The sequence below is a fragment of the Cydia splendana genome, chromosome Z, assembly GCF_910591565.1.
Source record: "Cydia splendana chromosome Z, ilCydSple1.2, whole genome shotgun sequence".
In the NCBI taxonomy this organism is placed as follows: domain Eukaryota; kingdom Metazoa; phylum Arthropoda; class Insecta; order Lepidoptera; family Tortricidae; genus Cydia; species Cydia splendana.
In genome coordinates, this window is record NC_085987.1 from 22085385 (window position 1) to 22203421 (window position 118037).

Sequence of the window (118037 nt, forward strand, 5' to 3'; positions counted from 1 at the left end):
ATAAATGACCGGGCTCGAAAGACCCGAGAGTTTTAAAACGGAGATACAAATAATAATAATAATAATAAAAAAAAAACCGCTGACACTGACGGACGTCCTTTAAAATTTCTTTTCATAAATAATATTTTAACAGGTGGTTTTTGCCGTAAAATATTGATCATTTACTCGTGTTTATTAGTAAATCATGCGGATAACTGGCGGATAATATATTTGGTTATAAACACCGCGACCATGGGTCGCAGTCAAACATACTACCGTGTTGACAGTTGTCATGTACCATCGGCAATACTACGTAATGAATAGAAATGATTACAAGGAGTCGAACTAAAGCGGCAACAACAAGCGCACGCCCACCACCCCCGCCCGCCTCGTCCACTTCCTCGTCCACATCGTCGTCAGGCGACGAGTTCGCAACGGCGCCTGACACAGACGGGTCCAGTGAAGAGAGCGGGCCGCCGCCGCCGCCGCCACGACCACCTGCGCGACGAGGGCGGCCACCGCTGCCGGCACGCTTGGGGCCTGCGGGACATCCTGCCCCGCCCACGGCTCCCGCTACCGGTGGCATAGTGCGTCGCATGCGTTGGACTCGAGACATGAACGAGAATGTCATGCGCGCCTATTATGGGGCTACAGAGGGGGGAACACAGCTGTCCGCCTATCGTTCGAGAATACTGCCTCTGTTTCAGGCTCTTGAACCTACCATCACCGTGTCGGAGCAGCGATTATCGGACCAGGTGCGCGTCATTCAGCGGCTAAAGCGCTTGGATGACGCGACACTTGATCGGCTTCGCCAGGAGGCTCTCTCTGCTCGCGCGGACCCCACCTCGGTGCGAGATCTGCCCGCCACGTCGCCGGATCCGGTGCCCGCACCCGACCTGGCACCGGGGGCGCCACGGGTTGATTTCAGTACCGACGAGGGGAACTTCGCGAGTCAGAATGTGAGTACAACTGCTAATGAGCAACTGAGGAGGACTTTGGAAGAGGCGATTACGCAGTATCGCGCCACAACAACCTCTAGGCCCCGATTACCACGTTTGCCTATGAATAGACGCAATCTAGCGCTAATGGGAGCCCTAAACGCTTTACTAGAGCCATATTTACGGACTAGTAAAGATTTAGATGATACGTACTCGATCATGTACTGCGGAGCCATCGCGGCGTGCCGTGTTGCTCGCATCAAGTTCCCGGACGCTGAACGTGCACCTAGGACCGCCGGAGGTGTCCCTGCATGGCAAGCTCGGATCGAGCGACGTATCAGCTCGTTTAGGACTCTCATCGCAAAGCTGATCTGCTTCAGGGGGGGCAACAATCGCCCCCGAGTAATGCGCTTTGTGAACCAGGCGTTCGCGGGGACGGATATCAGGCCCCGCGACTGCATGGCCAATGTCACAGAGCGCATCGACTTTCTAAAGCAGAAAGTCTATGCATGGGCAAACCGTATTCGCCGCTACAGAGAGCGTGTGGATCGATTTCAGCAGAATCGCCTTTTTCAAAGTGACCAAAGGAAGGTGTACCGAAGGTGGGAGGAAACCAACCTTCGTACGCCCGACACGCAGCCGCCGGATGCTACTGCCATGACCAACTTCTGGCGTAGCATCTGGTCGGTGCCTGTCGGACACACCGAGGGGAGTTGGATGAGTGTTGTCGAGCGTGAGTGCGAGTCCATCGAACCTATGGGGGCAGTCACCATCAGCCCCGATGACGTCAGTTGTGCCATCCGCACGGTTCAGAACTGGAAAAGTCCTGGGCCGGATGGATTGCACAACTTCTGGCTAAAGTGGTTCCGATGCTCGCACTCGCGCTTGGCAGCACAATTTCAACAAGCCCTCGAGCTTGGTTCTCTCCCACCTTCCTTAACAACTGGTGTCACCTTCCTGCTCTATAAGTCCGGTAGTACCACGGAAGCGAAGAACTACAGACCCATCACATGCTTGCCTACACTCTACAAGCTCCTTACATCCATTTTGAGAGCAAAAATCAACGCGCACATTGTCGCAAACAACATTCTGGCTTCCGCTCAAAATGGATGTAGGGTTGGGTCCCGTGGTACTAAAGAGCTCCTCCTCATAGACATGACCATTTGCCAACAAATCTGGCGGAACAGGGGTGCCCTCTCGGCCGCTTGGATTGACTACAAGAAGGCCTATGATTCGGTGCCTCATTCATGGTTGGGGAGGGTCTTAGAGCTGTATAAAGTTGATGCAGCTTTGAGAGCCTTCCTAAGCGCGTGTATGAGACAGTGGACCACAGTCCTTCGTCAACCAGGAGGCCGGGATGACCGCCCTGGCCCGCAGGATTTTATAAGGATTGAGCGAGGAATCTTTCAGGGCGACAGTCTGAGTCCCCTGTGGTTCTGCCTAGCTTTGAATCCCCTCAGCACCCTGCTGAAGGATTTGGGACTAGGTTGCCGGCTTCGGAGAGAGGGTGAAGTCATTTCTCACCTTCTGTACATGGATGACCTCAAATTATTTGCACCAAATAGCCAAGACTTGTTGGAGCTACTGAAAACCACCGAAGTCTTCAGTAGTGCCATCCACATGGAGTTTGGTGTCGATAAATGTGCGGTTATGCATGTACAGCGGGGGAGGGTTGTAAATTCAACAAATTTACAACTTTCTGAGACAATGTCTTTCAGATCTATCTCTGAATCAGAAACCTATAAATACCTTGGTATGTCACAGTCGTTGGGTATTGAGGACGAGGGTATTAGACGGTCGGTGAAGGAGCGCTTTTTCAGTCGGCTCACAAAAGTCCTTAACAGTCTTTTGTCAGGAGGCAACAAAGTGCGCGCCTTCAACGCCTGGGTAATGCCCCTACTCACATACTCCTTTGGCATACTAAGGTGGACTCAGACCGAGCTGGACGCCCTGGATCGGAGGGTCCGGTCACTGCTCACCACACATCGCATGCTACACCCACGTCAGTTATGAGATTGTACATCCCACGGAAGTGTGGAGGCCGAGGCTTCCTAAACGCCAAGGATCTCCACAACCGCGAGGTGTACAATCTCAGGAATTATTTCCTTAACAACGAGTGTGGGATGCATCGTGATGTGGTGGCAGTAGACAGGAACCTCACGCCGCTCTCCTTGGCAAACGAGAACTGGCGCAAACCTGTGGTACTAAGTACTGCGGATCGCAAGGCGGCATGGGAGAGTAAGGTGCTACACGGGCGGTTCTACAAGGCCCTCACGGGACCCGATGTGGACCTGCTCGCGTCGGTGAACTGGTTACGATTCGGGGACCTCTTCGGAGAAACCGAGGGTTTTGCCTGTGCAATTGCGGACGAAGTGATGATGACGAACAACTATCGGAAATATATCCTGAAGGACGGTACGGTCGACATTTGTCGGGCATGCCGCCGTCCCGGAGAGTCACTCAGGCATATCATTTCCGGTTGTTCTCATCTTGCTAACGGCGAGTACTTGCACAGACATAATCTCGTAGCCAGAATTATTCACCAGGAACTTGCTCTTCTATATGGCCTTGTGGACCGCGAAGTACCGTACTACAAGTACTTACCTGCGCCTGTTCTCGAGAATGGTCATGCCACGCTCTATTGGGATCGATCTATCAGACAGGACTATTGTAGCCAATAAGCCTGACATTGTGATAATAGATCGATCGCAACGTCGGGCCGTGCTCGTTGACATCACCATCCCCCATGATGAGAATCTCGTGAAGGCCGAGAAGGACAAGTCCAGTAAGTACCTAGACTTGGCTCACGAGATAACCGCCATGTGGGATGTTGATTCGACGATCATTGTCCCGATAGTCGTTTCAGTGAACGGTCTGATAGCGAAGAGTCTCGACCAACATCTTGAGAGACTCTCGCTAGGTGGTTGGATCAAGGGTCAGATGCAGAAGGCGGTGATCTTGGACACGGCGCGGATAGTCCGCCGGTTCCTCTCTCTGCAGCCCTGACCACCGGTAGCTTGGGCCTTGCCCCGCTGCTGGCGGCACCCTAGGTTAGGTTTTTTATAATGTGTTTATATTAATTTTTATTGTTTTGTAAGTGTTTTTATATTTTACTTTTATATTCATATTATAAATAACCTAACTTAAGATGAGAAATGAATAAAGAGAATAATAATAATAATAATTCCTTATTCTATTAAGTATCACTTCAAAGCAGGCAGTCATACATTTTTTTGGAAAAATATGTAGCGGATTGAGTGACGATTTCCATAGAAATGTAATTATGGCCAAAGTCAAAGTTTAAAAATGTAAAAAAAAAAACACTTAACTTGGCGTTTTAAAAGTATGAATATAATGTGCTTGTCCTTAAATTATATGAAAATGATATATAACTTGCCCTAGTTGCTAAGAGCAGGAAGAAATATAGCATAGATTGCACCTGGGGAGCCGACCATTTCCCCCCCTTTTTTGGGAGGTAGGCACGGTACGATCTCGTGTCTACCGGCTCAAATCACCTTTGTTTGACCTTAGAAACAATTGTGCCAAGCGGCATCGCCTGAGACAAAAGTTCATACTCACTGCATTTACTTAGCCTACGAATACAAGTTCGAAAAAAAAAAAACTTTGAAAGACTATCTCGGAAACTATTAAATGTACAGAGACAATTCTAGTCTCGTACTGTAGCCAATCTAGTCCACTTTAAAAACGCCCTGAGAAGGCAGTATCAAAAACTAGTCCTTTAGGATTATAATCGCCCAAATCTAAAAGATAACCGAAAATTTCGCGAATTTTTCGATATTTGACAAAGTTGCGTTCGGCGCTCGAAGTCACAAACTTGTATTATTCATTGGGCCAACATCATAAATAAGTCTGCAAAAAATCAGAACTACCGGATTTGACGCAAAAAAGCCAGGTTACAAAATACGACAAAGTTACTGGATTATACCTAATTTAGAGTCCCGAGAAAACATGATAACGGTAAACATTAATATAATACTATAATAAAAAGAATCCTGAGCGTATCGAGGGACTTTTAAAATAATTTAAAACACTTGGGAAACCATTTTGTTTGGAATAAATACCAAACTTACAAGACAAAGATTAATGAATGATGAGAAATGAAAGAAAAATGATGATAAAACAAAGGAAAAGAATAAAAAAATACTATAATTGTTTTGCGCTAAAAATAATAAATATCGGTAAAAGTATAAACAATAACACTCCTACCTGTATATCGGTGGACCTTATTACAAAAGGCATAAGGTCCACCGATGTACAGTTAACAGCGTGGGCGACGGTACCTACCTTACATTAATTTCTAGGATTCCATGAAAATCAATTTTGGAACACAGTATTTTACAAATAAATTACAAAGTTAGCTTCCATTTTTGCGGTATTTGATCCAAAAAGCTACACCATTTCACTATATTTTTAAGTTTTATAATTATATATTTATTTTCTCGTTCCTGATATCTTAATATATCGTTTTTATTCTTATTTCTCTGTTTGATATTTTCAAATTCAGTACTTACATATGTCACCCGCCTATATACCTTATACGCTGCCTTATACATATTCAATGGTAAATACATTCAGAAGTTATGGTGGAATAAATAGAGAAATTCACATACATACAAACATTAACCATGCAAATAATAGGTACCTACTTACACTTATTTTATTCGGCAGTTGTGTGATAATATAATAATGAAAATAATTAAGCCTGGTTCAGGCACCTACAAGCCCCAGTCCCCATAGACGAGCAGGTACCACCAACCATTCAGTAATACTAGTATGGCCGAAGTAAAACAATGTAATAAACGTTGTAATAATAGTACATTACTACAGAGGCCGGGACGAAAGGGGTTGCCGGCCGAAGACATATAGACGGCCGAGCGAAGCGAGGCCGAATAGGTCTGAGCGCGGGCAACCCCATTTCCCGCCGAGGTATGTATTAGTGCTTTTCTCAAACATGCAATGAAATAAATACAATAAAAAATCCACGAAACCCAAGTTTTATTTATAGAAAAAACTAAAAGTAAACTACACCCAAAATATAACCAACACGTACCTATATCATTATCACGCGTATGTTTTACACCAGTCGTGTATTTTTACTAACCGTATATTTTCATGTATCTTTGATTTTATCGCCTTGTATCCGTCTGACTGTCGTTTTCGTCACATAAGTTTACATAGTCTTTCATGTTGATATCATGTTTCACATACATCGTTGCTTTATGCATGGAGTAAATAAGTATAATTTCCACAGTGTTGACGAATTTGTAGTTACATTCATTTAAAATATGCCACAAAACTGTTTCTAATAAACTGTAAGCCATTTTTCTTAGTTTCTCAAATAATAAAATTGCCATAAGCAACCATATACATACTTCGTCTTTGACTTGGCGGCAGAGGCAGCAAGTTATTAAAATCAATTCTGCTTACGCTGCCAATTCCAACACCTACGATTACAATTAATATTAATTTCATTATTTCGTCGTAGCTCATATTAAAGTCAAAAAATCAACAACGCACCATAAATCCAATAAAACAGAATGAATATTTTTCAACTTTACCTCCATAACAATTTAAAAAATATAACTACGCGTGTTTGAGTAGACCTTTTTACCGCTAACGTTTAGATGAAATATTTTAAATGTTTTTATTTGTGTAGTTAAATTTATAATTTAAAATTATAAAATTATAGAATGTATTATTTATTAAGTTCACGTTGATTTTATACAAATAAAACTGCAAATTAAAGCAAACATTGTTTTTTGTTTTTTTTTTATAGGCGTAGTGGCAGAGTGTCATTACGAACCATAAAGCAAATACTGCCTCTAGTTTTTTTATGGATGAATGCCACGATGCTGTGTCACAAATATCTGTGAAATGAAAATTAAAAAAGAGGACTTTGCCGGCCTAGGCCTGCAAGATGTGTATGAAATTCCATTAACGACCTTTTGTCCTAGCCGCACCTGAAACGTCATACTTCGCAGCCTATTATAAGGAACATAACATCAATATTTCATTGCATGTTTGAGAAAATATATGTATGTGTACATACACATACGTGTGTGCGAGTGACTAAAAACAAGTGAGTCTAAACCGTAAAATTATTCAATGTTAGTATGTCTCACAACAGTTTAAATTCGATTATATGTACCTATTTGAAAATATCAATTACTTAGATCAATAATTTAGTGCACATACACTATGGATATCCAATTCCGTCGTCAGCCAACAATAAAAAAGGGTTAAAGTCCAAGATAAATTGATTCACTTTCTGAATCAAAATTGATCCTAATCACGGAGAAGATCCTATGATCACCAAGCTTAGGATAGGAGCGCCGCGGCAGTATCTCGCCCGCACGATAGACTTCCCGTCCCACTCTAAGAAATACAGTTAGAAAATGACGAGTAGTCTATTTCGCGCGAGAGGGGCTGTCGCGGTGTTCGCTGAAACGGTACTCGTGCAGTTCAATTTGAATGAAGAGGTTCATAAGCGAGCCGCTGTGTGTTTGAATGCCAGTGACCATTTTTTTTTATTTACTAACTATCTTGGCTCAATGATCCAAAGAGAATCTTGGCCGCCGAAACGAGATCGACACTTTATTACTTACTACAACATATATTTTACGCAGGTTTGTTTGTTTATTTTGTATTACGTCATACTTATAGAAGTTAGTTTCATCCCTGGCGAGCTAGCCCGCCTAAACCGTGGTTACAATACTATATGGAGAGGACTCTCATAATGGTTACTGTGTTGAAATGACCAGTTCCGGGGCCTATATCGGACCCTTTCAGTGCTATGAGTGTTCCTCGAGTCTCTCGACCCATCATATCACATACTAACTTAATACTATATAAAATAAACCGTATATACATGACGATTACAAAACTGACGGCTTTAAATTTAATATGTATACATACAAGACGTCAATTACTCTATTGACGTGGTATGACTTGTAGGTCAAAATTACAAAGCCAAATAAATACATAATTGTCCGTGATAATAAGGTCCATCCCACACTAGCGTCTTTTGAGCGTCGGCGTCTAGTCAGCGCGATGGAAAATGGTGTCGCTGCGCAGTTGCGCTAACGTTGCGTCAACCTGCAGCAATACAATAGACTAGCTAGACGCCAACGCACGGAGGACGCTAGTCTGAGGTGGTCCTAACTAAAGGGTCCCACTGATTACCAGTCCGTCGGCCGATATCAGCCTGTCAGTTAAACGCAAAATTTGACAGCTCCGAACAAATGTTCGAACTGTTCTGCGGCGGACTGGTAATCAATGGGCCTCTTAATAGTTACTGGATGGCGCTGATACATTTGAACATTCTGCGAGTGTCATCCAGACGCAACATCGAGCGCAATTATTCTTACATTTACTAAGAGTTATTAGCAAGTTAGTTGTTTTTGATACTTAAATACATCTTGCCGTTGATGTTCTGCTTGACGGGGTTGATGCGCTTGAGGATCTGCGTCATGGTCTCCAGCAGGCGCTCGGAGCTGACGCCGGTGAGCTTGGACTTGAACTTGGTGAGCAGCTCCGTGGTGGTCATGGGCTTGCGCGCCAGGTAGCGCCGCACCGCCTCCTCCGTCACGCCGCACTCGCTGACAACAAACGCACATGTCACTCTCTACTCCTCTCTCTCTCATACGTTCAGTACTACGCCGTAATTAGCGAACAGGATTCTAAGGATCACAGTTAGAATTGGAATTGTTTAAACGCTGCCACGGGCACTAAAGTGCTATTCTGGACATAGATCGCTCTTTAGTGGTGAGACCGCCGGCATGTTGACTACCTCAATCTTTATCGATAGTTTTTTCTGAAGCTGTATTTTTATTGTGCAATTAAGAGAGGTGTGCAATAAAGAGTATTCTATTCATTTATTTTAAATTTTTTTTTAACCCAAGATGGTTAATAGGTGGCGGTACTAACGGTAAAATACAGGGTGTCCAGTGGCAGAATTACGATTTCAAAATTTGATATAAAAAAAATTTAAATATATAAACCAAAACTGTACACCTACTTTTATAAAAAGAAGAGGAATTGAATTTTTTGTTACTCACATTTTCTACCGAGTACCCAATCTAGCCGACGGTGCATCATAGCGCCCTACAATGATGCACCGTCGGTCGTCGTAAGTTTTAAAAGAAAAAAAAATCAGAATCAGGATCATGCAGTACTGAAAAAGAAACCGTTTTATAGATACGCCTCAAAAGCACCTGCACCCTGCTTTGCTGGCCAGCGATCCATTGTCACTAATAAATCTGCAACACATACGAAACTAAAAAAACCCCTCTGCGTTTCCCTGGCACTACACATTCGAAAATTATTTAAACTCAATTCAATGCATTTCTTTCATGTAACTAAGACACATTTTATTAGTAACACATACAAACTAAGGGGTTAGTAGGTTGGATTTGAAATCAGAAATTTGTCACTGGAAACCCTGCATAAGTTTCATGCTTAAAACAAGTCGCTTTTATTTTCCTTTTGTGCCTGAGACCGTGATCAGATAAAACCAATTTTACTTAGTGCGGTTATAAATAACAATAAGGTGAAAGTTTTCATAACACAAAGCTAAATAATGAGGGACGCAGCGTTGTAAGGTTAACAGTCTTTTTTATTAATATAAATTAGAGTTTGGTAAAGTATACTCACGTGTAGGAAGGGTCGATCTTGGGCCGCTTGGCGGGCGGTGCGGCGGCGGCGGCGGCTGCGGCGGCAGCAGCCGCGGCTGCGGGCGCGGGCGAGCCCGAGCGAGACGTGCTGGCGCTGCCCGGCGCGCTCGCTGCTAACGACACATAACTATATTGTAACTGTACTTCATGCCTTCAAAAAACTATTTGACACATAAAGTAATAATGTTTTGTACAATATGCTCAATCTCCTATTTATCAATTATCACGAACACTCGGGTTCGAAACGTCAGGATGTATTTTATAGTTGGTCAAGCAGATCTTGTCAGTAGAAAAAGGCGGCAAATTTGAAAAATGTAGGCGCGAAGGGATATCGTCTCATAGAAAATTTGAATTTGACAAGATTTGTTTCACCATCTATAAATTTATAATTATTGTTATATTGTGGGACTAGCTAATATTGAATATTGATGGAGAATCATGGACCATTCGGTTCATGTAATTAATTGACAGAGTTTACTTTACTAGAGGTATTTTTTTAATAACTGACAATATTATTATATATTATTTTTCGAAAATGTTGCTTGGTAGAGTTGAACCACGCTATGTTTTCATGCCAAATGCTATGTCAAGTCTGCAGCTTATATGAGATGTATAATACACGTATTCTTATTGCTCAGTTTGTGCAAAGTTAGTGTGGTCTCTTTGTACTTCAAAAACTGATAAGAAAGTTGCATATTATCCACATGTATGTTAAAGTAATCTGATGCATTTTTGAGTTGTTTGCTCATGTTAGGTGATAGAATTGACTTTTAAGTGATGATTTTGAGTGATAAGTATTCGGTAACCTTCATTTGGATTTGATTTGTAATGTTTTGCAGTTTATATTTACCTCGCACTGTGTGGTCAACTCACAACGCTCAAGATTCTTCTTTCAGAATCTTTCGCTTGCTAGGATACCAATATTAGCACTAAGGCTTAAACAACAACTTTGCTCCCTTGTAAAACAAATAATTGTCGCTGCATTTAGGGGCAGTAAAAAGACAAGTGGTATAAATAAAATGGTAGTAGTGAAAGCAATGATATGCGGTCACCTGAGTGTGGTGTCGCGGAGGAGGCGGGCTCCTTGCGTTTCTTGGCCTTCTTGGGCGCGCCCTCCGCGTCCGTGTCCGAGTCGGAGCTGAACTCGCTGCTGGAGTCCTTCCTCTCGTCGGGCTTGGCGGCCTTCTTCTTGGTGAGCTTGCTGGCGCGCTCCTCGCCCTCGCGCGTGGGCTCGTCCTCCGGCTCCGACGCCTCCTTCTGCTCCTGCTCCTCCTCGCTGTCCTCGTCCGACGTCAGCAGCTTCCTGCACCGCACACTTCACATCAGACACCACCTACACTACTCACACCACGGACTGCGGACCGATATCTAAGCGAAGTCACTTATTGGCGGTTGCCCATATATCATATTACACTTGACTGTACGAGAAGAGGAAGACGGGTGGAACATAAATTGGCACCTTCAAAAGCTTTGTGAAAAATGTAATCTTTTAACAAGTACTGGCCCAAGTGAGAGATATAAAATAAAAAGCATCTTGCCTGAGTGCGTCTTCTTCTGCGACGCCCTTGAGTTCTTTGCTCGCCTTCGCCTCGTTATCTGTTTCACTGCAGACAAACAAAGAAACAGTATGTCCATAAGTAAATTCAATAATCAGATATAGTCTGAATATGTCGTGTAAGTGAAACGATACAATTTAACGGCCCCCTAGCCTAGTCGGTAGTGACCCTGCCTACGAAGCTAGAGGTCTCGGGTTCGAATCCCTTTAGAGTAATTGACTGGCGTGTTTATCATGTATGTATATGCACCTGTCGGAGGAGTCGGAGATGTAGTCACGCTCGCGGCCCTCCTCGTCGCCGTCGTCGCTTTCCTCGAACGCTTCGTCGTCCACCTTCTTCTTCTTCTTCACCGGTCCTGTTATTTTATTTTATTTTATTTTTATTTTCTTTATTGGGGAAAAAAACAGATACAGGCCAATAATATTTACAGGCAAAATTACTAAATTTAGATCTAGCCTACATCCTAAGACAATTCCCACTAGGATGTACGACAATAGTTTTAGGATAGCAGTGTGATCGGGACTAAACAGACTTATACTATACTTACACTAAAAATGTACATAACGACACTTAACACGTTCCAAGTATAAATATGTGAACGCATACACACGCATAGTTTTATCATAAATATAAATTACAGCTCAAATCATTCATTCATAATCACATTCAATCAACATTTAAAAATCAAGTGATTATTTAGAGCGGAACAGTTTTGTCAAACAAATGAGATCGTTAGAGGAACAAAATGTAATTCATTTTGTCATTAATCAATTCTGTGAACTCACTCCTGATAATTAAACTCTGGAACATATTGAGTTAAAGTTTTGTCATTATGTGGGTTAATATGGTCTTCTGTCTTATTTTATAGTGTAATTCGCGATGTCGGCATGAAGAAAGAGAGCCGTTCGCCGCACATTACCTTTTTTGTTTGGTTTCTTTTTGGTGCCAGAGTCACTTTCATTGTCTTTTTCTGCAGGCTCAGAGCCGGAGGAATCATCGTCGGAATCGATCCATTCATCCATATCGGATATTTTTAACTCTGAAACGATTTAAAATTGTATATCAGTTGGTGTACCCAGACTCCTTGCAGAAGACGCAATTGTTAGGTAAAACGAGAGTTTTAGAAAAGTAAAGCCGCCTATTTTGCACCCGTATAACGAAGTAAAACGGATCCCAGTAGTTATTGCAACAACCCGCTGCATTATAAACAATTATTATGTATTATCAAACAATACATTTTGGTTCGTTTACTTATGTCGTAAGCGGTACGGCAACATTCTGTGCAACAAGTAAATCTTTGGCATCATCCCCAGTAACGACATTGGCGATGAGAAACTTGTAGCTACTATAGTCTGTATCTTTTGGTATTTAAATAAAAGTAAACAAACAATTTGTACATTTCCGGGTAGTTATAACATTTCTTGGTTAACCAACCAAATACAAAAGCGCCTGGATCTGTCACTGAACGACCTGACTTTAACCTACATTATTTGATCATGTAATGTTTTCCTCTACCCTCAGCTGGCTTAAGGAGCCTTTTGAGGGTAGATTTTGTTTAATTTTATTTAAATGCCTAAAGATACAGACATAGCGAGGTGGATAAGCTAAGGCCAGATGTTATTGGAATAGATAAACTTTAGCAATCGTAATAGGTGATGTAGGCAGCTTAGCACATTGGGAGCTAGTGGCGCCGGCTGGGCGCACTCTGCTGCGCTTGTGCCGTAGTGTACGCACCTTTCTTGGCCTTGGCACCTTTAGTCTTCTTGTCGTCGGGGTCGTCGCCGTCGTCGGCCGCGTCGTCGCCGCGCATGCGCTTGCGGAACATGAGTGAAAAGTAGTTTATCACTTTGTTGCGTCTGAAATATACATTAAGTATTTCAACTATTTCATACCGCGACTGTACAGAGATCATAAAACAAAATAACGAGGTACCTGCCCTCTAGATCCTGTTGGAAAGGAAAGCCTCGCGTACGAATGCAAACATTTTTTTCAATGCCAATAAAAATATCACGTAATATTTACTCATAAAACTGTAAGCATACAAATAATAACAATAGTACGGTACGGACCTACAATCCTACATAATTAAGTGAATTAAACAATTAATTACATATTAATAACGAGGGGCGTTCAATAAAAAGTGAGAATGAGTATGTACAAATTTTATTAAATAAATGTTATTTATTTTTCGACATAGTCACCTTTTAGCATAATACACTTAGTATATCTTTGTTCTAAACTTAAAATTCCTTTCCAATAAAAGGTTTCATCTTGAGTACTTAAAAAATGTTGTACTGCAGCGACTACCGCGTCGTCGTCTTCAAATTTCTTGCCTCTTAGGCAATCTTAGGTATTCCTTCAATCTCGGAAATAGGTAGAAATCACTAGGGGCGAGGTCTGGTGAATACGGAGGATGCTTAAGGATATCGAACCCAGCATCACGTATTGCAGCCATTGCAACGGCGGACTTGTGTGCCGGTGCATTTTCCTGATGGAGCAACACAATTTTCGACTTTTCCTCGCCGTTTTTCACGGATCTCATTGCGCAATGTTGCTATTTGTTTGGAAATTAAAGTGCCCGTAATAGTGGCTCCATGCACGAGATACTCAATCATTACGACCCCTTTACCATCCCAAAAAACAGAGCCCTTGACCTTACCGGCAGATGGGCCCACCTTGAATTTCTTCGGAGTTGGAGATGATGGCCTTTTCCATGTCATAGGCTGCAGTTTCGTTTCAGGGTCCAGGGATTTCGACCATTGTCATAAATCGCGCCAAAAAAGTTCCCGGTCTTGCTGTATCAGGTCCAAAGCTTCTTGACAAATCTCGACTCTAGTTTGTTTTTGCGTGTCAGTAAGCATTCTGGATACCCAACGCGCTGATACCTTTTTCATACCCAAGCGTTCATGTGAAATATTATGCACGCTCCCCGATGAAATCTTTACATTTTCAGCAATAAAACGAACCATGACACGACGATCCGCCAAAACTAAGTTTTCGACTTTTTTCACAATTTCTTCAGTTACTGCCGTAGTAGGGCGTCCGGAGCGGGGGTCATCCATGGTCGATGTTCTTCCACGTCTAAATTCGGCGCACGTCGTCGCAACGTGCGATTGTCGAATACGGAGGAGCATTAGACCTTAAAGTGTCCCGTAAATCTAAATTGACTTGGTCCGTAGAAAAAAATTTCAAACAAGTATTTGATAACGGCGCGCAGTTCAATTTTCTCCATTTTCGCTAACGTACTCAATAGCATCGCAAAGAAATCGCCGTATTTTTTTTTTTTACTAAAAACAGTTCGTTTTTTTTCATGGCAATCAGCTAGGTAGATTAGCTTTACCGGCCAGTATTTACTTTCCTAATATTTAAAGAGTTTGCATCTCATTCTCATTATATATTGAACGCCCCTCGTATATGAAGAAGAAACATTTTCATTATACTAAGTACTGAGTTGTACTAAATTACTCACATCATACCTACATATTTATAACCTCATCATCATCAAATCCTCATACATAGTGTTGTATGAGGCTCATATAATCTGTGTAAATTTATTGCCACACTCAATTTGAGCAAGTTTCAAATGAATCCTTAGCAGTTTATCATGTTTTGTTTTTTAAATCAACCTGTTTGTCCTGCTCCTCAGTACTAACCTCCCAAATTCCTGTTCGGCTTCTTCCGCAGACAAGGCTTTGTATCTTTGGATAGGTTGAAAGTTATACCTGTTAAAAAAAAACACAGGTTTTTAAATCAAACAATAACACCAATTCAAATAAACCCTTAAGGGGCCACTGATTAACAGTCCGCCGGACGGAATCGGCCTGTCAGTTAGAACAAAATCTTGACAGTTCCAAACAACTGACAGGCCGATACCGTCCGGCGGACTGTTAATCAGTGGGCCCCTTAAATGAAATAAAGGTTGTCAAAGAATAAGAGGACAAAAGTGAAACTTCTTTATACATTTCTAAATGTTTATAGACGTAAACTGTAACTGTATTGTAGGTGTATATTAAACGACGAAATGTTTCAGTGGCAGAAACATTTGTTTCTTGCACAACTTGAAATAAGTAAAATTAGGGACAGGGAAGACCATTTCAATATTGAAGTTCCGTAGGTACCAAATATCAGAGCAAATTACTCGTTCCTTGTTCCGTATAACGCATAAGCTATAATATTCCTCTTGAAGTTCAAGCATATTATTTAAAAGTGGGTTCGGGAATGGGGAATGCACACTCACCACTCCTGTAATGGGTAGGCGTCGATGGCGGAGTCGGCGGCGTGCGTGAACACGTAGTAGGCGGCGTTTTCCGACACGCCACCCTCGCGGATGCCCTTGAACCTGTGCACACATCACACGACCAACCGTTAGGATAATGACGAGGCTCTATCATATTTTGGTTTCTGACTTCGGGGTCAAAATAGACCCCCAAGGGGTTAAAGGCTTGAGCCTTAGGTAGGTCATTTTAGTGCTTTCGACCTTAAATATAAACATTTGGACAAGAACCTTAAGAACTCTGACATTTGAAATCACGATATTTTCATGTGCTTATTGTGTAACGGACTTTTTTCCTGTTTTTCCTCCCACTTTCAGTATCCATGGTTGATCTTCAGGCTTGTATTTTCGCGAGATGATCCCGAACTTCTTACGGCGAGCTTCTTCACGAATGTCTCGCCCATACTCGGAGCCCGCGCCGAATCTGCAAATAAACATTTCAGCTAATAATTGTTGCTTATCTCTGATACATACGTAATAGTAAATTATGTGGATGATGAGTGTAATAATAATAGACTTTTTGACCACCACATATATCTATTATTTATTTATTTAGAAATTTAATTCAGGCAACAAGGCCCATATTACAAATACCTTACAGACTAACATTCATATGTATTTTATAAACTTAAAAACTAAACACTATTTGGTTGACAAAACGGCGTGACTCCCTTGCATCGGCTGCTCTTGTGTCGGATTCGGCAGTTTGCCCCGGAACCTCCGAAACACGACACCTTTCGGCCAGAAGTCGGCGCACTCGATGGTACCCTGCAGCGGTCGCGGCACGCGCACCACAAAAGAGTTGAAGTGCACGTAGTGGCGCGATCGAAGCTGGAACACCCTCAGCATGAAGCCGGTCTTCTGGTGTACATACTCCACCACTTCAGCAGCCGTGGCGGTATAATGCAGGCGCGATTTACAGCGCCTTACTCTGTGTAGCAATCCGCAAGCCAGAATTAGCCGGTTCGGCGGTACCACACTGAGTCTTACGAGGCGCCGTGTGCGTATTAATGTTTATACACATGTTACACATGTCTAAATTGTCAGAGTGTAGCAGTTAGCTCCCAATAGGAATTACATTATAATCAGAACTTGGCTGGCTGGCTAGGTTTGGTATTTACAAATGTTGCTATGTATTTTTCATATCACTATATGATGTCTATATGATGATGAAGTAGAAGCTATGTATGAGGACGTAAGTAGGGCCATACATACTTCTAAAAACTACTTTACTGTTGTTATGGGGGACTTCAACGCAAAGTTGGGCAAGAGAAGCGGGGATGAGTTGAGAGTGGGGCTGTCAGAGGCTGGCCGACTTTCTGGAGAGAGAGGAACTCTTCATGATGAACATGATTATTGTCGGCAAAACGAAAAACTGGTTAGAGAAATATCGGCACTCAAAAATATATGTAAGTCCCCGGCACAGTCGAGAAAAGACCGAAAAAGTTTGTCTAACAATAGCACTCAAAACTCTACCCTAGAGTCAAAATATACACTAAACTCAATTGCCTTGGAGCGACAAATTAGAGACTTGCAAAATGAACTTGGCAGTGCTCAACAAGAGGTTCACCGGCTACGAGAATGCATTATAGAACTCGAACAACAGTTGCGATATGCTGGTCCCAATCAGCCACATGTTATACACCCTGGAACTCTATCCTACATAGGCACAAAAAAAGCCCTTGACAAACAACTGGAATCGACAGTTAAACGTAAGCTATGTATCATCTCTAGCAATAAAAGGTATAACATTCTACGCAACATAGAGTCGAGCGATCTTTACAGTGAATATGATTACTGCCACTTACTGATGCCAAATGTGGGCATCAGTATACTTCTCCGGTCCTTACAGAATAAGTTAAAAGAATACACTAACCAAGACTACTGCGTCATTATGATTGGAGAGTCAGACTTCAACAGTACTCACGATTACAACGAACTAGTAAAATCAATTAGAGAGACCTTAAAGCCGATTTTGAACACGAACATAATATTAACTACACCTACGTATATCTGCGGTGCACCCCTATACAATAGCAGAGTGAAGCAATTTATTAATCTTCTAATACCTGACATTAGAGAATACAAATATGGCTTTCTTTTGGAATCTAACAGACATTTAAACCTAGAACATTACTATCAAACAACAGGTAAAATAGGCAGATCAGGAGTCCAAAACATACTCAAACACTTGTCGCAGCTTATCTCAACTGTACAATCAGAGAATGCACATAGTACCAAAAACAATATACCAAGTATCCCAGAACGAGAAACGAATATCTTGCCCACTGTTGATGCGGTAATACCGGAGAGAGTGGGGTTTTTTCGTACAGCTCCTTCCACATGCACCAAAACATAGCAGGGCTAAATAAATCACGAGGCCTGTTGACTCCCCCACCACTGCCACCGAACCCCGCCGATGCAAACGCACACCCGAACCGGCCGCCAGTAGCAACGAGCAGCGGTAACAACAACAACACCTGCAAAACGAATGCCTTGAATACTAGCTCCCATATAATAACAGTATGCCAACAAAATATAGCTGCATTACAAAATAAAACATTAAGTCTCGAAGTGCTATTGCAAGGTGAACTGAAGTGCGATATCTTAGGGATCACCGAACACTGGCTTACACTGCCGAAACTAACATGTGTACAGTTAGATGGTTACAAATTAATATCATGTTATTGTAGGACTAATAAATTACACGGGGGGTCATGTTTATACGCGCGTGATGGTATAAAATGCGTTGAAAATACTGACTTGATGCAACTATCCATAGAACAATATTGTGAAATCTCGGCTATAGACCTTATTGATTATGGTATAACGATACTCTGTATATATAGAACTAACCTTGTCAGTATAAATGATTTCCTTGTGGTGTTCGAGCGGGTGCTTGACAAAATAAATGACCTGGACCTACATTGCATCTTAATTGGGGATTTTAATGTAAATTGCCTAGGCGATAGTAATGCGAACCTTAAACAATGGGCCGATTTACTTTGTACACACGGATTTGTTAATGAGGTAAATTTTTACACGCGCATAACTGACAATACAGCAACATGCTTGGACCATTTGTATTCAAACTTATCAGCAGGCTCTGTCAATGTTAGCCCAGTAACAACTAATTTAAGCGACCACCTTGCAATCAGAGCGGAAGTGCGATTACGAAACAGTAAAATGGTAAACAACATCCATACATATTGTAGGCATTTCTCCGATTGCAACCAGGTAACCTTTGCTGATGCTATTCTTAGTGTTGACTGGATGGAAATAGTTGCAAAAAACACCAATGCTGAAGAACTAACTACAGCCATTTTAAATATAATAGTGAATAAATATGAAGTTAGTTTCCCCCTTAGAAAGCGGAATATTAAGAATACAACGGAGTCGTGGATTACAACGGAAGTGAAATTGTACAAATCATTGTTATTTGACATGATAGAAATAAGAGATAGGCAGCCCAATAATGAATTAATTGATGACATTATAACGAATATGCGACTACACTATAACAACTTGGTAAGAAATAGCAAAGCTAGTCACTACAATAAATTAATAAAATCCAGCGATAATGTATCTAAAACTTTGTGGTCAGTAATAAACAAGGAACGTGGAAAAAACATCAGTCCTGTGTTAGATGTCGCAGATATTATTTTAGATGATGATGGATCGGAGTTCCCCAGCAAGAAAGACGCCATGAATGCGATTAATTGTAGGTTTTTGAGCGCTGCAACGACGTGCGGGGCGCCGAGCGCCGATGTTGCGTGCGCGCTGCGCGAATTGCGTGACGTTCGACCAGCAGCAACAAGAACCCTCTCTCTTCAGCCATTTACTGCTGATGAAGTTCATCGTCTTATAACAACAACAATACCACCAAAAGCCTCAAAGGATGTGTATGGCATAAGCATGAAGTTATTAAGACTAGCCCCAATCCCGCTTGCGTTTGCTATGGCACAACTTTTCAACCGCTGCATAGAGGAGGGCATTATGCCCCCTTTGCTCAAGACTAGCAAAGTTGCTCCGATTTTCAAAGGCAAAGGTAAGAGAGAAAATATGGATGGATACCGGCCTATTTCTATAATCCCAGCGGTATCGAAGGTTCTTGAGAGTGGCCTGAGTAGCCGCCTCTCCAACTTCCTGGTCGCTACGAACGCGCTATCTGAACGTCAGTATGCGTACCGTACAGGGCATTCGACGACTTCTCTAACTCGGGAACTAATCCGCCGTACCATGGCTGCCAGGGAAGGTCAACAGCAAGTCGCAATCTTGTGCTGTGACCTTTCCAAGGCCTTTGATGTTGCAGACCATGCTGTGATAGCGGCAAAGCTGCAGCATTACGGCATTCACGGCTCAACGCTGTCTCTATTCACTAGCCTACTCAGAAATAGATCCCAAATTGTAGTAGGTGATGGCGGAAAGATAAGATCGGATCCTTTGGAAGCGACGATGGGTGTTGCGCAGGGATCATCTGTATCAAATATCCTCTTTTCCCTACTCCTCAACGACCTACCCGAGTCGATTCAGGCGGCCGAAACTCTAATGTACGCCGATGACGTTGCCGCGATCGTTACAGCGCCTACCACTGACGGTTTAGAGCAAGGACTGAACATCGCTGCAGCACAGCTGTCTCGGTGGTTTGCATTGAACGGGCTAGCCTTAAACCTAAAAAAGACGCACTTCATGCACTTCAATTTGTCGGGTCGCAGTACGAGGCCACTGAGAGTCCAAATTGATGGAAAAATGCTTGACCAAACCACCTCCACCACCTTCTTAGGATTCCAAATCGATCAGGGCTTAAAGTGGGATCTGCACGTTGACAGGTTGTGTGGAAAATTAGGAAGTGCATGCTTCGCTTTGGGTCGTGTTGCGAAGATAGTGGCTCCAGAGGTTGCACGAACCTGTTATTTCGCTACTGTACACTCACTGATACAGTATGGTGCAGAGCTATGGGGTCTCTGTGCGCAATGGGAAAGAGTATTTCGCCTGCAGAAACGTGCCGTCAGGACCATTGCGAGAGTGCCAGCTGACACCCCTGCCAAAGAGCTTTTTAAAAAACTCGGCATTCTTACACTGCCTGCAATAGTAATCATGCAGGTAGCGATATACGTGAGAGGAAACTTAGACACTTATAAAACGAAAGAGATGGGGTCAAATTACAATACGCGTAATGCTAGGAAACTTGTAGGGATTAGTAGGAAATTAAAGAAGTCAAATAAATTAACTCGTGTAATGGGACCTACTGTCTATAATAAACTGCCACAAAACGTTATTGACGCACCAAGTTTGTCCAACTTTAAGCACCGTTTAAAGAACTGGCTCGTCGATCACCCGTTCTACACCTACGGGGAGTTCATGATACATACAGGGTCAGTGCGTATCTGAGCCGCATTGTAGTCAGTAACAAACTGTTATTTATTAAATGTATAATATTAATTTTACCTCATTTGACATTAAATATTTCTGTACACTAATTTAAAATTGTAATTTTTAAATCTTAGAATCGTATCACATTTACTCTTATATTAATTTTAAATGTAATTGTTGACTTTTGTTTTTATACTATTTTAAATTTTGATCTCAACATTATTTAGACATGTAAATCGGCTTTGTTTTTAATATTAATTGTAATTTTAATATTGATCTTAATTTTATATTTTCAATCTTTATTCTTGATCTCAATTTAATTTTAAACTTTTTCTAATTATAATTCGACATGTGAGTAAGTTTTGTTTTAATTTTCGATTATAATTGTACATATAATTTTAAGTTTAATTTTAATTTTTGATCTCAATTTTAACTGTATAATTCTAATTTTATTTGACATGTAAATTGGCTTTATGAATAAATGAGTATGAGTATGAGAGTATGAGTATGAACTCCTTCTTCCAGAAGCCGCCTCACAGGAAATGGACCTGGATGAGCCCTGACGGTTCCACGAGAAACGAGATAGACTTCATCATGACCGACAAGAAACGGATATTCAGTGATGTCTCTGTGATCAACAGGGTAAAGACCGGTAGTGATCACCGAATCGTAAGAGGCACACTGAATATCAATATTAAACTTGAAAGGTCCAGCCTGATGAAGTCTACGCTCCGACCTACTCGAGCCCATGTTCAAAACCCCGAAAGCTTTCAACTCGAGCTCTCTAACCGCTTTGCTTGCCTAGAGAACTTGGCTTCAGTGGACGAAATCAACGACGGGCTAGTGGAAACTGTCCACACAGTAGGGTCTAAGTTTTTTAGACCCCGCCGTAAAGATAGACCTCAGAAATTGACCGAGCAAACCTTAAACCTCATGGCTGAACGAGGCTCGCTACAGTTGCAGTCTCCCGATGACGTGGAGTCATATAGGCAGCTCAATAGACGTATATCTAAGTCCTTGCGACATGATCTGCGTCTCTTTAATACTAACCGTATTAAAGAGACTATTGAGAGAAACCAAGGCTCCAAAGTGTTCGCAAAGGACAAGTCTATTGGGCAAAGCCAGCTGACAAAGCTGAAACGGGAAGATGGCAGCATAGCGTCGAGCAAAGCGGAGGTTTTAGGTGAGATCGAGAGGTTCTATGGACAGTTATACACTTCGATCGCAAAGCCCGTTGACAGCTTGGTAGGAGATCCAAGAGCCAAGCTGTCCCGACATTATACCGAAGATATCCCGGACATCAGTCTGTACGAGATTAGGATGGCCCTGAAGCAGCTTAAGAACAACAAGGCGCCGGGCAAAGACGGAATCACTTCAGAGCTTCTGAGAGCGGGTGGAACACCGGTACTTAAAGTCCTCCAGAAGCTCTTTAATTCCGTCTTGTCCGAGGGCATAACGCCTGAAACATGGAATAGAGGCGAGGTGGTGTTGTTCTTCAAAAAAGGTGATAACAACCTATTGAAGAACTACAGACCCATCACGCTTCTGAGCCATGTCTATAAGCTGTTTTCAAGGGTCATCACGAACCGTCTCGAACACAGACTTGATGACTTCCAGCCTCCCGAACAAGCCGGTTTCCGAAAAGGCTATAGTACCATAGACCACATCCATACGCTGCGGCAAGTTATACAGAAGACCGAAGAGTATAACTTGCCATTATGCTTAGCGTTTGTGGACTATGAGAAAGCCTTCGATTCGGTGGAAACATGGGCGGTGCTTGAGTCTCTTCAGCGATGCCATATTGACTATCGGTACATCGAAGTGTTGAAGTGTTTGTATAGTAACGCCACCATGTCGGTCCGAGTACAGGAGCAGAGCACGAGGGCGATTCCATTGCGAAGAGGCGTAAGGCAGGGAGACGTTATCTCTCCGAAACTGTTTACTGCCGTAATGGAAGACGCCTTCAAGCTCCTGGAATGGGAAGGACTTGGCATCAACATCAACGGCGAATACATCACTCACCTTCGGTTTGCCGACGATATCGTAGTCATGGCAAAGTCGATGGAGGAACTCAGCATGATGCTCGATGACCTCAACCGAGTTTCACAACGGGTGGGCTTGAAAATGAACATGGACAAGACGAAACTTATGTCAAATGCCAATGTTGTGCCCATCCCAGTCTCTGTTGGGAACTCGGTACTCGAAGTTGTTGACTCGTACATCTACCTAGGACAAGTAGTCCAATTAGGTAGGTCCAACTTCGAGAAAGAGGTCAACCGCCGAATCCAACTCGGTTGGGCAGCGTTCGGGAAACTACGTAATGTCTTTTCGTCCGACATACCTCAGTGCCTCAAGACGAAAGTCTTTAATCAATGTGTGTTACCAGTGATGACTTACGGCTCCGAAACGTGGTCTTTCACTATCGGCCTCATCTCAAAACTCAAAGTCGCTCAACGAGCTATGGAGAGGGCTATGCTCGGAGTTTCTCTACGTGATCGAATCAGAAATGAGGAGATCTGTAGACGAACTAAAGTCACCGACATAGCCCACCAGATTAGCAAGCTGAAGTGGCAATGGGCAGGCCACATTGCACGCAGAGAAGATGGCCGATGGGGTCGAAAAGTGCTCGAGTGGAGACCACGGACTAGCAAGCGCAGCGTAGGACGTCCACCCACAAGATGGACAGACGATCTTGTTAAGGTTGCCAGAAGATGCTGGAGGCGGGTCGCTTCCAACCGGCACGTATGGAGGTCCAAGGGGGAGGCCTATGTTCAGCAGTGGACGTCTTATGGCTGAGATGATGATGATGATATGATGTCACTGTGAATGTTGTATTGACTGGTGGAAGAGCCCTTGAGGCCTGCTACCAGAATAATTTTTAATATTTCGAATTACAAGCAAAACAAGAGTGGTTTTGTAGTGATGCTTGAATGAACAAGACAATGTTTATATGGAGCAAAATGTTATATGTTGTTGTGTTAAAATGGTTCATATCGTAACTACTTTGAAAAAAACTTGTATCTTGTTCTGTCAATCTAAAGAAAAATGTGATAACTATGTATGGAATGCATACAGACTTATTGCGTTTCAAGTTTGAGTAGCAATGTGAGATACGAGATTTATTCAAAGTAATGACAATATACAAAAAAACAGGAATGTGAAATCTTCATACTACAGAGTTGAACCTCAACATCAACATCACAATAAAACGTGAACTTACTTGGGCATATCTTCATCTAATCCTTTGAATTCCTTGATGTTGTTCTCCCTCTCCATCTTGACTTGAGTCCATTTCGCAAAGTCTACATTCAGTGTGGCATTAAAACGCATCACATGATGTTTCTTTTTCACATTCTTTGGGACTCGAATTTTAAACTCTTGCACAGCTGGTGATGACGCCTGCTGAAAATTAATACTTCCTCTCATTCTGTCTCTTTCTGTTGCAGTAAAACTCAGCTGTGTTTTAGGTTTCTTCTAATTTTAAAATTAAAAATCCATATCATACAACATTTAATTTAGGTTTCATTCAATACACCATAACCAAGAATGATCCATGTTATTCATAGCTGCGGTTGTTCACGCAATGGTAATTTGCCACACAAAGGGATAAACTGAGACACAAGCTAGTGTGAAAAAATACTAACAGATCACTGCCTAATATAAAATGCACATTGCAGTTAAAGTTAACAATACAATACCAGAACTATTTATTGTTGTTGAATGAGACAACAATTCACTATTTTATTGACAAAGCATACTATTTTTGAACATGCATGATGCAGTAGACTGCAAACACTACAAAACTAGTTTTTTCAGACAATTACAACCTTTGGGTTAAATTAATCTATCAAAATATGTAGGTATGTGAAGTAAGGTCACAATATTCGTGGCAGGTACTTTATACACACACAATGAGGTACAAGTAACTTCAGGATTAAATACAATTATTAGCTCTGGTATACTAATTATATTCTTACCGAGGTTCCTGGTGTAGTCATATTGCAGTAAAATTATTTTATATCATCAAAATAATATAATAATCAGTCAAGTGTCTTGTCATAGGAATTTTTGACGCGCCGATGACTATTAGTACGATAAAATCTAAATTCACGAAGCTGGCCAACCAGGTTACTTTTTTATATTAGTATATTTTATTAGAATAAGAAATAGTTACTCAAGTGTTGAAAAGGAATATGAAATATGAAATACAACATGACGCAGTACCAACGAGGCACACTGCAACTGCAAAGAACAAAAAATAAATGACAGGTTACTGTCACTGTCAGTGTCAACTGACACCAATGACATTTTAAGGCCGTAACAGACTACCGCACCGCGACATATATACGGTGCGACACACGCAAAGAGCAGTATAATAGCCATAACACACTACCGCACCGCACCAAGGTCATTGTGGGACGCACCCATAAGTATATCTCTTTCTCCCTCTTACTTATGACCTTGGTGCGGTGCGATATGTGTTAGCTACTTAATATGGCACACGTATCGTCGGTGCATAATGTGTACTGTGTAAAGGCCCCTGTACATATTGGGCCAGCGTGGGCCAGTCTGGGGGACGCATGCGTTAGACGGTGCAAGTGATATTGCTATCTCATTCTACCGCATGGCTGCGTCTGTTGAACTGGCCGGCGTTGGCCCAATATGTACAGGGACTTTAAGGTGGTCGCCGTACGTGCATTAAGGACGCAGCTATAAGTCAGCGCGAGATAGAAATATTTGACCACACCAAGTTGCCGTGTAGAATGTCTATTACGGCTTTAAGTTGGAACAAAGATCAACATTTCCGAACGTACCTTAATGTTTGTTGACTTGATTTGATTTGACCATTTGACAATTCAATAACCTAAGGGGCTACCGCGAAAACCGAAATTCGCAAATTGCGGGGATCTTACTCTTCTACTCCAATGAAGGCGTAATTAGAGTGACAGAGAAAAATGCCCGCAATTGACGATTTTCGGTATTGGCGGTAGCCCTACTATTTGGGCAACACCGCCCTCAAGTCCATAGAAGAAAAAAAAAAAATAACCTATTTGGTTAGGTTAGGTGATTTATTTTGCAACACAATAAATTGGGCTTTGCTTTAATTTTGACACTGCTGTAATTAATATTTAACAGCTAAAATAATGGGTAAAAAGAAAAATAAGAATAAGATAAGTGGTGCTGTTAAAACAGCAGCTAAAACAGATAAAAAATTGGCTAACAAACTTAAAAAAGAACTTGCGAGCTTGGGAGAGGTTAGTTCATGCGGCATTCAGGCTACAACCATGCAAAGATATTATCGATACAAAAAAAGATATTGCTTATGGTAGTATATAATACATTCGTAGATATTCAACGTACTAAATCGTTAAGTCTATTTATACTTTGTGCTTTTAGGAAGACATAGCTCAAGTTGTTGCCCAGATTGAACGAGAGGAAGCAAAGCGATCAGCTGCTAAAGAAAAGAACTTACCCGGGCCTCCTTCGCCCAGAGCTTACGCTAGTGTGACTCCACATCCCATAAACAATGAGCTTATTATTTTTGGAGGAGAATATCATGATGGTCAAAAGGTAAAAAATTGCACTTTAACAGCTAAGGTACCTTTTGAAAGGGTAAGGTTCCATCCATACTACAATTATAAATGTGAATGTGTGTCCGTCTGTTACCTCTTCATGCTTAAACCGCTGAACCAATTTAGATAAAATTTGGAATAGAGATATGGGATAGAGAGATAAGATGGTTTTTATTCCACAAATAATCCCTTAAGGGAGTGGAAGTTTGATCCAGGAGAAATTTGATATGGAGATAGTTTGAGTTGTAAGGAAGGGTATAGAATAGATAATATCTACCTGAAATCATCCCGTCAGGGTGTTATAAAGTGGGGTGGAATCTTTGTTCCATAAAGGGAATCAATAATTTCATAAAACAGGTCTTTCATCATTTAACTTTTTGTAAGAAATGAAGAATGTTTATGCATTTTGACTCATTAGTCATATCTTTAGGGGGTGAAAAAGGGGTGGAAGTTTGTATAGGGAATCAATAAAAAGTAGATTAAATAAAGAATAAGCTACCCAAATTACTACATGCACACAGACAAAGTTGCAAGCAAAAGCTAGTATATGTATATATTATATTAGTGAGAAGAGAAACTGTCTGTCTGTTACTTCTTCACACAAAGATGGCTTAACTAATTAAGATGGATTTTGGTAAATAAGTAATTTAATTTGTTCATTTCTTGTATAAATTTCACTTTGATCATAAAATTAACTTTATTGTTACAAATATGGGGTTATTTCTTCACCTGGCTATGGATTTTGAAACATTTAGTAAGTACAGATAATAGTTATACTTGCAGCATATTTAGCTGTGCTATTTGGGCGAATGTAATAGTCATAGCAATATCAATGAAGAAGATCCATTACAAATAATTTGGCAAATAGGATATGTTGCTAACATGACAAAAAATATGGAATTATGTACAGTTGCTATTAGATATATGGGAGCGGCCAAGGTGTTCACAAATATCTGAACAAGCACTTTGCCTTGACAATAGAGGCGTGCACAGATATTTGTGAGCACCGAGGCCGCTCCGATATATCTGATGGCGACTGTACCTTAAATATCAACTAATCCTACTTAACCTGATACTATGTTAGTGAAACAAGGTTCCTGTTGTTTGTCTAAATGTATCATGTTTTTAACAAAGGTCACACCCACACCAACCACCACGTTTTGTGCTTAGTGGGCTGGTCTAAATGTAGTTGTTGTTTGCAGACATATGTGTACAATGAGCTGATTTTCTTCAATCCTTCAAGTAACACGTGGCGCCGTGTTAAGGCGCCAGGGGCTCCGCCACCACGCAGCGGCCACCAGGCGGTTGCCACTCCAGCTAATAAGTATGCTTTTTCAATTATATGAGAAACAAACATATTTATTACAAACAAGCCAACGGTCCTGTAATCTATGGGTAAAATATTTTCTGTATTTTTTAAAATTTAAGGCCTTTTTAGTAGTTTCGGAGATAAGTTGGGGTGGAAGTCAATCAGCGCCTATTTTCTATATAACTTCGAAATTATCTGCATTGAAATTATAAAAAAATATACATTTCAAATCATCACAGGAAGCCCTTTATTTGATATATGTCACACCATAAAGATAGCAGTTTGCTTTTTATTATTGGTTGTTAGACTTTGGGTTATCATCTTACATAGGGTAATTGCGTTAGTTTTCCGTCCGGTGTCAGTTTCCGTCCACTTGACGGATTAGTAAATAACACATTTCATTTATAATTTGCTACTTGCGAAGTATATTTTTTATGTAGATAGATAAATTGTTTAGATATTAAGGATGCAATAAGTCCAAGTTTGTGCAGCAATGAAGGTTTAAATATTCAAATTTCGTCAAGTGGACGGAAACTGACACCAGACGAAAACTAGCACAATGACCCTATGTGTAGCAAATTCCAACAGATGGACAGACCGATGCACGAGTGATCCTATAAGGGTTCCGTTTTTTCTTTTTGAGCTACGGAATCCTTCTAAAATAATACACCATAAGTATAAGAAAAGTTATATATTAGTAATTTTAGGGTAATAAAATGACAAATTGTCATCAATTATTCAGGGGGGTGCGGGCAGAACAAGAGCGGACGTCGATATGATGATAAGTGACATCTAGTACCTACATTAGTCGCTACTTACCAAATACCGCTGTATTTGGTATTCCTTTTTCGTAAATACGCCTTCACTGAAAAATGTACCATGTAGTTGTTTTTGTTAATATGGAGGTATAACTTCATTAAACTCTGGTCCTGACGACTTCAAAAAAAGGTACTGGTGGATTTGATTACATCTCGTAGCAAATAATAATTGTAATGAAGGAGCAGCATTTTCGTAGTTTCCGCACATTGCGTATTGATCATAATGTTACACATTTGTACGGCATATTGTGTCAGCGCTAGTATACTTGTATCATATACATCAAATCTCTCATGTATAATAAATGGTCAGGTAACAACCAAAACTCACAAATTACAAAAAAATAATTAAACAAAAATCAAGCTTATTCAGATAATAATACGGTTAACTATGGTTATACTAGGTGATTAGTGAGTTTTGGCACAGTACACTAAGAACAGTAGTGAATCTAAGGCCGCTCGGCAAGTTATTTGCCTACTCTTGCGTTGGCGCTTAGGGTTGTCACTTTTATTTTTAGTTAAATATTATTTGCATATTATGAGTAGCACTACGTTTCTATTTATTATAATATAATGAAATGTTCTATCAATTCATAAATAAAGTATAAATCAAACGCTTTTTAAATATTAACATTAGGAAATGGCAGTCATTAAAAATAATATAAATTCGATACAGAAAAAAATCCTCCGGTTTCTGCATGTTCGGAACGCTTTATTGTTAGCGGTTAAAGTAAAGTAAATTCTCATCCTTACGTATAAATTTAGTAAAAAGGTTTTAGGGAAGCATGGGCAAGTAGGTATTTGGTAGGTATTATGAAGATTGACAAGTCCGGGTTTGAGGAGTCGTTATTGAGACACTATATCTTTTTTCTACTGTACGACTGTAATTTTTGAATTAAGATTTCTTATACCAAACTGAAAATGGGTATTTTTAATGTACGGGCTCCCAACTCAACTATAATATTCATTTCGATACAGTTTAGTCAACTATAATGAAAATGACCAATTACAGCTCGCCGCGGTCAAGAGGGCGAAACAAAACCATAGCTCAAATTAATTATTAATTTTAGGTTGTATAGTAGAAACAATTGGGTAATAAATCAGAAACGCGCATGTGACACCCTTAATATAGCAACATCCATAAACTACGAAAACCACTTAGTGTTGCTTGTTAGTCTCCATAGGCTACGGTGGCCAAAATCGGGAAAACAACTGTCTAAAAATTGAATTTAGCGCGGAGCAAGTACCAGGGCCTCATGAGTTACGAGAAGGTGTCATTGACCAACCAACGCGGCGGCCGGGGCGCGTACCAGTATTATGAAGGTATCGCGGCTGCTCCCGTATCTTAGCTGTATACCAGGGGTCACCAATTAGTTTCTTCAGGGGTCAGATTTTTTTAAATAATGTGACCATCGCGGTCCATTTCTACTTGAGTTTATTAAATATGTATTAACATTATATAGGTCGGCGGTCCGCATCCGGACCGCGGTCCGCCATTTGGTGACCCCTGCTGTATACTTTTGGTTTGGTTTGTTTGTATGATTCTACTAGTTACAAGTATTATTTTTGTTGATTCGTAGAAAAAGTATTGTATACAATAGTGATAAAATCAAGCTTTTCAATCTAGTACCTTACTTATACTATTGCCTCTGTTCATAGTCATGATCAAAAAAATTAAGGCGTACCGTCAGAGCAGACAAATGCGAGCGGGCGGGTAGCGTACTCGAATGCGCGCGATCACAGTCGCGGTACGGCCCACACTGCCGCCACCGTATTCCCCCGTATATTATGCTAATGTGTGCGTGGCAGCGCGTGCGTACACGGCGCCCGGCGCGCACGCACACATTCAAGCTGGCAGCGGCACATTTCTATGAAGATTCACTACTGTTCTTATACTGTGGTTTTGGTTGTCACCTGACGAAATAATGGGCTTTATTAATTTGACAGAGCGCAGGTCATTGTTAGTCTATAGTCTACCACCTTCCTCTAACGTAATACTGTAATGTTACCATTTGGCAAATGCATTGAACACATAGTTCAATATACCTATCTGTTTCTCCATCCTCTATCTCTGTCCCATAATCAAAATGCCTTTTAGGCCTAGACTTTTTTGTTCAAAGTTTTCAACGTATCAATGATAGATTCTAAACCTTGTTTTACCTCCATACATCAATATTTGCGTATTTATTTTACGAAATAGGTACTGTATACGCGATCAGTTCGAAGTGGGCCTAAAATTAATGGGCCCATTTTGTCCATTTAGACACAAAACAAACAAATCCGATGTATGAGTTTTAGTTTTACTAATATTATAATTTACTTATTTATTGACAGAGGCGAACTATGGGTATTTGGCGGCGAATTCACAAGCTTGTCTGAGACACAATTTTACCATTATAAGGATCTGTGGTGCTACTCCTTCGCCGAGAACAAATGGGAAAAGGTATACAAAAATTAATACTGTTACAAACTGTAGTCTGGCAAGCCTATCTAGGCGTAAAGGGTTGATCTCAAGTATATTTTATTTTATTTCGCGCCTTTTTCTAGTGATACATTGGTTGTGCCGGACTATATTTTATGTTAGTATGTAAGTACCTAAAACAAAAATAATAAATTGTATTGTAAAGGTAGCAGCGTCGAACGGTCCTTCGGCGCGGTCGGGGCACCGCATGGTGCAGCTGGGGCGGCGGCTCGTGGTGTTCGGCGGGTACACGGACGATGGCCGCGAGTGCCGCTACTTCGACGACGTGTACAGCTTCTGCCTCGACACGCGCGCCTGGACCAAGCTGGCGCCCAGCGGCCGCGGGCCCTCGCCGCGCTCCGCGTGCGTCATGGTGCCGGCCGGCAACGATGAGGTCAGCTCTCTCTATACGATTGTCGTATCTATGCACTATGTGGGGGGTTCAGGGATATCGACTCGACCGATTAAAACCTGTACTATACTATAAGCATCGTAAGATGCGGCATACTGTCGATATAGTTTTGGCAAACATTGATCGCCGACTTACATTTCCAATTAAATTAAATTACATTAATCATCAAAGTTTGCAAATCAATAGCGATCGTGCTTAGATATTGCATGGTCCAATTTTCGTTTAAAATGTTTAAAATATACTACATACAAAACGTCAACTGATAGTGATGAGACAGTGTCGTTTTGACTCGCCCTAGAAGGCCTCCCGAAAACGACTTCTTTTGTTCGTCTATTTGCCTCCCTCTCTCTATTGCCCGAATATGCAAAAGCGATGAGGCAAGTGACGAAATTTTGATTATCGATGTTCGCAGTAGGCCCTTGGGTATTTCCAGATCTCTCGTAGCTCGTAGATTTATTAAAATTAAATTTGCCTTACGGTTATGAATTACATATCTATTGAATGGATTCGGCACACGGATACAACATTGAATAATGGTGAGTGGTGTTTCGTCAGCTGATAGTGTACGGCGGGTTTTCGCGGGCGCGCGAGGGCCGCACGGAGCGGGCGTTGACGCACGCGGACCTGTTCCGGCTGACGGCGCGGTCGGACGGTGGCAGGGCGTGGCGCGCGCTGGCCGGCGGGCCGCTCGCGCCGCCGCCGCGCGCCCAGCTCGCCGCCGCCGTCAACACACACTCCTCGAAAGCATACGTTTTTGGTGGAGTCACAGTGAGTTTACAATTTACAATCCCCTGTTTTTTCTTCCTAAGTTTATAATGTATAGACGTCAGCTAAAAAGATTCCTAATTTTACAACAAAAACCTAAAAAGGTGCCGTTTGCAGGATGTAGAAGAGACAGAAGAAGAATTAGTAGGTGAAATGAGCGATGATCTCCGAATGCTCGACCTGGAGGCGGGCAAGTGGCACAGCGTGACACTGCGCAGCCAGCAGCCGGCGCCGGCACTGCGCGGGCCGGCCGCGCCACCCGCTGACGCTGACTCTGCACCGGACGCTGTCACAGGTGCGCTCACAACCGCTAATAGTACTATAATGAATGCAAATCAGCACATTGAATTAAGTAACATTTAAATACTTACATCGAAAACTGTAACTTACCGCACGTTACTTTTTTCGATGTAGGTATTTAAATATGTTCGTTGCAAGTGCTTAGCTAATTAACTTTTATCAGTTATTTCTAAGTACATATTTTAGTTATTAATCTCACTCTCTCTCAGCGTGATAAAGTCACACGTCAGTCACGTCACACTCATATGAATTTAGCTTTCATACAGTTCAGCGCAGAGCTATGTAGCTCAGTCTGACTATACAATGTTATATATTTGTTTATAGTGGTAACTGACGAGGTATTCACAATGAAGCTGGGCGGCGCCGCGCCGGCCGCCTCCGCGGCCCCGGACGCCGACGCGCCGGCACGCGCGCGCGCCGCGCCCGGCCCGTGCCCGCGCATGTCAGCCATGATGGCGGTGCAGCGATCTGTTCTCTACGTCTATGGTGGAATCCTAGAAAAAGATGAAAAACAATTCTACCTGTCTGATTTGTATAGTTTAGGTGAGTTATGGCTTATGGCTATCTTTAACTTCCTCTGCACCCAAAATAAAACTACTGTAACTTAAAATTAAAATGTGACAGCTGGGATCTCTACATGTAGGTAGGTAATACACGAAACAAATGGATTCCAAAGGTTTAGCTATACTTAGTTAACATATTAGTAGTTTATATTAAGTGTGTGACTGCTACATAATGAAAAGCATTAAAATACGCTTGTGATTTACGAAACGAACTAAAAGCGAGTTTCATAAAAAAACATCACACGAGTGATTAGGCATGGCCGCATGTTAAGACCGCCATTTGCGGCATTTGATCACACACGCACACACAATAAAACATCATCTCGACTGAATGTGGCTGCGGGATAAGTGACCCTTCACATTGAGGCCTGTTTACACATTGAGAAGTTTATTGTTTTCTTATGTGATGTAACGTAGGGGTTGCGTCAGGAGGACGCTACTCCTACGTGGACGCTAGCGTGCGTAAATAAACATACCAAAAGGTATCATACATTAGTATCAAAACGGTATTAATTAGTTTGTCTTCCCCATACATTGGAAGGAACATAATTTGATCGAATCATTGCATCGAGTCAATTCATACATTTGTCACTAAACGCATCAACACTAACCAAAGTGTACACAGGCCCCAATGTGAACGCCAGCCACACGCCGTAGATATGCCACCTTTGCCCGGATTTACCATTATAGCTACGGCTTGAGTATTCAATTTTGTACTGAGGACAGACAATGTTGGGGCCTCGAGTTAGACCAAGATAAGTCTGCAACGATATTGATAGTACACGCAGTGCAAGTGTTATTTATACGTTATCATTTCATAGAAGTTTGCCGTTTAAAATACATTATTTGTAGCAAAACAGTTTACCTTTATGCTGGCTGTAATTTGCGGTTTTTGAACGCATCATAAATGGTTTATGATACGTGTGTAGATAAGATATACATGTTTATTGTTAGGTATAGTTGCCGTGAATGTTACGTTTGGTTACAGACCTGCACAAGCTCAGCGAGTGGAAGACGCTCGCGGCGCAACCGCCGCTACCCGATTGGCTCGGCTCCGACTCTGAGTCCGACTCCGGCAGCGACTCCGACCAAGACGGTTCCTCCACTGAATCTGATTAAGATTAATATTAAGCCATACAATGTATATACGAATATATCTACGGTATAACTACTCTGAAGAATCAAATATACAATTTATTATTAACTGTCATATATTAAAGAACAAGTGACGAAGCCCTCCAGTGTTGAAGGCCGGATTCGAACAGGCGTCTTTAGCTTTCCGGCCTAACACCATGAACCCCTAGGCCACATCACCACGGCGGAACCGGTCCCAATATCTCGACTACATGCCATCTTAGTAAAAAATTCTTAGTAATAGGGGATATTACTGCAATGTTCTGCCGCCAGAGTGCAGCACTACCGACTCAGTAAATTCATAGACTAACTTATACATACATACTGTGCCTTAAATTGTTTTTTGTCAAATTTTCACAGACAATAAAATATGACATTGATGCATCAAGGCGGTTTGTTAACAAGGGCCTACCGGTAAACGCGAAAATCGAAATTTAGTTATCTGCCTCTTTGTCGCTCGAATATGCAAGAGTGATTAGATAACGAAATTTCTATTTTCTTGTTTCGCGGTAGGCCATGTGATTGACGTGACGTATGATGTGTCAATGTGGTTTGTTTACTGTATGTGCCACAAAGGTGCCACCTACGCAGAGTTTTGCCTAATATTCACTATTCATCAATATTTTGACGGCCGGTCTGGCCTAGTGGGTAGTGACCCTGCCTATGAAGCCGATGGTCCCGGGTTCGAAGCCTGGTAAGGGCATTTATTTGTATGATGATACAGATATTTGTTCCTGAGTCATGGTTGTTTTCTATGTATTTAAGTATTTATATATTATATATATCGTTGTCCGAGTACCCACAACACAAGCTGTCTTGAGCTTGGGGCTTAGTCAATTTGCGTAAAAATGTCCTATAATATTTATTTATTTAATATCCAAACATATATTAGATTGATACGAGAAGTCGATATCCCGATCAAATTTGATGAAATTTTAAATAAAAGTTACTTATTAAATATTTATCATTTCAAATCATCACTTAAAAGTCAAGTCAACCAGCCAACGTGAGAACACAAGTTAAAATTTGCATTTAATGACTTTGCTTTGCCACTCTTGTGGATGCAATCAGTGGACGGAAAATTTCCGTTCAATCGTCTCATCCGTTTTATACGAGAAGAATAAAGATAGCCTTTACGAGTTGGTGTGGTAAAAACCGGCCAAGTGCGAGTCGGACTCGCAAACGAAGGGTTCCGTACCATTATCTATAAAAACGGTCACCCATCCAAGTACTGACCCCGACCGACGTTGCTTAACTTCGGTCAAAAACCACGTTTGTTGTATGGGAGCCCCCTTATAAATCTTTATTTTATTCTGTTTTTAGTATTTGTTGTTATAGCGGCAACAGAAATACATTATCTGTGAAAATTTCAACTGTCTAGCTATCACGGTTCGTGAGATACAGCCTGGTGACAGACAGACGGACGGACGGACAGCGAAGTCTTAGTAATAGGGTCCCGTTTTACCCTTTGGGTACGGAACCCTAAAAATACCCATTATCTAAAATGCTAATAGGTAATACTTCTTTCATACAGAACGAACGGACACGCTTCACCTCGCCCCGAATGCAATGGAATTACCTCATCACGCGGCAGCAAATTGCAAATATACTCTATAATATATCACTGTTCTTAATTACCCGCCGTTCTCAATTCCCACACTCTTCCATACCTTTTATTTAATACCACATCGGTGGCAAACAAGCATACGTATAAAATATGTATGTATAAAATATGAATTATATAATGTATGTATATTCTATTATTTGTGTATTTTATATGTAGTTTATTTTATTACAGTTGTTTGCGATTATAGTTTTAAATAAATATCTTCTTGCTCTTCTCATTGCACCATTTTTACGTGTCTGTGTAGCCCGATGGTTGACTGTTAGTGCCATGTGCCATTAGAGATTTATTAAATAAATAAATAAAACAACCAATTCCACATGTTATTGTTTATTTCTGATCTTAAATTGAATATCTACTATATATATTTCCAAAACACCATTGCAATACCGACTGTGATAACATTTTAACTAGGTACAATTTACAATGAACGCTCCGGTCTCCGCCGTGCCGCGGAAACTGCTCGATATCATGCGATCAATTCCAATGCCATTACACTGTTTGACTAGACTCCCCATTGGCATTCAAACTGGCTGGTGTTTCTGGCGATAGAAATTGTAGATATTTCACGTCAGTGGGCCACTTTAATGTTAGCACTATGTTAATATGAGCAGTTTCCAGTGTTGTATTAATACATATAACATGCATGACATCATTGTTCAATCGTATATTTAACATTTATGAATGCCACAGCCTAACATAACATAACCTGTCTGTTATTGTATATTTTAGCACTTTTTAGGTCAAGAATATGCGACACAATGGTTAGTTGTGCAACGTCGTCCTTGAAACAAGCTAAAGCTGTCAAATATCTATTATTATGTAGGATATATAATTTATAAAAATTATAAAGCCTAAGACAAATTCGTGCCTCAAATTTGTCAGGTAATGTAGATGGCGCTGTATGGATCCGTAGTCCGTACATTATGCGGTAACACTGGTTGTCAAACGTTAACGTTTGGCAAATAAGTGACTATAAAACATGGTACAGTACTATAATATACTGTTTCGGCTCTCAAAATAGGAGGCACGTTTATTTCTTAGACTTTCCTCTCTATTACAACCAATAACTATTGCTTAGGGTGACGTTGCGTGTAGGTAATGAAACATGCATAACTATAACCTACCCGGAATACCTTGCCTACAAACGTATAACAATTAATACGCAGGAGGGATCAACCGCCTCCGTAGGCTCGTTTTATTTCTTGCCGTAGAGAAATAAGTTTAGAGTGCCCACTCCATACAAGGATTTCCTTACTTATAATAATAAGTTGTATTGAAGGTATGGTTGAACTTATGATTCAAGGTTAAAGGGGTAAGACTATTATAACATATAATTTATTTTGCTCGGACAAACAGCACGAGGATCTTACCCCAGTCTTAAGCCCCCTCCAGACTATGCGCGTGAATCGCGGGCGAAGCGGCGAACGCGAGTGTGGAGTCGTTTTCGCTGTCTGCGAAAATCGACTACACACTCGCGTTCGCGGCTTCGCGCAAGAGTGCGGAGGGGGCTTTACCCCAACTTACCTTAATACGTTTTAAACTTAATTATAACGTAAAATACTTATTCAGCTTGATTCTGATCATAAACTAGCGACCCACCCCGGACTCGCACGGGTCGGGCCATATTTCCACCAATTTACACAAAACCTTAACAAATTATACACCTAAACCTTTCTCAAGAATCACTCTATTGATAGGTGAAAACCGCATGAAAATCCGTTCAGTAGTTTTTGAGTTTATCGCGAACATACAGACAGACAGACGCAGCGGGGGACTTTGTTTTATAAGCTTACTTAAAAACTTATTATATAAGAGTTTTTTCTATGTAATAAGTAAACACTCTATACTTACTTATTTCTCTATGGTCAAGCAACGATTTGAAATATTTGAATAGATAAAAAGTGAGGGACTACCATTATAAACGTCATACTTTCATAGAAATTAGACATTAATGATGACATTGCCATAGTTCGTCATTGCAAATACCATGCATGTGTTAGCTTGCTCCAACTCTACACTATTTGCGAAATCAAAAGGGGAAACAGAAAGTGAGAACAATAATGTATACTATTGTAAAACTAAAATCAACATTTGTCTGAGTAACCTTTGTTATTTCGTTAATATTACTCACAATAACACTTTCATATTTATTCATTTTACACGACACCGCTATCTTTCGCCACCAGCAATATTGACACGCCAGGGGACCGTTTACGTTTCACGAAAGCCTGTAGTCTGAGCGCGCTAAGTTTTCTTTGCCAATTTGTGTTTGCATTGCATTGCATTGTCACTGCCAAGTCGGTGCAAACTTAGCGTGGACGTAGTCTAACTGGTAATTCAAGTTGAATATGAGACTTCAGTCGTATTCAGCTTGAATGCGCACAAACCGATAGCATTATGTTTTATAAATGAGCATTATCAGAAAAAAGGTACCATTTACTTTTTTTACTCAAAATACTATCAACTTTTAGATTGTTTCTACTCAGAATCACGAGGACTATCGATTAAATAAGGAAAAACAATTTGCGATTCGAAATAATCAAAGAGTTGTTCTGTATTCGAAAAAATAAAGTAAATTGTATTTTTTGTTCTGAAAAACCCCAAGTAATTTAAAGTGCCGTAAACATAATAAGAACTTCAGAAGTCATAAAATAAAAATGGGATTGGGCACCGCACTACTTGCTGTATGGCGATATATGTAGATTGCAGTAGGAGTTAGATAGCAGCGCGTGCAGCCGACCTGCATGCCGGGGTACTGTTAGGCCGTGGCAATATTTAATCCTGCACTATCGCTGTAGCGTTAATGAATCAACTCGGTACCCTGTTTCGTTAACTGTATAAAAACTACTACTACTAGCCACATTCAGTTTTCATGATAGTAGTTAAATTACATAATTTTATATAACATTAAATACGATATTTACATTAAGTCTATACAGTGTTACAAATTGTTGAGTTATATTTGATGAGGACCGTACTTCTGGTTTGCCTCTTCAATTTATTTTAAGGTTATAAAATAATGTTAATATATTATTGAAAGCCTTCAATTTACTGGATTACTTAGTTGTCAAACCATCTAGTAAACTCCACTGATGTATGTCCAACTTCATATCCTAGGGTGGTATTCAGAATAAGATAGAGTAAGTTGACGTCTGTGGGCGTTTACTTAATGAGACTATCCCACTATGGTAAAGCCTGACCAGGAATATATGATCACGCGCCATGTTGCGGAATTTCACTGCAACTATTTTTTTCATACTATATTGAATTGTCACTATAAACATGAGAATAATGCGCCCTCCTGACAATGATCATATATTACTGGTCAGGCTTTACTTATAAAACTACCATTGCCCACTATTGACTTGTGAAAAAGCCCTGACGCCTATTATTTTGAAACTATTTTTATTTTTATTCATGAATTAGTTCCCTTTGTTTCAGGATTCTTTCTACTCTTTACTAATTTATATTTTTACGAACGAAAGCCTGAAATACAAAATATTTTTAAATTGCTGCCATTATGCGCTATCTTATTCTGAATACCACACAACGATTCTAGTAACACAGTTAAATCTTGTAACTATGTACTAGTAAAAGTTATGAATAAGTTTTAGATATCTAAATCGATTTCAAGTAAATGCTGTATAGCGGCGTCGACTCTGGTAAACCAATAGCCGTAACGTCCTCATATTCAGATTGCGACAACAATTCGCGTTGTATACAGCTGCGCTTCGTTAGCTAGGTACGTATATATAAGTGAGACATTATTACTTTTTCATCACACTTGCTCGATCTTATTTCATGCCATGCAGGTGTACTGAAACTACTGAAGGACAAAGGCCTTTATTATTCTCGCGGTTTGTTGTGTTACTAATTCATACGAAATAACTAGCTTTAAATAAGTTTTACTTTTAAAATACTAAAGTTTATACTATTGGATTAATGTAATAGCCGTACCTACTCGTAATGTTTTTACACAATTTTCAATTGTGGTTGAATGCCGGAAAGGTCTGTGCCTTCGATGCCTGACTTATCAAAACATGACAATATGTCGGACGAATGTTTGAAATTTCACCTTATTTAAAAATAATTCGCTTACACTTTAGTTTTTTCTTCGCAAGTGTGATGAAAATCATTGTGTGTAACTCCAGGGGTAAGAATATTGCAAACTCGAGTCTTTAATTCACTCCAGCTTGCGGCTGTCGCGAATTAACACCTTCGTTTCCGATATTTCACTTACCCCCCCTCGATGCACAATGCACTATTTTTTCGTGCAACAATTCCTTTGGAATAACACAAAGTTACATAGTAAATAATATAGAATATACAATAAGCACAATGGCACACAAATCAGGCATACAATATATTATTAATTTGGTCCCGTAGCTCGCACATATCGCGCTTCATCTGGCGATAAATATAGCCCGCGTACTCGTGCTACTCGCTATATGTTTTATTAATATGGATATTGTTTCAATCAAGAGATATATACAGCTGTTTTATAGCAATATTAAACAAATACATGTATCTGATAATAATTGTAGGAATTGGCAATATGGCGGGCACACTTGTTATTCGTGCACGGCGGGTCGCGTCGCTTGGCGAGTCGTATTGTCCTTGAACGGAAAACATATATGTTTTAAAGAATTTAATGTGTCTGATATCATAATTGTTCCGAGGCAGGCTTTGGGCCTAAATTGCTGCAGATATTGAGTGCATAGTACGGGGTTAATATTTGAATATATATCTTACATATATGAGATGGAAAGAATGCATTAAAACAAAAAATAAGATTTTAGCTTTATACATTATTTATGATTGTGCGTTTCTTTTTTATTTTAGTATGGCAAAGCTTGACATTAATAGAAACATGTAAATAATATCCACTAGCTGATGCCATAATATACACTAGCTAGGCTAGCTAGAGGTCGACACGGTGAACCTTGTCGTAGTGAAGGTGCAGTGCACCTCACTTCACACTGCAAGCCTTGTCATGAAACGCGGCGCCGTCGGCGGCGGACAGCGGACACAAGGTGACAAACTGTAGTGTACATCAAATTCATCTATAAAAAATGATACTATGAAAAACAGTAAAAAACAGATATGATATAAAAGCGATATAGTTACATCACAATATTTTTTGCTTAACCGTTGCGTATGATCAAATAAAATTAGCTATATTATTTATATAAAAAAACGAAAGCGAATCAGTCTCTTAAATTAATTTTAATATTAAGTCTAATTTATATGTACATTTTAGTTAAGTCATTTTTAACGTAAAAGAGTCATTATGTGGATTTGCTCTTAGAATTAAAAATAATGGCTAATAATAAGTATGTATACATAAAATATGTATAAATATTAAATATGGAGAAATACACATAAACATCCAAGTTTCATCATTAGCATTCCACACAGACTCACTAAATACATTAATCTGACGCATAACAATAGACATATTACATTCACTAGCTAAGATAAATTTTACACTTCATGCACAATAACAAAATGTGATCGGCAGTGGCAAACTGGCAGAATTATATATTCAGCCACTCACTCCAATTGATACACCCACGGGGATTTTGTCAGGGGTGACCATTTCTAGTCGGCGGCGACTATGTGGTGGCAACATCGGGCCCTACCCAGGTTCGAGCCACCAGCTCCGCCCTAGCGACTAATATTTTAATAAACGCCACATATTGCAGACAATATTCATGCGTCTTTTATAAATTGATAATGATAGTATATAAAAACCAGGACTAATAAAATAATAATATAAAAAAAGAATAAATAAAATCCACTACATTTCACAGTGGTCGTAAATCGTTTTACAAATTTTCTAGGAAGTTCATGCTCAGACATTCTTTCCTATATTTTTAGTAGGCATAACCTGTCCACTTCTTTTTATCACAGCAGCGCTCACACGCCATTCGACTTCCGCTTTTACTGACTAGGATACTACTATCCGATTCATTCTCTTCAGTTTATCCGAAACGTCACGTGTGAAAATTCATAATACACTTCCGAGGTCAGACGCCACTAGCAGATTGAACTAGCCACTACCCCGCACAATTCCGCAACGGCCGCTCGTACGATCGATCAAGTAACAAGTCCAACACTGAAGTAACGAGGGGTGCGGTTATATCAAGTCGGTGATGATGGTACCGAACCACGCGCAGACCACCGGCAGCGCGTAGGTGAAGAGCGCCTTCTGTAGCGAGGGACGAGCGGGGGCGCCGGCGGCACCGGCGGCGGGCGGCGCGGGCGGCTCGGGCGGCGGCGGCGCCGCGCCCACGTGCCCGCGCACCTGCACGTTGTTGGACTTGGGGCTGTCCACCACGCCCGGCAGCCCAGGGGGGCCCGGCAGCGCGGGCCGTTCGGTGCCCGACGGCTCCTCCACCTCCGTCTCCAGCGAGTCTTCGTCGTCACGACGCGGACCCTCGCCCGACCCTGCAATCATTACAAACTCTCAATATATAAACAACACACACATATATACATTTACACATACATTACATACACACACATTAGATACATATTGTCGAGGCGAAGAATAAGCCATTTGCAGGCTGAGTATAAATTTGAAACAGACGACCTAGGGTGTCTATTTTATTAAATACGAAACGAAAGCAAATGATCCGTTCATTCCAGCCGAACCAAAATATTCTTTCGCCCTTAACATGACACAAATTACTACGACATAAACTTGAAACTTGTATCAAATTGCCAGAAATGAAGTACAAAAATGACAATTGAATGAAATAATGACCTTCCGGATAGTCTGTGGGCGGATCGCGGTCCTCGTCGTCGTCGGGCAGACGATCGCGGCCGTCCTCGTCGTCGGCGTCGTCGCCCGACCCCGACCCCGACCCCGGCTCCGTCAGCGAGTGCATTTGCGACTCCGCTGCCGCCAGAGAATCACCTGGTAAACACAATCACTTACACTTAATACATCATCCATCAGTCACCGAGTAAAATACTTCAGAGAAAACCACATATCCCAACAATGACACTTACATAATAGGCCTGTTAACAAATGTTGAAATCCCTTTAATATTGTCGGTACACTTGTATTGGTTCCGAAAAACACAATATTTCAGCTATACTCATAAGATTTAACATAAATAATTGCATTTTATTGTAGTTAGTTTAAACTTCGCGCGAAAACGCCTCGCACGCCATTTGTGACGTCATAAATTAGTTGATGGTAGTGTGGTAGATATTGTTTACATACTTACAGTTTTTTGCCTTGAACCCGAATGATATTGTTAATTCAGCACCATATATTACGATTATTACAAAAATTAATCACAATAACTCATTTTATACAAAAACTCTCACACAGTTGCAATTTAAGATTAATTATTTAGATACATGTACATTTTTAGTGAAAATACCGAGTGCCGGTTTTACTTTTTAATTTTTCATTTTTTCTGGTTTCCATGATTCAGCCAAATAATTTAAAAAGTTTTTTGGTGAAATATCGTATTATTTAGCATTTTATTTATAAAATAACAAATAAATATTTACTTTATGTCGTGTAATAATATTTTTTGGACGTAGTTAGTAAATGTTTAGTGGCGAAATAATATTTTTTTGAACCTCCAAACTCTTTGGTGAGGACGTATGGATTACGGTAAACGAGGTTGTCTTTGCTGCTCTAAGAAATATGTCATGGATTGATGACGTCACTTCTTAGATTTCTTCTGATTTGTGTTTCAGTGAATTTGGCTGATTGGAGAATTTTGTACTTTTATTTTATTGAATATATTAATAGTCCTTCAGTTTATACTGCGATTGGGCCATTTTGTAGAATCATATTAACATATATGTTTTTTGAAACCATTATTTCCATGATTCTATGTTACTGTCATCGGGCCTATTATATGTGATTTTTTTGTGTCAAAACAGCTATAGTTGTACAATTACATTAAATGTAACTACATATATACTAATATTACTTATTATACAGGGTGTTTGGTCCATCGTTTGCCAAATTAAAAGTGGGGTAGTTTTATATCTTTTCACGCCCTTTAAAAAAAATTAAGGCCCACGAGTATTTTTTTTTTGCTTTTTATGTTGTTTTTGTAAAATCTTCAGGGCCGACTCGTTTAAACTTAAATTAAAAAAAAAAAAGAAAGAAGTGGAGAGATGCAACGTTTATTGCGTCGTGATGTCTAACGTTAAACGGTTTTATCAAAGTCAAAATTACTGACATTTAACCTCTAGTTTTTTTTATTAACCCTCAAATGTTTTACAATATGTAAAACTTTACACCAAGGTCAACTTTGATTTTCAATAAAAAAAAAAAAGAGACCAAGTCTTGAAATTACTTTACGAAATTCTGTGTTCTGTTCTCTTTCTAATGATGTACAATAATCCCAAAAAAACCTTTCATGAACTTCATTTTTTCCCGAATCTTTTGTAATGAACGCAACAGGCAAAAATTATCGATGCCTAAACATTGACGCTGTATTCTCCTTTGAAATCCCCTTTGCCTATCCACACGCGGGTTTTTTTTTTCAGCGATGTGATTTGCTGGTTGTGAAGATTTAAAACTTATCTTTCGTAAATTTAGTTGAAGGTGCTATCTCCCTCTTACATAGCACAAGCTGTTAGGTTCCGACGTCGCGTCGCGTCCATAGTTAATTTGTGTCTGGTTTTGTCTATCAAATTGTAATTAAATGTGAACGCGCCTTATTAGTGGGAGACCGTTTAAAAAAAAACTTAGGCGCGAAACGCGCGAAATGTGACCGATGTCGGAACTCAAAAAGCCATAAAAAAACAGAAGGCATAAAACTGAATTATCTTTTGTTATTGCTTTTATTAATCTCTGTTTTTTGAGTTTTGATCTTTTTAAATGGCTACTTTTTCGAATGAAGAATACGCGGACATGTTAATGGCGTACGGTAAAGCCGATGGTGTTGCACGAGCAGCTCAAATAATCTACCAGGAAGGATTCCCTAATGACGCTTACCAACCCGCCACACGTATCAAAACACTTACCGCCGCTTACGGGAAAGTTAGGTAAAAACAATAGCCTGATGATGATGATGACCTAAGTCTCATGTTAAAGTGTATGGGTTAAAAGTAATTCAAACGTTCAATACCTTATACTGAAAATGTAGTGAAATGCGTGTCTGTTGTTTTGGCGAAGAACTTTCCACACCTTCCAGATAGAAACTTCGAGTAATGCAGCTACATATCTGATGCTTCTAGTCGGCTCTTCCTCGAAAAGTGCCAACATCCGGTTATCAACTTCTACATTGTGTCGCACCACAATCCCTCTTGGTTCATTTACGTTCAAATTTCCAGTTTCCCGTAAGCGGCGGTAAGTGTTTTGAAACGCGCGTGTGTGTGTGTGTGTGTGTGTGTGTGTGTGTGTGTGTGTGTGTGTGTGTGTGTGTGTGTGTGTGTGTGTGTGTGTGTGTGTGTGTGTGTGTGTGTGTGTGTGTGTGTGTGTGTGTGTGTGTGTGTGTGTGGTTTGTAAGCGTCTATTAGGGAATCGTTACTGGTAGATTCTTTGCGCTGCTCGTGAAACACTATCGGCTTTACCTTACGCCATTAACATGTCATGATCAAAACTCAACAAAACAGAGATGAATAAAAGCACTAACAAAAGACAATTCAGTTTTCTGCCTCCTGTTTTTTTATGGGTTTTTAAGTTCCGACATCGGTCACATTTCCCGCGTTTTGCGCCTAAGGTTTTGTATTAAAACTGGCTCCCACTAATAAGGCGCGTTCACATTTAATTACAATTTGATAGACAAAACCAAACACAAATTAACTATGGACGCGACGCGACGTCGGAACCTAACAGCTTTTGGGCTATGTAAGAGGGAGATAGCACCTTCAACTAAATTTACGAAAGATAAGTTTTAAACCTTCACAACCAGCAAACCTTATCGCTGAAAAAAAAAACCCGCGCGTGAATAGGCAAAGGGGACTTCAAAGGAGATTACAGCGTCAATGTTTAGGCATCGATAATTTTTGCCTGATGATGATAATTCGGAAAATCATAAATTTTGATGCCTGGTGACGTGGTGATATTTCGCGGTGATGTCATTCATAAGAAAGATAACTAAACTAACAATTCAGGGGGGTTCGAAACAATAATTGGAAATGAAATAAAAGTATTTATTTTTAAGCCTCCATCCTTAGATTTGTAATTAACGCGACTACATGTATTTACGAATTAGTAGAAGAGTAGTATCTCTTATAACTTACCATATACATATAAATTACTCTACAGTTTGAACACGAAAACCGTGGATTAGGGAGCTGAGCAAGCCAGGCGACCACCAATCATGTATAGAACAAGGCAGTCTAAACTTAAATAATGTACCGAAATAATCGCGAGACTTTTTGGTGTTCAATTTTAACTTTTCAATCGGATTTGTCAATGAACGATATAGTGAACTATGGCACTGACGACTCAGTTGATCAACCGGCGTTGAACGATGGACTAAATAAAACATAATGATTATATTGATTATTGACAAACACGTCAGACAGACACGTGATGTATAAATAAGTAGTGACATACTGTCGTCCTTCCACTGCACTTCGACGCCGTTGTAGGCGTCCTTGAGGCGCGCGGTGAGCGCGGGCAGCGCGTCGAGCTGTGCGCGCGCCACGGCGGCCGGCGCGCGCGTCGCGCCGCGCACCTCCGGGTTGGCGGCCAGCGCTTCGCTGCCCTCGCCCGCCGAACTCAACGTATAGCTGCCAAACAAAAGCGCATTTGGCTCAACAACTTTTTTAATATCAGTCTAGGTTATATGCTACTTTCCTGTCGACATCAAAATAAACGGACTTAAAAGCCTAATATTCGTACTTTATCATTATGTTAAAACCTTCTACTTATTTAAATTTATATGATAAAAGACGTCAACATTTTTTTTATAAGTAGTTAAATTTGTAATGGCCACAGAAAAGACTCCGGATTTCCCGAACGTTATTGACCCATTTCTAACTAATGCTTAAAACATTCCGAAATTTAAATTAAAACAATAGTCAAAACCTAGCTAACAACTATCTCTCCAAATTGATACGACCATTGCACCCGAGATATATTAGCACTGGAACGAATAGCGAACGTTAATAGTGTCAAATGGGTGCTCAGTTCTGTTGTACCTATTATTTCGATTACGAGGAAAGTAAAATATATATGCAATCCATTAAACACTGAAATAAAATTATTTTGTAATTAGAGTTTGTGCGGAAAGAGAAGAGTCGTGGAATGTATGAGGAGTAATACATTACACGACTCCTCTTTCCGAACAAACTCTACTTCTTGTAGCAATTTTTTTTATTGAAAATAATTAAGGAAAAGTCGTCATTTATGAGCTAAGATGTTATGTATCAAATTTCAAAATATTAAACAAATATATTTTGCCGCAAATTACAGTTGCTAATCATTAGGAACAATTAAAAAACTTTATCAAAGTGAAACTATCCAGGGTAGGAAAAGCGCTTTTCAACTCTGCTATCTTCATATGACAAAAGAAATTTCCGAAAATAAGAGTTAAATAAGTTATTGTCAAAAATTCATTATTGGTACAAGCTTTTATCGCTGACTGTACTTTTCTTTCCACAGGCAACTAATACTCGCCGAGACAATTCTAAAAACCCCCAACACAATTAGTTTGCGTTGTTTTATCCCAGAGTTCCCATAGCCACCTCCTGTATCCATCATCAGATCAGCTCCATGTCATCATAATATGGCATTGTCATCCGATTTATACAATTATGTATGCAAAATTTCAGCTCAATCGGAAATCGAAGTGGGTCAAATTTAGCTTCTAAGATTTGACCCACACTGACAAATTAACATTCATACATACTAACAGGGCAAGTTAAATAAAAGCTTGTAAAAAATGCACTCTATAAGCTAGTCGCAAAGGTGTCACTAGCACGACGCGAACGCTATTTGTCGTCAGCATACTCGTACTCGTACTCGTAGGTGTGTGTGTGTGACGTGGTACCTGGCGCTGTGCGTGCCGTTGAAGCAGGGCGCGCTGGTGACGCTGGCGGGGCTGCAGAGCAGTGCGGGCAGGTGGCTCCAGTAGTGGTGCGTGGCGCGCACGCGCAGCCGCGTCTCGCGCACCAGCTTCTCCAGCGCCGGCCCCGCCCACTCCGACCCTGCTCCCCACATCATACACGAGCTTATTATTATATATAGGTACTCAAACACACTCACTTTGTCAGTAGAAAATGGCGCGAAATTCAAATTTTCAATGGGAAAGTCAACCCTTCGCGCCTAGATTATTTTAATTGCCGCCTTTTTCTACTGACAAAGTGGGTAAAACAGCGTAGAATTATATGTGTTTTAATGAAAAGTGAGTCCCGCCCGAGTGCTGGTACCGAAACGAATACCGCTAGTAATCGTAATCAGAGTCAATACAATTGAATAGGACTGGGCACATAAACCGCGGGTTGTGTAAGGCGCTCGCACTCACCGTGGCCGTCTTCTGCCTTGGCGGCGGGCTTCTTCTTCTTGGAGCCCCGTTTGCCGGCGAACTCGTACGATCTGAAGTCAATCTCAGCGCCTCCGGCGGGTTCGGGCTCCGCGTCTCGTTTTCGTCTCTCGTGTTCTTCGTACGCTTCTAAATCGATATTTCCCCTCATATATTGCAAGAATCGCTCTCTCGACTTGGCGTGTTCGGCCATCTCGTCCGTTATCTTTTTGATACCTTCTGGTGTCCTCAGGCTGAGGAGGGAAGGATCGTCGTTGACTAGACTCTCGAAGGACGCTTCGATCTCGAAATCGTCTACGTCATTGGCGGCGGGGCGGAGGCGGGCCGGCGGCGGCAGCGCACGCGGCGAGCGGCGGCTGCGCTCGGGCGCGAAGAAGGCGCCGCTGCCGCCGCCGCCGCCCAGCACCGGCTTTCCGCACCCGGCGAAAATCTTCTGGGAGATCTCTTGATTGTGCTCTTGAAAACTCATGATGGCCTCTGATATCTTTATGTCGATCGGTTCTACCACCATGGCGATATTGAATGGACCAAGAAGTCGATCGGCTACCTTTTCCACAGCGTCTGAAAAAAACAACATTTATGATAGGAGAAACTTAACTATTAGCAGAGTTTTATAAACAATAAATTGAGGCGTATTTTCAAATTAATTATAGTTGCAGTAAATTTACTGTCATCTTTCGAGAGATGATTAAAACTTTTAGAATCAGAATCAGAATTATTCTTTCAATTAAATATCATCAAAGTGTCGCCATCTACACGAAAATAGTGACTGTGACTACAAAATTTACTATGACAATTACTCTCTATACACTCTATTCTCTTTGCTATTGGGTATAAAACCAACAGTAGGTAAGTTTTCAATAGCGGCAATGCTCAAAATGGTGTAAATGTAAAGGATTCAATGAAGTCAACTGCTCATATTCTGAGAATAGTGTACACCACTTGCAGATATAGTTCGAAGTTACATAATATTAGGTCAGTATTTATGGTAACTTTTTGATGTGATCTCCGCTTTAGAAATAATTATTACTAGGGACCCGCCCCGGCTTCGCACGGGTTAACAAATTATACACCTAAACCTTCCTCAAGAATCACTCTATTGATAGGTGAAAACCGCATGAAAATCCGTTCAACCCGAACAAACATACAAACACACAAACAGACTGACGCGGCGGGAGACTTTGTTTTATAAGGTGTAGAGATTTATCAAGGAGGCACAGTTGTTGTTTACCTTCTCGTGCTAATATTGATAACCGACAAAAGAAAGATTGTAAAATTGAACTACATACTCGTACTAGCATAGCGAGTGATTCGAAAAGTGTAATATTGAGAGTTGCGTGTGTTTGCGAGATATAGTTATCACCTCGAATTCGGGGTCGTGGCTCGTGTTTGGGCGCGAGCAATCGAGATGTATGTACGTACCGACGTAGGCGTCCCAGTTGTCGGCGAGGTCAGCGTGCGCGGGCAGGCAGCCGCGCAGCACGTTGTGGCAGTAGCGGCTGCAAGCGGGCGCCGCCACCGCGCCGCACGCGCCGCACCAGCGCAGCCGCGCCCACGCCGCCGCGCACTCCTCGCCCACGCCCACCTGCGCGACACACCAAGCTGCATCACACCACTCTCACACCGCTAACGACGCAGCCGCACGCATTTTTAGGGCATATTCTAATGAAACATTTTTACGTGGCAACGCGATTAATCGGTGCGCGGCATTTCACATTCGTTTAAAGTTTACATAGGCTTTGATTGTGAAAGCGTAGGTACGTTGAAGAAAACGGTACTCGAATCGACACCACGATTCTGCCGTGAGATGATTAAAGCCTTGTGACATTTGCCTCAAGGTTTCTAAACAGCAATCGACTAATAAGTGACCGTTACACAACTATTACTTACTCAAATTTGTCATTATTACAAGATTTTATCATATAGGGTAATTTATTAATTACAGGACACAAATTCGCAAAGCCGTGATACAACTGCAAAATAAAACGTCCAAAAACAATAAATGCAAAAGCAGCTGGTGCATCACATCTCGCGTTGCTTTCTCGCTTCGTTTATTCTTAAGCAAACCATCTGAATAGCCTTCCAGTAATGAAAACCTCTTAAAATTTCTTAAAAGTTAATTGTATGTCAAATCGGTACTTATACTAGTCGAATTACTCGTATGGATGGTCCAAATTGGCGGACATTTTCATTCCGCCTCGGACATGACGTGAATAGTTATTTAAAACTCCAGAGTCGCATATGCAATTTTACGGGTAGGTATAATACTTATATTGTACTTAATGATATATAGTACTACTACTTAGCAAAGATCAGTTACAAATACATTTACTATTCTCATCACAAGTCAACAACGCCGGCCTTGGTGGCCATGCAGCAACTTCGCATGCAATGCAAATGCTCGTCGGATGGGCTTCTATTAGAGGCTAGGCTTAGGCTTAGGCTTAGGCAGTGGAGCAGCCATGGGCCGCGGGAATAGAAACAATGAAACAATTGGAGCGCAGGACGCGCGGTGCGCGGCGCCATGACACACGCGGGGAGCAACGCTCGCCAAACGAGCGCTGAAACTGTGACTCACGGCCGGGCTGATGTCAGCTCGCAGAGGTCATCTTAACGTCTTCGATATCGATTTGCTTAAATTACGCATTTAAATGTTGAGCCGGTTGTTATAAAATATTTTATTTTATGCATTAAGAATGAATAATTAAGTTTGGCACAGGTTACGATAAAATATGCCGCTAAAGGTGCACAATAACTAAATGTCCAACATTAGTATTCTATGTTGAGAACTTCGCTTAGCATACCAAATGAATCACGCTAATCTTTATACAGCTGGGTAAGCCAGAAGGTTGCGTCATCTCCTGCTACCGGTATTGGAACTAAGTTTTATTTGTATTTCTATAAGCAATAGTTACTATTTAACCTATTTCAGGCATAATTTACCGTATGAAACAGTATGTGGACTTGTCTTAGGGACATATCGTGTCTATTAAATTCTGACTCTCTACCTACTCGTATCTACAGACATTGTCTGTAGACAAATATTTAGTAAATATGTACAGTCACCTGCAATAATATGTTACTCTTCGAAGGCCGCAAAAATATGTGACACGCTCTTATGGCTCTACAAATAAGATCGTGTCACATATTTTTGCGGCCTTCATTGTGTAATATATAATATTATTGCAGGTGACTGTACAGTGGCGTTCAAAAGTGCATGGATAGATGTCGACCGTAATGCCTTAATATTACGGTTGAAACATGTCCATGCACTTCTGAACGCCAGTGTACCTATATAAGTTATAGTTTTAATAGGTATAGTAAATATAATTAATTAATTATAGATCGAAAATGTACGTGATAAACAAAAAATAATCTGATGGCGATGCAAGATGAAAATATAACAAAAGTCGAAAAATGTAAGTACATACTCGTACATAGGTACAATAAGTTGGTAGGTCGCGCGGTGGCGCCGGCGGCGGCGGCGGCGGCGCGCGTCTATTAATAACGACAATCAGTTCGCGCACACACTCCCGACCAGAGGAGCCACACAGCGCAACTTTATGAAACATCATCTAGATATTCGCTCTTTGCATTATTAATACTCATATAATAGAAACAGACTAAAACCCACTATTTTAGTGCCTAATTAATATGTTAATAACATGTTAAATAGGCATTAAAATAGTATATTTTAGTAAACTTAGTTAAAACAGGATTAAAAGTATCTAGGCGTCGTGATTTTAGCGTGTATTCTTTCAATTTTATTATTCTGCAGGTATGGGATAACATTTATCTCTAATCAATACACATTACATACACACACAGGTGCTGGTGTACTTCGCTAAACTGACAGTACCTAATTGTAAATAGCATGTATAATTAAATCAGGCCGTTCCGCTGTAATCATCAGACAACAAATGTTTTAGATTTTAGATGATTTGATTCGGTCAAGTTAATGTATGGGGAAGACACACAAATTATAGCCAGCATTCAATTAATGTAGTATTATACCTTTGGATGTGGAGCATTAAACACACTAGTGCCCCATCCCCTCCCCCTGACGCGACCCCCCCTTATAGCATGAAATATGTTCCGGTTGACAGTTTTTTTTTACTTTTGGGGAAAATATACAATATAGGAAAAAAGTGTAAATGAAAGAAATAATCCCTATCAAATATCACTATTAAAAAGTAAGCATATAATGTATTTTGGTTGTGGTACAACCTACCAGTACCGTGGTCGGTGTAGTTAGATAGGTTATAGTGCGGTGTCGGTGGAGTGGTTACCTGCATCATGTTGCGCACGACGTCGGCGCCGGCGCGCAGCGCCTTGTGGAAGGTGCGCGTGGCCACGAAGGCGCGCCGCAGCTGGACCGACAGCTTGTGCGGCACGTCCTCGAACGGCTGGATATCGCGCATGTGCTCGTTCACGCATTTCAAGTACCTGCAGTTTACAAATTCGATTCCTATATATACAAGTAGCTGCTAACTATGACTTTACTGAAGCGGGAGAGCCATGGACATGGACACTCTCGTGTACTGGCAACTGCAGAAAAGAAATAAGCCTGCTGTGTTTATATAGTACTTACATAGGTCACTAGATAACTATTGTGACTAGACAAATATGAAACAATGAGGTGGCCTATCACAATTACTTTTTTACTATATTTCCATATGCAATGATCGGCCGGAAAAAAATACTTTCTTTTTATATCTACTTACTTATTAAAAAATCTAATCTTTTTATGAAATGAAAATATTGTAAAAAATATTCGTAAATCGTCTTTAGCCCACGCCAATGTTTTAAAATTTTAAATCAATTTTTAGTAAGTAAATATAAAAAGAAAGCAAATGTTTTCCTGCCAAACATTGTCAAGTTAATCTAGTTTTAAAAAGTATATGTGATAGGCCACCTCTAGCTTTGTTTCATATTTGTCTATTGCAAAACTTGTCTAGTGACCATGTATTGCATACATCACCATTTGACTAACAGCACAGTGGTATTTTTTATCCGGTGAAAATTAATGGTAAGTCCTTCAGATTTCATTATTAAAACAGGTACCTACTTTTGATAATGATATCTAGCACTTTAGTTTGTTGAGAGAAGGTATAGAGTAGTCGCTCTAGTATGTATGTACATGTGGTGCATCTACAGTGTTACATGGACACCGAGGGTAACGGCAAACAAATGGACTCATTGTGGTTAATTACTCATTTGTCACGTAAAAATATTGGTTTCATTATTGAGAAACAGATTAATAAATGACTGGATTTTTAACACAACACAGTAAATCCAGGAAACCAGAAATTGTGTCACATGATATTTTTATAGTTACTGCTGTCATTCAACTCCACCTAGTTCTAAATACGAGTTGCTTACCTTTCTCTTAAGCGTCCAGTAGAAAATAAGAAATGCCCCAAAGAGCATTAGGTATGACATTGTGCGAAAGTTATGAAATTTAAGCCCAGATAGATGTTCTATGCACAGAAAATAAATAGCCGAATGGAGCATTCTATGTGGTTATGTTATGTGTATCAAGTAGACTGCACTTACTTTTCATCGAAACTGTATTGAGCATTGAGCACGCTGAACATCTTCTGGTAAAGTATGCCAAAGAAATGATCCATCATGTGCTCGAAGTTGGTGTCGCCGAGAGTGTAGTACCTGACCAATACACATGTTTATCATCACATCACTTGTCACATAATGACATAATTACACATATGTTTTGTATGTACATTATTACTACTACATACAGACTCTATGTAAAAAAATTTAAAAATAAAATACATAATTCATAATTCGTATATTTGCATAAGATAGTGTTCATAACTGTAAATTATAATATTTAAGGTGGATCTGCTTCAGCCGAATTTCATACAACTTTCTTGACACATTTTCTCCATTAAACCTATAGGTATGTTTTCTACGCTTGAATCCCTGATAATTGGGTACTATGAAACTATTAAGTGATGCTTATAGTTTAGGTGAAAACTTAACATGGCGACCGCAAATGACAAGCACTAAATTTTAATTTTTTTAAACTATAACCCATATCACATCAACACTGGTTACCTGTGTAAATAGTTTCATCTTCATTCAATAGGGGGTAGGGAGTCCCTAAATTTGAAATGGTAATAATAAAATAGAAGCATAAGAAGGTGGTATACGTTAGTTACCGTTCGAGCTGCTCGAAGAGTTGCTCGAAGACGTACGAGTGCTGCTCGTAGATCATGCCGTAGGTGCGCTTGAACATGGCGTGGAAGCCCTCGCGCGAGATCTGCAGCAGCTTGCGGAAGAAGTCTGCAGCAACAACACAACGATAACCATCCACCTTCCTCTCATTCTGTTTATTTTATATTTAGTCATGCGTCCATCAATACTCCTGTAGATAAACTATAATGTTATGACTAACTGACTGGTTCTAATGAATTATATACATAAACCAACGTCGGTTCTGATCACATCTCACAACACAGAGAAGGATCGGTATGAAAATGAATAGGTACGGCCGATCGTAGATATTATTATGATATTGTCGCCTGTCGCCTAATACATTATAATACGGTTACATTAACCTAAAAAAGGGTCAACCCTGGTAATCTCAGTAATGCGTTCTAAAAAGTCACAGGAAATCTCGTGTCTGAGTCAGGACTTATTCAAATATATTCGGGTTATACACATTTTATAGTGTGGTTAACTCGTTACCCCCTTATTCATAAAACTTTACGGGCCTGATTAAGTTAAATTATGTTTTATCCCTTTCTTACAAATACATAATTCAAAATAACAGATAAAGACAAAACGATTATTAGCTAATTGAGGCTTGTAGGCCTTGTAGCGCGTTTATGAATAAGGGGGTTAGCGTCTTTCCTGTATACATAGCACAGTTAAGGAATCCTAAAGCTAATTTTTACGCTCGTCACAGGCTCCACATTACAGGCGGGATACATTTTTTCAGTACTTGAGACTAAACTAAGAAAAACGGGATATATTAGTTATGTACCAGAGTCGTTAACTTTTATAACATTGTCCACAGAAGTAAAGTCTAAAATGTGTTTGACCCATTCGAGAGTTAGTATATTTGAATGATTTTATATCGTTATTAAATGTATTATTCACCGAGATTCACGCTTCACCTTGCATTAAAGTCAATACGGGTAAGTGTGGCTGGCTTTCACATTGGTATATCCGTATATCACACTTACCCGTATTACCTACCTTACCTTACAGTATTTAAGTATGTATGGCTAAGCGCCGCGACCTGAGCGTTATTAATAAGTGTGGCTGGCCTTCACATTGGAGCCTGTATCCGTATGCCACACTTACCCGTATTTCCTTACGCTAAGTAAGTACAGTATTTAGCTAGGTAGGGCTAAGCGCCACGACCTGCGCGTTATTCGCCCTCTATCTTAAAAATGATCACCGTAATGAAAAAATGTTTACAATGAAACTTGTCGAAAATTTTATTATCCTACAGTTTTATGTAGTGTTTTCTTAAAGTATTTCAATGAATAATAGTATACCACATTGAAGCTGTCTACACTATATAGCCTATCTAATATTTAATAGCTAGGCTACATAGTGTAGACAACATAGAATATAAATTCTATGTTGATAAAGCTTTAATACATTGATATACATAAGTATCCTTGATCATTATCCTCGACTATAAGTATATATGTCGCAGTCAAAAGTGTGAACTGGTCAAAAGAACTTTTAACCGACAAAAACAGGCAAAACTGCTTTTGACTGAGCATGTTGGTCAAAAGTAGTTTTACCTGAAAATCATTGGTTAATAGTAATTGTGACTGTTACTATCAGTCAAAAGTACTCGCAGAAATAGGTAGGTTAGGGTTATTTTTTTTTGCTACGCCCTAAAAACGAAACTGTTCCCAGAGATAGGTAGGTTAGGGTTTTTTTTTTTTTGCTACGCCCTAAAAACGAAACTGCTGCCAGAAATAGGTATGATTTTCAGGTAAAACTACTTTTGACCAACATGCTCAGTCAAAAGCAGTTTTGCCTGTTTTTGTCGGTTAAAAGTTCTTTTGACCAGTTCACACTTTTGACTGCAACATATACACCCTCGCCAGCCGGTTCGTGACATACATTGGCTCAGATAAAACGGGTGGTTTTATTATCTTATTGATTATAGAAAAAAGGCATATATTTCCAAGATTCGTTTGATAAGTAGGACAGAGGCAGTTTCCCGTTGAGAGTCGTCGTTGGGTAATTGCGCCGCGCCGCGGTGAACGGGACCGCCGGCGCCGGCTCTCCAAACATGGCTCGGCGCTCGCAACACTTCTCTCAACGCTCGCGCTGCCGTGCCGTGCCGCCTTGCACATTACGTTACGACATTCCTATATCACAAACTTGCACCGCCCCTGTTTACCACCACTTACATCAACTACTACGCGTTATCATATAAATCTATCACTTACTAGATTACTGTACTGATAACATATTCGTACTGGTTAAGTACGTTCAACACTAAGTGTCGGTTCAACCCTCTCATCATACATATTTGCATCACACGGGTAGATATATTCAACCTTTAATATCATCGTATCTACATAATTATTTATTATGCTTACAGTTAGAGTCAACCAATAGCCACTGAAAGTATTATATTTTGCCATACTAATAATTGTTCCATAAATAGTACATTATTGTCGAGGCTCGGAAGTAGCTACTTGCAGGCTGAGGATTCGTTTTAAACGGACGACCTTGGGAGTCCGTTTAATTGAATCCGAAGCCAGCAAGTAGCCTTCCAGCCGAGTCATATATAGTGCTTTTCTCAAAAATGGTGCAAGAAATATAAATATCATAGAAATATTTTACAAAAGCAACGTTCTTACGTATATATTTTCACAGAAAAAAGTAGGAACAATTGAAAAAGTTTGCTTTGCCGCCTTTTTATATTTAAATTTTAAAATAGAAGTGTATTTTTCTGCCGAAAATACGCCAACCTATTTGAGACAGCTAAATAGTCGCGATACCAACATTATAATAATAAGTACTTATCATCTGTTTGGCTGTTTAATGGGCCTGTGCCTTCATTTGATATGGCCATTTAAACTTTTAAAAAGTTTGGAACTCGACAAATAATGGAATTTGTATGCAACATTGCAGTCCCAAAATCGAGACTGCAATGTTTTTAACTTTTTAATTTTTGACTGACCATAAACTCCGCACTTCGCGACCTATTTCTTAAAGTGCAAAGTCGACTTTGCCGTCCATTTTTGAGAAATAGTACGTTATTGTCGAGGCTCGGAAGTAGCTACTTGCAGGCTGAGGATTCGTATTAAACGGACGACCTTGGGAGTCCGTTTAATTGAATCCGAAGCCAGCAAGTAGCCTTCCAGCCGAGTCATATATAGTGCTTTTCTCAAAAATGGTGCGAGAACTATACATATTTTAGAAATATTTTACAGAAGCAACGTTCTTACGTATATATTTTCACAGAAAAAAGTAGAAACAATTGAAAAAATTGGCTTTGCCGCCTTTTTATTTTTTTAATAAAAAAATAGAAGTGTATTTTACTGCCGAAAATACGCCAACCTATTTGAGACAGCTAAATAGTCGCGGTACTAATCATCTGTTTGGCTGTTTAATGGGCCTGTGCCTTCATTTGATATGGCCATTTCAACTTTTAATAAGTTTGGAACTCGACAAATAATGGAATTTGTATGCAACATTGCAGTCCCAAAATCGAGACTGCAATGTTTTTAACTTTTTAATTTTTGACTGACCATAAACTACGCGCTTCGCGACCTATTTTTTAGACGTCAAAGTCGACTTTGCCGTCCATTTTTGGGAAAAAACTCTTTATATGCTTACAACTTAACGAGAACTTTTCTTTCTCTTTTGATGAATCTCTTTTCATAATTATAATTTCCATAGTGAAGGCACATTGCTAAGATTATTAAATTAAATACTTCAGTCCGTCAAAGTATATACTTTAACGTATTAGGTACCTACGTTGATTTAAATGCAGTCCTGGCGATAAGTCGACGCTGCATTGCACGCTAAAAATACCCGGCTAGCTAATCGTCGTGGTTGCCAAAGGCAAACGAGTCGAACGCTCACGCTCAGCTCAGGCGGAGATTCCTAACAACAAACAACAACTACATATATGTGTAATCGGAGAGCGCACGTGCGCTGGTTCACCAGAGCGCCCCCGCTTGGTTGTAAGCAATTGGAATAACACCCGGATCGACATCCAACACAGTGTCAGTGTCAGCCTGACACGGCAATACATTACATATCAGCATATCACTATAGTGGCTGGTTGTGTCTTGGTATTTCATGTAATGTATGCTAGTGTCCAGTACAGAGTAGAATTGACGCAGCCATCATATTCTCGCTTGATTATATTATTTTATTCTATTTTAGTTTTGGACACTTGGTGACCTTATACATCTCTAAGTTTTCTCTAATTTAAATTTGATTATACACACCTGTATTTATAATGATTCTGACACTTAGAGATCTTTTCATTTTTAAGTCAATTTAAGCTAATAATTATGTGGATTTATGCCGTCTTTAATGTAATATACAAGCACAAAATCTTGTTTCCCACAGCTATATGTTTTAATATAGCCCGACAGCCTAAACATGTCATGCTCGCTTTAAAGCCTTTGCTTCCGGCGTCGTAGATCGGGTCGCCAGTTTCCCGAATGAAAGTTTAGGGAGGCGACGGCTGAGATAAGCGCCATACCTACTCGTGAACGGGTGCTGTTTGTGGAGACCGGTCTGTTTAAGCTAACACGGGCTATTATATTTAGTAACTTTAATGAGTGTAATTACAGTGAGACACTTCATTCGGTTCTTGTTTGTTTCTTTTCTCTTAATGAATATTTGAATTATACAGGATTTTGACTCTTGGAGACCCTATATACATCTCTAAGAATAATTTGATAAACTATATATTCTGTTAGCTCTGGGGGCATTCCACGAGACTGTCGCTTAAATAACGCAATTCTTCTAATACTTCTGGAAATGCTGAGTAAGCGATATTGGGTCAGGTAATATTTCATGACTTGGCTAACAAATTGACAGTATATTCTCGAGATTCACGTATTTTATTGAGGTAGCTGCCATACAAGGCAAAAGCGTTATGTAAGCGACAGTCTCGTGGAATGCCCCTCTGACACATTTACACCTCTAAATCATTTCAGATTATTATTATTACACGACTGCCCAAAAAAAAGAGTATTGTTTTCAGCATTCATGTTTTTTACAGGATCTGTTTGTGTTTTTTTAACCGCCTTCAAAAAAAAAGGAGGTTCTCAGTTTGACCCGTATGTTTGTATGTATGTATGTATGTATGTATGTATGTATGTTTGTCCGTGATTATCTCGCGTTTGGCTATATCGATTTTGATGCGGTTTTCAGCAAAGTGTTTGTTATATTCTTTAAATAAAATACTTTATTATGAATTGATATTTGCAGTTGTATTTTATAATTTTTGTTGTTTTTTTTTCTTGTATGTAAATTCCATGTTGACGTGTAAAAGTGCCATTGTGGCCTATTTGCTGAATAAATGTTTGAGTTTGAGTGAGCTTGATGGTTCCGGCGTCACTTTTTTGGGTTGCTGGTCAACAGTTGAATAAATTATTATTAGTTTACGTATCATCATCCTCCCAGCGATTTCCCGGCATTTTGCAGCGGCTTACTTGAGGAGCCTGGGGCGGGCCACCTAATGCCAAGAATTGCTACTTTTTACGAAAGATACCGCCTTCCCCAGAGGAGAAAATAAATATCTTTAGTTACATTGAGGACTATTGGTTACATCCAATTCAGCCGACCAATCAAATACCGTAATGAAACTCGCGTGCGAGTTCTCGCACGATGTAAATAGGCCTTTGGAGGAAAGTCGCACGAGTTACCACTAGGCTACCAAAACTTCCCAATTATTAGTCTAGGTATACACATATTATATGTTAGGATATTGTAACGTGTGGTAGGTATGTAGTTACCGTCGAACCGCTTGGCCCTGTTGCCTAGTACGTCCGCCAGCTTGCCGAGCTCGCTGCGCAGCGCGTCCTCGAGCTGCCGGCGCGCCTGCTGTGTGAGCGGCGCGCGGGCCGCCGCGCCGCAGCACCCCTGCATCCCGCATAACCCGTCCGCATCTGGAATTGTATTTTACTTTTATATTCATGTTATGAAACTACCTAACTTAAGAAGAAAAATAAATACAGAAAATAATGAAGCGAAATTGTGTTTTGTTAAATCAAACTCATTTATACTCAAAATACTAAATTTTAAAGAACTCACGTGAGATTAGGGGAGGAGGGAGGTATTTGAGACAAATCTCAGAATATCTCACCAGGGGCAGAAAGGGATGGGGGGTCCTCAAAAACCCTCACTCAATTAATGGCGCCCTAAGTCGATACCATAAATAATAAAATAAATATTGCTTGCTTAAGAACGTACCTTCCGCTACAAATTGAGGAAAGGTAGGTTTATGTTTCAAGAGGGAACCATTAAGTCTACTAAACACTGAATGAGGCGAGTGTGAAAGAGAAGGCCAAAAGATGTTGTAATGGCTCTCCGTAATTACATAGACCACCCGCGAGATACCACTCGCATCAACCATTATAATACTTTTTGTGGAGAAAATAATAATCAACACAATGAAGTCATCAACCGACTCCCCGGAGCAACTCGGGTTTAATCGATTGAATTTAATAGCACAAGAAATAGTTTAGTGTGTCTGGTATAGGTACTATACGAGACACTACACCGATACCGCATTATGAAGCGCTTAGAAAGAGCTTGAGGTACACCAATTTATACTACCGCAGACCATAATTGTCCCTAGAATATATTTTTTTAATATTTTAATTTAGTTGTCGTAAAGTAGACTGAAAATTTAGAGTTAGACCAAGAAGTTTAGAATAATTTCATAGAAGTTTGACGTTTAAAATAACACTTGCACTGCGTGTGCTATCAAAATCGTTGCAGACTTTTCTTGTTGCATTATGTGCAATTATTTGTTATTTATTACAACTATTTCTAAGAACAATTTAAAGACCGTATCGTTAATTATAGAGACAACTTTAGTTAGCCGTTTTTTTTGGTATTATATTTTTATTTCAAAATTACACATGTGTTTAATTAGTGCTTTAATAAGGCACATATTTCGTCATGGGACCTCGACGTAAAGCATATGGTTTGGACAAAATTTACCCAATCCTCTCGAGTAACAATTACGACTGCTGACAAATACTACAAGAAAATTTGCGGTTTGCGAACAAGACAATATCACACAAAAAACAATCGTACTATGTAAACAGCAATTACACATGATTCGTATAGCGAAACATCTGGACATAGTCTAAGCATATCTTTTCGTTAAAAAAAAAAGTTTAGGATCTGTGAATGGTGGCCTTTTAGAGAATATGGCATGCTACTTACGACAACTATGACTTTGACATCTAATATACTCGTAACTATCATGGAGCGTTTCTATCGACCCGCTCTAGCGATGGATCAACGCCATGAATGTCCGTTAGGCTTTGGTTTTAAGCTTATTCTTCTAGCTGTCTCCGTCATTACGCTTGCATCAGAAATTGAAGGGATTCCAAAACGTGGGGTGAAAAATCGTTTTTATGTAAAAATACAAATTCACCACATTTATTCCGCAGCTGCTCAATTGAACAGTCATGAAGAGGACACTTAGATAACATGTTTTGGCAGCATATTAACCTGTTGTTACTATAAATCGTACCAAAGAGTCGGTGAAATAGTCTCAAATTCAGCTCGATAGGCTTGTCCGGACTGTATTTGCTATACGGTATTAAAAGCATCATAAAGTCCCTAAAATAAAAAAAATGTCAAACCTTAAATCAGATATAGCTTAAAAATACCCTCAGATCAAACTCTTTAGAACATAATAATACAAAATAATACACATGCCAACAGTTAGACTAGGTTTAATCTGTCCCTATACTTAACAATACGGTATTTACCTTGTATTAAAATATTGGAATGAGTGGTTCTGATGGCACAACGCGCTCTGTTTTGAGTATAGCGAGGTGCGCCATCGCCACTTCCGCGAAAGGAAGAGTCGTCGATCTGTAACCACGCTACTTGTACGATTACTTTCCGTCACGGGCGATTCCGTTTTCCGGCATGCGGTGCCGCACCGCACAGTGCGCGTACTGTCTCATTTGTGCCCACTATATGCGTTGGCATATTCGACAGAGATTCTGTCTCTCTCTCTTTCTCTGGTTGGCAATTTTTGTCTTTGTTAATATTACGAAAGCTAAACTTATGTCTTTACTCTTTATATTGTGAAACTTACTAGATGACCCGCCGAACTTCGTTTCACCTATATCTATCATTTTTTTTTGGAGTCTTAGTTTTTTAGGGTTCCGTACCTCAAAAGGAAAAAACGGAACCCTTATAGGATGTATGAATGAATGAATGATCGTTTATTTGCATTAAACAAGCGTGTATATACATAGATGTTCAATATGTCATTTCAGGACGATTCTTGTTTTGCCATGACTGGCATACAAATATTACTACAATCACCTCGGATCAATCGTGTGTCTGGCTGTCCGTCTGTCACAGCCTATTTTCTCCGAAACTACTGAACCAATTAAGTTGAAATTTGGTACACATATGTCCCGACCCGAAGACAGACATGTAACGTAAATAAATTTAAGCATAGGGAGCACTTTTGGGGGGGTAACTAAATGAGATAATTAAAAAACAAAGTTTTGCAAACTATATCGTGTTATATATCAAATGAAAGAACTCATTGTGAGAATCTCAAATATATATTTTTATAATTTTAAGATAAATAGTTTAGAAGTAATTTAAGGAAATAGGCAAAAAATGACCATCCCCCCTATATCTCCGAAACTACTAGGTCAAAAATACACAAAATAGAAATTGAAAAAAAATGCACCTATAGATCACAGGAAAACTATAAGAAATGTACAGTCAAGCGTGAGTCGGACTTAATTATTTAGTTTTTGATCCGATCTTTACGGTTTTTTTAAGAATACGTTGTTAAATATTGTGTAATGTACGGAACCCTTGGAACGCGAGCCCGACTCGCACTTGGCCGCTTTTCTTTCATAAGAACCTTCTCCTGACAATAAAAAACACAACAAAAAAACGATTAGCGAAATTGGTCCACCCGTTCACGCGTGATGCCGTGACCAAGATTAATTATTATTTTTTTCTACCAAAATAATGTTAAGTACTTACCTACTTAATATCATTATAATCAGGCTAAAACCTAATGAGGGTTTTTAGTAAACAAATCTTTATTGATATGTACATATAAGCTTTTATCGCCGACTGTACTTTTCTTTCAACAGTCATCAACAAAAACAACGCAAATGGTGCTATTTCATTGATTGACAGATTTTCTAAATATAACCACCTTCAGTCCTTCTTCATCAAGTCAGCTCGTGTCCTCATAATATTGAATTGTCACCGATATTTTACAAGAATGTGAAACTTCGAAAGTGATCGAAAAATGGTCTGATTATTTTGAAGACAATTAAATACAAACGAACAATGAAACTTAATTAAATAAAAGCGTGTAAAAAGGAGTTAAAGGACTGTAATTGTATTCTGATTTCTCTTTTCTGAAAACACATACCTAAACATGACAACATTGACAACTGCGCTGGAAGATTTCTCACAAGATGGTGTGAGGTAGAGCATAAAGGGCCACGTCTCGACTCGACACGACGACCCAGGTTGGAACACGCTTACAGAACCGGGTCACGTACAGTTTGCCGTACAGCGCCGCTAGGCTCACACCTTAGAGCATTTCGTAACTGGAGACGTCATGGCTGTCATTTTCTGTACAAAACAGTCTGCCGATTTTTGCGGGGGAGGGGGCGTCAAATGTATTGCTATTTCTACATGATTTCTACGTAATGTACAAATAGCCATATCAGTCCATACAAAATTTTGCACAATTGTGCAAGGTTTTCGGCAGACGGGTAAGCTTTTAAAGGCGACTCCAGTTATTTAATGCTCTAAGGCTCACACACAACACGCCTACGCAAGTAGGTAGGGGGTAACTCATTCATTTACTGATTCCTTTTCGGTACCTAGTCTATAAAATGGTACTCTATAAAGGATTCTATGATCTATGGAATTATCGACTTGACTTTTGTCGACTATGAGTTGGTTGCAGCAAACCGTATGTCCTCGTTAAAACGTTCGCTAAATTTTGTTGTTACTATGAGGTACGGGAAGTTTCATAGTTCACTGCAGTTTGCCTTTGATAAGTCCGTCAATTGTGGTTGGTGCTACTGGCCCTAAATATCGAATCTTTAATTTGAGACCATCTGGCGTGAGCCTAAGCAAGATAAGAGATAATTAAAATGAGCTACATCGAGGGACGGGGCACGGGAGACGCGGCGCGTGGCATCTGGGTGAAGTGCCCACTAGGCGAAGCATTGTGTTCACACCTTACAGATATACCTACTATGCGCGATAAAATATACTATATGCTCAGAGATAAGTCAAATTTTCGAGTGTATGTATACATATGTAAGTATAATATATATGCTCAGAGATGAAACAAATTTTCGAGCGTATGTATATGTATCCTACCCATCGGCGTCATTTTCGTACGTGTATAATTATCGACAAATTAATTAGCATACCTACTTAATTTGTTCTAAACATTAAATAACATATTGTGCAGTAAGGGAGGTATGGACAAAATGGTTAGCGAGAGTCAAAGGAACACGATGCACCTCCTGTGTTAAGGCGGGATTCCACCAGTGTGCGGCAAGCATTTTCAGTACAAAATGCTTGTGCCTTAACACACAAAGTTATTCATCACACTTGCGAAGAAAAAAACATTAAGTCACATGAGAGCCCTTGCTGCCTTGCGTACCATCGCGGGTAAAATCGCGCGTATCCGCACTAGTTAGCATTACTGCCGGACTAGCACATGATTGGCGCGACAGTATCTCGCCCGTGAGATAGACTGGCTAGTCCTGGTAAACCTGCTTAAAATACCACCCTTTATGAGCAAGTGCAATAAAAAAGATTTTCGCCCTTATTCGTAGACACGCTACAAGCTTCAATTAGCTAATAATCGTTTGTCTTTATCTGTCATTTTGACTTATGTATTTGTAAGAAAGAAAGGGATAAAACATAATTTAACTAGATAAATCGAGACCCGTAACGTTTTATGAATTAGGGGGTTTAATGGTAGCTATTGGGAATTATTATTCCCATTTTTTACCAGTGGTAACCACTAGAAAAAAAACGCCGAATGTGCAGTACGGTTACCATCAGTTTGTCACTGACATAAACGCCGTCGAGAACGTAATTTACTTTCTATACATCTCGCTCGCACTCATATATTAGTGCAAACGGGACGTATAGAAAGTAAATTACGTTCTCGACGGCGTTAATGTCAGTGACAAACTGATGGTAACCGTACAGAACTCACTAACAGGTGAAAAAGTAGCATTTTTTGTGAAAAAACTGTTTGAATACCTACAAGTGGTGAGGAAGTGTAAATTGTTCATGCTCGGTTTACGATTTACGAGTCAACTGCATTCTTAAGTAAACTATCCTTCCATTAAAGCGATTCGCCTTTTTTATGATGCATAATCCGTATAGAATTAAAAAAAATCGGCCAACAGCATGTCGGGCCATGCCCAGTGACTAGTGTAGGGTTCCGTAGTTACGATTCTGTCAGAATAGGCTAAACGGGGGCTATAAGTATCATGTACATTACAAATTATAAGCATAAGGCAGTACCTTCGCGGCGCTTTGTACGCCTTTTTACTAAGAGAAGACTTTTTAAACTCGAAAACGGCTAGACTTATCATCATGTTCGCTATAGTTTTATATTAAGAATGTTTTCTTATTTTTTGTATCCATGGTTCAAAAGTTAGAGGGGGGGGGGGGACATTTTTTTCTTTAGGAACGATTATTTCCTATTATATTTTGTATGGGAGGTTCGAACCCCGGCTCGTACCAATGAGTTTTTCTGAACTTATGTACGAAATATCATTTGATATTTACCACTAGCTAGCTTTTCGGTGAAGGAAAACATCGTGAGGAAACCTGCATATGTACATCTGCGAAGAAATTCAGCACCAGAAGTAGTGTAAAAATTATTATTAGATTATTTTAAGTTGTAGAAGGCACATAGGGTATATACTACAGAGTAGATTTTTTATTTAGGCCAGTGAGGGTAGCTACTAGATCCCGTTCAGCTACGTGGAAATGGTCTTAGAAGATATTATTAGTATTATTACCGTAAACTTGCTCAACATGGCCTGGCTTAGAAAACGGTAGGTAATGAATGACGCTTGGCATTGGCATCACAAGTTTTGGAAAAAGTGTAGAGTTAGCCTCACCACCCGAAATTATTACAAAAGTTATTCATATCTGTGAGCATGATCGCATGCCCGAGCTGTTGGATAGTATCCATCGTCGGTTAACATTTTGTTTACGTTACAGGGCCACGAAACTGTTTCTTTTTTCCTACTAATATTACATGTGTGAAAGTTTGTACTTATACCGTAACTGCGGGCTACATTAGCCCTGAGGAAAAAGTTTGTCCCAAATAATAAAAATTTTAAGTAACTTATTGCCACGTCGGAGCGTCTGAGTCAGTTGCCAAATTTCTAGCTGAAAATGATAGCTGCAGGGGTTGTAAACACGTAATTGAGTACTTTTTGGTCAATCTAGCAGTTTGTAATGTTACATGATCTCTATGGACCTGTTGTATTTATCAGTTTGGTTTTGGTACAGTACAGCCCAGTTCTCCCGCTCTGCTCGCTAGCAGACGTGGATTTCACACTCGCATTACAGTGTACTCGTAGTAATAACATTACGCTATATTTAGCTGCAGCCGACGTGATCTAGCAGTGTGTAAGTAAATAAAGGTGCACACCGCCGCGGTCAATATCCCACCGCAAATAGAAGGCTGTCTTCGGTTCAACGGTGTCCGGGAAATACACAATAGCACTGCGTTCATAGTTGCACACAAATTGAAATAGCATTCATGTACAATGGTCAATGGTAAAATTAGTAAACTTGTATGATGTATCGTACGTACAGTTTCAATCATCAGAATGATTTTGGTTAAACCTTAACATGGTTAGTTCGGCCAACTGTGTAAATTGAAGGGTCTGTACGCACTTGTTCCAACACAATCAAGTGTAGCATTCATAGGACAAAGTGTTCGCCTAGGAATTTGTTTTCTCGGGAATTGGTAATTTGCATGTTGAATGTGACCAGCCGGAATCTCCGGTCCAGGTCATTAATTGTCCCATATTAAAACCTGTCCCTGTCAATATTAAAAGACATCAGATCCTTAAAAAGTCCCTTTCATAGTCAACGCCAGGCGTTTTTAAGCAGAATTGTATACATTTCTAAGTTAAAGTCTTTCCCTGATTTTTTTTGTTCGGAATGTGGAGCAGATATATTGAACTAGCAAGAGCAAAGGTTTTCATTTCAGCTTGGTCAAAAATACGTTTGTATGTCCGGCTGTACGGATGTTCTCCTCTACATACAGGTAGCATTTTGCAACAAACTCGTGAAATTTGATGAGCCGGTTCGATAATTGTACCTAATGTACCTATATTTAGCCATCGGTGTGCGCGAGATATACAATTACTAGTTTTATTATTATTTGTATAAGAATTTGGGTAAATGCCTGTTTATTGATGATGATATAACTGATGACTATTGGTGCTTCTCCAAAATTACATTGAGATGACATCTTTTAGGGACTACCGTAAAATGGGGTGAGTAGGGATTACGAGGACAGTTGGGTTATGAATGGGGTGAGTAGGGATGACAGAGGGGTGAGTTGGTTTTTACAGGCTACTGCTACGTAAATTATATAAATATTCTAATAACAAATCAAGTTATTATAAGTTCATAATCAAGTGTCTATCCAACAATTTTCAAAACTCACTTTCGTAGGAAATTCATCCTCACCCCTACTACGGGGTGAGCCGGGATTTCCTAATATTTCGTCTTTATCTTTAAAGTTATAAAATGGAACTACACAAAATCATAAAATAACTAAAATTCAGATGACCGGAACGGAACATTTAGGCCCCATTCGGACGGGAGATTTTTCAACGCGCGTTAAAAAAGCGTTTGAATGACACAAATGGATAACCATGTATGTATTCACACGACAGCGGTGGCGTTTTTTATCAAGCGTTGTTGGATTTTCGACTTTAAGCCTTGGTCGTTAAATCGAATTTAGCGCTTTTTTAACGCGCGTTGAAAAAGCTGCCGTTCGAGTGGGGGCTTAATATGTATAAAAATCAGTTTGCCACATGTAAAAATAAAGTTATATTACACTACAATTTTTGTCCTCACGGTTTTACTGTTAAATCAAAAATGGCCGAGTTATTCAAGAAAAACCGTTTTTTTGGAAAAAAAACATTTTCCGAATATACGCAGGAGCCTGACTCAGTCTACTTTTTGAATTTACACTCCCAGTGACCCCCCCCCACCGCCACCCCCACCCCCACCCCCACCCCCCCCCGAGGGACCTACGAAAAAAAATCCAAGAACTAATTATTCACGGGTTAAAATCTATAATGACATTAATGACTGAACTACTATGCGAAAACTCAAAACGGCTTATCCGATCTTGTTCAAAATAGTTTTCATTAAAAACGTTTCATGGAAAATTAAGCTTTACTTTCATGATTTTCTGACACACGGTTCAAAACAAAAGTTAGAGGGCGGACACAATGGTTTGGACTTTTGGTTAAATTATTTCTGAAAATGTTGACTATCTATTCAAGACCCCTATTCAACGGCACCCCACACCATAGAATTAAAGCGAAAATAAAATCCCATTTTATTTTACGTGTGTAAAAATTTTATTCTAGTAAGTACTTATTGAAAAAAGGGCACCAAATTTTAGGTTTCTTGTACTGTAGATCCCTGAGCTAAGCTGCGGAGTTTGCGGACTGAAGGACCGACAGACGGACAAACATGCATGGTGTAATTATAAAAGGGGCTTATTGAACCTTAAAAAACCACAACTTTACCTACCTATTTATGTCGACTTTTAACAATCGCATTTACCACCAACATCAAAATAATATGAACCAAGTAAGTAGAGTCAGCATATTAAGTATATTGTTATAATGTTCCTATTATATTCATATGAACAGCAGGCAGGTAAAACCACTACTATAATCAGTAAGAATAAGAATAGTATAAAACCGGGCAAGTGCGAGTCGGACTCGCGCACGAAGGGTTCCGTACCATAATGCAAAAAAAAAAAACGAAAAAAAAGCAAAAAAAAAACGGTCACCCATCCAAGTACTGACCACTCCCGACGTTGCTTAACTTTGGTCAAAAATCACGTTTGTTGTATGGGAGCCCCATTTAAATCTTTATTTTATTCTGTTTTTAGTATTTGTTGTTATAGCGGCAACAGAAATACATCATCTGTGAAAATTTCAACTGTCTAGCTATCACGGTTCGTGAGATACAGCCTGGTGACAGACGGACGGACGGACGGACGGACAGCGAAGTCTTAGTAATAGGGTCCCGTTTTACCCTTTGGGTACGGAACCCTAAAAACGGCGAAACGCTTTTTTATTACAAATGAATTCGAACGACACGGACAAACCTGTATCAACATGTTTTGTCCAGATAATCCCTCGGCACACGATCACTGACAATTTTTTTTACAGGTAATAGTAGAAGAGCCGGCCGCAAATTTTCTAACCGACTTGATACCACGATGAAATGCACAATGGTTTCCCATAAAAGTGATGCTAAGACCGAATTCGATAGTCTGCCACGGCGGAACTTGCCGAAAGTACGAAAAAGAAGGCCACTTCCGGTGCGAAAAAAGGGGGCTGATTTAACCCATCTGATACCGAAATAATAGTTATGGCAGCAGTTAGAAATTTACACGTAGACACAGAAAAGCGAAGTCTGCCAGTATTTTTTTGCCGGAAGTGCTTGGCAGACGCTCTCAAAGGTGGCCACCAGGACCCCTAATTTAACCCATCTGATACCACCATGAAACCAATTCCAGTCGGTAGGTATGAACCCTCATGTCAGGAATATATAGGTCTGCCAAGGCTTTTCCTGCCGAAACACCTTGGCAGACGAGATTATGTGAGCAAGGTAACCATCGGTTACCCTACACTAACCTATCTGATACCACCATGAAACCAATTCCAGTCGGTAGGTATGAACCCCCATTTTAGGAATATATAAGTCTGCCAAGGCTTTTCCTGCCGAAACACCTTGGCAGACGAGATTATAAGCAAGATGACCATCGGTTACCGTACACTAACCCATCTGATACCACCATGAAACCAATTCCAGTCGGTAGGTATGAACGCTCATTTCAAGAATATATAAGTCTGCCAAGGCCTTTCCTGAACTGATGTACACCTTGCTAACATAATCTCGCCTGCCTAGGTGTTTCGGCAGGAAAAGCCCTGATAGACTTATATATTCCTGAAATGAGGGTTCATACCTACCGACTGGAATTGGTTTCATCGTGGTATCAGATGGGTTAGTGTACGGTAACCGATGGTCATCTTGCTTATAATCTTGTCTGCCAAGGTGTTTCGGCAGGAAAAACCTTGGCAGACTTATATATTCCTAAAATGGGGGTTCATACCTACCGAGTGGAATTGGTTTCATGGTGGTATCAGATGGGTTAGTGTAGGGTAACCGATGGTTACCTTGCTCACATAATCTCGTCTGCCAAGGTGTTTCGGCAGGAAAAGCCTTGGCAGACTTATATATTCCTGACATGAGGGTTCACACCTACCGACTGGAATTGGTTTCATGGTGGTATCAGATGGGTTAAATTAGGGGTCCTGGTGGCCACCTTTGAGCGTCTGCCAAGCACTTCCGGCAAAAAAATATACTGGCAGACTTCGCTTTTCTGTGTCTACATGTAAATTTCTAACTGCTGCCATAACTATTATTTCGGTATCAGATGGGTTAAATCAGCCCCCTTTTTTAGTACCGGAAGTGGCCTTCTTTTTCGTACTTTCGGCAAGTTCCGCCGTGGCAGACTATCGAATTCGGACTTAGCATCACTTTTATGGGAAACCATTGTGCATTTCATCGTGGTATCAAGTCGGTTAAAAATTTTGCGGCCGGCTCTTCTACTATAATATATACATATCTATCTATACTCTTATAAATAAACTAATCGTCTCAAAACTTGTATTTGCATAAGTGTTGAGTACTTTTCCCTGAGATTAATAGCACCTACATATACATACATTTTTAGAGGTCAGAGACTAGTCCGTCTGGGGCAGTGTCAACGGTGAACGTTAACCTTACCTATTAATAAAAACAACAAGGTACTTATAGGATTATCGCCATAAGACCCCATCAAACTTAAAAAAATAGTCCATATATAGCCATGACATGGTTTTAAGTCCAAAGTGCAAAATTAGTATCAACGTTGCGATCTTTTTCCTGACGCCCTGACTTACGTACTTACGAGGGCTGCCTTTTAAGTTCTGTCGTTTGCAAACCTCCCGCGATTTTATAAAAAAAAAAACTAGTATCATCGTAAAATATTTGAATTTAGAACTCGAAAACAAAAGAATGACTCGAGATCGGCCGAATCGTTTCAGAACAGCGTCGGTTCAAAGTTGACAAGTCAGTTGTGAAAATGGAAATTACGAAGGAAAATTTACGTGCGATCATTTTTTACAACTTCAAAAGAGGTTTAACGCGTCTTCAGTGCTTTGAAGAGTTGACTACTGTTTTTAATAATGAAGCACCATGCCTCCGCACTGTGGAACGTTGGTATTTAGAATTTCAACGTGGTTGCTCTAGTTTTAGTGATAGGCATCGTGAAGGTCGACCAAAAACAGCCGTGACTCAGGAGAACATTGATGCTGTACGGCAACTGATCGTCGAAGATCGCCATGCGACATACCGTGAGATAGAAGCTTCATTGGGTATTTCAGGGACCAGTGTTCAAAATATTTTGCATGACCACTTAGGCGTAAAAAAATTGATCTCACGCTGGATACCACATTTACTTAGTGAAGACCAAAAAACGGCTCGCGTTAGATGGTGTCGCAAAACTCTACGAAAATACAACCGAGGAAACTCTAAACACGTTTACGACATTATCAGTGGTGACGAGTCTTGGATATATGCCTACGATCCGGATTCTAAACTGCAGTCGACTGTTTGGGTATTCCAAGATGAGCCAAAACCGACCAAAGTAATACGCTCACGGAGCACTTCGAAAAAAATGGTCGCCACGTTTGTAGCGAAAAGTGGCCACGTTGCCACCACCGTGCTAGAGGATCGTAAAACGGTCAATGCTGACTGGTATACCAATGTTTGTTTACCAGAAGTTATCAGCGAGTTCTGAAAAAACAACCCCCGACGTCGTATAGTACTGCACCACGATAATGCGAGCTCGCACACCGCTAGGCAGACAATTGAGTTTTTAAAAGAGCAAAACGTCGAAAATCTGGAACACCCGCCGTACAGTCCAGACTTAAGCCCCAATGACTTCTTCACTTTTCAAAAAATTAAGCAACGACTTCGTGGTCAACGGTACCGAACGCCTGAAGAAGCGGTTGAGGCATACAAAACGGCCATTTTGGAGACCCCGACTTCGGACTTTAATAAGTGTTTCGAAAACTGGTTCGATCGAATGAAAAAGTGTATTACGTATCACGGTGATTACTTTGAAAAACAATAAATACCAATTAACACTTATATTGTCTTTAGTTTTACCAAACGACAGAACTTAAAAGGCAGCCCTCGTACTTACTTAAATGCATCTTGTGGAGTTCCACGAATAGATTTCATCGCGCATCATAAGTGTAAATCCAATCGGAAGTGTTAGTATGTATTACGTGATACTGTTTATATAGGTACATGTGAAAGAGATTTTAGGGGTGATGGGAGTTTATTTTTTTCTAACAACATTGAGTTTGTGCGGAAAGAGAAGAGTCGTAGTATGTATTAGATCCATTGATATAGAATAAGAACTGGAATTAACTGGATACCCAATCAGCCGCCAAAAAATGGCCCCGCAAAAGTAACGTTAAAACAAATCACACGTTACTTTTTCGTTTAGTCTTGTATGGACCGCTCAAATGTGTTGTTGTCAACAATGTCGTAAAATGTTCGTAAAAATATGCAAAAATAACAATGATAAAACAAGGAAAAAGCATGGAATGTATTTCTTTCGGTTAGTTCTTTGGATAGCATTACATAATTTATGTAATCTGGTGGTAATTTCATGGTTTGAATAAATTATTTTGTTAGTACCAAATAAGGGATGTGAAGGAACAAAAATCTAATGAGACGATGTGAGGTCAATACTTTTTAATTTTTATATGGAATTCGTAGAATATAATATTATGTTTAAATTAAAAATTTCCAAGAAAACCTATGCGACGTGCAGAGTGGACTGCTATTATAGCAAGAGATAGGGGTGATGCAGTTTTAAACAAGGCAAAACGGCACTTGTGTGTTCGGCCCATTTCCCTGTTTCCGACATATACACGACCAATAAGGGCTTACATCGTTTAACTGTAAATGCTAAACCTGTCTGAACACAGTGACAACCACAGGATTTTTTTGATAAAGACCATAACCAATCAGTACCAGAGTAGCGACCTAAATGTCCCCGTGCACTATATTGCAAAGAACGAAAGTGCGAAGAGTATATGTAGATCTAAAATACACAGTTATTTAATAAGTTAAATTTATTTCAAGGAAAATTGTATTTAAAGACGTATACTTACTTATTAAAAATAAATTTGTTTTATGATAACTTACACGGGTTTTTACCATGAATTAATTTTATTTTAACTTCCGATCAAATTAAATTTGTTTCATTTATTAGATTGGTTTTTTTGTACAACACCTATTAAAATGTACCAAAGGGAGTATTCATTAATTATTCTCGTTTGACGGTGTTTGACGTAAATACAATGGTGACGTTACGGTTAGTGCCATCGGAATTAAAGTTTTAACAGTGTTGGTACTAATGTTTGCAAATTTGACACTTCATGCTTACAACAGTAAGTTCTTATCCGTACAAAACATTTATCTTGACTCAAAATTTACGTAGGCGTTTTTATCATCAATGCAAATTTGCCGCTAATGTCATTCTGACCCACATTTTGTTGACGTTTTTGTTCCGCTCTGTGTGTCTATTTCTAATATTAAGTCAGTGATTAGATCCCATACATTTCACGACTCTTCTCTTTCCGCATAGACTATATAGAGCTATTTTATTTTCACCACACCAACTGGTAAAGGCTCTCTTGATTGTTCAAAAACTGATAAGAAAGTTGCATTTTATCCACATGTGAGGGGCAAAGTAATCAAATGCAAATTTTGAGTTTATTCCTTATGTTGGCTGGTAGAATTGACTTTTAAATGATGATTTGGGATGATAAATATTTAAAAACATTAATTTATTACAACAAATAGTACTAATGTACCTAGTATGCATTTTACTACGTTAGTAAAAATATCGATATATCAAACTATAATATATGAAAAGTAATTATATAAATGTGGTACATCCTGTTTTTCGAAAATACACTATTTTCTATGAAAGGTTCACGTTTTGTTCGTTTTTTTAGCATTAGAAAGAACTTGAAAGAAGGTAAGCGATCTTGACATGTCTTTTAATTGAAAAACGCTTTATTAAAATCAATAACTTTTAATTATGAAAGCAGAAGAATATAAAAGATCGTATTAGATTCATAATTGTTACATATTTGCCGTAACTTATTTTTAAAATGTGTTTTTCAATTAAAAGACACATCAAGATTGTTTACCTTATTTCTAATGCTAAAAAAAACGAACTATAGTGTTCCGTACAAAACTTTGTTCACGGAACACTTATGGGATCACTTCGGTCTTGTTTTAACTAAAACGGAAGCATTTTGCAAAAAACACTCGTAGGAGTATGAATTAAGGACTCTTAAATTAAGTCACAACAATGGTAAACATAGTCTAACGTATTTAACATATACAGTGTGGAAAAATATGTCGGGCCCTGGAGGGAAACTACCTTAAATCCTTAAGTTGGCTCATTTTACTTAATAGCTAGTTTGTTAGTGCACGACACCTTGCACTTTGAGACTATGCGCTGAAACTTGGCACAGTTGATTCTTAGCTGGTCATGAGCAGATACAGACCGGGAGACCTCGAGAGCCACGTCTCATTTAGTGGGGGGGAGGGGGGGAAGTTCGACGCCGCCGCGCTTGACTTGGAGCAACATTTCTCTAAAACTGTACCTATTAGGGCATGTAATATATCATTTTCGAATAAATTAAGGATGAGGAATCTAGTTTTGGAACAAAAACAATGCACTTTCTAACAAAAAAAAAGCATAAAGTAGAAAAGACTAAAAAACGTATTTTTTATAATTACCAATTTTTTTTTAAAGTGTAGCAGGAATCTGAAAACAAAAAATACAATCGTAAAGCTACACTTATTACGTCTAAGAAAATATATAGTTTATTATACAAAACTGTTGATAAATGGGAGATAAAAAATAATATTAAGCGTGGGTCAGAGTGATCTCAATACAAAATATCATGAATGTGGGAAAGTTACCTATAATTTGTTCTACAATCGTTTATTTTTCTTGTTTTTCGTAAATAACTCGTAAACGGTAGCCCACAGCAAAAAAATATCTGTTACGTAAATAATCTGTTTCAGATTTCTTATAAAATAAGTGCTACTTTTTATCGCTACCATCAATATAAAAAAAAATATTGAAGGGAGAAAATAAATACTTAGGTCCCCTTTTTTAGTCATTCGTAAATAACTCGTAAACGATCGCCAATAGCAAAAAATTTTTTAGTACATGAATAATTAGCATAAAATTTCCTACAAAAAAGGTTATTCAAACTTTTTCGCTAGGATCAATATTTAAAAAGGGGACCTTAGAATTTATTTTCTCTCTTTAATATCGTTTTTAATATTGATTCTAGCGAAAAAGTTTGAATTACCTTTTTTGTAGGAAATTTTATGTAAATTATTCCTGTACTAAAAATTTTTTTGCTATTGGCCATCGTTTACGAGTTATTTACGAATGACTAAAAAAGGGGACCTAAGTATTTATTTTCTCCCTTCAATATCTTTTTTAATATTGATGGTAGCGAAAAAAAGTAGCACTTATTTTATAAGAAATCTGAAACAGATTATTTACGTAAAAGATATGTTTTTGCTGTGGGCTACCGTTTACGAGTTATTTACGAAAAACAAGAAAAATAAACGATTGTAGAACAAATTATAGGTAACTTTCCCACATTCATAATATTTTGTATTGAGATCACTCTGACCCACGCTTAATATTATTTTTTATGTCCCATTTATCAACAGTTTTGTATAATAAACTATATATTTTCTTAAACGTAATAAGTGTCGCTTTACGATTGTATTTTTTGTTTCCAGATTCCTGCTACACTTTAAAAAAAAATTGGTAATTATGAAAAAATCAAAAATACGTTTTTTAGTCTTTTCTACTTTATGCTTTTTTTTTGTTAGAAAGTGCATTGTTTTTGTTCCAAAACTAGATTCCTCATCCTTAATTTATCCGAAAATGATATATTACATGCCCTAATAGGTATAGTTTTAGAGAAATATTGCTCCAAGTGAAGCGCGGCAGCGTCGAACTTTTCCCCCTCCCCCCCCCCACTAAATGAGACGTGGCTCTCGAGGTCTCCCGGTCTGTATCTGCTCATGACCAGCTAAGAATCAACTGTGCCAAGTTTCAGCGCATAGTCTCAAAGTGCAAGGTCCCCATACAACGGTGTACAGTAACAAACCAGCTAAAAGGAGACATTCCTTTGTTAAAAGCAAGTATGGTATGTGCTACCAAAATGCAACAGTAGTCATTTTAATTCGATATGATTATTTCTATGCCTCAATGTTGGTAACAAGTACGTTCCTAATTTATCATAGTATGGGGTGTCGATGGGCTGGCTTACAGCGACTAACTTGGGCCAATTCAGCCAATGTATTGACATCACATCATATTTTATTTACAATCTTTCGAAAGCTATACTACTCATCTTTTTTTAGAGTTCTGTAGCCAAAATAGAAAATACAGAACTCTAGTTTTGTCATGTCCGTCTGTATTTCAATTCTGTGTATATATCAGTATTTTATAAGCCGCAACTTAGGTTAGAAAATAAAATAAAATAAATATACATATACTTTAGGAATATCAAACAGCGATAGGTGCAGCCGTGCAGCACATTCAATGAGCAACGATCAACGAGTCATCCCAAAATAGTTTGCCTATGTAGGTCGGCAACTCGGCAAGGCTAGCCAGTTTATGGAATATGACGTTTAGTGATCCATTTTGTACAGAGATACGAACTATAAAATATTTGCAGGTGGCCATACACACTTGATTTTTTTGAAGAAAGAAGGAAATCGTTTTAAACCTTCTATTGGTCTTATATGCGTGTAACAAAATTTTATGCACACCACTCCTGGGTTTGCGCAAACTCGGATTACACGCATTTAGGATATTTTAGGACCAAATTAAGGTATTAAAACGATTTCCAGCTTGCTGGAAATTAATTCCTCAACCCGCTTTATTTGGATCTAATTGATGTGTGTGTTGATATCCCGATTTTAACCTTTTGGCCGCCGGACCTAGTCCGCAAAGACGCTCACTCACACGCCAGAGCAAATTTTAAGTAAACAACTAATACAAAGTTTATGGGTTGCAAATAGTGATATCGATATTTACAATTTATGGTAAAAATCTTCTCAATTTGGCTTTGTTCTTAACCAACTTTAATTTATTTCGAAAATGTCAAAAATTAACAGATTTTTTACACACGACAATGTTAAAAATAAAGGTCTTTATCATTAAAAACAACCACTAAACAATATCGATTCATGACGCAATATCACGGCACTAGGCTATACTAGAAGTCTTTTATACAAGTCAACGGCGCGCGTAGACTGCCCGCAGTGCAGACCGACAAGGACTGTTTCCGCGCGGATTAAGTAATAATAGTCTCTAGGTCAACGGCGTAAGCGCTTGTCGGTACGTAACATTTAAAAGCGTAACGTTAGAGCCGGGCATCGTGTGTCAATAATATAAATGTAAGTATATAAATGTATGTAAGTACCGGAACTGCATTGGGGAAAATTACACGTGGGTTAATTGAATTGTCAATGAGTGAAGAACAATAATATTGGATAAGGGTGGGGATCGCAAATGTTTGGGAATGCATGTTTCACATTAGACATGTTCCTTAGATGAGCTTCTCAGTTTCCGTATTACATCCTCCCTACCATGACAATTTTTCGTCAATTTTAAATACAGGGTGATCAATCCAAATGGGTCAGTATGGAGAAATCAGAAACTATGAGAGATAGCGAAATCTGTTCTTAGGAACCATGGCTTCGATTTTAGATTTAATAATAATGGCATTCAATTTTTTTTTAATCTATCATACATAACCGGGATTCGAACCTGGTCAATATTCTTGTTGTTTGTTTGTATGGCAACTTTTAAACGATGCGTGATAGGTGGGGGGTGCTCGACCAAATATCATAGAGGGCCCAGAGACAAAACAAACTACATTAAAAAAATTCAAAACGGCGACTTTTTTAATTTTTTCAAGTTGGTCCGAGCGCGCTAAGATTTGGCATGCGGTGAGCCTGGGGGCTCAAAATTACCATGTCAAAAAAATTTTTGGAAAAATACAAAATGGCGGCGGACACGGGCAAAGTCAAATTTCCAAGTAGGTTAAGCGAGCCCGAAGGGCGAGCTTCAGGCCGGGAGGCCGAAAGCCGACCCCGGCGGAAGGCCGAAGGCCCGGAGCCTCCACCCCGACTCCCAAAATGCGAGGCCGAAGGCCGAGCTGCGTGAATACGGTGCTTCCAAGCGTTCTAGCAAGTCAACTGTCTTGATTAGCGAAGCCGGCGGGCCGAATGCCCGACGGCGAAGCATCGAGGCTTGCGAAGGCCGAAGGCCGAGCTCCGCGTAGGGCCGAAGGCCCGAAGCGTCACACGAGAGAGGTAAGTTGGAGCTTAAACACGACCCAACACTTTTCCTATTGGGAGTCGCGTTTTGGGAGTCGGGGTGGAGGCTCCGGGCCTTCAACCCTCCGCCGGGGTCGGCCTTCGGCCTCCCGGCCTGAAGCTCGCCCTTCGGGCTCGCTTAACCTACTTGGAAATTTGTCTTTGCCCGTGTCCGCCGCCATTTTGGATTTTTTTGACATGGCAATTTTGGGCTCCCAGGCTCGCCGCATGCCAAATCTCAGCACGCTCGGACCAACTTGAAAAAATTAAAAAAAAAGTCGGTCATTTTGATTTTTTTTAATGTAGTTTGTTTTGACTCGGGGCCCTCTATGATATTTGGTCGAGCACCCCCCACCTATCACGCATCGTTTAAAAGTTGCCATACAAACAAATACTACACGCGATTACATAAAGAATATTGACCAGGTTCGAATCCCGGTTATGTATGATAGATTAAAAAAAAAGAATGCCATTATTATTAAATCTAAAATCGACGCCATGGTTCCTAAGAACAGATTTCGCTGTCTCTTATAGTTTCTGAGTTCTCCCTACTGACCCATTTGGATTGATCACCCTGTATATAACATTCTCATAGTTAGGCGACACTGACTAGTCCTAGCGTCCGCCTGTACCATTCTTGTGCGAAGCGGTCATTGCAAGGTAAGTATCACTCCCCACTACACTATCATCTCAAAATGAATCTTGTGTTCTGCAAATAAACCACAAGGACAGATTTACTTGTCTGACTCTACTATCAACAGCTGAAGAAGCTCCCGGAACTTCAGCTATAGTTATGCCTGTCTCTCTCTCGTTTTACGTATTCTATTTACTAGTTACCACCAATTGGCATTTAACAAGTGTTCAAATGCTTAAATAAAACCAGATATGCGATTTGATATTTATTTTACTGGGTATGCTACGCTTTAACTCCCTCGGGATAAGGCGTAATGTTAATCTAATGTCTGCTACATCTAATATAATTAGGGGGGAGTCAGACTGCTTAGACTTGGTTCCGAAAACGACTACCTTTTATGTTCCCGACAACTACCTACGTTGTCGTAGCCATCGCCTCCTAAATAATGGAACCTTTCACACGACTGCACACCAGTACTCTCCAATTGTCCGTTCCCGGATACTCCTTAATATTTTTTTATCTTTTGCACCTGACTGCGACTTGTTTGCCGACCAAAGTCATAAACTTTTTAAAGATTTTTTACGTTTTTGCGAATCAAACATGCAATAGGTAGCTTATTAATCGCTTTATTATTACTTACTTAATTTTACAGTGCATTGGTGTTAGCTGTAATGCTTTAAAATTTGATTTCAATAAATATAAATTATAAATATTTTGAATATTCTCATATCGAGTTAACATTCCCATCCCTAGCTGTCTGTATACAAGACAACGGCGACGAGGAACATGAAAAACGTTGACATCTAGAGCAATTATTTTGATAGCCTTATTATAAAAGAATGGATTCATATAGCTGCTTTAAATGCATTTTTTTTTAAACAAAGACTTAAAACATAAACATAGAGTGTAAAAAAAAATACAATTGATACTTTTTTCTCATTTACCGAGCGGTTGAATTTGTGTCTTGTATACAAGACAGCGGCGCCAGTATATCGTTCTATCGTTGTCTTGTATACATGCCAACGGCGGTCAAAGGGTTAAACAACATTTTCACTTCGTAATTAAGGAATACTTGGTCTGCTTCGGAAAAGAAACAGCAGCAGGCTTGATTTGATACATTAGTCATACGTATTATGAAAAAAAAGCTGCACTTTAAGATGGAAGCAAGCCGCTTTGCATGGTGATAATAGACACCAAAGTAGGCGATTTTTTTCAGCTCTTTGACCTTTTGATACGACGAGACCCCTACTTTTTATCTATCCATCTATCTGGGGTTTCCTATCCCCGCTTGCGTCCTGTCCGCCCGTCCAGGATAGTTTTATAGAAGTGGTCGTGTCCAATTATTTTTCCGCGTCTATTTGCAATAGTGTTCACGATAGCTCTCCTTTCATTCACTCTTCTTAGCACCTCCTCATTCGTTATCCTGTCTCTCCAACAAATGCCTTCCATACGCCTCCAGCAGCACGTTTCAAATGCTTCCATTCTCTTTCTATCTCTTAGGGTCATTGTCCACGTTTAAATTCCGTAAAAGGATATACTCCAGATATTAACATTAAAGAAAAAATCTTCATTAGAGCATTTTTGGCATACAATGGTTTTTTTTTCGGCATATAGTGTATTTAATTTATTTACTAACCCCCGACGCAAAAAGAGGGGTGTTAAATATGTTTGACGCCAATACCTGCGGCATGGTAGCTCTCCAACGGATGCTGGACCGATATCGATGCGGTTTTTTTACGTGTACCTAAGTGAATTTCCTGGCGGTGGTTTCTCGCTGATTGATTGAACAAAAGAAAAAAAGTTTTCCGAATAAGGTCAAATTTGCGAAAAAAAAATTTTATTTCCTTTTTTCGATTTTTGAATGTATTTGTACTTACAGAAAAAGTCAATGTTATTGGCAAAATGAATTGGTACGTTTTTCTCGTAAACCTAGTTTTTGCAGTGTTACTTGTCACTTTTTTGATATCTGTCAAAGCGGATGAGACTAGGTCCTATAGTGACAACATCGCTCGGAGGCTTAGAGCATTTAGTAACTGGAGATGTCATCGCTGTCGCTGTTGCTTTACGAAACAGTCTCCCGATTTTTGCGGGGAAGGGGACGTCAAATGTATTGCTATTTCTACATGAGTTGTACGTATAAACGTACAAATTTAATAGCCACAAAAGTTTGCATTATTGTGCAACTTTTTCGGCAGAGGGATAAGCTCTAAATGGCCACTCCAGTTATTAAATGCTCTAAGCTCGGAGGAGCAACATCGCCATCAAAAAGGTGTTTTGCAAGTAACAATAAAAAAATATTGTTTTAAATTGGAAAAAAATAACTCTGAGACGGCGAATTTCAGAAAAGTTTATAGGATATTTTTATTTTAGTCTTTAAATATGATCAGGAATACACTGTTAAAATCTCTCGGGTTCCTCGTAGGCACGTTGAATAATAAGTGGGTACGTTGATTGCGAATATTAAAAAAAACCGGACAAGTGCGAGTCGGACTCGCCCACCGAGGGTTCCGTACTTTTTAGTATTTGTTGTTATAGCGGCAACAGAAATACATCATCTGTGAAAATTTCAACTGTCTAGCTATCACGGTTCTGGAGATACAGCCTGGTGACAGACGGACGGACGGACGGACAGCGGAGTCTAAGTAATAGGCTCCCGTTTTAGCCTTTGGGTACGGAACCCTAAAAACAGAAAGAGATATTGTTATACAATTACAAACAGTTACCTCAGTAAAAAACTCGAATCCATTTTTTTACATCAATATGCCAATAGCCGAGGCACACCTCACCTTAAAATTGTAGTATCTACTTATCTGTATGCCCTCTCTCGGTCCATTCCTAATGTACGGTGCTTATGACTAATGTATACTTGTAACGATGACAAAAGCTTACAATCTAACAAAAGTGTTGTAATTCCACGCCGTAACGTGTTTGTTAGCACACGACAGACTCGAGGAAGATGGTCCTTCTGTCTGCGCCAATGAAGTTTATATTGGCGTGGGGGGACCCTCGACGCGGAGGCGGCCGGCGCCTTTGACCGAGCAAGATAACATCTACATCGAGCAGGTAGGCTTTATTGCGGTGCGCTTGTGCCGGCCGGTGCAACACGAGAGACGCTGCCCTAACAAACATTGCCACACTCGGCTCGACACATTTTTGTTTAAAACTGAAATTTACTACTATTATCTATTAATTTCTTCTGTATTTAATAACATGTTTTTTATTTATTGTAACATTCTTTAATAGAAAAGAGATGTTACAATAAATAATAAACATGTTCATAGGAGCGTGGCCAGTATAGGTAAGTTAAACTAGTCAAAGCGATTGGCAGTTAACCTGTATCTGATTTATAATCGAGTAGTATCAATGAATCAAAGAACTATTACCGACCGGTGCATTAAATACAAATGGAGCAGGAAAGATAGTAGAAAGCCCAGGTATAATGAATGTATGTATATATGTAGTTACGTGACCTGGCACCAGATCGAATGGAAAGAGCAGGGGTTTTCAACTTACTATCCGAGCACGGCGCAGGCGCCGGTAAGATGAACGACATTCCACGACTTTGTCATGTTAATCAAACACCAGTCTTATTATTCTGTTATTTTAACAAGGCATGGCGCAACTACATTAAAACACAAGTTTCAGAAGTTTACTTGTTATCTCTTTCCAACTAGCACCTGGGAGCATCGTTGGCCGCAGGCGCTATTGTATTCGTTGGTTGGACTTTTTTTTGTGATAGTATTTCGGCATCGCCCACTTGAGTTTTTCGAATTCCAAAAGCAGTAATGCCCCCCGCGCATCGGGCGGGCCATTATCGGCGACGCCGGGCGCGGGGACCCACGTTCATTCATAACGCCGCGTGATGCCAGATTCACTCCCACCCACCTTCATTTCGCTTCTCTAGTTGATTATGTGCCCGCCGCGAGTATATACTTCTAAAGTATCCTAAACTAATTAAAGGTCATCTTCTATACAAATTTTTTGCAGCTTTATGGCGTAGGTACTTATTTGCTAAATAAAAATCTGTTATTACTGTTTTCTTTGGTCAATCGCATTAATTAAATTGCTCAAAGTAATTTGGCCGCGAATAATTGCTTACTTTTGAGTTTTAATATTTTCATACAAAACGATATGCAGAACTAAATGAAATATGTATGTTATTTTGTTTTATATCACTTTTGATATTAATAACCTTTGTTTGCCAGTGGGCAATAAAAGCGACGTACAGTGGTACGTTTCTTTAAACAGTTATCTACTACTTCATTGGCAACCTACGCCACCTACGGTCTCCATCATCAGGTCAATCATTGTCACCGGTCTTAGGGCCGGTACAGCCGGACTGCAACCCGACTGCAACTTGTATGGGAATTGCACGACGACGACGTTGCAGTTGGCGTGCAGTTCCCATGCAAATTGCAGTTGGGTTGCAGTCCGTCTGCATCGGCCCTTAGATAAGTAATTATGCCAAATATTAGCACAATCAGTTATCAATTATCATAAAGTGGTCGAAAATTGGTGTGCAAAATTTAATAACACGAAGAACAACGTGATTAGAACTAATTAGAGAATAATACTCGAAAAAGCTGCAAAAACAGGCAACCTTGTAGTTATGTCCTGAAGTTGAAGTCTCGCCACAGTGTGAATATGAATTATTAAGTGGTGAGCGTTCCGACTGATCGTCTAGGCTAGGAACAGTTTTGGCCGAAGAGTGTCAAGTTTCAGCGGTTCCGCAACCCACACCTATCATCGCAGAGTGTTGCGAAGTGCATCGCCACTATAAAGTGTTTTAGTTTTAAATTATACTTATCATGGGTTCTTAGTTTACTGAAGATGACAACGAATTTTATTCGTTTCATTCATTAAATAATAAGTAGGATTAAGCGTTTCTTTACTAGGTACATGAACTGGATACTTGTATAAAAAATGTTTCACTAGCAACATGCGTACAATATCTACTCTTATGACTAAAATTGTAGTTTTAGGTGTAGGGCTTTATCGGGAAATCATTTTATTTCATGATTTACCAACGCTGTGACATTAGTAGGTCGGTAAGCGAATTCTGAAATAAGTAAGGCCAGTTGCCACCTTATTAAAATAGGAAGTTTACAAACCAGCACATAATTCAATATAGATTCTGATATTCGTCAACTAAGTCAAGTGGGGGTCTATATTGCGGTGTAATGAATCCGTAAACAATGAGGACCTGTGTAGTCGAATAGCATGTCATTGAGGTTTGCAATTAATTGAATCAAGGCGCAGTGGCGACTTGTTATTGGGGTGCACGGGCGCGCACTCTCACGGCGTAATTACGGGGCGCGAAGCACTCCGTCGCAGTTTATAGGCCGGCCCGCCCTGCGCCCGCGCCGCCGCCGCGCGTGTAACTCCCTCCCCGCTCGCCGGCTGTCCCTCGACACTCGCCTCGGTCGTCGGACCGCATTCCGCTCCCATGCGACTACGTCCTGCACCCTTCTCGCTTCAGGACCTTTCCAAAATGACGTTTATAGCTAATACATATAGGTATCACCTATACCTAACTTTACACATACGCGCATTCCTATTACGGACCTATAATGAACTTTGTATTGTGGTCCAGACTCAAGTCCTTATCTTTAGGGTTCCAGAGCCAAAAGACGAGTCGTTTATTTCATAACTAAAATAACACTTTGTATTATAAATGAACATACCCCGATTTGACGAGGGCAAAAAAGCACCAGTGCTAGTGATTAATGAAATATAGGTTCAAGTGTATCGATATCGATACGAAACAATTTGTAAATAATAATATCAAATGTGACACTTGAACTAAACGTTATTCATTACACACGTTGGCTGCCATGAGCATCACCGGTGGGATCACGTAATCTTCTCTGTGTGGCCATGAGCATCACCGGTGGGATCACTAAATTTGTATGGGGCGTGGGAGCAACACTTTAGGTGAAGTATGGTGGGTAGCCAACTTGTTAAGAGAGTCAGTTTTTTTTATGTATTTTTATGGAAACTATAAATAAACATCCAACACCTGACGTTGATATGACTCCAACATAAATTTAAAATTACATAGATGCTAGGGGGGGGCTATATTTTAGTTTTAGTTTTATTTTATAGATAACTTCACATCACAAATGTATTCTTTTAATAAAAGCCATTCATTCTCATTGAAAACACATGTTTTAAAATAATAAATTACACACATGCAACTAAAAGTCGTAGGAAATAATTCACACGGTTACTGCTATTCCATTAACGAAATCAGACGATGACGAATCGAGCACTAAATTAATCTCAATTAATCATTATACGAGGTTGCGGGCTCGCATTCTTAGCCCCAAAGAATCCATGAAGCGCCGGAATGCACGGAATCAATTCAAACTCGTTTTGTTTTCGCCACGTCACTACTCGCTCAACCTTCAACCCGAGACCAACTCCCCACCCCAGGATGCTGGTGTGAACCTATACTCCGGCTAATCAATACTGCTAATGATGGGGGAAGTAAAAGTGCAGAAAATTACCCACGACTCATCTCTAGTTTCTATCTACGTTTAGTTATCAGGTCAAGTTTGGTATAATATTCGTGTAAATTAGGGATTAGCAATTCATTTATGAAATAATCGTTTTATTTTACCTTTTCATACAAATAATGGATGTTAGCCAAAAAATTTAAATTATGATAATTCGGAAAATTAGATGAAATCACCTAAAATCCATACTTACTAATATTATAAATGCGAAAGTGTGTCTATCTGTTGCCTCTTCACGCTTAAACCGCTGAACCGATTTAGTTGAAATTTGGTATATGATAGCTTGAGCTGAGTCGCGGGGAAGGACATAGGATAGTTTTTATCCCAGAAATCATCCCTAAAGAGGGTGAAAAGGGGGGTGGTAATTTTGGTAGAAATTTGTATGGGAAATCAAGCAGATTGGAGAAGAGAAGAGAAGACCGAGTGAAAGTAAAATGAAAAAAAAAAATGAACTGAACTGAAGTTGAGTGAAGTGAAGATACACTTATTCGTGACAATTCACATGATAGCTGTGATAGCTAATGGCTAATACTTAGCAAAGAGAATAGAGTGTATAGAGAGTTATTGTCAAAGTAAATTATGTCGTACAGTGAATTTACTGCCATCTTTCGACAGACGTTTCACTTTTAGAACACCATTTGACTTTGATACTTATTCTTACACAGATATGTGTTAAATTTGTTCAATATCAAAACGTGTCGCAGTCTACTCGAGACTAGGCCGAAGATATGGTTCCATCTTCTCAAGCTATGGGAACTATAATAAAAACAAACAACAGACCAACAGACAAATACTAAAATCTCTAAAATTCTTTAGGGATTAAAGGGCCCCACAGATTATCAGTTCGCCGGACGATATCAGCCTGTCAGTTAATCGCACAAGGTGACAGTTCCGAGCAACTGACAGGCTGATATCGTCCGGCGAACTGGTAATCTGTGGGGCCCTTAAAAGTCTTTAGTGTCTACCGAGCGTCTGTACGAGCTAAATTATATAAATAAATATCTGATAAAATACAATTATCAAATTTTCCTTATATAGAGATGTATAGGCCAGGGTCTTCAAGATTTGAATTCGTATATGATTAAAAATATATAAACAAAAAGGTAAAAACCTAATGAAGTATCTCACGTTAATGCCCGTAAAAATATATCTGTCGTAGTCAGATCGTATAATCCGCCGTATTACATTACGGCTAGCCGTTTTCAAAAACAGGGGCGTTTTGAAATGCGGCGGTTCGACGATTAGCCGGATTGTCATTGCGATACGTTCTTCAATAAGGCGGCCTACGTTTAGCCGCATTGTACTACTATTTAGATTGTAGAGTGACCAGTTCTTTCGGTCGCCTACGTAACCGGAGTTTGACAATGTGTGCAATTTAATTTATTTTTACCATGGTCCCACCGCACTACATGTGTTTTTTTTCAAAACATTTCCTTCACAAGTTAAATAGACGGAGCCCCGCATGCGGGGCTCCTATTTCTGGGCGGTTTGCCCTTCGGGCATCTGAAGCTACCTAACGAACCTAACCTACTTACCTACCTACGCTTTTTTTCCCAAAGTGTAATGTTTTCACGGACGTCTCACTAAATCAATAGGTAGGTAGGTTAGGTTCGTTAGGTAGCTTCAGATGCCCGAAGGGCAAACCGCTCAGAAATAGGATCTAGTTAAGTCTAGTTAAGTTGCGAAGGAATGTTTTTTGAAAAGAAACAGTCCGACGAACTCCAGATTTGATGGACACCCCAGCGTTTTTCATTTGTTGTTGTTATGTCAGGCATCAGCGCCACGGGTGTTAAAAATGGGAACTAAAAACTGTCAAAGCGGCGGCTAATGACTCGCTGTATTACATTACGGCTATAGCCGTGTTGAAGAACGTATGGCGCCGAATACATTCCGGCGGATTCTCATTCAGCCGCATTCAATCCGGCTAATCGTTGAACCGCCGCATTTCAAAACGCCCCTGTTTTTGAAAACGGCTAGCCGTAATGTAATACGGCGGATTATACGATCCGACTGCGACATATCTACTAAAGGCCGTATTGTTAAGTATAGGGACAGATAAAACCTGGTCTAACTGTTGGCATGTGTATTATTTTCTATTACTATGTTCTGAGAGTTTGATCTGAGGGTATTCTTAAGCTATATCTGATTTAAGAAGGTTTGACATTTTTTTTATTTTATGGACTTTATGATGCTTTTAATACCGTATAGCAAATACAGTCCGGACAAGCCTATCGAGCTGAATTTGAGACTATTTCACGGACTCTTTGGTACGATTTAAAGTAACAACAGGTTAATAGGCTGCCAAACATGTTATCTAAGTGTCCTCTTCATGATTGTTCAATTGAGCAGCTGCGGAATAAATGTGGTGAATTTTTATTTTTACATAAAAAGGATTTTTCACCCCACGTTTTGGAATCCCTTCAATTTCTGATGCAAGCGAAATGACGGAGACAGCTAGAAGAATAAGCTAAAAACCAAAGCCTAACGGACATTCATGGCGTTGATCCATCGCTAGAGCGGGTTGATAGAAATGCTCCATGATAGTTATATTAGATGTCTAAGTCAGAGTTGTCGTAAGCAACATGCCATATTTTCTAAAAGGCACAGATCCTAAACTTTTTTTTAACGAAAAGAAATGCTTAGACTATGTCCAGATGTTTCGCTATACGAATCATGTGTAATTGCTGTTTACATAGTACGATTTTTTTTGTGTGATAATGTCTTGTTCGCAAACCGCAAATTTTCTTGCAGTATTTGTCAGCAGTCGTAATTGTTACTCGAGAGGATTGGGTAAATTTTGTCCAAACCATATACTTTACGTCGAGGTCCCATGACGAAATGTGTTCCTTATGAAAGCACTAATTAAACACATGCGTAATTTTGAAATAAAAATATAATACCTAAAAAAAACGGCTAAGTAAAGTTGTCCCTATAATTAACGATATGGTCTTTATATAGGTAACTCGGTCTGTTATGTATCTCTCATTCTCTGCACACCTATTAGTTAAACCGCTGAACCTATTTAGATGATTGGGTGGAGATGTGTAGTTTGAATCACGGGAAAGGTTAGAACAGTTTTTCACGGAAATACTTCCCAGACGAAATCGTACTGACTCGTTAAACAAATTACTGTACAGAGAAGGGGCTTAGGATTCATTGCTGCAGACGTAAGGCATATCACGTGCATAGCATGAAACTTAACATTAATTACTTTAGTTCGTGCCCTGTAATTGGAGATGCAGTATCTAATTAGTAGTTTTAAAAGCGATCGCAAGCAACGAAGAATAAGTAGATTGCATTTTTTTGCGGAAACAGGCTCGAGTACGGGACCGGTCCGCGGCGGCGCGCAGCGGCCACAGGAGAGCCGGCAGCCGGCACCTGCATCACCGCTCGCTGGAATGTCCGGCCGAGAATTAAATAAACCTCGTATCCGTTGGCTGCTCCACTGCATAAAACCGGCCCTATTATATTATTAAATATACCTATCGAGTACCGAGTTCGGTCTGTCTGTATACCTAAATCAAATAAAACAACGACACAACCTGGAAAACACTTTCGGGGTTTCATTCTTCGAAACGTTACTCTTGCAGATAAGTCATCTGCAGAGAAATGACTTCGTAACGGACGTAGTCACCGATAGAGGCTAGTTAATGATAAGTTACTTTTGAGTCATCATGAACATAAAAAGAATGTCGAAATCATCATAATTCGTAACTCAGAGCAACGGGTACCAGCGCATGTACTCATAATGAAGAGATCTCAAATGAATAGTCGCCCACTCTCGGTAAACCACTTCGTTCGTTCGACGTTTTGCCTCTATATCGCTCGAATAAACAAGAGAACAAAGAGCCGAAAGAGAATCGGAAATGGCGAACCTATAAGGGTTCCATTTTGACTACAGTACCCTAAGAAGTGCGACCAGATCAGGTGAATGCACACTGCACGCAACCAATAGCGTTAATTTCGCAAAAACTTCGCTAACGGCACTCCAGCAGCGCATTAAGATGCACCTTTATCAACCTTTAATTTCAATGTCCATTACATACGAGTATTTAACGTGTCTGCAACTTGTTCATCATACGGAAAGACGGAAAATTAAGATGAATGATAAATTTCATAAATTAAAAAAATATATGGTCTCGTTGGGAAATAATGAACTAGGCAGGTATATGTTGTCGCGGTCCAAAGTTTTTTAAACGTTAGTTCACGTCCAATATATAGTGTGTGCGTTCGATGCCGGTGCATTGGTGCAACAAGGGTTGTCGACCTTTTACTTGTTTGCTTAGTCGGCTGTCAACCAGTCCACCCACTGCTCGATTTTTATATACCTAATAACAAATATTGGCTTTCATAGGTACCCATTGCCGTGTTAACGTGTTTATTATGTTGAAAACTTGACTCCACTAAATTATTTGTATCTCCGTAAATTTGCTCAACATTAGGAATGATTTAGACACCAAATAAATGTACTATATCCTATAGCCTGAAATTAATGAAACATGGTCTATAAAAACTGTTGTAGCCAGAGCCAGACCAAGCTAGCTCTGCACGGACAAGTGTGTAAGTCTAATAATAAACGCTAGATTTCATAAATAATAATGGCCTTTATGCTATCTTATCTTATCTTATTGTTTTCGGGGGCCCTTGCGGATACACTTCGACCCCTAGGGATCTTTTGCGGTATTAGCGAGACCCTAGAAAAGATCCGTCAACTACTCAAGAGCTTTTCCCACCATATCCAGGTGTCGGATGATGGAACTCATGGGTAGCGTTTTAAAGTCCTTTGGTTCCAGGTATCCTGCTCCGAAGTCATTCATTCTTTGTCCGGCGAGGGCGTGACATTCACACATTAGGTGTTTTACTGTCTTTTCCTCTTCGCCACACATACGACAATCGGTGTTGTCAGAGTGTCCCATCTTGGCCAGATGCCTTTATGCTAACATTCCATACTTTGTCATTGCATATGTCTGTGCAGAGTTAGCTTGGTCTGACTCTACCGTGGTAAAAAATATCAATAACAATCATCAGACAATCCATCGAGCGAGCATGGAGGGAAACCAAAGTGTCTCCAATTCAACTTGGACAAAAATGTTCGTATGTCTATAGACTCTATCCGACTGTTCTTCTCTAATCTCTACATGTCGCATTTTTCAAATGATTATAGATTATATGTTGGAGAACATGAAAAAATAATGGACACGTGTTTTGTTATTTCGGCAAACCAGTAATTAACTAGCAATTTACTTGAACCAAACTCTCTACAGAAGTTAGAGGGTTTTGTCACTTTTCAGTACTTTCGAGGCCAATTTTTCCAAGTAGGTTGAGTTTAGGCAGCTAAAAAAAATACTTGTCTATTATTTTAAGCTACTCTATAACATATATAAAAATAAATTAAATCGGAGCCCGACAGTTGGGTACCCTTCTTTGTAAGTAGCAAACGTCAGTTGGGTTCACACCGAGTGACGTCATCAGTTCTGTCGAATCCGCGCCAAAAATTATAAGCGTTTCAACTGCTCAAAATTTCTCAACATTTTAAATATTTTTTAATAATATTATGGGAAGGTTTATAAAAGTACAGGGTGTCCGGTGGCAGATTTCAAATTTCAAAATTTGATTAAAAAATACTAAAATGTATAAACCAAAACTGTTTGTTTTTATAAAAAGTAGATGACTGCGGATTTCATTTTTTGTAATTTACATGTTCTACCGAGGTTTCAATCGGTTTAGTTGACAGTGCATCACATTAAGGGCGCATATTAAAATGAATATGACAACTTACGCCCAGGAGCCCGTTTTCTGATTTTAATTTCTTGTTCTGAAATTCATAAATCAAAGTTGGGATCTTGCAGTACTGAAAATAAAGCTGTTTTTAGGGTTCCGTACCACAAAAGGAAAAAAACGGAACCCTTACAGGATCACTTTGTTTTACGTCTGTCTGCCTGTCTGTCTGTCAAGACTTTTTATCTTGAGAACGCGTAAAGGTATCAAGTTTAAATTAAAACCATATACTCAGGTCTACAGTCCCTTGAAGGTGTAAAAAAATCAAGCTTCTAAGTTAACGCGAAAAAAAGATAAATATACAAGAATTGCTCGTTTAAAGGTATAAGATAAGATAAAAGATTTTTACTCAGTCAAGTTTTTCGATATTTTGTATAGTTTACGAGGTATCCGCTCTTGGAAGTCTGTATTTTTGCATTCAATTTCATTCATTAATATTCAATGTGCTCACGAGGAACCAGAAAGATTTTGACAGTGTATTATAAACTTTTCTAGAATTAGCCTAGTTTTTCAGAGTTAAATACCAATTGAAAAACAATACATCTTTTTATTGTTACTTAGTGCAAACAAAACGCCTTTATGATGGCGATTGGCCATGTTGCCACTATGAGACATACAGTTAGTAGCATAACTGAGTCAATGTGCATCACTTTGACATGCTTCTTTCATTATTTCAGAAAAGGCTAGTTATTCAGTTACTATTTTATTATTAATGGTTTACAACCCTGATAAACTGACTGAACCAGTATGTTATTGCAGATAAAAATAATAATTTTATCCATTAGATACTATTTAGTACTGAATCAGTTTTGCACCAATGTCGTTAAATGGAGATTAGTCTGATAAATCTACAGAAAAATATAAAACTTTTAAGTGATATGTGTTTGTCTCGGTGTCAGCAATCTATCCATATGTGAAACTGATTCCTATCAATTGCATTCACAATATTGATTTTTGCGTTCATCCTATATTTTGACGGAAAAACTGTTTTAAACTTCCTTTTTTTAAATCTGCCTAAAATTTATATTTTTCTTTGACCCGTCCATGTAAGGTAATTAGTTAAAATAGTACATTACATGCTCTTTATAATGTGGTATATAATTAATATTTTATCTAACGTATTTTTATAGCTATCCCAGAATGAAGTTCACTCCAAAATTGAACTAATTACAAATTTGTTAGGCTATTTGCCTTGACTCAGTTTTGCACCGGACTATACATCGCCAGTAACTAAATACAAAAATAAGCCTGATTGAAATGATTAATAACTATTACAATGGGCATAGAATTCCTTACTTTAAATCAGATACTGAATTGGGAATGCCTAAGAAAAAAATTGAGTAATGCGAAAAATAAGTTAGGTTAAATTTTACAGTTTTCAGTATGAAATTAAGAAAAATTTATTAGACGGAAGAAAATCATTTGCAATAAAGTTTTGTAGCGGCACTTAAGAAGTAGATATTCTGCGTATAGCTTTTTCAGGCAAATTTGTTTGTCATCATATTATTTACATTTTACTGAGGTACTGATATTGACTCAGTTATGCTACTAACTGTAGTTTTTAAAATCCTTATTAATTAATAGACACTTTGCTAAAAATGAGTTTATGAAAAAAAAAAAAAAGACATAAATTCATTTTCAGTAACAGTTTTACCAATAACATTTACTAGCTAGCTAAATAAACCAGACTGCATATTGCACTAACCAGTTCCATCTGTTGGTACATGACCTTGCCGGCTTTCTTTTCTGGGATAGCCAAAGACTGGTAATGATCAAATTCCTCGATCACGGACCCACTATTACGGGGATGGTATATGCAGCACTTATAAAAAGTTGCAAGACATTTCTAAACTTGTTGTTTCATTAAGAGAACACCTCCGCGCGTAAGTCACCAATAAGCTGGCTTTCAATTGATGGAGCATCCCCTGTACCTACTCACCAAACCCTGCTCCATTTCTGTAGTTAAAAGGGCATCTCATCATCTTCAAGCCAAACGTGGCAGCATCATATTTGAAGATGATGCTGCCACGATCATTGATCACCGCAATACAGATTTTTTAAACGGACAAGTTAAAACTTTTATTTAAAGGGAAATTATGTTTAGAGAAAAGATATAATAAGTGTGTATACTCCTAAAATGTGCCTATATTGAAAAATCAAACCATTACTATACTTAGAAGATATCTGCATTCTTATTGAATACTCAACATAATGTGTCGCTTCTAACTTAACTAACCTAGCTTTAACAGGAACAAAAGCAGCAAGTTTGCAACTGAGTTTTATTATACCTTCAAGTTGATATAAAAACAATTGATGAGCTGCAATTAGGTACTTTTTTATGGCCGCAATTAGGTACACAAAAGTGGAGGAAGGACGGGAAAATATCTTGTCACACAATGTGGTCACTTATATTATTTGTCCCCAGTAACAAATACACACATGCCAAGTTTCATGCCTTCTGCTGGATGGTACAATCACGCAAAAATATCTGATACATTCTGATGTCAGATATTAATCTGGCTTGCTTCATTGTGCAACACATTATTGCTGGTGAGTGTATCATATTTCAAGCTAGGAACCCATACTATTCAATTTAGCACCTGTTTTATGTATTAATGACTACCAAATATTAATGATTGTATTATGTTAAGTGTAAAAATGACTTTATTTACAGCAAACTGAGCAATGACAGCTTGTGGGTGTTGTAAGTCTGTATTATATTTTCCGAAGCAGAACTAAGATTTATAAGTCATTCACGAAAGCTAGTGTGGGTTTTCTATGAAAATCTTGACAGTTCAGTACAAATCTTGCACCAGTTCTTATGAATTTAGCTATGCCTATAATAGTTGAAGAGCTCTAGATTTCTCCAGGATCCCAATTTTGGATCCTGACCAGATGACAATGGGACCAACGATAGGAAACCACCGCAGATCGTCTGACAAACCGCCTGATTTAAGTGGGAGCCCTGTGCTCATACTTATAATTCATAATATGTACGTACCTACAGTCACAGTACATACCTATTTTACTTGAAAATTTTTATACTTTTATAAAACATACTAACAACCTTTCTTCGACCCCATTTACATGTCTATTGAGATTGAATCTGACTACGCGACATTTCACTACGTAGAAAGCTTATCTTGGCTTATGATAACAATGCAAAACTTGTAGGCAACAAAAATAAGAAACAAGAAGAATGTTAAAATAGTAAGTAATTGTGTCGCGTATGTTTGGCACGTACTTAATTAGTTAAATATGAGTGAGCTCACGAGTGCTCCCAAGCCGCGACATGCAATGAACTCACCTGAGTTAGGCTGCTCCTGTATGTCCACCACCGACAACATTCCTTTCTTTTCAAAGATATTTCGCACGTTTGTGCATGATAGTTCCAAATCAGCAACACAAGAACTAATCATTATACTGGTAAATACCAGTACTAACAATATTTGTCTCATTCTCAATCCGTAAATCGATTTTTTGCTGGGCGACAGTTTAACACAATAACACTCTCTCACAGTCATGGCTATAACAATTTACTCTTTATATACATCAATATGAATTGATGTAAATTGACAAATCAAAGAGTAAGAGTCTCTGATTTGTTTCTTCTTATAAAAAGTATTCTTAATTAAAACTAATAATATAAACGTGACCACTTAATCGTAACTTCCAATCAACTACGATCCATGATGGCCGCAGTTCGACTGCAATTGTAAATTAGTTCAACATCTTCAACCAACCCTGTTCAAAATAGCGATCAATGCTGGCAATCGCAGAAACCGAATCCTAACTAATGAACTGGCAACATTAAAGGCCTCTATACACGTTTGTGTTAAGCCGTGACTACAGCGCCGCACCGCGACCTTGGTGCGGTTCTAAGAATAGCACGTATTGGTGTGGACTTCTATACCAAAGAGAATATAATCACTACGTTTTCTATACTATCGCACTGTCACTGAGAACCGTCAAAACCATAGAAGGTAGGATCGTATAGAAGTGGTATACGCGTGCCTCCGTGAGGGACAAAACATACGCATATGCGACACTGTCTGTGATTGGTCGAATTTATTTGTTGCCCACCATTATCCATATTAAAAAAATGGTGGGGAACAAAAAATATGTGAGACTGTGATAAGGACAAACAATAATAGCGCTTTCTCTGCTACTCCTACTGAAAGATACGTAAGACTATCCCGTTCTGTCAGTTATCCCCACCACTCATGCCCAATCCAGTTTAATACTAGATTCATGGTCAAAACCCATGTCAAAACGGTGCAATAAAACACAACAGACAGCCGTACTGCGCCAGTGTTGCAAAGTGATCCATATTATCGTGATTTTCAACGAATTTCATCCAATGAATCCTGTAAGGTATAATTTAAATTAATGTGGCTCTACTTTTTTAGAGGTAGATGAAGGGCCCGAGTGAATGTAATACACTTTTTTTGCATGGACATCTTTGGGAATCTGCGTCATTATAGAACTGAGGGGCTACCGCGAAAACCGAAATTCGCAAATTGCGGGGATCTTACTCTTTTACTCCAATGAAGGCGTAATTAGAGTGACAGAGAAAAATGCCCGCAATTGACGATTTTCGGTATTGGCGGTAGCCCTACTGCTCCCGCGTTTGGCGTCATTCATTGATTACATAAGACGTTTAAGGGGGGGTCAAACATATCTTATTTTTTCTTACAAGGGGGTGGGAGGGGGTTTCATAAGTTCTTACGTAAGATCACAAAGATGCGATTTTTTTTAATTTTTGAGCTGAACAACAACTTCCCAAATTTCTATGAAACATTCCTTATGAAACATTCCCTTAGAGTCCGTTTAAGCTAACTCTGCATCGTATCGATTAATAAATAGAAGTTATATTTTAAACTTTTCTATTATTTCATTAGCGTAATTAAGATCATTTTTTATGTTCAGCGGTCGTACTCCTTCCTTTTATTTTAATAAGTATCCCATTCAATAATAATATTTGGTTTTATGAGATTAGCTTCTCTTAACATATTTTGTCAATTCTTACTTTCTCAAAATTAAACTTATACCCACATGACGCATATATATTATCAATCGGCTTTAAAAACCCTTCATTTTGATACCCTACTCGATAGGTTTGCACGATATTTTTTTCTAAAGGTTGCTTATTATGGCGTATTAAGTCCGCCATATTGTTTTTATAATGACGTCACATAGCCTATGTCAGCTGGGATAACGTAAGGATTCTAATGATGTATCATACGTCTAAATCGGTTAAGGCTATCAGAAGATACGTTGGAATAAAGAAACTCATATACATACAAACATGAACGCTGAAAACAATACAACAACAACAACAACAACAACAACAACAACAATCATTTTTTTGGGCAGTCGTGTAAAAACGGGACCCTATTATTAAGACTCCGCTGTCCGTCCGTCCATCCGTCTGTCACCAGACTGTATCTCATGAACCGTGATAGCTAGGCAGTTGAAATTTTCACAGATGATGTATTTCTGTTGCCGCTATAACAACAAATACTAAAAAGTACGGAACCCTCGGTGGGCGAGTCCGACTCGCACTTGTCCGGTTTTTTAGTATGGATTATGGTGGACAACAAATGACGTCGACCAATCACAGTGTCGCATTTGCGTATGTTTTGTCCCTCACGGAGGCACGCGTAAACCACTTCTATACGATCCTACTTCTGTTTGGTAACGTGCCGCTCAGTCGGTTCGGTTGTCGGTTTAGTAGTAGGAAGTAAAGTTAATTAGGGAATGGTGTTCGAGTTTTATTTTAAGTGCCTTACATGGGAAATAAAACAAATTTAGTTTACTTATATATATCGTAAATATATTTATTATACATTATTTTCCTAAGAATTAAATATAACAATCAAATATCGAGAAGAAACTTACTAACTTTTATTCTAAGTTTACATAACCATTGAAAGTAAAATCCACTATGTATTTTTGTACTAAAATTGTCTTTAAAACGGTCGGAAGACGATTTTTGTCAACGAACAAGTTTCGAAGTGTTACGCATTGCATTTTTGATATGGATGGTCTACTTTTAGGTAAGTAGTTTGGTTTTTATAATTTGAGTCTATTATTATATTATATACCCTCAGTCAAAAGGTTTCGACGAAGAAGAAGAAGATTATATTATATAGGTTTATGCTATCAAACCAAAATATATTGGAGATCGTGCTTTGCTTGAAAAACGTATAAATAATGAAAATGCGCGTTTCCCCAGAGATAACACCTAGTTAGATCGATTTTTCGCCCCTGAAAACCAAATAAATAGCAAATTTAATAGAAATAGTTAGAGCAGTTTCCGAGACCTCCGAATATAAATATATTATACTACAAGAATTGCTCATTTAAAGGCATAAGATAGTCTCGTGAGGTAATAAGTTTCGTTCGGACTGAAAATAGGTGCTTGCCTTAACAATATTTTGATATTTCGTGATATGGAAAGCTTTGTCTGGAATCCCAACCTTATGTAGGTACTTTTAGCCTCCTTTAGGAAGTGACTTGAAGATGTGATTGATAGATGTAATAAGGCCTTTACCAGAAATAATTCTGATTTCAAGTTTAAAGTAAGTATAGAGTCTATGCAAAAAGAGAAGAGTTGTGGAATGTAATGGAATCTGTACATTCTCTGACTCTTCTATTTCCACACATACTTCCTAGCCTAGGTACACCTATTATTAACTACAATTACTCAGCACCATTCTTAAAGTCTGCTCTGGTCAGTCAATCTCGCATCAAGCTTTTATATCATAGTTTCCCAGCTATGGTGCGCAACTAAACCTATTTTGATGAAATTTGGTATGAAGATAGTTTGAGGCCCAAGGAAGGACAGGGTAGTTTTTATCAATCATCCCACACAGACAAGGTCGCGGGCAGAAGCTAGTAAATTAGAAATTGATATTCAATTCTTTCCCTGAGCACCAAATTCCTTTGTAATTGAATGTAATTCAGCAAACGGGAACCAACCCCCACTAAAACTTCATTCAACATTTTACTTCATGTTTTAACATTAAGGTTTGATTTTCTAAATTGTTATTGTGGGGTTGGTTCTCGTTTGCAAAACTTCGACCAATTGTTTCTGTGGTGTGTATTTTCGTAGTCTTGTGTTATTATTACTTATTATGATGAGAAAACTAATATTATGATTTGTTTTCCAGATACAGAACTTGTCTACAAGAAAATGGTCACTCAGCTGTGTGCAGCATATGGACATGAATACACGGATGAACTTATGATGAAGGTTTTAGGAGGAACTGAGCAGCGTTTGTCTGAGATTCTATGCAAGGAATTAAATCTTCCAGTATCTGCAAAACAATTTAGAAATCAATTACTGGAACTAGGCGATACAATGCTTGCTGGCAGTCCGCTGTTAGATGGTATGTTACTTGTTTTTATTAATGCTAATTTCAAAGACAGATGCTTGAATGTATATTAATCAGTTGGTGTAGCATGGCCTCACACTGGACGAGATCCCATGGGAGCCAGCCAACTCAGATTTGACTTTACCTACAGCTAGATTAGTTCACACAATACCACTGTTTTTAACCCCCAACTATCTGTGGTATTCTCATGGCATTATAGATATCAAATATGTTGTTTATCAAGATGGTCTTAGATCAACTTGCTAGATGGCACTCATTTAGTTTGTCGGGAGTTTGAAATGATAATGGTAATTTTTTGGGCTGTTTCAGGGGCAGAAAAATTAATAAAGCACTTGCACAAAAGCAAAGTTCCATTTGCATTAGCAACTTCCTCTAGTAAAAGATCTGTGGTTACTAAGGTAGCTGCACATAAAGAGTTTTTCAATTTATTTAACCATATGGTCATGGGAAGTAGTGACCCAGAGGTAAAATTTGGAAAGCCAAATCCGGACATATTTCTAGTTGCTGCTGCGCGATTTCCTGACAAACCACACCCATCCCAGGTAATCACCAAAGGGTCATTCCACCGTTTCGGGTGTTACACTTGAACTCTTAAAATAAGGTTTTATTCGATATTGTAACAGGAACTAGGAGGTTATAACTATTGATTCATCTACTACTTTGATAATATTTTCTTTTCCTGTACACACATAATTAAAGTATAAGAGCAATAACGAGAGACTCACTAAAAAGTAGCTGTTTCGGGCGTTACGGGAATTGGCCTATACCTTCTGACCATCAGTAGCAAAATGCATAATTTAGCGAATTTTGTCAAGTAACCTCCAGTTTTATTTATGTCAAGTAATAATAGTTAGTATAGTCTACTGAAAAACTGAAGTAACACTTAGTATCACTTTTCAATTAATTTTAATAAAATAAATTACCTGTTTCGGGTGTTACTCATGGTTCGTTTCGGGTGTTACGAGTACGAAATTAAGACAGATTTATACGAAATTATGGCTCATTTTATTGAAATTATTGTCTTTTTAATAAATTCGATTAAAAACATAAGTAATAAATGCTGAATGATTATAAAATACATTAATCTTAACAATAAAAACTGTTTCTCGAAGATATCATAATTATTTTTCTTTCGATGCGAATATTACCGAAAATATTCACTTAATCAAAAAATGGTTGATGGTGACACCTATTCATTTTGAAAGATCTATCCAACGACACCCCACATCACAGGATTAAAGTCGCAAAAAAATTAAAAATATTTTGTACAGGAGCAAACCTAAAAAAAAATATTTTTTGTAATTTTTGTGTTACTACTTTGTCGCCATGATTGATTTATGTATCCATGACAAATTGCAGCTTTCTAGCACTAACCATCACGGAGAAAAGCCGGGGACTGACAGGCGGACGATCAACACGTTTCGGGTGTTACACAACTTCAAACTTTAAAACATACGACTAAAGCAGACGCTAAAACAACAACTATTACACATTTGTATAGGTTCACATCATAGCCTTTCTTTGGCAAAACATGTTTGGCTATAGTTAATTACGGGAAAAGTTACACATACTTTTATCTCTTTTTCGTTTCGGGTGTTACTTTGAGACCACAGTCTAGAATACTCTTCTAAAAGCCGATTAATCCATGCTTTTTAATATTTTTAAAGACAAATTATAAAATTACGATATTTTACCTGAAATAACTGCGGGAAATTTCTAACAGTTTACAGTTACTTTCTTTTTAATTAGTCTTGCCAATATCGCTGTATAAAATTAGTTTTACGCCTATCATTTAAACGTTGCGATCAAGTACATGAAAAGCACGTAAAAATTGTTTTTTTTTCGGTTTTTTTTTTCTGACATGAAGGTTTGGTATGTTTTCTATGGAAATAGGTTAGTGTTGACTTCTTAAACTAATTTTCATTTTTGAACCCTTAGTAGCGTTTATTATGGAATGACCCCAAAGCATAAATTAATTACAGTCATGTCACCAACATGTCACCTAATGTTTATATGTAATTATGTATATCATCAGGTGACAAGCAAAACTCACTAATTACTACCACAAGTTAATAGCCATAGTGAACCATATTAATACCTAAATAAGGTTGATTTTTGTTTAATATTTTTTTAGTAAGTAGTGAGTTTTGCTTGTCACCTGACGATATGTTCAATTAATTAAAAACAAAAACAAACCTAAGAAGATTGGGACCAAAACACCCAAAAAAGGAATAGAAAAACGTTGTGTGGGAGCCTCTTATTTATTTTAATTTTATTGTTTGTTATTGCAGCAATATAAAAAAACCGGCCAAGTGCGAGTCGGACTCGCGTTCCAAGGGTTCCGTACATTACCCAATTTTTAACAATGTATTTTTAGGGATCCTTACCTCAAAAGGAAAAAACGGAACCCTTATCTTATAGGATCACTCGTGCGTCTATCTGTCTGTCACATCCTATTTTCTCGGAAACTACTGGACCAATTAAGTTGAAATTTGGTACACATATGTAAATTAGTGACCCAAAGATGGACATGTAACGTAAACAAATGAATTGTAAACATGGGGGTTATGGTTCTTGACATAAAGCCCCTGACAGAGACAGACATACTATATGTCCTCCTTGCATGGAACCCTCAAAATACAGACATTCTTTATTGTTTAGAATCTAGTAAGGATTTTCTTCCATAGACCTTTTCTCAAACCTTAATATGCTTCTCAAAACTGAAGTTCTTTAATATTTACGGAATGTTTATACAAATACTTAGTATTTTTTGAATTTCACCTAAAAAAATCATAAAAACTAGAAATAAAAATATTTTTTTACTTAATAACTTTTAAATCACACTTTCAAATAATGTGAAAACCACTACTTACATAAAAATCTAAAAAAAAATAAAAATCTTACTTTTGAAAAATTATAAAAAATAGAAATAAAAATGTTTTTCTACTTAAAAACTTATAAATCACATGTGCAAATAGTGTGAAACCAGATACTTAAATAAAATTCTGAATAATAAATACTTTTTTTTTTGGATTTCATACAACTTTGAAAAATTTCAAAGTGTTGTAGCACCCCCTTGTAGTTGAGATAAGATTACAAAACTTGGCGTATTTTGTCAAGATAACAAGTGTAACAAAATGAGGGGGTGCCGCTTCTTCTAACTAGAGTTTGAATTTTTCCCATACAAACGTGAACCACCCTAAAATACTTACTTACTGCTAGACATTAGCTCAAACTCCTGCTGCATCATTTCAGTGCTTGGTCTTCGAGGACTCTCCACACGGCGTCACAGCGGGAATTTCAGCTGGCATGCAAGTGGTTATGGTGCCCGACCCCCATTTAGATAGAAAACTGACTGAACATGCCACCATAGTTCTTCCTACTTTGTCTAAATTTCAACCAGAGCTATTTGGATTACCAGCTATGCAGTAAGGAATAAGATGCCTACATCAGTGTCACAGTCCTTTGCAAAAAGTTCAGGGTTCTGTTTTGTAAAGTTACAACTTTGGTTTATAGGCGTAGGCCAGCAGCACGAAACTTTTGACTAATGTTTAGACTTGTAAAATGGAAACAGCTAACAAAACGGGGTCCAGGAATTGAACTAAAAAGTCTTCCAAATATTTATAGCCAGATTTTTGTAGTGCACTGGTATTATTACATAGTGGTTCGTTTCAAAAACGCCTGCAACATGAAGTGCACACGGAAGTCTGTTTCTATCAAAGAGTATCTGACTCCATGCGGGTACCTAGTACGAGTATACATATATGTATATACCTATATGTATAAGGCCCCCAGTTCTATTCGAAGGAGGGGCAGTGCGAAATTTGCATTCAACTTCGAACTACTAATATTTTCTTACATGTCTGAATCATTACATCAAATATATGTAATAAAAATTGTATCCTCTACTTTCTATGGAATTTGTATCTAGGTACAATATTTAGCAATCGAGGTGACAATGACAAACAATGTTTAAGAGTTCGCAGCAATCTAGGCCGGAGTTCACCTTCCCATACAAACGGAGTTTCGCTCTCATTTTAAAACTACGTGTTGGATTGTAATGAAACTTTGCACATACAATAACATGAGGTATAACTATGCTTAAAATCACTGCATACAAACATGTATGCAGGGGTGCTAATAGCTAATGGTTTTGCTGACTGTACACAACCGTTGGTATTTAAGTAGTTGAGAATCAGTAGATGACTAAGAAATAAAGAAGTACTTAAATGAAAATCTGTTTTTAATTTACCAACATATGCATTTTTCTACACCTTCTATTATTAATTACATTGGTTTTGTTTTATTTTACAAGCTTTTTAATGGCGGCCAAAACATCCCCAGCTGATAAATTTGTGAGAATTGTGCTGCGCTCCATTCCTTTATCTGAAATATATACCAAAAAAATATTATGTAGGTACATAATAATCAGATCTAAAATTCCAGATGAAATGCGGAAATGATTAAAGGTAGGTCCCGATTCGCCGGATTTACTTTAGGATATCACAATCTGAGTATATGAGATTGAGAATCCGACGAAACAAGAATGCGGCGAATCAGGAACTAACCTTTAAAAGCACTCGAGTATTCAAAAAATATATTTAAACTTCCTCAAAATGAAATTAAATCAGAAGGTAAGGTCCATACGGGTAAGTGTGGCTAGCCTTCACATTAGGCCCTGTTTATACATGAATTAGTGTTTATTGCAAGTTCATACATTTGCTACTCGCGTTTAGTGGCCAATGTATGACCTCGCAATAAACAGTAATCAATGTGTAAACAGGCCCAATGTGAAGGCCAGCCATATTTAACCAAGTACTTACCCGTATTGACCTTATTAAGTAAATGACTTATTCCTCAAATCCTCACATTATGTGTGGGTGTTATAACTTAGTCACGTAAAAGCAATACATTTATAATGGGAAATGAAAATCGCTATTAGAGTGCGATTAAATAGGTTCACGCGGACAAATTTGCGGGAGCTGTTAATAAATAATACTTATGACTACATAAAACGATTTTCCGTATAGTATTTTGGACATTTGAGATATTTGAGCCGTGCACGGTGTCGAACCCTACACGTAAAGTCCCTTTCGACAGTTTAGGGGTACACCAAGCACATGCTGCCTGCCCCACCCGTGTCAAGAGCACCCGCCATGTTGAAAAACTGAAGGTTAATGAAATCTAAAATGCTGGTTATTGGGTGAAATCGATGAAATAATTACTGGGCTATTGAATGGAAAGACGGTAGGTAAAATTCTTATAAAGAGTCATTCCTCAACAATCTCATTCCCCTGGCAATATTTATTCGGAAATTCCGCTAAGCAGTTTTGGTTATAGATAAAAATTGGCACAGGTTACAGTCACCAAAAATGAAAAAAATGAGATGCTAATAAAGCAGAATCCCGTGGGAATTTTTGAATAGGTAAGGCCAGGGGAATGAGGTAATGACCCTAAAACAGTATCCCATTTTGCCTTCGGCAGACGGTGACTCTCCCTCAGCAAGATGGACCTTAAAAGAATTGGTTTCCAGTTAGATCCCACTTCTTTTATTAGCGAAACCGTTAACGAACTTGGCATTCTTTCACGTTTATGTTTTTGGTGGGATAAAGTGATACCTTATGCAATATGCTTTATCGATAGGGTAATTATAGGTAACTGGGCAACAATTTAATAGAGTGACCCTGTCGAAAAGATTATCCAGGCCCTGGTAGTATAAATAAGAAGTCGTTTTTAGTGTAAAGCAATTAATCTAATTCTCTAACTAAAACTTAATATATATATCTACTACTAATATTAAAAAAACAAACTACTACTCGGTTGGTATCAAATTCGAACACATCTTTTTAGAGAAAAAAAAAACTATTATCAGTCTAATGACAAAACTTTCATCTGACTCAGGATACATATACGAGTATTAAAAGGCCAGTGTCAGTTAATACATAATTTTTTTAATTGTATAGGTACAAATCATGTAAAAGTAAATACGCACAAACTATAAAACGCTAAAAAGAAACAGTCTAACAGGCCTTTTAGAAGATGACTAAATAATTTTGTTACTATAATAATCATGTTACTGATATTTCGGTAGTTACCCGGCCAGTTTTCTAAATACTTCCATAACTTGAGTGGCAGTTAAATTACTTAATGGAGTTACTGTTTCACATGCTCTTGCTGTAAGGTAAGAAATGTTTAGAATTAAGCACCATCACATTGTGCTACTTGCAATTACTAAATGTTTTATAATATAACATGACTACTTCATTGATTGCTTTCCAAATAAATAAAATAAACTATACTATGGAATTTCCTGGGGACTCTTAACTATCTCAGTATCAAAAGTCATCTAATATATTGTAAAACAATTTATTCCAATTGTTGCAGTTCAGAAATAAATAAATACTAAAAATAAGTTTTTGGCAAAATTTCATTTTTGGTATAAGCTGTTATTGCTGACTGTACTTTTCTTTCCACAGGCAACTAAATACTCATCAAGACAATTCTAAAAACTTCAATCACAGTTAGGTTACATTGTTTTATCACAGAGTTGCTATGGCCACCTTCTGTTTCCATCATCAGATCAGCTTAATTGTACCATAATATTGCATTGCCACCCGAATTACATATGTATGCAAATTTTCTTCTTCACCGGAAACCGGGAAATGGGTCAATTTGAACTTGTAAGATTTGACCCTTACAAACATACATAGGCACATTGCAAGTTAATAAAAAGCTTGTAATTAAACAAATGGAACTAAAAGTGAAACATTGTGACAACATCAGTTGTTTAATAGCAAAGTCAGTGTCATTGCTTGGATATGTTTACACTTTTGCACCTTACTCCTTTGTAAAAAGGGAAAAAATTTAACATTGTAACAATTTTAAATCTTTGACATACACTGTACATTTTTAATAAAAAAATATTTTCTGTGTTAAGTTGTTCTCATTTGAAGAAACGAAATAAGCTAATCATCATAATAAGTAATAGACTAGACATAAAAATTCAAAATCGCTCTCCTTCTTGATTCGACTGGCAAATCATATTACTTTTTGGCAACCGGGTTTTTTTAACCTAATTAGACCCCGCTGAATCCGAATTTGCCGGTTGCTTAATCGAAATCTTGACCGGAAGTGAGATATTTGATATTAAAGGTCCCTTTTTTTAGTTTTTCGTAAATAACTCTTAAACGGTGGCGCATAGCAAAAAATGATCTATTACATAAGTAATCTGCATAAAATTGCCTACAAGAAAGATTCAGTACAATTTTTCGCTAGGATCAATATTCAAAGAGATATTAACGCGGGAAATTTAATTATAATCACTTCTAAAGGTCCCTTTTTTTAGTTTTTCGTAAATAACTCATAAACGGTGGCCAATATCAAAAAATGTTGTTAAACGATAATAATCTACACAAAATTTTGAACAAAAAAGATTCAGTACACTTTTCGCAGGGATCAATATTTAAAAAGATAATAAAGAGGGAAAGTTCTAGTATAATAAATTCTAAGTTTCCTTGTTTTTATTTATTCGTTAATAATTTGAAAAGTGTGACTCATAGCAAAAAATATCTTATACATAAATAATAAACATAAAATTACCTACAAGAAACATGTAGAACACTTTTCGCTAGGATTAATATTTAAAAAGACAGAGCAGCGGGTAAGTTATAAATAATCAATTTTAAAGTCCCTTTTTAGTTTTTTGTAAATAACTCGTAAACGGTGTCCCATAGCAAATAGGTCAAGAAAGGTACGCTCGGCTAGTATGGCGGAATGGAAATAATTAGTAATAGCTGAAATTTTCGGTGTATGGGACAGATAATAAATCTAGTGATTACGTCGACACATAATCCAAATAAATATATTACATTTAGGTATTTAAAAAAAAATGTAAAAATATAAAAAATCACAGAAAATTTGTAAAAAATATTAATGTCATTTTTTAAAATTATACTCATAGATAAATATTTGCTTTATGACATTAAGCATGAATCACACAAAAAATAACTCTGTATCCTACATTTAAAGTAAGTAACCTACGGTTATTATTAAATTCAGTATATTTCCGTCCTCAAAAATGGTAATAGGCTATTTTTTCCCTCATTATTTCCAAATTACAATAAGTACAAGCGTTGCAATTTAATCGTACACTAAATAATACCGTATGGTGGGTTTTATGGGGTTGTGCATTAATTGCCTAGTTAAAAATGGTAATAGATCAATATCATATGGGATTTTCATTATGAGTTCTCTTTCGTCGAATACTGTAAAAATCGGCTTGAAATATGATTCGTAACACAAAAAACCATCAAAAACGTTATCGTTGCTTTAAAGTTGCCGCGCACGAGCCAGCGAGCTGACGCGATTGGTCGTTGCATGGAGCGGGGCGACGGAACGATGAAACTTCCATCGCCCCGAGCGCGAATATTTAAAAAAGTATTTAGTATATTTACTATTTACTCGGTCAAAACATATGTACCAGTGAACGTAAAAAATATGGGAGACTAGATTCGAACTAATTATCAGCTTTAATCTGGGCCAGAGTGCTGTAAATAAGAAAGGAAATTTTACCTAATTGCAGGCTTTCCGTCTTTGCGTGCGCGTTAAATTTAATACAATAATAGGCCTATTATTTAAATATAGGGCTATTATACTGACACACACCCAATTTGATAGCAGAAAAAGACGCGAAATTAAAATTTTCTTAGGGAAATCAAATCTTCGCGCCTATAAGTTTAAACCATTTAAGGTTTCAATAGCGGTCATTTAAGTACCACCCCTCACCACTAAAATGTAATTATCAAAAATGACAGTTGCTAATTTTCCCTAAAGTAAGCATTCTAGTTATTGCTGCAATACAGTGGTACCGGGCACCTTGCGACGCAAGGCCGAGCAGGAATCGCAAACCTTAAAATATTTGCACTAATTAATTGAGTTAGGATTTTGTTAGTACTCTTTAATTGAATAGCAAAAAATATAAGTTATGTATTAGAAATACCGTTTTTAGTCGATGTTTAATTGAGTAATTATTGTTAAACTTATTTTTACCGTGTGGTGTCGGTTAAAATTTCACTAGCAACATCATTTGGCGACTAGGGCAATAAAAGTCGACACCATAACCAACAAATTAACAAACAACAATAACCAACAAATTAACAAACAACAAAAATTTGCAGTAATATTCCAAAACTCGACTGAACGCAAGCGCACCGAACCGTGTCGCTCCCCTGACGTGACTGTCGTGACTCAGTGTCACAAAACGTAAGGCCGTGGTATTAACGTCAGCGGATAGCTGAGCGGCGAGCGGTGACTGCAGGCGGCAATAAGGTGTTCAGTTAATGTTTTTATAATTTGAAATGACTTCGTTTCCATGTAGATATAACCAAACAGACTTTAGAAGCTTTTAATATTTTATTTGTGGCCGTATAAATTATGTTTTATTGGTAAATTAACTACAATTATTCATATTTGTGGATAAAACAATATACATACTATAATTAATACTGAATTAACATTAAATAAATACATTATTTATGACATAAAAATACATTCTGCGTATTTAATTACTTAGCACTGTTTAATTACGATACTTGCAAGCAAGTAGTAAAGTATATGGCTCCATCCTATCCTGTACCACGATATACAAGCGATAACATTTTTGCGACAATTTTGTATAGATAATGGATTTGTCGCTAGAAAATTACGATATCGAGATAAAAGTCAGGTCTCTGAGCGCTATTGAAACCTTAAATGCTTTTTACTTATACATGTTTTAAAATTGCCGCGCTTTTTCTAGTCAAGCTGAATGTGTTTCACTATAGAATAGTAATCGAATTGGTTCAGATTTAACGTTTAATGCATATAAATAACATAATTTTGGACTAAGTACATTATACATGACATCAGGCTATGGTTTGGCGCACCGTGACCCTGAACGGCGCGGTAATGTGTTACGGCTGTTAAGTGAAGTCCAGACGGGATGATCAAATCGACCGATTTGATCAGAAATGAAATTGGGGTCAATCTCCAAATTAAGCAACAATTAAACAACTGTACCGATATTTGGAACCTCAGAATAATATACCCGGCCGGATACCGGAAAGTAACTTTGCTTGATTTCAGAGTAAACAAATTGGATTTAAGAAACAGTCACTGTCATATTGTACATTACTCGTTTATTATTTCAAAACAATTTAAACATCCACTCACTTGCACGCGTAGGTACCTACTCATTTCGAACAGAAATGAGTCCGCGCCAACGTTCACCACGAAACAGGTTAAAACCTGCACAATGCGCACCTAAAAACCGAAATGTAGGTATTGTTAAATTTAGTTTGTAGTTAATTAGTTTTTTGGTGTAAGTGTATGAACCAAGGTATGAAATAAATGATTTTTTATTTTTTTTATTGTTCCGCCGGCCGAAGATTCGGCGGTCGGATACCGAATATTTGGCCGACGGTCAGGCCGAATATCCGGTATCTGACCAAAAAACTATCCATTGCATCATTTGCATCTCTAATTGAGAGTGGCAACACTGTCGTAGGTCGTATTGCCCTTTTCTAGCATATACGTCCCTCGCTCCTACACTCCCACCACACAGGCAGGTTGCTTTGTCAGTTATACAAGGCAAATTTTCAAGTCATTGGCTTGCTGTTTTTCCATCTGGAAGGTCGTGAAGCTAAACTGCTGGTGAGTTTTTGAATTTGTACCTCAGTTTAGCTGACTATATTGAAATAGTTATTTATTTTACAAGGGGGCAAAGTTGTTGTTTAACCGCTCGTGCTAATATTGATACTTGAGCAAGTAAAACATTCGAAACAAGGAATCTTGAGCGTTGCGAGGGTTAAACAAAATTTGCCCCAAGTGAAACACAAAATGTTTCACCATACCAAACCGAAGCAAATATTAAATGTAAAAATATCATACAAAATCAAATACAAATTAATTAATTAAATATTTATGATTTAAAAGTCAATTCTACCAGCAAATATAAGAAAACAACTCAAAATTTGCATTTGATTCCTTTGCCTCACTTGTGACTAAAATGAAACTTTGCTCTCAGTTTTCGAAGCGCAAAGTATGCCTTTCCGAGCTGGTGTGGTGAAAAACAGTTTCTAACGGCTTATGCCGCTCGAAATAAATAATTAAATTTTTCACGCCACTGTTCGGAAATGTGGCAATAGATGGTCTAAAACCAAGCTGGAAAGTAGGCAATAGCTGTAGCACCTGAACCACCACTACTACAATGTTTCATTGTTATCATCATCTGTCATTGGTGACAGTTCGCTACAGCAATGAGTATAATTTAAAACATAAAAATCAATAAAAGGTCTTTTTTGGCGCAACTTTTTCCTTCAAAAATAAATTTAGGTTATTTATAGGACCAATATCTTGTTAAAAAAAAAACGAAATGTCAAACTATTCATTCATTCAGTCAGTTCATTCGATTCACGCTTAAGGCGTTTTTTACTTTTGTAGCTGTTTGTGGTTTTTTAGCAAAAACGCTTCTAAGTTTAGAGTCGGTTTGAAGCAAACAACTGAAAAACGCCTCTTAAATGTGATAAAAAAGAAAAAAGGCGGGATTGGAAAATTCTCACTGAATTGGATAGTATTATAAAATATAAGAAACACGTATCTACGCTCGCTATAAAAATGAGTTCTTCTAGTGAAGAAAATGATATTCTTACGCTGACGCCTACCCAAATTCAAGAGACTGCACAGGCAGTGGCTAGTAATTTGCTACCAGAGAAATCGCGGGCTAGTACTTATAGTTATGCAAATGTTTCCTTATTTCCTCGCAGTAGTCGTGAAAAGCACTATGTAATGCCTCGGCCGGAAACGCTAAAGATGGAGTCGTATTATTCGAGGGCCTCCACCAACGTGTCGGCCCTCAAACTCACTCGTCCATCTTTTAGCGGTTTTACGTCCTCTCCTACAATGTACTATAGTTGTCCGTTAAATTATCTAGCAAATAAAAACGATCCGGAATAGTGATGTGAAAGTGCAAGAGGATATTAGAAAGAGAGATGCCTAAGAGTACCATACCATAATGAATACATGTGTCTTAGCTCTATATTGTATTGTTATAAATAATGTTAAAAATGCTTTATGTTGTTAATGTGTTCCAAATTGTGCCGTTTTGGCATTAGATGTAAGGTGCAATTTTATATTTGAAATAAATAAATAAATACAATAAATGTTAATTTTACAAAATGTACCTATCAAATTGTATACTTTACTAAATATCTCTCTCCTCACAGGTGTTACAATAAAGGGTGTACGTACTACATAATTAATTAAACACTCATAATATAATTATATTACATACACATAATAAGTATATCATAGGATAATATCCTATACATATTATGTATAATCACATTGGTTTGGCGTCTTCCCACCACCAGGCGATAACAAACATGTTTCAATATTATTCGTAGGTTCCGAATATCGGTACAGCTGTTAAATGACAGCATTTACACAAAAATAAAACGCTAATTAAATAACTTATCATATCCGGAACTACAGATGCAACGGATAGTTGTTTGGCCGCATACAGGATACCGGATGTACGGCCTGACCATAGGCCGAATATTCGGTATTCAGCCGCCGAATATTCGGCCGGCGGAAATATACCTACATTCCGGTTTTTCAGGTGCGCATTGTGGAAGTTTTGACCTGTTTCGTAATGAACTTTCGCGCGGACTCATATAGGTCTGTCACTAGGTACGAAATTAGTGCGCGAGCTAATGAATGGAACGTTTAAATTGTTTTAAAATAATAATCGCGTACGATTATATTCCGATATCAAGCATAGTTACTATCCGGTATCCGGCCGGATATTAAAATAAGGGCGAGATAGGATACCGGATAGTAACCGAATATCCGGTGCATCTCTATTCGGATCCTAAAGTTTTAATCCTGCATGGTGCAAATATGTATAATTTTGAGACAATGACTTGAAAATTTGTACGTTTACGAGTTATTTACGAAAAACTAAAAAAAGTGACCTGTGAACTGATTGTAATTAACTTTCTTCCTTTAATATCGCTTTAAATATTGATCCTAGAGAAAAGTATTCCAGATATTTTTTGGAGAAAATTTTATGTAGATAATTTATTCTTAAAAACCTGTTTTGCTATGGGACACCGTTTACGAGTTATTTACAAAAAACTAAAAAGGGACTTTAAAATTGATTATTTATAACTTACCCGCTGCTCTGTCTTTTTAAATATTGACCCTAGCGAAAAGTGTTCTACATGTTTCTTGTAGGAAATATTATGTTTATTATTTATGTACATATAAGATATTTTTTGCTATGAGTCACACTTTTCAAATTATTAACGAATAAATAAAAACAAGGAAACTTAGAATTTATTATACTAGAACTTTCCCTCTTTATTATCTTTTTAAATATTGATCCCTGCGAAAAGTGTACTGAATCTTTTTTGTTCAAAATTTTGTGTAGATTATTATCGTTTAACAACATTTTTTGATACTGGCCACCGTTTATGAGTTATTTACGAAAAACTAAAAAAAGGGACCTTAGAAGTGATTATAATTAAATTTCCCGCGTTAATATCTCTTTGAATATTGATCCTAGCGAAAAATTGTACTGAATCTTTCTTGTAGGCAATTTTATGCAGATTACTTATGTAATAGAACATTTTTTGCTATGCGCCACCGTTTAAGAGTTATTTACGAAAAACTAAAAAAAGGGACCTTTAATGTCAAATATCTCTCTTCCGGTCAAGATTTCGATTAAGCAACCGGCAAATTCGGATTCAGCGGGGTCTAATTAGGTTAAAAAACCCGGTTGCCAAAAAGTAATATGATTTGCCAGTCGAAATCGATTTTATGAAAAATAAAACCAGTCTATAAGGCTTTCGACCTGGTTTGTCATAAAACCCTACTAAATAAAATTGAAAAGTATGGCATTATGGGTAATGCTTACTCCTAATACTCCTGGCTACAAAATTACTTGTGCAGACGTAAACAATACGTTGAAATTAAAAATATTATAAAAAATAAGAAATGCATTTATAAATCTGTTCCAAAAACAACCAATAGTGGCGCTCCACAGGGTAGCGTTTTAGGTCCCCTCCTATTCCTGCTTTACATTAATGATTTACCGGAATCCCTAAGTCACAACTGTATACTTTTTGCCGATGATACCACCTTAATAATTAAAAGTAGGAATATGACTGACCTAGAAACCGAAGCAAATAGTGAAATATGTAAGGCTATTAAATGGCTAGAGGATAATAAACTCAAACTGAACGCAGACAAAACTAAAATAATACATTTTCAAAATTACATAAAATCACTAGATATAAATAAATTTCAGAAAAAATGTTTGACTGGTTACTTGACATGTGTTTCTATTCAATTAATGAGCTCCTTAATTATTAATAAACTAATTATTTTATTGCACTAATTGTTATTGTAATTAGGGCGAGCGAAGCGAGCCCTATCACTATTCGACAAACTATGCATTCTTGTGGTACACTTTACGGAAAAACTATCGCACTGTTAGGTTTGAAATTTAACATAGTAAATTAAATTCATGTCTAGATGTGTTATCAAACATAAAAATATCATTTTATAAACCTAAAAAAAATAAATAAAGGAATAACACTTTGTATTACTACTAGCGCCATCTGTTAGAAAAAATATGAATTAAAATTCGTGCTAATGTACTAAGTGCTAACAACGATGAATACAAACAAGTGCGAGTCGGACTCGCACACGAAGGGTTCCGTACCATTATCTATAAAAACGGTTACCCATCCAAACTGACCCCGCCCGACGTCGCTTAATTTCGGTCAAAAAACACGTTTGTTATATGGGAGCACCACTTAAATCTTTATTTTATTCTGTTTTTAGTATTTGTTGTTATAACGGCAACAGGAATACATCATCTATGAAAATTTCAACTGTCTAGCTATCACGGTTCGTGAGATACAGCCTGGTGACAGACGGACCGACGGACGGACGGAGGGACGGGCGGACGGACGGACAGCAGAGTCTTAGTAATAGGGTCCCGTTTTACCCTTTGGGTACGGAACCCTAAAAAGGGTTTAAATTTTGGATTCTGACCCATCTCGCTTCGCTCGGTTTGATTCCCAATTTAGCAATTAAGTTTCTGTGAATACTGGAACATTCAATCTTGCTGTATATTCACTGCGGAGGTCAATTTACTCGTATGTTCTGTTCTGTGACGCCGATGAACTGATCAGTCATGTTGTGTTAGCAAACTTATATCGGGTATTTTCAGTTCGAGAAACAGTTTTAGTGTTACTATTGCTTGGATTGGAAATGCCAAAATTATAAATAAAGATAAGCATATTAGTCCGTTTGTATCGGCCGATTTTGGGCCGATACAGACGGACTACAACCTGACTGCAACTTGTATGGAAACTGCACGCCAATTGCAACGTCGGCGTGCAGTTCAATAAAATGACCCAGAACCCTGGCAGTACCTAGTGGAACTCAGGTTTGGTGCAACATAGGCACACGCTGTTTTAGTAATTCGACACGTCTTGATGATCACTTGGGAGAGCAGTACGATAGAGCTGATGCTGAACCCTGGCTGTACCTAGTGGAACTCAGGTTTGGTGCAACATAGGCACACGCTGTTTTAGTCATTTAACACGTCTTGATGAGCACTTGGGAGAGCAGTACCCAAGATAGAGCGGATTCTGAACCCTGGCTGTACATAGTAGAACTCAGGTTTGGTGCAACATAGGCACACACTGTTTTAGTCATTCGACACGTCTTGATGGGCATTTTGGAGAGCAGTACCCAAGATAGAGTTGATGAGCTGATGCTAAACCCTGGCTGTACCTAGTAGAACACAGGTTTGGTGCAACATAGATACACGCCGTTTTGGACATCCAACTCATCAGAATGAGCACTTGGGAGAGTAGTACCCAAGATAGCTGATGCTGAACCCTGGCAGTACCTAGTGGAGCTCGGGTTTTATACAATATAGGCACACGCTGTTTTGGTCATCCGACTCGTCTTTTTGATCACTTAGGAGATACTCAAGATAGAGCTGTAGCTGAACCCTGGCAGTATTTAGTGGAACTCACGTTTGTTGCAACATAGGCACACGCTGTTTTGGTCATCTCACTCGTCTTGATGAGCGCTTAAGAGAGCAAATTATGCGTAAGTTTATATGCGGAGCAGCATGATTACCGCCAGTAGGTGTCCAGACGGGATAGTTTTACGCTCAATTGTGTGGTGTGGACGCATAAATAAATTCAAGGACATTGGCTCGCTGACCCAACATTATGTAGGAAAGCCTGTTGGCTTCCTTACAAAAAGTACTTACTGGGCGACCGTGTAGGATGTAATAAGCGCTTATGAAATTGTAGGTATATTACGTGTGGATGATATTGGCAATTTGATTTTGTCGTCTGGACACGTTTTTAATGGACAAAGTAAAAGCTGTAACAGACTGGCGTACCGGACAGCGACCGGGGTCCAATCAGTAGGTATATTTCTTTCTTGCCCTCACTTTTAGCTGCGTCCTTAACGGACTTATTACGTACCCACTCGATCGAACATGGAACAAGCCTCGGACTGGATCAAAGTCGCAGTCCCGGTACGTTTAGGTAGTAAAACTCCGCGAGCCCTTACAAAGCTCTGCTTTTTTCTAGTATAAATTAAATCTATTGTAAATGAAACCTGACTTAACTGCTATTGTGCCAATATGTTCTTACGTAATTAAATTGGACATGTAAATACTATAATATATATATGCATGTTAGCAATAATCACATAGGTATAGCAACTTAATTGTAATATTTCTACGCCGATAGAGGCAGAATATGACGCACTTATCGTAATTTGACCATCATTGTACTACCATATTCTAAGAAATAAACATTTGTATTAGTATTTAATAATGAAGCCTGGTAGATAAATACTATAATATCTGGGAGACCGAGCTTTGCTCGGAAATCATATAAAAACTCAAAAATGCGCGTTTTCCCAGAGATAAGACCTAGCTAGATCGATTTCTCGACCCCAAAAACCCCCATATAGCAAATTTCATCAAAATTGTCAGAGCCATTTCCGAGATCCCCAAAATTTATATATAAATAAAAATGCAAGAATTGCTTGTTTAAAGGTATAAAATATGTAATAACACATTAAGATGATTGTGCAAATCAAATTTTCAAGTTTGCAAATAGTGATCTGCTAAGGTATAGGTACCAGGGTATGCCAACATTCAACACTGTCTCTAAATACCTGCTAGCCAGAAAAGAATGCCTCATGGCGGCAATAAACGTATCAGTTTATATTTAAAAAGTAATACAAGGTAGTATCCCTAAATCAAAACTATTTTACATACCATATCGGGCCCAGATCTTAGGTTCAACTCCGCTGCACTCACGAATCAATATCGGAAAGCCAGGATTCTCTTTCTTGATAGATACATAGTTTTGCTGAATAAAATCCCTGAAAAGGATGAATGGTTAGGTTAATCAGCAATATTCGTCAGATGAATGTTTCATAGTTTATGTAATCAAGCATACCTCACGCCCGCAGATTGCTTATTGGTTTGACACAGATGAATCCGGAGCTCTTTTAGTGCGCCGCCTAGACGTATAGACATTTTTAACGTTTGTGATTATATTCAATAAACAAAATGTTAAGAAATTCACAGTAAAAGGGAGATATTTAGGCAATTTTTCCACTGACCACCAAACGTCAAATCGAAATGACGTTCTATTGTCTGTGTCTGTCACTTTTGATATAATGACATTGACATTGATTGATTGTATTAAAGTCCTAACAGACGGTCGTACCGAAAGCTTGGTACGGTTAAAATATCTCTTCACTTACCTCGCGAACTGACACCACTCCCCGAGGTAACTATGACGGAACTGAAGATGCAGATCCGAAGACTGAAGTTACGAAAGGCTCCTGGGTCTGACGGAATCACAAATAAATTGATCAAAACACTACCCGACAGAATCCTCTCTCTCCTACTCATCATTTACAACGTTGCTCTCATCCACTGCCATTTCCCATCATGTTGGAAGGAGGCTGACATGATTGGGATCCCCAAACCCGGTAAACCTCGTACGCATTATTCTTACCCGTATTCACACTCATCTTTCTGCTCATAACAGCATCATACCTGAACAATTCGGGTTCAGGGCTAGTCATTCGTGTGTCCATCAAGTTCACCGCCTTGTGGAGCACATCCTCTTTTGGATAACTAGCGGGCGCCGTGCGATCCCAAATGGAGCGATCTTCCTCGATATAGCGAAGGCATTTGATAAGGTGTGGCATCCGGGCTTGTTATACAAACTATACAATATTGGGTTGCCCAATCGGCTTGTCCGGTTGATAGAGAATTTCCTCACAGCCAGATGCTTTCGTTATAAAGTAGAAGGATCGCGTTCCGCCTTTCA

At 38.8% G+C, this 118037-nt stretch overlaps 5 protein-coding genes across 6 annotated transcripts; 2 read left to right on the plus strand and 3 right to left on the minus strand.

The window, feature by feature from the left end:
* Window positions 1–3756: 3756 nt before the first annotated feature.
* On the minus strand, window positions 3757–24910 carry LOC134804804 (general transcription factor IIF subunit 1). Its single transcript, XM_063778054.1, has 12 exons — window positions 24790–24910; window positions 24033–24211; window positions 15729–15863; window positions 15404–15505; window positions 14820–14888; window positions 12901–13022; window positions 12086–12205; window positions 11416–11521; window positions 11149–11214; window positions 10663–10913; window positions 9591–9720; window positions 3757–8536 (listed from the first exon to the last, which is right to left on the minus strand). The coding sequence occupies exons 1-12, from the start codon at window positions 24808–24810 to the stop codon at window positions 8329–8331; spliced, it is 1509 nt and encodes a 502-aa protein (XP_063634124.1). The 5' UTR covers window positions 24811–24910; the 3' UTR covers window positions 3757–8328.
* Window positions 24911–25899: 989 nt separating this feature from the next.
* Window positions 25900–34151, plus strand: LOC134804338 (kelch domain-containing protein 4). The gene is made up of 9 exons (XM_063777345.1): window positions 25900–26067; window positions 26210–26383; window positions 27588–27709; window positions 30844–30952; window positions 31137–31364; window positions 31938–32150; window positions 32265–32442; window positions 32772–32990; window positions 33999–34151. Exons 1-9 carry the CDS (start codon window positions 25957–25959, stop codon window positions 34127–34129), a joined length of 1485 nt encoding a protein of 494 aa, XP_063633415.1. The 5' UTR covers window positions 25900–25956; the 3' UTR covers window positions 34130–34151.
* Window positions 34152–36082: 1931 nt separating this feature from the next.
* On the minus strand, window positions 36083–95902 carry LOC134804760 (glypican-6). The gene is made up of 11 exons (XM_063777978.1): window positions 95514–95902; window positions 60232–60384; window positions 54430–54553; window positions 53804–53914; window positions 52537–52693; window positions 49670–49832; window positions 48230–48808; window positions 47756–47912; window positions 46318–46493; window positions 42541–42693; window positions 36083–42221 (listed from the first exon to the last, which is right to left on the minus strand). The coding sequence occupies exons 1-11, from the start codon at window positions 95728–95730 to the stop codon at window positions 41911–41913; spliced, it is 2301 nt and encodes a 766-aa protein (XP_063634048.1). The 5' UTR covers window positions 95731–95902; the 3' UTR covers window positions 36083–41910.
* Window positions 95903–97944: 2042 nt separating this feature from the next.
* LOC134804875 (probable pseudouridine-5'-phosphatase) lies at window positions 97945–103794 on the plus strand. Its single transcript, XM_063778181.1, has 4 exons — window positions 97945–98265; window positions 99382–99600; window positions 99916–100148; window positions 102862–103794. The coding sequence occupies exons 1-4, from the start codon at window positions 98154–98156 to the stop codon at window positions 103036–103038; spliced, it is 741 nt and encodes a 246-aa protein (XP_063634251.1). The 5' UTR covers window positions 97945–98153; the 3' UTR covers window positions 103039–103794.
* A 52-nt stretch (window positions 103795–103846) lies between these two features.
* LOC134804908 (NADH dehydrogenase [ubiquinone] 1 alpha subcomplex subunit 2) lies at window positions 103847–117338 on the minus strand. Of its 2 annotated transcripts, XM_063778228.1 has the most exons (4): window positions 117153–117338; window positions 116969–117075; window positions 105702–105780; window positions 103847–103992 (listed from the first exon to the last, which is right to left on the minus strand). In XM_063778228.1, exons 1-4 carry the CDS (start codon window positions 117230–117232, stop codon window positions 103989–103991), a joined length of 270 nt encoding a protein of 89 aa, XP_063634298.1. In that variant the 5' UTR covers window positions 117233–117338; the 3' UTR covers window positions 103847–103988. The 2 variants fall into 2 exon arrangements, with proteins under 2 accessions (XP_063634298.1, XP_063634297.1); XM_063778227.1 differs by lacking the exon at window positions 105702–105780.
* Between the last annotated feature and the right edge of the window lie 699 nt (window positions 117339–118037).

Bases quoted from the DNA above. Each gene is read 5' to 3' on its own strand.
- LOC134804908 (XM_063778227.1), bottom strand. From the start codon at position 117,232: ATGTCTATACGTCTAGGCGGCGCACTAAAAGAGCTCCGGATTCATCTG. The intron at 117,076-117,152 runs GTATGCTTGATT...CATCCTTTTCAG, and splicing joins AAGCAATCTGCGGGCGTGAG to GGATTTTATTCAGCAAAACT. The intron at 103,993-116,968 runs GTATGTAAAATA...TATATATTTCAG, and splicing joins TAAGATCTGGGCCCGATATG to ATAAAGGAATGGAGCGCAGC.
- LOC134804338 (XM_063777345.1), top strand. From the start codon at position 25,957: ATGGGTAAAAAGAAAAATAAGAATAAGATAAGTGGTGCTGTTAAAACA. The intron at 26,384-27,587 runs GTAAAAAATTGC...TGTTGTTTGCAG, and splicing joins AATATCATGATGGTCAAAAG to ACATATGTGTACAATGAGCT. The intron at 32,991-33,998 runs GTGAGTTATGGC...GTTTGGTTACAG, and splicing joins GTCTGATTTGTATAGTTTAG to ACCTGCACAAGCTCAGCGAG.
- LOC134804804 (XM_063778054.1), bottom strand. From the start codon at position 24,810: ATGACTACACCAGGAACCTCG. The intron at 15,506-15,728 runs GTCCGTTACACA...ATGTGTGCACAG, and splicing joins GGAGGAAAAACAGGAAAAAA to GTTCAAGGGCATCCGCGAGG. The intron at 11,215-11,415 runs GTGCATATACAT...GTTTGTCTGCAG, and splicing joins ATCTCCGACTCCTCCGACAG to TGAAACAGATAACGAGGCGA.
- LOC134804875 (XM_063778181.1), top strand. From the start codon at position 98,154: ATGTATTTTTGTACTAAAATTGTCTTTAAAACGGTCGGAAGACGATTT. The intron at 98,266-99,381 runs GTAAGTAGTTTG...TTTGTTTTCCAG, and splicing joins TATGGATGGTCTACTTTTAG to ATACAGAACTTGTCTACAAG. The intron at 100,149-102,861 runs GTAATCACCAAA...GCATCATTTCAG, and splicing joins ACAAACCACACCCATCCCAG to TGCTTGGTCTTCGAGGACTC.
- LOC134804760 (XM_063777978.1), bottom strand. From the start codon at position 95,730: ATGACTGTGAGAGAGTGTTATTGTGTTAAACTGTCGCCCAGCAAAAAA. The intron at 54,554-60,231 runs GTAACTACATAC...TTGTTGCTGCAG, and splicing joins CAGGGCCAAGCGGTTCGACG to ACTTCTTCCGCAAGCTGCTG. The intron at 47,913-48,229 runs GTGAGTGCGAGC...TGTGGGGAGCAG, and splicing joins CAAGGCAGAAGACGGCCACG to GGTCGGAGTGGGCGGGGCCG.